This window comes from Malaya genurostris, chromosome 2 (assembly GCF_030247185.1).
Source record: "Malaya genurostris strain Urasoe2022 chromosome 2, Malgen_1.1, whole genome shotgun sequence".
Taxonomy (NCBI): domain Eukaryota; kingdom Metazoa; phylum Arthropoda; class Insecta; order Diptera; family Culicidae; genus Malaya; species Malaya genurostris.
The window spans coordinates 221,973,743-222,095,638 of NC_080571.1; the positions used below are offsets into that span (position 1 = coordinate 221,973,743).

Sequence of the window (121,896 nt, forward strand, 5' to 3'; positions counted from 1 at the left end):
AGAATCGGATTGAGTGAGTCGTTCAATGAAAAGATTGTCAAAGATTCTTAGGATTGTAGCACTAACCGAGTAATAGGTTTCAATGGTTCTATATGCCGAAAATCGGCAGCTAAGCCAGAATAGTCAAATTTCGGCCATTATTTTCGTCTTTGGGGTAAGCCTTTTGCATGGAATATAAAGTCTATCTTTTATTATCGAAAAATCGATTTCTGGTGCCACGTTGTCTAGTCAATTTTGCTAGTTACAATATTGGAAAAGGTTTACATTAAAGGCAGAAACGTTTTCTTTTTCATATTATTCTTTATTTTTCATATTATTCTTCTGAAATATACCTCTGATTATGAATCAGGATTCTATCCCGTTCCGAGATTCGTATACGAAACTACCGAAGGAAGTAACAAATGACTAGAATAGAATTTGTATCAATTTCTCATATTAACAATTATAAGACTGGTGGATTTGAAAAGGATTTTTATGACAAAACGGCTCTCACTTTTCGATTATGCCTCGTACATTAACAACTATGCTTCATGGAAACAAACAATAATCAATAAATCGATTATCAAATGAACCATTTAATACCATTTCAGATGCATCACAGGGTCTTATGACCGAACCTGCCGCATCTGGAACGTTGAGAGCGGCGATGAGGACAATATATTGAAAGGACACGAAAACGTCGTGTTTTCTGTCGCATACAACTATCCCAAATGGTAAAAAAGTAGTTTAATGCACAGAGTGATTCAAACGTGAAGTGATGTTTATTACTTACAATATTATAGTGACCGAATTCTTACCGGATCGTTCGATAAGACAGCCAAAATCTGGAATCCAACCTCGGGCAACTGTTTGAATACACTCTGGGGTCACACGGCTGAAATAGTTGCAGCTGAGTTCAATCCTAATCAAGGCGAACAGGTGGTAACGTGTAGCATGGATAACACGGCTCGAGTATTTCATTCGGAAACTGGTCAGGAAGTGCATCTGTTCGGAGGTCACAATGCCGAAGTGGTATCCGCTCGATTCAGTAAGGATGGAAACCTTATATTGACCGCATCATTTGACGAAACTGCCATTGTCTGGGATATGCGCACAAAGGAGTAATCTACCAATGCATAGCGTCATCAAATCAGGTATATAAATATTGTTTTCTTTTTTAACCTTTGTAGACATGCTATCGTCATTAGAGGACACGAAGCTGAGCTAAGTAATGCCGTTTGGAATTTCCAGTGTTCGCACATAGCCACAAGCTCACTGGATAAAACAGCCAAACTATGGGACGTAAGAAAACTTGACAGTTGCCAAGCGGTGGCCAACCATAAAGACGAGGTTCTAGACGTGACATTCAACTGTACCGGGACACGACTAGCCACCGGAAGTGCCGACTGTACGGCGAAGGTTTGGGACGTCACTGGCAATTTCGAACTGGTCACGATAATGGCTGGCCACAGTGACGAAGTATCAAAAGTTACTTTCAGTCCACCGAGTGGATTGCTTCTCACGGCTTCGGCTGATAAAACCGCTCGAATTTGGAACTCGGGAACAGGCATTTGCACGCAAACGTTGGGAGGACACGATGGCGAAGTGTTTTCGTGTTCCTTCAACTACTGTGGAGACGCGATCATTACTGCATCGAAGGACAACACCTGTAAAATATGGAGATGATACGACTGGTTCTCGGGGCAAGCATTTAAAGTATGTAACTGTATGAATATTATCTCTAACTTCAAACACATCAAACTCTAATGCCCCCACCGATTTCGGAATGGTTTCATTCATTCATGGCTGCCGTCTGTCTCATAACCTCATTCGTATTTGTAGTATCAGTTGAACTCATCGTCATCCGTGTTTTGTAATTTGTAATGTAACATAGCTTCAATCTATAAAACATTCGACTAGAATTGCAATTTACAACAAGAGCATAACAAAACAGTACAGTTTTAGTACAATATATCTCAATAAAAAATACATAGTTATTTTGAACGGTTTCATCTTTTTGACATAATGATAATACCCACTGCCAAAAATATGTCCCCTTGCACCGATATAACCTTTGAAAGCTGCTTTCTTCAACATTGCTATTAGACAACATGCAATCAAAATGTATGATTTGATAGTACAAGTATTGTTTATTTCGTTTCCAAATATTCTTTTTCATGCCTCCTTCTTGCCATCGTTACAAAGCGTAGCCGACAGTGAAAACAAAAAACTGCAATGTGGTATACAGCAGCAGACAGGCTGAACATTGGACCAAATATATGCTTAGATATTGATAGCCTAATCTTTAAAATGTCGGAATGTTGGAAAAATATGCATACAAATAAGTGAATATTCCGATTTGTAGTATACACCAGCTTGAGTACTGATAGTTTTTCTAGCTCTATTGTGCACAATTTTTGATTTTCCTGAAGCGTGTTTTACAAAGGTAAGTAACGTAATCTAATGCTCTGGAGATTATTAAAAAATATGTATTGCAATGGAAACAGAACTTCAACTTGATTACAACTGCACTACAACTGAATGTTGGAATTGTACGTGTGTTATGTGATAGAACATGTTTGATAGAACAAACCTTAAACTAGTTACTCTAAACACTTATCAACCATAACCGGAACAAAAGGGTTAGAATCGGATAAATTGCAAAAGCATATAGTGCGACCATAAGACTTTTCAAATGAAGCCAAGTTAGTTGGCAATTGAACTATCATGGAAAAAAGTGAAGAGAAAGTGGACAGTTTTTGTTCCTTTCACAAACTCTGACACATACCAGGTATACTGGAATCAACTATACTTTTTTTTTCTTTGTTTAAATGAAACATTAATTTTGAATGCGAAAATAAAAAAAAATATTCAAGGTATTGGCCATTGGTTCGAAACGGGAAAATAACGAGACAACAATATTTTTTCTATTGAATATTATTTTTTTGGCATTTAGAGTCTTCACAAAAGTTGTCTGAAATAGAATGGCACTTCTTTCGATGTCAAAAGTCATTAGGGTGATTCAGGGCTGCTGAGAAGAAGAAAGGAAAAGGAGTTCACCCCGGGCCAGAACATTTTCAGAGGCTCCCGGAAAACGAAGATTTCAAATTGTTTTTTTTAGATTTTTCATATAGAAAGGCTATGCAATCACTGTGAAAACCAACTTTTGAACGGAGACCCGGAGGGCCGAGTGTCATATACCAATCGACTCAGTTCGTCGAGATCCCAAAATGTCTGTATGTGTATGTGTGTATGAGACAAATAATGTCACTCGATTTTTTCAGAGATGAATGAACCAATTTTCACAAACTCAGATTTAAATGAAAGGTCTCATAGTTCCATAGATTGCTATTGAATTTTATCGCGATCCGACTTCCGGTTCCGGAATTACAAGGCAGTATGTGCAAATCTATGTGCTGGTCTTACAAACCAGTTGTCGTATGTTCGAGCCCTGACCTGGAAGGATTCGTAGTGTCAGTAGAATCGTAGCACTAGCCATGCATGGTTCTGTACACTCTGAATCGGCTGCGAAGTCTGTTGAAACAGAAGGTGAAATTCCACTACAGGAATGTAATACCAAGGCTTTGGTATGTGCAAATCTACGAGAAAATGCGGAATCAATTTTCTCGGAAATTTCTTAACCGATTTTCACAAACTGAGCTGCAAATGAAAGGCTCTGAAATTCTCTAAAAAGTCACCTAAAAGTTTATCCAGGTCAGACTTTCGGCTCCGGTATTACAGCGCGACAAGTGAAAAATTTTCAATTTCATCAACATTTTTGCAAAAGTGATGGTGAAAAGAGGTAGTGGATATATAAATCTTTTTTGGGACTACTACAACGGTTAAACCAATTTTCACAAATCATGATTCAAATTAAAGCTCTCAGTGTCTTAAGAGATACTGTGTAATTTCATCCAGATCCGACTTCCAGTTCCGAAATCATAGGATAATGAGTATCAAAACTTTCAAACTGTCATACAAAATGATGCGAAATCGGTACGCATTGGTACGTGCTGGTACGGAAGAAGAAAACACCACCGCCTAACACACTGCGTGCTTTGTTCAATTTTGTATAGCGTGCAGGGTTGCCACTTTTAAATCTATATTGACTTGACATAACTGTTTACAAATTGAAAAGGTGATGCTAGTTTATACCAAAGATAGTTTTTGATTTTATTCAAGTTTGAAAAAAAAATCTTTACAGGATCTTCTAGTGATGTTTTTGAAAACATAAGTAATATGAGAAAGGCATCCTTACACCACTAGAAGGATTAAAAAGGTTTGTTTTTGCGTGAATACGCCTTACTTAATCCTTTTCAAAAACGTTGCAGTGCAAGAATGGACAGAACTCAATCGTGAACATCTCTTATTGTACTTTTCACGGCAATATAATTTTTGCTTCATGTCATTGGAAAGTTTCAGGTTCAGGTTGAAAATTCGAATCCATGTCCAGAATAAAAAAACGCAAGAGTACGAGTATCGATATTTGTTAGATATTTGGAATTGTGAATGGACCGTGTCATTTTTTTTCATATTCACGTCATCCATTTTTGAAAAAAAAATTAAAAATAAAAGCACGTTTGGCATGTAAATTAGTCCAACTTACTTTATTAAAAGTATATCTTAATTCGATGATATTCCTATAATAACCAATTTTTAAGATACTTCTCATTCATATAGAGGTCCATAATATTATAGTCCCAAAAACACCCTCTCAGATTACTTAGTTACAAAAAAAACCTCTCAGATTTCTTCTCAAACTATTCTTATTTTATGGCTTTTCAGAAACCGTGTTGGAACATTTTTATCGAGCTGGCATCTTCTTCTAAATCTTCTTAACCCCATCCTATAGTCTGTTTTAACAGTAATTACGTAGCCGTCCTGTAAAAAAAAAACATAATACGAATTATGAGAATAAGATTCAAAAGCCCCAAATGAGAAGAATTAGGATAAAACAGAGACCAAATCGTTACGTGCGGTCATTCCTACTGTTTGTCTTTGAATCGCTGAAGTTTACTTCTTTAAACAGATCAATTTCGGCAGATCGCATTTATCGAAAATGTGTATCAAAATTTAGAAAAAAAAACGTGGTAAAACGATATAGAAAACTGTGCGTGGTCAATAAATATTTCTGTATTTTGTGAAATTTCCTACGTAATTGAATTGTTGGAGTTTGCTACATAGAATAACTTTAGTCGGTCATATTCAACATGCCTCGGGAATGTAGATCAAAATTCAACTAAAATCTGTAGCGAAGGAAAATTACCCAGCAACCAATAGTTCCCAAGTTACTGAAAAAATCCAATCTCTTGCTGCTTAAAAATACACGAGAAACTTTCGACAACTTGAAAGTACATAACATATTCTGCGTGAACGTTCACATTGCTCAAAATACACGTGGAGCATTTGTCAACCTGGAAATAAGCGAATAATAATGAGTATATTTGCAAAGCAGATAGTTTTTGGTTTCACTTATCTTTTCACGGAATATAAAAATTATTTTCCTTCGTTCATTTTCTAGCTTTACAAGAAATGGCGACGTGGTGTTTTGCAAAATCGAAGAGACATTACCGAGTTTCAGTGAAGGCAAACTCACTGTTCGGAATCTCGGCAAACGGATTTGTAGATTTTGGTGTATTTATTTTTTATTGACATGCTCAGCATAATATCGAAAGTCCCACGACAAAAGGGCCTAACTGCAAATGACAGTTTCTCTTTGTTTACTTTTTCTTTCACGATTTATCGGATTGATTTTATATTTCGCAAAACTTTCAAGTTAAAACTACAAGCTTTCGATTTATATTGGAAAGTTGCAGTAATTTTTCTCCGTAATAATCAAAAGAGAAAGTAAACAAATTGGAGCTCTCATTTGCAGTTAGGCCCTTTTGTCGTGGGACTGTCGGTATGATGCCAAAATTTAAGGATCAAGAGTAAACCAAGGTAACGTTTGATGGAAAATTGCTTACATTTCATGAATGTAGATTTTAATTCCCTAATAAAAAAGATAGCAACACTGCTTCAATGCATTTGTATTAGATTGCGCTACACGAAATGAACAAAACTAAATATTTTCTGTTACAAAAGCAGTTTTCCGGAAAAATAAATAGTTTTACAACAACATTACATATCCATTGCCTTTCGCGTGTTAAATCGAAGGTTCCTATTTTGCGGATTTACTTATAGAAGGTACGCGTAAAGCTTTATATCGCAATAATTTCTGCAAGGGAAAATCCATATAGGAATGTGTTTGTTGCTAATCAAATGTGTGAGTGGAAGTTATCTGAAACTGAAATAATTTTTCTCGAGCAGTTTTCAGAAAAACGGAAAAGTTTTAGACTACGATTTTCGCTTTTCATGAATTGCTTTTAGGCCATCGTCCAAGTACCATGCGCTCGGGTGGTTTTTTGGAAATTTTCGATGGAAATTTCGAAAAATTTGTCAAAACCAAAAACATACAGATCTTTGAAAAGCTTTTATCTATCTGCAGGGCAAAAATGGTTGAAAAATTCGGAGGATTTTACGAGTCTTATCAAAAATAGCTCTGAAAAATGAGTGTTTTTGTGATTTTTCACAATTATTTGGAAAAATAATGCGATGACGTACTTTTTTTTCAAATAAACCTTATGATGGCTACAAACATTACATTCGGACACATTTTTGGAAAGCCTTTTCACACTTTTCATAGAAAATCAACGAATTTAAAAAATTTCAACGAAATCGGTTACATAAAATTCGTTGATTTTCCATGAAAAGCGTGAAAAGGTTTTCCAAAAATGTGTCCGAATGTTATCTTTGTAGCCATCATAATGTTTATCTCATTGCCGTTTCAACCTTCCGAGTGAACGGACGTGCTTTGTGTTTACTGCGAAAGCGTTGAAAACCAGTGCCGTGTGTGATAAAGTGACCGGACGATCAAAACTAGATCGCTATTGTGTAATAGACAATAGTGCTTTTTCCTGTGAGAGGTTTTATGCACATTATATACTGAAGCAGTGTATTGTTGTGAGCGGACGATCGAAACAGTACCGTTAGCCGGTGATTGTTCGATCGATCAAAACAGGCCCAGCGGTGTACGTGATATCACTGTGCGGATTAAAAATAAGTGTGTTTTTTCCTCTCGGAGGTTTTTTGCACACCATCGCAGCGGCGATACGCCGATCGACGAGGGCTAGGCCTTGGTGGCCCCCGTTGGATTTAAGTTAAGTATCATTATTTAGTTTTTTTTCCTTCCTGCATTCGACTGTTCTATTTCTCCCCGATTCACTTAATTCTGTGCGGAGGTAGCTCCGCAACATGTCTAGTCTAAATTCTGACCCCCCCGTTCCCGATGATCAAATGGAGACTTCCCTTGACTATAAAAAGTCTCGCATAAAGAGCTATCCGAATGGGCTCGCACTACCGGCCGGTCCTTATGCGGTCTATTTCCGGACCAAATCGAAAGAAAAAAAATTAAATATTTTAAAAATATCGCGGGACCTGTCCTCGCGATACAATACTATAAAAAGTTTTGATAAGATACGTCCAGACAAGCTCAGGGTCCTGTTTACCAGTTCAAAACAGGCTAATGAGCTCGTTCAAAATGATCCTTTTACGCGGGAGTACCGCGTCTACGTGCCAGCTCGCGAAGTAGAAATCGACGGTGTGGTCACCGATTCGAGTTTGACTTGCGAGGACGTTCTTAAGTACGGGGCGGGTTGTTTTAAAGACCCCTCACTTAAGAATGTCAAGATACTGGATTGCAAGCGATTGCATTCAGTATCGATCGCCGGGGATGGAACAAAGTCCTATCCCCAATCAGACTCTTATCGTGTGACCTTCGCCGGTTCTGCTTTGCCCAACTACATCCTCTTGGACCGGGTTCGTTTGCCTGTTCGCCTATTCGTACCCCGAGTAATGAACTGTACTAATTGCAAAAAACTGGGGCATACAGCTACCCATTGCAGCAATAAGCCACGTTGTGCTAACTGTGGGGAAGCTCATGCGGACGGCTCTTGCGGTAAGGATGCTGAAAAGTGTCTCTACTGTAAGGAGGGTCCGCATGACCTCTCTGATTGTCCCGCTTACAAACTGCGAGGTGATCGAATGAAGCGTTCCCTAAAGGAGCACTCCAAGCGTTCTTTCGCAGAGATGCTTAAAAGTGCCACCCCTCCTAAACAGACAACGAACCCATATGCCTGCTTGTCAACTGACGAGAGCGATTCTGACGACCCTTTGGAAGGTCCATCTTCGGCGGTCCCTCATAGCTGTAGGAAAAGAATAAATAAATCCTCTCATAAGCTACCTAGTAAGGGTTCGAAGGTGTCTTCCGAAGGGCTTCGAAAAGTTACAGCTAACGGGAATCGGGACACAACACCGAAGCAAAAAGCTCCTGGTCTCGGAAAACTCAATTCCGAGATGGAATTCCCACGACTTCCCGGGACTACAAAATCCCCAAGCGTCCCAGAAAATCTACCAGAGAACCAACTAGGTGCTGGACTTATCAAGTTCTCTGATGTTGTGGACTGGATTTTTACAACTTTCAATATTTCAGACCCTCTTAGAAGCATTTTAATTGCTTTCATGCCAACAGTAAAAACATATTTGAAGCAGTTGACTGCAAATTGGCCCCTTCTCTCAGCGATTGTATCCTTCGATGGCTAAATCATCCACCGAGGTCACGGATCTAATCACTGTTTTACAGTGGAATTGCAGAAGTATCATCCCAAAAATAGATTCTTTTAAATTTCTAGTAAATAATCTGAAATGTGACGCATTTGCATTGTGCGAAACTTGGCTAACTTCTGAAATATCCTTAAACTTCCACGATTTTAACATTATTCGCCTGGATCGAGATGATCCCTATGGAGGAGTACTTTTAGGGATCAAAAAGTGCTATTCTTTTTATCGAATTAACCTCCCCTCGATACCAGGTATTGAAGTTGTCGCATGTCATGTTACAATCAAAGGTAAGGACCTTTGTATTGCTTCCATCTACATTCCCCCTAGAGCCTTGGTTGGGCATCGGTGGCTCAGTAATATCATAGAGCTCCTTCCCGCACCGACGTTGGTTTTAGGAGACTTTAACTCACACGGTACGGGATGGGGCTGTCTTCACGACGATAACAGATCAGCTATGATCCATGATATTTGCGACAACTTCAATATGACAATCTTGAATACGGGAGAAATGACACGGATTCCTGCACCACCAGCAAGACCAAGTGCGCTGGATTTATCCCTTTGCTCGACATCGCTACGGTTGGATTGCACGTGGGAGGTAATTCCTGATCCCCACGGTAGTGATCATCTACCGATCGTAATATCAATCACCAGCGGCTTAAAACCATCGAAGACAATCAATGTTTCGTATGACCTCACACGAAATATTGATTGGAATAGCTATGCGACCTCGATATCTGAGAAACTTGAAAGAACTCAACAACTTCCTCCGGAGGAAGAGTACACGTTTTTGGCTGGCTTGATTCTCGATACTGCGATTCAAGCTCAGACGAAACGTGTACCCGGCGCAAAAACTAACATCCGTCCTCCCAACCCGTGGTGGGACAAAGAGTGCACAAATTTAAACGCGGAGAGAGCCTCCGCGTATAAAAAATTCAGAAAAAATGGAACACCTGATAATTACCGGAATTACGCGGCGTTAGACGTTAAAACTAAGAACTTGATTAGAGCCAAGAAACGCGGTTACTGGCGTCGGTTTATAGACGGCTTAACGAAAGAAACATCTATGAGCACTCTTTGGAACACAGCCCGACGAATGCGCAATCATAACACCACGAATGAAAGCGAGGAATACTCCAACCGCTGGATATTCGATTTCGCTAAAAAAGTATGCCCAGACTCTGTTCCGGAACAGAAGATCACCCGCGCCGCGACACCAAATACAAACGAATCACCGTTTTCGATGGTAGAGCTCTCACTTGCACTTTTGTCATGTAACAATAAAGCCCCGGGATTAGACAGAATAAAATTCAACTTGTTGAAAAATCTGCCTGACCCCGCCAAAAGGCGCTTGCTGAATTTATTCAACAAGTTCCTCACTGGTAATATTGTCCCACACGACTGGAGACAAGTCAGAGTTATCGCCATTCAAAAACCAGGGAAACCAGCCTCCGATCACAATTCGTATCGGCCGATTGCTATGCTTTCCTGTATCCGGAAATTGTTCGAAAAAATGATTCTGTTTCGTCTAGACAATTGGGTCGAAACTAATGGTTTACTTTCAGATACACAATTTGGTTTCCGCAGGGGCAAAGGAACGAACGATTGTCTTGCGTTGCTCTCAACAGAAATTCAAATGGCATTTGCTCGTAAAGAACAAATGGCATCAGTTTTCCTAGACATTAAGGGGGCTTTTGACTCAGTTTCTATAAATATCCTATCTGAGAAGTTGCATCAGCATGGTCTTTCGCCAGTTTTGAACAACTTTTTACATAATCTATTGTCTGAGAAACACATGTACTTTGCGCATGGTGATTTGTCGACAATACGATTCAGCTACATGGGTCTTCCTCAGGGCTCATGCTTAAGCCCCCTTTTATACAATTTTTACGTAAGTAATATCGATGAATGTATCAACACATCTTGCACGCTAAGACAACTTGCCGACGACAGCGTTGTGTCTATTATAGGACCCAAAGCTGCCGATCTCCAAGGACCATTACAAGATACTCTCGACAACTTATCATCATGGGCTCTTCAAATGGGTATCGAGTTCTCTACGGAGAAAACTGAGCTGGTTGTATTTTCGAGGAAGCGAGAACCAGCACAATTACAGCTTCAACTAGGGGGTGAAACCATAGCTCAGGCCTTCACATTTAAATATCTCGGGGTCTGGTTCGACTCCAAAGGCACCTGGGGATGTCACATTAGGTATCTGAAACAAAAATGCCAGCAGAGAATCAACTTTCTTCGTACAATAACCGGAACTTGGTGGGGTGCTCACCCAGGAGACCTGATCAGGTTGTACCAAACAACGATATTGTCCGTTATGGAATATGGATGCTTCTGCTTCCGATCAGTGGCGAACACTCATTTCATCAAGCTGGAAAGAATTCAGTATCGTTGTTTGCGTATTGCCTTGGGTTGCATGCAATCGACTCATACGATGAGCCTCGAAGTGCTGGCGGGCGTTCTTCCACTGAAAAACCGGTTCTGGGATCTCTCATATCGTTTGCTCATTCGATGCGACATTTTGAATCCTCTGGTGATTGAAAACTTCGAAAGGTTAGTTGAGCTTAACTCTCAAACCCGTTTTATGTCCTTGTATTTTGATTACATGGCTCAGAATATTAATCCTTCTTCGTTTGTTTCCAACCGTGCTCATTTCTTGGATACTTCTGATTCTACTGTGTTTTTCGACACATCCATGAGAGAAGAAATTCATGGAATTCCGGATCACGTGCGCCCTCAAGTGGCCCCAAATATTTTTTATAATAAATTTAGAACAGTCAACTGTGAAAAGGTGTTTTACACTGACGGATCAAACATCAACGAGTCCACAGGCTTCGGCATCTTCAATCAAAACATCACCGCTTCTTACAAACTCAGTGATCCGGCTTCAGTTTACGTCGCAGAATTAGCTGCTATTCAGTACACCCTCGAGATCATTGAAACCATGCCCAAAGACCATTACTTCATTGTCACGGACAGTCTAAGTTCAATAGAAGCTCTCCGGGCAATGAAGCCAGGAAAGTATCCCCCATATTTCCTGGGGAAAATACGGGAACATTTGAGAACTTTATCTGAACGGTCTTATTTAATATCGTTAGTCTGGGTCCCTTCGCATTGTTCCATTCCGGGCAATGAAAAGGCAGACTTATTGGCTAAAGTGGGCGCATTGGAAGGTGATATTTATGAAAGACCAATCTGCTTCAATGAATTTTTCAGTATTTCTCGTCAGAAAACTCTCGAAAGTTGGCAAACTTCATGGACGAATGACGAACTGGGACGATGGCTACACTCCATTATCCCTAAGGTATCGACGAAACCTTGGTTCAAGGGGATGAACATGAGTCGTGATTTCATTCGCGTTATGTCACGGCTCATGTCAAATCACTATACATTCAACGCACATCTCCGGCGTATCGGGATCGTGGAGAACGGGCTCTGCACCTGTGGCGACGGTTATCAGGACATCGAGCATGTCGTGTGGTCGTGCGTAGAGTATCGTGACGCCAGGTCGAAGCTACTGGAATCCCTCAGGGCCCGAGGTAGACCGCCTGAGGTGCCGGTTCGGGATGTGTTGGCGAGTCGGGATAGTTCATATATGCTTCTCATATACCAGTACCTTAAACACATTGATATACAAGTGTAATGTGTTATTCCTCGCTCAGAAAATATAATCTCTACCTACAGGTTCGACACTAACATCCGCCCGATTCTCTCGATCCCCGTCCCTGTCCACCATCTTCATTGGAATTAACAAGATCTTTTTTTTTTGTCACTAACTTTTTCGTTCCCCTTTCCCTGTTTTTTCACCATCTCGATGGCAACTAATTAGATCTCTGTCGTTTTCAAACATTTTGTTCCCACACCCCTTTTTTACCCCGTTTCCCACCATATTTACTTCTTTTTTTCATTCTCTTCCGTAACATCACCATCACCGGAAGACCGCTCCAGTCAATGACCAGCATGCGGGCCACCCGCCGGGCCTTCGTAGCCTGGGGGTGTTTCCCGCGGACCCTCACGGACCGAAGAATGCGGCCAACATAGAAAATTACCATCGCCATCTGGAATCATCTCATCCTAAATTCAATTCACCGGCCACCGGGGATCGCCAGATACTATATTACATAATGATACTACTCTAGTTTTAAGTTAGACGATAATTAAGATTAGTAAATACCCTTGGCATCTTAGAGCTTAAGCCGTGTGCCTTAATATTATATTATATTATTGAATAAAAAAAAAATAATGTTTATCTGAAAAAAAATTTCATACCATCGAATTATTGTTTCAAATAATTGTGAAAGATCACAAAAAAACTCATTTTATCAGGGCTATTTTTGATAAGACCCGGAAAATCCTCCGAATTTTTCAGCCATTTTTGCCCTGCAGATAGGTAAAAGCTTTTCAAAGTTCTGTATTTTTTTGGTTAAACAAATTTTTCAAAATGTTCATCGAAAATTTCCAAAAACCACCCGCGCGCATAGTACTTGGACGATGGCCACGAATTTCAGAAAACAGCATGTGTATTACTGAACAATCAGTAAAACGTCGTGTTACGGATCTAATTCGGCATTTCTTCAGGTCGAGCTTGAGAATCGGTTTTAAGTGTGTGGGGTAAAATAGTATTTCACGCGGTTCTTTTAAGTACGCTACATAAATTGTTATACCATTTTACCATAAGCTATTTGGTCGATAGTTTTATACCTCCAAAATCCGTCGCGAATTTTATCAATTGTTTTCCACCGTGCAACGCTAAAATTTGAAATCTGTTTAATAAAATAGAGTACAATTTACCACACAGATAAAAATATTTCGCGAAATTACATCAATTTTCATGCACATATTTGGAGCAAACAATTGAATAGAAAAATGTTTTACAGTTATTCATTTTTCAATATACTTTGAAAGCAAAACTAAGCGTTTTTTTTTAAATATACAGTCTTGTTCATTGAAGAATCAATGCATTGCAATTTTACTTCGATAATGGTTTCCAATCAGATTTTCGATTCAACGGATGTCTATTTCATAGTACTATTGATTTACATGTCATGTAAAATGCATTATTTTTTTCTATGCATAATCAGCTTTTCATATTTAAATATGTAAATAATTTCTTATTTTCTCGGCACTTTTATCAAAAATGGAAAATAATTATCATAACCCATCTCTAAACATTTTGATAAAGGCATCAAATTCATATTATCATTCTAATATTCTACATTAAAATTAATAGTATTTAAATTGTTGTATTAACTACATTTTGCCTTAGCATGTTTTTGCGATAATGTCACTTATGTTTGAGTATGATAAAAGCGTGTATACATGAAACATTTTCAAAATATAAGTAACCTACAGATAACCCTAACCAAAGATAAAACCATTTGCTGTTCATGGCAATACATATGCATGAAAAAGGTTTGATAATGCAACATTGATACGTAACGGATAGCAGTATAATCAATTGCACCAAATTTGGTATTATTTTAATTTAAAAAGTGTTCTGCACACATCATTCCTGCTCATCGAATGTTATTGTTAACTAAAAGATTATGTAAAACGTGAAAAGAACGTTTTCTCCACTGATCACTCCCCTCCTTTCACTAACAACACTTCAGGTAGACGTGGTCCAATTCATTCAGCCCCTTCACACAAAGCCGTAATTGGCTGGAACCGCCAGTAAATAATTGAAAACAAAAGAAAGCTTTGCTATGTTAAAATGTGAGTACTATTCTCGGATAAGGATAAAAATAGTAACTCTACATCTTACATCGATTTATTTGAGACGATTAAAATCAACGAACAGTCCCTCAAATAGTATATAAAATAGATTAAAAATATAGTCAGAAGAAAATGGAAACTATAATTGTCACATAACATTTCATACAGATCATAAGCACACCCAACACAAGAACACTACTTAAAGAGAAACATTATAACATACATTCACAAAAACAATTATTTCAACAAAAACTTTAAGTATCATACTTTAACATTATGTATTCATTATATTTATATCGTTACAGATACTATTGCGACAAAAGTGTATAAAACTCATCGATTCCCCCGTGAAACGCTAGATTACAACGCAAAAAAAAACAACAATCAATACACAAAAATTACACTTAGGTTTACTGTTTGTTTCAAACAACGCAAACTTCCGTCAACACAACTCAAAAATATGCCTTGAATGTTTGCCTTTCAACAAATCTTTTCAACTACGGAATTATTAATGTATATTTTGATTCCTGTTAGATTAAAAGAATGGCGTTAAAATGATACATGCTTTCAAATCTAATTTTTGTTACAAGTACCATTAGTAAAAGTAACATATACTTATTCCTTGTGATGATAATGTAAAGTAGCAATAACGAAGACCTAAATAGGCGCAAATTTTTATCCATTTTAGAAATAAAGCAGTTTTACAAAGATTGTGTGTTATTTAGAATGAAGTACCGGTCAAATTTATTCACTCAAACAAACCTTAAAAGTATATCATTCAGTTGCTTCATTAGAATAAGTTTGATGCAAGCGCGTTGTGTTTCATAAATAAATTCATGAAATGATAAATTTCTAGAAATAAAAAGTTTTTTTATACTGTAAAGTGTTCGATTAGATTTATTGCATGACTGTAGTACACCCAAACCTCCATTTACGTAACTTATATATGTATATATGTATTATTATACGTACGCATGTGTGCAAATATTTGTATTTCCTAATACATATAAATGTTGGTGAAGTAAAAGCGATCATTTATATGTATAAATATATACACATATACGCAAACGAGTGAGTGTGTAAATATACACACATACATATATAAGGTTCGTAAATGGAGGTTTGGGTGTATAGCGTAATGATAGATTATCTTATCTATAGTTTGTTGAATTCCAAAAAAAAATCAAAGGATGCAAAACGATTCACATCTGGTTGAACCTGAACATGTAAATATAAAATATAAACAGATGCTTTCCTATGATGTCAAAGTGGAATTAAATGATTCACAATATAAAAATTATACCATTGTTAAAAAATTAAGGCATAACACAATGTGCCAAACTAATGTTCAACAAGCTAATGGAAACGTTATGTCGCAATGTAAAATAGTGTAAAAATATATTATTCTTCCTTTCACGTATGAATAACATCAATTCTTTGTACACAAGGAGATAATGTACAGACAAATAGTGACACTCAAGTAATAACTCCACCGCAGCAGAAGTTGCGTTAAACTAATTGGTACATACAAGCTATAACCGCCTCGTTAGCTGGTCCACTCAAAGCTAGTTCCCAGTCAACTCGTCTGGAATTTGATTCGAAATTCAGTATGATTTCCAAACAGATTCCGAATCAGATGCAACAACCGATTCCGACTCGGATCGGTTCGGAATCGGTTCTTGAATCTGATTCGAAATCCATTTGGAAATCATATTAAATTTCGAATCAAATTCCAAACGAGGTGATTGGGATGCCTTAGATAGAAGAGGTAGTGCATTGACGCATTAGCGTAACTAGAGTGCCTATAACCAGAGTGACGACTTCTCATCCGTAATGTTGGCAACAATTCAAAACATTTAATCCGAAATATTGGCAGTGTCGTTAGCTTTACACTAGGCAATTGATAGGTCGTTTGCTCCTTTGGAACTGGAAGCTGTCATTCCAAACGAACAGCTGTTCTCAACTCTGGTAACGTTAATACAGAAGTACTCAAACACCATCTGAAAATTATGTGTGTACTCTTTGTAATAAATGTCGAAAAGTTGTAGAAAACTTTAGACTCGTTTTATTATCACTTATCCACTTAAAAGACTGTTTCCAGGTTTAGACAAAGCGCACTTTTATTTGTCATTATTTCATGTATTTATTCGTCAAACAAATGATGACTACGCTTTCATGGTTTACAATGCGTATTTATTTAGCAAATATGACTTCTGCGGTTGACATAGTAGTGTCTTTGTATGACAATTTCAAATATCATTATGCATTATTCGATTGATTGGACTATTTTTTGCATTTGTTCTGAAATATTTCCCTGAAAATAAATTCCTCAGTACACACTCAAATTTTATTGTTGAATCTCGGCAAAAAAAATGCCGAGATTTGCACAGCCGAGTGCTCGGTAATCGTCTCGGCATAATAATAACTGAGAATCTCGGCATTCCTAAATTTATTAGCTGTCAATTATTGCCGAACTTGTCAGTAGAAATTTTACTGTTAGTTCGGCAGAAGCGATCAGGATTAAATCATGAATTGCCGAGTCATCAGTAACAGAATGTGGAATGGATCTTTTTTTATTATTGTATGTAAAATAAGTCACAAAAGCAAAAGTTGAAGAAAGATAGTGTTTTATTATGTCCATTTGAATCTAGCAAACAAAAAAAAACATCATGCCTAAAAACATTTTTTTCTAGTGCTCCTCAAAATAAGTAGAATCCTGGAAATAAGTAGATACTTAATTATGATTATATTTGCGAAGCAGATAATTTGCTTATTCCACTTATCTTGTCACGAAATACAAAAAATATGTTTTCCTTCTTTCAATGTTTTCCAGCTCTATAGGCAAAGGCGACGTGGTGCTTCGAAAAATTGAAAAGTGACATTAGATGACAAGTGTCTCACCGAGTTTCAGTAAAAACTAACTCACTGTTCGAAATCTCGGCAAACGGATTTGCTGATTTCGGTATATTTGTTGTTTACTGACAAGTTCAGCATAACATTATGCCAAACTGTAGCAAAAGTACGCGTTTTACTGAGATATCAACATATTACCTTAACGAATTTTGGAAGAGCATGTGGATTACTGAACAATCAGCAAAATGTCGTCTTGCCTATCTACTTCGGCATTTCAAAATGCCGAGCTCGAGAATCGGTTTTAAGTATGTAACATTAGATTTTTTTAATACAATAGTGCTGAAGTAATAAACGGTAACATGGTTAATAATAAGAGTGATATTTTATGGCGCTGCTCAAGTTCCCCAAGATAGACAACCGCCCAAAGTGAACACATAGGGATTTTTTTTGTAGCATTTAATGGTACTGTGCGCTCCATGCCGATATTTCAGTTGGTGAAGACGCAGCTTTTGGTTATGCCATGAAGTGTCAAGTCGTGGCGGTTTGTCCGCTGCACTACAGAGTACGTGCAAGTCGCTCTAAAAGTTTTGAAGACACCTAAAAAAAACTAAGACTAAATGATCTAAAACAGTTTTGCCTAAAATCTAAATACCCTTTTGACTCTGCTTACGTATAAAAAAAACATAATAAAACGAGTTTGCATTATATTGCGAGTAGATAAATTCGTCAAATGTAATTGCATATTATTTATATCGAGAATCGGTGTATTTCGTGTTACCGAAAACTTTCGTGAATTTCATTTACCGAACTCTTAAAGATTTTTTAAGTAAGCCATGAGTTCTATTTTCCGAAATTTGTGAAGCATTCCAGTTTAGTGTATTAAAAAGAAATTGTTCTTGGACTTCATGTGAGACAGTGTACGGATTCCATACTACATTACAACAACGTTTGAAAAAACTAACTCGTTTTACTTATCATTTTGATGTAGTGTATTTTTTTTATGGGAGAAAGATAACCGTATAATAGTGGCACTAATCATGCAGTAGTCCTGTACACTTACGAGCCGCTACGAAGTCTGTAGAAACAAAGGTCAAGTTCCGCATCAGAATGTAGTATCCTGATTTTACTTTTAGTAGTGTATTTCATTTCTTAAAGCATATACATTAGTATTTCTTCGTCGTAACATTCATTTTATCTAGAAACCTAAACATAATGTAAATAATATAGGGGAAAGTCGGCAACCGGCGTTTTTCACTTGACAATTTTTATAGCTGTAAATGAAAGTTTTGAAAAATTCCGCGCTCGGACATTTTAGAATGCTGCCTTTTTACCTCCATTATGACATTATTTTTTGTACACGGATTCTTTAGTAATTTATTCATTAATATTGACATTTGGTCCAAGGCACCCTCCATGGCGGGAGCCTTGGGTCACAACTATCATCAACTATCATAATTGAATTTATAATTGTTTCAATTGATGAAACTTCTAATAACACTGTTTCTTGTAAAGAAGAAAATGACTAAAGTGGTATTTGCTCTCAAATTCATATTTTTACTAGAAATATTATTGTAAATTAAGATGTATATCATGCAAATAAAAATTAAAAACAGGTTTTATTAAAACAAAAAAAAAGCGTTTTTTCACTGATTTTCTAGGTGTTGAAGACTTTCAACGTGTTTCGTCCGAACCGGCACAATTTAGGGCCCTTACTTATTCTTTATCTTATGAGTGGCTCAAAACTGCCTACTGCGCTATGGCGCAAGGCATCCGAACAGTAGAACTGATTAAAAAGACTTACACTCTGTCAATTTGATGATAAAAGCAATTTGAAACCAAAAATGTGCATTGTCGTCGAAAATGAGGTTATTTGTTTTCTTTTGAAGCAATCATGGATTTGGATGAAATTTGGATGGAGATCACAGAAATGACTTACAACAAAAAATTCAAATAAATTCCTTCAACACTTTTCGATAAAACACGAGTGACCCAAGGCTGCCGATTTTCCCCTACCTAAATTAACATAATTACGGTCATAAGTGGTGTATTATATTTACACTAGTTATTTTAGAATAACATTAGTAACAAACACTAATTTTTATAATCTGTTTTTGTCATGATTTTGGGATGCAAAATGTATTGAATTGGCAATAAATCTATAAAGCAAATATTGGGTAGTCAAATGGAAAACTACAATGCTAAAGATCATGGTTCGCAAGATGCGGGTTTTACTTTCTTACTGTGGCAAGTAAAATGAGGATTCATAATCTTGAGATACGGTACAAGACAACATACTGGACTGCTAACGGCTTTGATCCAAATTCTCCCTCATTTGCATATCGTTACGGATAAGTAAATTACTCTACAAACGGGAAATAAACAAACAAGAAAAGGCCACCAAGAAGTTCCCTTTCCATGCAAGAGTTATCTTTACAAGAACGAGCTTCCTATGATATTATCTTTTGTTTTCTTTCCGTGCACTTCACTGGACTACATAACGTATTTGGCTCAAAGTTTTTCTTAAAATATTCAGAACGGTCAAGAAGTAACTCGCACGATGGATTTTTCGCAGAACCTGTCTCTAAACCTTCACACTTTGGCAACATCGTAACTAATTTGCTACATCTGAAATTTCAACTACATTGTTTTCATACCATGTTGTGATGAAGAAGCGATTTCAAGCGTGTAATTCGAATGGAAAATCGAACTGAGACTATAGTTATGTACCAAGAAGTAAATAACTATGTTTGAATTTGAGTAAAATATTTGACATTTGCAATTGATGCCTTTTATCAGAGCCTCTACAGTTCTACTGTTGTTTTCGGTACTGGTATCTCATAGGGTAAAATCGGGCCAAAACAACGGCTTCAGTCGTGATGTCAGTTTTGTAAGTCTTAATGTTTTTGGTGTCTTTGATCACGAATTGTTCAACTCCGTTTGCTATAACTGCAAATGGCCTGCAAAATCAGATACTTTGAAGCGACTTTCAACAATTTCTTGCATTTTAAACAATCATCCACAGTAGAATTATACCTTACCGTGAAATAATTCTGTTTCGTGCTTTGTTGAAAATCCTCACCACGAAAACTCGTGTCATATGAAAAGATTTTTTTATATAGAAAGAGGAGCGCAATTTTTTTCCTTATATTAGAAAAAGTGTTTTTGGTAAAAGAAAAGTATAGAGTATAGTTTTCACCCGCAGATAAACGGAAAAGTTTGTATGCATTTTTTAAGTGAAATTTTATCTGCTTTTTTCGTTTTCATAGGACTTTTCAACCATTAAGCGTAAGTATTGATAATGATTAATTTATTAAAAACGGCATAACTTTTTCTTTACAAAAAAGATTTGAAGCAGGGTATCTCTTTCTTGACCGCACTGACGAAGCACCGAGTCATTGGATACTACACGAATTAGTAAACCAGGGATTGATTCTGCTATGTAAACAATTGAAAATTAAGAAAGCGTAGAAACTTATGTTTGAGCCATTTGAGAATATGAAAATAAATATAAATTTAAACAAGAACAGTATTAAAATTAACTTCCGACAATAGTTAAAATACATCATTTTATTCTCAGAAATAAAAAAGTATGGTTTCAACAAACAAACGCGTTTAAATATTATATCGTTTTAAATTAATACCTTATCTGAAACTTATAAAAAACGCAAGTTTATAAATTGAAAGCACTGCAAATATATATCTGAAATTTGCTCGCTTCCAACTATTTTTTTAAATATTTGCTCTGGAATCGTAAAAAAAACTTTATGTCAACAGTCATCACATTAGTAAAGTCGCCATGTTATTTTGCGGATTACTCGACTTTCAGTCGACGAATTGTGATAAAATCGAGTACAATATCTTTTCTTTGTGCAATGTTGCTGCTATAGTAACATGAAAACTCGAAGCGAGCGCACCTATTTTCACCACCAAGCCCTGTCAGCTTGGATCAATCTTCAGTTCAACAACGCCATCTCACGGTATCATATTCAACATATCATGTCAATTGTGTGGGTGCGCAGTGCTGCTATTTGGGCGCATACGAATTTAACATTACTCTTCCCTACTTCTATGTACGAGATTCGATGTCGACTCGCCTGAGGGCGCCATGCTCGCATAAAAAAAATGTTGCGATGATTTGTTCGGGAAATGTGAGAGCTGGATATCTTGTTAATGTGATGTCTGTGATCTCACATACAGAGATGATGAATCGAACAAAGACAGCTTAATTTGGTACATGAGATGAATAGTGAAACTGAAATGAGTATGGATACCGTTATCTTAAAACATCACTCAATAAGTCGTGTGACTAACTAAAAAAAACTTTTCTATACTAAAAATTGATTTCAATGAAATAATACAATCCAACAACCTCATCTCCGTTTGTTTACTGTCCCTTTCTGAAGGTATCGCATTCAAAACAAATAAAGAGAGACGACGCATTTTTGTCTCTTATTTCAACAAAAAAGAATATCAATGCCAACATTACTCGCTCCCTACGAGAAAAAGACACCATAAATGCTGAGGGAAGGGTATATGCAGCTTTCATGCAACCCAGCTGGGTTTGATGCTCAACCCCGCACATAGGGTCAGAAAACTTTGCTGGTCCGAAGATGCGAATAACCACAATGTTGAACCTCTATAATCCGAACAAAAAAAAGGAGCCGAATTATCGTTTATAAGTAGATTCCGGAGAATATCAAATCTCAATATTTCTTCAAAATAATGAAAATTTGTCAAGTTTGGCTATGAAGAGTGTCTGAAATATGTTAAATCTAAGTTAATACATTCCAGAACTCTTTGGCAGATTTTACAGATTTTCCAACCCTCCTCTAGTTTTTCGATGCCGTGCTCGTAGAAAGATATGTCTTTTCCTCTAAATATACTATCTCATGCAATTTCAATTTACGATGACCAATTTGTGAACCAGAACGTTCGCCATCATCACACGGACCTTCCCAAGCAATCAGAAGTTCCACAATTACTTAAAAAGTCCACTTTCTTGCTGCTTAAAAGTACACACGGAACTTTTGAGAACTTGAAAGTACAGATCAAGTTCCGCGTGAACTTTCTAGCTGCTTAAGAAAACACGTGGCAATTTTTGACAGTTCGAAGTACAGAACAAGTTCCGCGTGAACTTTCTCGCTGTTTAAGAGTGCACGTGGTACTTTTAGCAACTTGAAAGTACAGAACAAGTTCCACGTGAACTTTTTCGCTGCATAGAAGCTGAACAATGTATTCTAGAAGCAGCTTAGAAGTTCGTTCCGCTGCGTCGCGCGAACTCTCAAGTGTGGATAATTACTTAAAAAATGGGCTGCTTAGAATGCTATTGATTACCTTTGAGAGCTGCTTAAGCCAAATCAGTCCCTTTTATCCGAACTTTTGGTTAGTTAGGTTCTTCTTCTGTCTGGTTTAATGGTACAGCAACTTAGGTTATATTGCCAGTTAATTTTTGTTTATATTCCAATGGACTTTCTTTTCACCGGAATGGAAATCTCTCTGTGTGCCTACGTCGAAACGCCAAAGTACGGATAAAAATTCTTTCTTTCTCGCGGAATAATCGAATTTTCACCGCACTAACACGATACAACATGCTCACCTGTTGAGAGGTTCACCGGAAGTAAATAAGCAAACCAATAACAAATGATACATCATAAACTCCATATGAATTTGACAATGATAGCGCTGATCCGTGTTTCAGTCACTCGATTTACTGAGTGTTGTGGTATATATTAAATCCAAATTATTGTTATCATTATACCGTTCATTTATACCCGACTTTATGTTAAATCAAAATAATTAGCGAGATGGACCGTAAGTGATTCGAAGGAAGATCAATAATCAAGTTTTGTAGTTTTTTTTTTTCATAAATACGTTTATTTCATAAGGCAGTTTACATAAGTTTTTCTTTGCCGTAGCATCACTTTTACATAATATTCTTATCCTAATTTAATTCTAACATAGTCACAACGTTTTGCATTTATTAAAACATATTCTCTTATTACTTAAATATCATCTTAGGTAACTCGTCATTAATTATGAAATCTACTCGGAAATATTATTTGAACCAAACGATTAACTTCTATAAATTATAAAATAAGCTGTTATTTTCAGACATTTTGTTAATAATTTCATAAACTGTTTCGAGTTTGTTTGTATCATTACATTATTTTTATTCTAATTTAGCTATTGGTTGAACTCATGGACGCAGCTGGGATCAGAACTAAGTCTTAAAAGGGGCCTTTATTAAATTGAAACTCCAGTTTTCTTTATGAAATGATAAATAAGTTTCATGTATGAAAGGTCACGACAAGCAAGAATGTCTCGAACTGGGATATTGGATAGTCTACCTTGGGTACGCAAAGAATTTATTAGTTGAGATCTGGCATCACGATACTCCACGCATGTCCAAACGACATGATCAATATCTCGATAACCTTCGCCACAAGCACAATGATTAGTCTCGGAGAGCCCAATTCGAAGGAGATGTGCATCTAACGTGTAGTGATTGGACATGAGTCTGGACATCACACGAATGAAATCTCTACTCACATCCAGTCCCCTGAACCATGCCTTTGTCGATATTTTCGGAATAATTGAGTGCATCCACCGACCCAAATCATCTTTATCCCAAGAAGCTTGCCAGCTGGCAAGTGTTCTTTGGCGAGACGAGCTATAGAATTCGTTGAAAGCAATTGGTCTCTCATAAATTTCACCCTCAATAGCACCACGTTTGGCTAAAATATCGGCTCTTTCATTGCCAGGAATGGAGCAATGAGCCGGGACCCAGACTATAGTGATTAGATAATTATTGTTCAATATGTCGTTCAGGCACTGTTTTATTTTGCCCAGGAAAAACGGTTCAGTCTTGCCAGTCATGTTTGAGCGAATGGCTTCAATTGCACTCAGACTATCTGTGAAGAGGAAATAATGGTTTGGAATTAATGTGACGATTACACTCAAACTATAATGAACTGCTGCTAGCTCTGCTATATAAACAGATGCAGGTTCTTGAAGCCTAAATGAGGCCGAAACATTATTGTTGAACATACCAAACCCTGTCGCTTCTTCAATTCGCGATCCGTCCGTGTAAAACATTTTCTCAGAGTCAATATGCCTGAACTTACTTGAAAATATTTTTGGGATTTCCGTCGAACGTAGATGATCCGGGATTCCACGCACTTCGCGCTGCATGGATGTATCGAAAAATAAAGTTGAGTCAGGGACATTTAGGAGGCTGACACGGATAGGAATATATCTTGAAGGGTTGATTTCCTGTGACATATGGTTAAAATATACTGTCATGAATTTTGTTTGAGATCGAAGCTCGACTAGTCGTTCGAAATTATTAATTACCATGGGATTCAGCACCTCACATCTTATTAGCAGGCGTGATGAAAGCTCCCAAAATCGATCTTTTAATGGAAGAACTCCCGCCAGAACTTCAAGACTCATTGTATGTGTCGAATGCATGCACCCTAAAGCAATTCGCAAACAACGATACTGAATTCGCTCCAGTTTGATAATATGAGAGTTTGCAGCGGAACGAAAGCAAACGCATCCATATTCCATCACTGAAAGTATCGTTGTCTGATACAATTTTATTAGATCTTCCGGATGAGCACCCCACCAAGATCCTGTTATTGTTCGAAGAAAATTTACTCTTTGTTGGCATTTTGTTATCAGAAACCTAATGTGTCCTCCCCACGTGCATTTGGAATCGAACCACACCCCGAGGTATTTAAAAGTTAAAACCTGTTGGATCATTCTTCCCATCATATGGAGCTGAAGCTGCGCGGGATCATGCTTTCTTGAAAAGACGACTAACTCTGTTTTCTCCGCAGAGAATTCGATACCAAGATGAACAGCCCAATCGGACAAGTTATCTAAGGTATCTTGCAATGGTTTATGCAGATCAATAGCTTTGGGTCCAGTAACTGAAACCACGCCATCATCTGCCAATTGTCTTAGTGTACATGGGGTTACTAGACAGCTGTCAATGTCATTTACGTAAAAATTATAGAGGAGCGGACTGAGGCATGAGCCTTGCGGGAGACCCATGTAACTATTTCTGAGTGTTGCCAAATCGCCATGTGAAAAATGCATGTGTTTCTCTGACAAAAGGTTGTGCAAATAATTATTTATAACCGCTGGGAGTCCATTTTGGTGAAGCTTGTCTGAAAGAACATCAATGGAAACTGAATCAAATGCTCCTTTAATGTCTAAAAATACAGATGCCATTTGTTGCTTTTGAGCGAAGGCAATTTGGATGTCAGACGAAAGTAATGCAAGGCAATCATTCGTCCCTTTATTTCTACGGAAGCCAAACTGAGTATCTGACAACAAACCGTTCGTCTCGACCCTAGTGTCGAGACGTCGTAGAATAATTTTTTCGAACAATTTTCTGATGCAGGACAACATCGCAATGGGTCTATATGAGTTGTGATTGGAAGCTGGTTTCCCCGGTTTTTGAATGGAGATAACTTTCACTTGTCTCCAGTCAGGTGGAACAATATTTTGCTCAAGAAACTTGTTGAACAATTCCAACAAACGTCTTTTTGCGAGGTTGGGCAGATTCTTCACCAAGTTGAATTTAATTCTGTCCAACCCTGGAGCGTTATTGTTACAAGACAAGAGCGCTATAGAAAATTCCATCATTGAAAATGGGTTATTAATAAAACCATAATTTGGAGGAGATTCCCGTATAATGCTCTGCGTAGGAACAGAATCTGGGCAAACTTTCCTAGCAAAGTCAAATATCCATCGGTTCGAGTATTCATCACTCTCATTGCCCACGTTACGATTCCTCATTCGTCTGGCCGTGTTCCAAAGAGTGCTCATTGAGGTATCTCTTGACAAACCTTCGACAAAATGTCTCCAAAAGCTACATTTTTTGGCTCGAAGTATGCTCTTGTACTTGGTTTCTAAAACCATAAGTTTTTCAAAATTCTGAGGAGTTCCTCCTCCCCGTTTTAGAAACGTCTTGCAAGCATTTTGTTTTGCGAGTTTAGCCTCTGAGCACTCTTTGTCCCACCAGGGGTTGGGAGGCCTTCTGTTAGTCGTTGGCCCAGGAAAGCGTTTAGTTTGGGATTGTTCTGCTGCCTCCAGAATCGAACAAATGAGGAAGTCATATTCTTCAAGTGGAGGGAGCTCTTCCATTGAATTCAAAATACTAGAGATACTACTTTGGTATTTAATCCAGTCTATTGTTTTTGACAAATCATATGGAATACTAGCGGAAGTAGCAATGCAATTGCTACTGCTAATTGAGATGATGATTGGTAAATGATCGCTACCGTGTAAATCAGGCAGTATTTTCCAGGTGCAATCTAGTCGAATTGATGTTGAGCAAAGAGATAGATCTAATGCACTTGGGCGTGCCGGAGGTCTTGGGATCCGTGTCATGCTACCCATATTTAATACCGTCATGCTAAAATTGTCACAAATGTTTTGTATTAAAGATGATCTGCTATCATTGTAAACGGAACCCCACATAATACCGTGCGAATTTAAATCCCCCAGAATCAATCGTGGTGCAGGAAGGGCTTCAACCATTTCATTAAGCTGTTGCTGTCCAACTTGTGCTTTTGGAGGAATATAAACCGAAGCTATGCAAATATCTTTGCCTTTAATGTTTATTTGGCAAGCAACAACTTCTATACTAGAAGTTGAAGGGATGTTTAATCTATAAAAGGAATAGCATTTCTTAATTCCCAAAAGCACTCCACCATACGGAGAGTCTCTATCGAGACGTATAATGTTAAAATCATTAAAATTTAAAGCTATGTTTGAAGTAAGCCATGTTTCGCATAAAGCAAATACATCACATTTTTGACTATGCAATAATATTTTAAATGAATCAAGTTTTGGCATGATGCTTCGACAATTCCACTGCAGGACAGTGATTGTATCATTTGCGACGGGTGATAAATTATCCATCAAAAGATACAAAACCTGAGACAATTGGCCATTGAGCTGATAACTGCTTCAAAAAGGTTCTAGCTATTGGAAGGAATGCCATTATGAGGGTCTTTAAGGGTTCAGATATATTGAATGCTGAGAAAATCCATTCAACAATTTCCGAAAACTTCAGTAATCCTGTTGGTGGCTGTGAAATGGAGCCCACTGGATTATTATCTTTTTCTGTACTAGATCCTGGATTGGTTTGTGAATTTGACAAACCAGGAGGCACAGTCTTTGGTTTTGACTTTTTTTTGTTTAACACGGGGATCTTTTTTTGAAGATGAAATTTTAGGTGTCTTTTTTGGTAATTTGGAGGAAGACTTCTTTCTCTTAACTGACCCTTGGGTAGTGATAAACGAATTACCTTCACTATTTTCGTCAGAGTCAGAGTCCTCTGGTTCCTCTAGATTTGAAAACCCGTTTTCGGTTTCCAAAGGGGGGACATCAATGACCGTTTTAAGCATTTCTGCATATGTGCGCTTAGACCGTGCTTTTAAAGAAAGCTTAATTTTGTCTTTGTGCACTTTAAATGCAGTGCATACTGAAATATCATCATGAGGACTATTCCCACAATAAATACATTTTTCAATTTCCTTGTTGCAATCATTATCTTCATGAGGCCCTTCACACTTAATACATTTTGGTTTATTACTACAGTAAGTAGCTGTGTGGCCGAATTTTTTGCAGTTCGTACAATTCATTACATTTGGAACAAAAAGCCGAACAGGGAGGCGAATTTTATCGACATAGACATGGGACGGCAACGCAGACCCGGCAAATGTCACTCGAAACGAGTCTGATGGACGATAAACTTTTTTTCCCTCTTCATGAACTACTGAGTACAGTTGTTTGCACTCCAGTATTTTCACACCCTCAAGCATAGAGTTCTTGAAACGACCAACACCATGCTTGAGTAAATCATCTACCGAAAGACTCGCTTCGGTAACAACACCGTCAATTTCGACATCTTTGGAGGGTATGTAAACTTTATACTCTTTATTGAAATGTTCCGAAGAGACAATATCATTCGCGTGTTTCAAATTATTTACCACAACACGAATTTTATCGTTATTTACTTTTATGATCTCTTTGATTGAAGAGTATCGTGATGTCAAACCTTTATTAATTTGAAAAATGTTTAATGGCTTTGATATACGTCTAAAAAAGACTATCCAAGGCCCAGAAGAGCTCTCCTGATATTTTTTCGTTCGTGGGGGTATCGGATTCATGCTAGGATTTACGTCCATGGATTCATCCATTACATTAAAATTTTTAACTAAACTTTAAAATAAAATTTAAAACCAACACTACACAGCACTCAATCAAAAGGAAAAGAAAAAACTTCTACCTTGAAATTGTTGTCTATCTCCGTTGCACTGCCGTGTAGATCCTCGTTGCTCTAGATGTTCTTGTTGGATGTATCTGGACGTTGATACAATGCTGAAGCTCACTGTAGCGACAGAATATGATGTGATGCTACTGCTACCTGACATCCAGCACCACTCGAATTCCGATTTGCTTTCGTCTTCGCCAGCTGTAACCAGCGCAGGTCACCGGTGTATACCTGCGTGTTGTATGGCAGTGGAAAGACCGAGTTGTCTTGTCTCCTTCTTCCTAGTGCTCCGCACCGATATGCTTCTGCACCGAAGTGCCTTCGCACCGGTGTGCCTTTGCACTCTCCTGCTTCTATGTGCCTTTGCACTCTTCCTCTTCGATGTGCCTTTGCACTAAGTTTTGTAGTTTCAAATGACAATACCTACAATATCAAACCAGAATTTCTTTTGTCATTATTTCGATAGAAGAAATCGTTGCGTGAAATCCATTTTTAGTTATTTTTACAGTATTTTTCATCAAACACCATGCAGAATGGCATATATCGAATATCAAAAATTAAAATTTGCGATAATAGTTTACACCAGAGACTCGAACTCGCAACCGGTGAAATCGTTTTTTTTTATTTAACTGGTTGTAATAATACACAACTCTGAAAGCAACCCGGTTGAACACAACGGTGATAAGATGTTTAGCCTATGTTATCTCATGCCAAAATAAAAACCAGAAAACTATACAAAATCATTAATCAAATTTATCTCTACCTCCTACTGGGCAATGATATGTGATTTTTTTTGCTTGCCTTTTCGTCGCTTATGTACTCCAATCGCTTCATGTTATGAAGATTTTCTGCACGTTTTCTAAGAACGGGTTTTCGGAATTTCGGACATGAGAAAAGCATATATTTTATATCCAGTGAAATTGTTTAATTATCTACGAAATTTCGAATTCCCAATATTCCAATTACATTTGAATAAAATCTTGACTTCCGTATTGTAATGTACAATACAATTTAATAAATTTTTGATACTATGTGAACCAATAAAACAATTATTAAAATGCATCACTATGCAACTCGTATCAGAGTTGATCTATGTTGAAAATACGTACAAAATAACAAAATTAGTTCTGAAACCGTAAATGCACAAACCTTTCTCTTCTTCACTTCACTTGTAAGGTTTGAGCTTCTTACCACTAATGATTAGGATTAGCACTAACGGTTATTTGTGCCTTTAGACAATAGTAGTATGAATTGGCGCGAGATTGCACTTTGATGGTCTGTCTGATGGTGTACATAAATGATTATCGAATTTGTCTCGCTGTGAGGGGAGCTGAAGCAAAACTTTTGAGACATGACGCCTTCGAAATCGCTGATCTACACCATCAAATTAATTGGAAGATTCCCTAATTTGATAATTTCTATTTATTGTTGAACAGTAGCTAAGATCCTCCGTTTACCTAAATTCCATTGCTAGCACTGATATGCGCTTTGACCATTGATATGAATTTCGGGACAATGCTTATCGAAGAATAGTTGTCAAAGTCAAAGCTTTCGTAGAAGATTGCTCGGTCCCTTTCAAACAGTGCTCGATTTTTGCACCAATTATATAGCATTTTAATCAATTGATTTGAAGTATTATACAAACTATTATCTGGGTAAATTTCCGGATACACTAGTTTGTTCGGTGCAACTGGCAAACAGCCACAATAAGCAGCCTCTAACCTATTAGAAAATAAAATTATTTGCGATGACAGTTATAAATTTGTTTTTACTCACATCGCGACCCCATAGAACTCATGACCGGCTGTTGAAATAACCACATCTCCATCCAATAAAGTTCGATAATATTCATCTTTACTGAGATAACCGAAATTTATAAGTTTTTCCTTCAACAGCTCACCAATGTTTTCAAAGCATTCCGGTATCGATTGCGTTCTTTCGCCAAGAATTGAAACGCGAAAGTCTACCTGCCGCTTGTTCAATTCAAGTAACGTATTTGTCAGGAATTGTGGATTCTTATCGTGCTCCCAACGATGGGGCCATATTAAATGTAACGGTTTCCTGGAAGAGAAAAGCCAAACTTATCTAGGAGTACGCATTGATATGTTATAAAAAGTTTACTCATTTTTAGTGAACACACGCTTTGGAATCATATGAAAGGCTATTGGAAAATAGAGCACTTCACAACGTGGTTCTAATTTTTCTTTCAGATTTTTCAGCTTCAAATCGGGAGCAATGTTCAGGAAACTTTTTATATTATCCAAAAAGGAAGTCATATTGTACTGTGAGTTGAACACAATTTGGTCCGCGCTGAGACAGGTCATTATTTGATTCAGGCCATACTGACAATCCCTCTCCTTGATTTCACGTACCGGGTAATTCAGCTGATTCTCATGGAAGTAGACAATTTTTCGACAGACTGACAGATCGGGCCGAAGGCCGATCAGCTCGGCTAGATTTAGCACTGAACTGGTGAACAGAGTTTTGTACTGATGATCCCTCGGAATAATTTCAGAGAAATATAAAGCACCTATCCGCGACCGCCAGTGCCATTTCTTCGCTGTTAATGTAAACAAATCATACTCAACTGGATGAAGCTCTAAAAAATACGGAATACCTAATTTATCATTACTGTATAAAATTTTGTTTCAATACTTACGCTGAAGCACAATATCCAGCAATTGTTTGTGAGAGCCTCCATAGAACGGTTCGATTATGAGAATTTTAGCCATAAATTTTGGCTTAAATTATGAATTACGATACTGATGTTTCTCAAAACCTGCAAATTATAAAATTTCTTCTTGAAATCACTCCCGAATATGAAAAAGGTAGTTCATCTGCTCCTCATCCATTCGAGATGAGCTTATCAGAAAACTTTGACAGTTGTAAGCAAAACATCCACAGGGTGACTATTCATTCATCACACCTCAACAAAGTGGCCAGATTTACGAATATATTCGTGATTAGAGTGACCCTCATACGAGAACAAATCACGCTTTTTTGGAACGGCTAATAAGCCACCTGTCAACATTCGCTTTGAAGAGTAATTTCGAATGATTCGACACTCGCTGAGAGTAAGTCATAAGAGTAAACAGCAGAGAAAAGTTTTCTCTTTCGTCTTGCGTTAAATTTAATACCTTATCTTTCATAGTTCGCTTGCAATTTCTTTCGAAAGTGGAAGTTGACAGGTGGCTTATTAGCCGTTCTCAAAAAACGCGTGGAGATATCATTATTACTGCCATTACAGGTTCATTAAAAAAGCAATACTTGATAATAATGACATTACTGGTCCTCGTGTCAGGTCTCCTTTACACGAGACCACGATGGATAGATGGAGAGATTGTTCTATATGTACGTGAATTTGAATCTGTGTGACGCCGGATCAAAATAAACGATATAATAATAAATGAATCTGATTTGCAAAATAGATTAAAAAATTCCCTATGTTTATTACTTGAGTGTAGGGGAAACTTTAACGGATTGACAAAAATCAAAAAATCAAAACTGTTCATAAATCCGACAATATTTTCTCTCCTGAGAGAAAACTGTTTAACATGTGCAATGAAGTCTTCTCTGAATGTTTGAATGCATGCAATATTTGAAGCTTTAAACAATAGTTTTTTTTTCGAAAAATGCGGACACAAGTTACCAAGTCGATTGGATTGACGGCATTGAGAACACAGAGAAAAAATGACCTATAATTTGAATACCCTTCACTTGATTTTTTTTTATTTTCTTTTATTATTAGGATTAATATTAGGCTTATTTTTCGAGTTTAGTATATTTTGCAACTCACGAACTATGAAGAAACGAAACAGACGAAAGATATATTTACTAAACTGTTGAGTAATATTGATTCAATTTTTGACTGTCTTGAAGGGCCCGGAAAATTCAGACAGGAGACAGGACACTCAAATTAGATTCTTCAATCATTTTAACGGTCATTTTGAATATTCCTTTATTTGGGACAGTACTCACATGTGTCATGATGGCGCCACGTTACCCTATCAAAAACATCTTGTCTGTCATCTAGACTGTGTTTATTTTTTTCATTTACCAACAGAGTTGACATTCATACAGAATAACCTGTAATGTTTTGATTTCTATACGTCCATGCGAATTTCATGCAGGATACAGATTTAATACATATTTTGTTAAAACTATATACATAATTTTGCCTACTTCTCATCCTCCAACGCAATACAAAATTGAACCCGCTTTGTTACAATATTTACTTGCTTCTGGTCTGCCGCCACTTAATTTCGGGTGAAAACTACAAACACAATCAAAAATAGTCTAGATGAACAACGTTGAGTCAAATAAATGGTTAACTTCCAACAACGCGAAAAAGTTAAATATATTATCAACATAATCCAATAATTTATTGACGATTTATTTTCAAATATTTTGATGAAATCAGGCATCCCTGCAAGCAGCTGATCGGTGTTGACAAACGAGGGGAAACCAACTAGTAAAAAAAAACTTTTTCATAACACAAGGGATGTACAGATAGTAAATAGTTCGCGAAGTACAATATAGGTGGAACTAGTGCATCACGAAAAATTATTTTTATAAGAAATTACTCATACTGTCATGTCTGTTAGTCTGTGTCCGAACTACGTTCTAATTTAACCGTCAGTCTGTCAGATATTTTTATACCTTCGGTCTGACTGATGAGCCTGGCCAGACACCTATTCATTTACGTGTATTTTTCACGTATTTCGGCGTAAATTAGAAGTGTATTCATGTATGTATTATAAATATTTATTTATTTATGTATTATAAATATATACAATTGATGGTAAAAAACTAAAAACGGTCTGGCTGCCCGAATAAAAAATATTGTAGTAAACCAATACGATTTGTTGTCACAAAACATTCCATAATTTTGCTTTGGCATTGAAAAATATTTTATTATATTATACACTATTCAATTAAAACAATCAAACGTACAGTTTGCATATTGTTTGAAACACCACGTGTACAACAAATTCAATTGTGAATTTTAGAAACAATATATTGAATCGTTGGAAATGGAAAAAATCTTGTCAAGGTACAATAAAATGTATTATAACCCATAGATCTAATTGTGAATCAATTGTTTGTGCTGTAAAATCGAGGGTTTATTTTTTTACGGGCAGACTCATCAGTCAGACGGAGGGTTAAATGAAATATACACCAACGACACGATCTGCCACTCGCGAAATTATGTATCGCAAAATTTATTTGTCTCTTAGTAACTCGAAACGTCAAAGTGAAATTGAAATTGCAAGTAGAACCTTAACAAGCTATGTCAACCTCACGGAACGTTTTTAGGTCCGGAACGTGTATCCGTTTCAATAATGAAAGCCTTGAACTAATCTAAACTATCGGCGAAGTCTCGTTCATGTTGACGGAAGTTGACCGATTGTCTGAATCGTACTTAAAACTGTCCGTGGTAGGTGTTTCGTGATAAAAAAAAACTAATTTTAAAATGCTGAATGTGCATTTGTAGTTGTAGGTGAGCTATCAAGAGGTTTACAGAAAATTTGACACCTACATTGACATCCTTCCTCCAATGAAATGAACAGAATCGGAAGTGTGTACAATTTTCTATATTACCTTGCAAGTACTTGAAGAAAAAATGTCCAGATTTTCAATTAGTGCCAAAGGTTCGCCAGGCTGCACGACAACTTGAGTAACTTAAAAGTTAAATCCCATTCTGAATTGGTCGTTTGTTTATGTTTACATGCTTGAATCCCGGCGCGCCATACTTAATTTCGTGAGAAAATTACCAACACAACCAAAACTGTCTTGTTACGCCACCAGTGTTTTTTACATTGTGGGTTTTCCGTCGTGACTTAAAGTGAAATATTTTTTTGCGTGTAACTACTTCAGTCAGCCGGTTGGTTGTCAGTGCTATTTATACTGTCAAATCTAGAAAAGTTTGCTTGCAAGTTTGCTTGGTTGCCTTCATGATTCCGTATATTGTTGTGTAAATTTTTCTCCTTTACAATTCTCTAAACAACTTAAAGGTAAGACCATCATGAATGGCAATATAAAAATAACCGATTTGATTGAATTCGAAAAATGAAACATTTATATCAATATTTTCCTTGATTATAAAGAACGGTACTCCTCCATTGCGCACCTCACAGGGGCGGCTCGTCAAGATGGATGTTCGCATGATCGAAGAAGCGGTTCTGTCGTTCTACCAAAGTGGCACCCACAAGCAGGAAGATACTCATCAATGGTTGCAACAAATTCAGGAAAGTCCACATGCCTGGTCCTTTTGCTGGGAGCTAATGCAACTGAATAAACCATCCGAAATTCAGTTTTTCGGAGCTATCACTCTTCATTCCAAATTGACCAAGCATTGGGCTGAAGTGCCAAAAGAGGCTCACAATGAGTTCAGACAAAAACTGCTAGAGAGTATTGTTATGTTTGGCAATGGTCCGAAGATAGTCCTGAGCCAGCTGTGCATTTCGGTAAGTTATGTGCTTGTAGATTAGTGTTCAAAAAAATAACACCTGTTATGTGGTTTTAGTTGAGTGTCTTCATTGTACATATGCTTCAACTACCTACAGTGATTGAAGATGTCACCAATATGTTTCTGAACGAACAACTTGGTACTTTGTCGAAAAACACACAACTGGAAATCTTGATGTCCGTACTAGAAGGAATTCCTGACGAGGCAGAGTCCGTCCATATACAAATTCCAAGGCCGATAGTACGCGAGGAGTTAAACAAAAAGGCAGAGTTTGCTACGGGTACAGTGATCAACTATCTCAGCGGAAAGCTTAACAATGGTCGGTTCGAGGACAGTGAAATGAATGTTCTGATAAATGCGACGAAATGTCTCGCGTCTTGGCTCAAGTACGGCAACGTCAGGTTGGACGAGTGCGAAACGATGGTTCAAGTATTGCTGAAAATTGTCCACTATTGCTACTGGAAAGAACCCAAAGAAGACGGGTGTATGTCGCAGGAGGACAGTGATTTGGCAGAGACAGCAGTGAAGGTGCTAGTGGTGAGTGTCAACAACAGAGCTGAATTTCCGGAAAATAAGTCTGTTACATTTTTCGTTCGTCAGAAATGAAGTATCATGACTTTAGCTGACATCTATATTTAAACTAGGAAAAACCGTATTCTATATACTACCATCATCCTGGTGAAAATATGTTCATTTTTCGATCTTAATAAAATTCGTGTGATCAAATTATTCCGCTCACAATTATAGTCAGAATCGAATTCAAATATATTTATATCTTTTTTTCCTTTGTAGAAAATTATGAGCTCTCAAACCTGCAACGGACACAAATACTCAGCGACAGTTGTCCGTTACATGCATTTGTTCTTGGACGTTTTCGGCCCAATTTTAGACATAGAGTGGAAGGCAAATAACGAGAACGAGAATTTGGCACTCGTGATATATACTCTTTTTCTGTCCACCCTGGAATGCTACTCTTCGGCTATCTTCGCCGGTATCTTATCAGACAATGAAGAACTTACCAAGGTGTACGGCAGAACGGTGGAACTGCTGGTCAAGTGTACAGACAAACCGGGTACGTATCCGGTGGATGAATCGTGCAGCACATTAGCCATGGAATTTTGGTACATGTTGCAGGACGAGGTCTTTTCTATGCCGAATGACGAGAACAAAACCAAATGTTGGGACGCGATCAAACCAGTATACGCTCATATTGTGAAAGTATTAATACGAAAAAGTCAATTGCCAAATGAGAAAGTCATGCACAAATGGAACTCCGATGACTTGGAAACGTTTCGCTGCTACAGGCAAGATATTGGAGATACCATGTTATCCTGTCACGATGTTCTGAACGACATTATGTTGGACGTACTGTCGGAGGCGTTGGATGAATCCATTCTGTACCTAAACTACGATCCCCAGAATACAGATAACTGGCCATTACTAGAGGCCACGATCCATGCGTACTGTTCAATTGCACAGAAAATAGAATTTGCCGAATATCCACAGGTGGTGAAATTGCTCAAAGTATTAAACGATATTCCGTACGAAAAATACAGTGACAAATTGTTGGGAATGGCACTTGAAACAGCCGGAGCCTATAGCGATTGGATCAGTGACAATCCGAAATATTTACCATCTGCGATCGAACTGTTAGTGAAAGGCCTGAGTTCGACGCAAGCTTCGCAGGCTACGCTGGGTCTCAAAGATCTTACCTCAGAGTGCCAAAAGGAAATGGCTCCGTTTGCGCTTCCTCTGCTTGATGCTTGTCGAGCCGCGCTTCAAGGAGGACATCTGAAAAATTCAGAAATGATCCGTCTCATGTATACAGTCGGCAACATCATGAGTGTAATCTCGTATGAAAACATTATTCAATACCTTGACATTATGGTGTCACCATGCTTCGAAGAACTTCAGCAGAACGTGCAAAATCAGGACAAAAGTGACGGTGCCAAGGGACGAGTAATCCTTCGACTCGAAATGATCTCAAAACTATTCTCCTCACTGAACACACGTAAATTAAACGTCTCACAGCGAACCGAAAAAGATGACGATCTGCAGCTCGTCCCACCGCAATCACCGCAACCCGTCCAGCCGATTCTTTTAATTCTGGAAAAAACGATGAGTTTACTAAAGAATCTCTGCACCCTTTGGATACACGATGAAAGTGTCATTGAAACTCTATGCAAAGCACTTCAGCAAGCATTGACAAATCTTTTGGACGATATAAAACCTTTGCTGAACGATATGTGCAGTCTGATATTGCTTATTTTTGCCAACAAATGCGCTCCGTCCGCAGTTGAGATGGCAGGCAGCGTAAGTCAATTCAGCATGTTTGTGCATTATTTGCTTGATTCGAGTCAGTTTTTTTTTCGTTTCTAGTTTATTCTAATCTTTTACAACGACGTAGAAAGTCGTGAAAGTATGAAACAACTGTTTTCAGCCATCTTGGAATATAATTTCGGACAAATGCAAGTAAGCGAACGGTTTACTCATCGTAACTACTTCAATTTACATCATATCTACTTTAATTTACAGCAATATGACGAGCATCAGAAACTATCCGATGTAGCGGATCTCATCGAGACGTTTTATCTATTCAACACTCGAATAATCAAAAAGATGGCCGTGTGCTACTCGGCCGTTCAAGCAGATTGCATAAAGTTAATCGAATACGGTAAAGTAGCTCGGCTTCAAGTTCTTGTTATATTTTTCTATAGTTTCTTTTTCTGTTTACAGCCATGAAAAGCATGATGCTGCCGGAGACGGGTCCGATTAAAAAAAGTGTTGGATTTTTGTCTGTGTTCATAAAGGAGTCCCGCAACTATCCATTGATGATGAATGCCGTTGCGGCACAAGGGGAAAATTTGCTTCGAAATACCTTTCTATGTCTCGGTAAGACTGCTCGAAATTCAAATTGAACACATGCACAGTTCAACGGTATTTTTTCTACTTTTCTAGGTGGGTATACGCCTCGAGCCCATGTAGATGTATTCGCTGACATCTTTCTTGCCCTGAACTGTAAGTACCCAAGCGATTTCGCTCGTTGGATGAAACTACTCGAAAAGCCAAATTTTCCCACCTTTTTTGTGAGTGCGACCGACAAAGAACAGTTTATTAAAAAAGTAATTAAGTAAGTTGTCATTGGTTTTTTTTGTTGCTATTTGTTGTTATTTGAATGTTTTTCAGAGAAAAGGTTAATCGACGACTCGTACAGGAGCATGTGAGGAAGTTTGCTGCCATGTGCCGAAATGCTGTCGAGTGGGAGATTGATTTTAGAACGAGCTAAGTGCTGAACTAGCTCCAAATATGGTGACAGTGAGACAGTGACTGAACAATATCCGGAATGTGGTTATAAAACCGAGAAATCTTTATTTATTCTAGTTCTATTTCATCCCCTTCAAAGTAATTCCCTCGAGACAAAATGCACTTATGCCAACGTTTTTGCTCGTTGACCGACAGTTTTTTTTTACCGTTGACTTGAAATTTGATATGGATGTCAGAAAACAGTGCTGACATCGAAAAAACGAACATGCTTTGAATTATAACCCGCGCAGTTCAAATTTTATCGATTCCTGGTATTCTTCGGGCACAGTAGTATGAGCGGTAACCTTAATTGTGATTTTAGATTTTAGATTCGGGATAGCGAAAAACAAAGTTTAAGCAATGTTTTGATTATAAAATCGAAAAACGAATTAGTTTCGTTTTTGCATCCCCCAGTCGTAAGAGATACGTAACATACAATTTCGTATAAATGTGCAGCAGCGAATAAAATGTATGCTTTTAACAACATTTTCTTTTTTCCACTGAAATTTGATATATATATATATCGATAGTCCCCCGACAAAAGGGCCTAACTGAGTTTCTCTTTGTTTATTTTTTCTTTCACGATTTACCAGATTGATTTTATATTTGACGAGTTATTTATCACAAAACATTCAAGTTAATACCACAAGCTTTCGATTTATATTGGATATTTTCAAGAAATTGCAGCAATAGCTTCGTAATAATCAAAAGACAAATTAAACAAAGAGAGGCTCTCATTTGCAATTATGCCCTTGTGTGCTTAAAACCAGATTGATGACATCTCAGCCGTAATGTTCACAACATTTAAAACAGTCATGTGCGCTTTAGGTAAAACCGGTGCCCACGAGGTACCAAAACCTAAATGAATTCAAATCATTTAGTCCGAAATGTTGACCGTTTCCTTAGCTCTATATTGTATTTGAGAGTATCTATTTTTTAACACGGGATACTAGGAGAACGTAAACAAGTCGTTCATCATCAGTTCGCTTTCACATCTCATCCAAGTCAGTCGATAAAACAAAACCGCTTACGTTCAGGACGGAAGAAACCAAGTACAGTATTGTGTAGTGAACAATAGAACGATATCGAAATGAGTGAACCAAACGAACAAAAGCTACCGCCGGTACGAAAGACTACAATTATTGTTGACTTCAGGCAAAATTCGACCTTCGATACGAGAACTTGAAGGTTTGCTTAGAGAGCAAATGCATCTTGACAACGTGTGCATTCACTTCAATGCAATAATACAAATAATGTTGTTTACATCCAGTTTTATAAAGAGTTGGATGCAATTCAATTCGCAAAAGACAATAACAATGGGCACTATGTGAAGCACGAAAACATGAACATTCCAGTATATATGGAAGATAGTGCTATAGAAGTGCGTGTGCATGATCTTCCCTCAAGCGTCATCGATCGTTATATTCGAAAAACTATGTCCCAATACGGAGAGATTCTCTCTATCGAAAAAGAAAAGTGAAAGAACTTTTTCCCCGGTATTCTAAATGGCGTACGTTTCTTACACATGCGCTTGAAGAGGCCTATACCTTCTTATGTGACTTTCGGTCAGGATACAAGTATCCCGTGCAAATCACTTGTTACCTATGATGGTCACATGTCAATATTGCCAAAAAGCTGTTTACTACGGTAAGCCATGTGATAAACTGGACAAGGAGACAACTACACCAAAGGACAACGGTGCTTCCTTTACACCAACCCCAAACCACCCCAGTACACCTGTGATAGTCACGAACAACAGTGAAGCATCCCCTTCAACGAAACCATCCAACGTATCCCCTATAGTACACCAGCTGCAGTTAACAACTTACCATCCAACCAACCAGCAACTGCAAACAATGTACAACAAGACGCATCTACAGCAACTAGCAACGAAATCAACAACATTACCACCGATGCGGCAATGAATGACGAGACGAACCGCGAACAAACTGCCCCTCAATCCTCGCAGGAGGAAAATGGAAGCTCCTCTCCCTCTAGAAAAAGGGTGACAACGAGATCCAATACAAAAAAAAATATCTAAAAACTCAGCTAAATCGGCTACGTAAAGCTTGTACGCAAATAGACCTGGATAAAATATCTTTTAAATAAAAAGAAACACCACCGATGAAGCAATGGATGATGAGATAAGCCACGGACAAAGTGACCCTCGATTTTCGTTAGAAATGGAAGCTCTTCTCCCTCTAGAAAAGGAGTGACAACGAGATCCAATAGCAAAAAAAACAAAATGTAAACCAATCGGCCACGAAATATGTTGCGATATTAAATAGTAAAGAATATATTTTGGTTCGTCAAATGGTGAGTTGCACTCACAAGTGTGTCATGATGACCTGCATCGACAGGGTGGTATCGCCTTCCGCCACTACCGAGTAGAATGAGAGGGTGCAAGCGAGTAAGGGCGCGATAACCCAGAATGACTCCCCGAGACAGGGATTGGGACAGGCCTAACGAGACCTACGAATCGATAACCGTAAATCGCTTGGCTTCTCAGTGTGCCATCGAATACTGCTCGATGAGTTGCAAACACGAAAATTAGCACTATGCAGTTTATAACAAATGCTAGCTTTGAAATGCTGTCTTGATTCAGTGTAGGACGAGATCTGTCAAATGTGATTGAATAAATTAAATATCGATGGAAGCGGGTGTTCCTATTTAGAACGCTAAACTGTGAGATTGATCTCCAATACCACTTCCGATGAAACCCACAACGAGTGAACACGTTGTGTCGTCTTAATGCGGTGAAAATTTGAGTATTTCGCCAGAAAGAAAGGATTTTCATCCGTACTCTAGCGACTCCACGTTGTCACGCAGCGAGGTTTTCACTTTTAGTCCTGTGAAAAGAAAGTCCATTGGACTATAAACGAAAATTAACTGGCAATATAGCCAAAGTTACTGTGCCATCAATCGGTGTCATCTCAAATGAAGGGACGCCACATAGAAGTGAAGAAGAAGAAGAAGAAGAAGAAGCAGATCTCCATTATTTCTCCGTAGATTCGTTTCTCTTGGTTAGCGCAATAGAAAAAGGTTTCTTGTGTGAACTTAATACACTGCAGGAACTTTGTTGGACGGGAAAGTATGGAAAACCGGGCATCGAGCAGCTATTTTCTACCAGAACGGGGGTACATCTAGTCATAAATAAAAAAAAACATAGACTTCCCATTGTACGGAGACACTAACAGCGCTTCTAGTGAGAAACGGTTGTACTTATCTCCATTAGCTACTGTGGTTGTGTTAAATGCGTAGGCAACTTTGCACATGCATTTTAGGAGCATTTACGCTTCCATTCTACACCAGACGACGCTTTTGGTGTCACGGGTTGCTCAACTACAGTACTATTACACTGGGGAATCTAGGTTTATAAAGGCCGTTTCTTTAATTACAGCTTATTTAACGTTAAGCACGGACATGTATCACCTTTTTGTCATATTGAACTAATTATAAGTTACCCCTAAGTAGCAGGCCCGTGCGCAGGAATCATCCATGGGGGGGGTTTCAAGGGGAGAGGGGGGTGTCCAAAAATGTAAAACGAATTCTGACAGGATCGTGCGCGGGGGGGGAGGGGTTTCAAATTATGTCAGTTTATAAATTGATAAAAAATTGATAAAAAAATATGAATTGTCAAGTTATTTGCACTTTATTATAATAAGTACTCCATTGTTCATGAAACTTAATTTTAAAAAAATTCTTCATGGGGGGGGTTAAAACCCCCAAAACCCCCCCCCCCCCCCCCTGCGCACGGGCCTGCTAAGTAGCAATTAAAACTTGTTATAATTGGCATGTTCCACAATTGCTTCAGATCGGTTATTATTGTTAGATATGTTAGACAATTGATTTAACACGTTTTTGTAAGGGATGTAAAAGTCATTCATATTACTGCTTGTGAAACCAACTCAAAAACCTGAATGGATCAAGTTCCACATCCGGTTACAACAATATCATTTGGGCAGTTTTAATTCCGGTTTCCACTTAGCAAATATTACTGTTGTGAAACATATGAAACAAAAAACTTGTTGCACATCATGTTGCGCTTTTCCAATCGCATAATCGTTGTGAGAAGAGTTAATAAATTCAGTACTAGAACAACATTTGCTATTTGGGTCGTTGCTTAATTCATACATCTTTAATCACAGCTATGCTTTCAGCTACTAGTTTAAAATAAGTTTATTTGACGTCTTAAGTAACAATCCAAAACTAGTTATTATACCTACGACTAAGCCCAATTAGTACAACAGCAAGAACATGTTTTTTTATGTTATACTGGTTAAAACAAGATGACAAGATGTTTCTTTATATCATAGTTAGATATCAAATAGTTATTTAGGTTTCCAATCACCACATCTTTTTGTCACATTGAATAAATTATCATTTATAAGTTATCGTTATTTAATTCAAAAATTTTTTTTATCATAACTATGCTTTTTGATATTAGTTGAATGTAAGTAATTCGTCCCGGGTTGGCGGTTCAATGCAAAGGACACTGGTCTTACAAACCAGTAGTCGTACGTTTGAGTCCCGACCTGGAAGGACTCGTAGTGTCAGTAGAATCGTAGCACCAGCCATGCAACAGTTCTGTACACTCTGAATCGGCTGCGAAGTCTGTCGAAACAGAAGGTCAAATTCCACTACAGTAATGTAATACGAAGACTTTGCTTTTTGAATGTAAGTTTATTTGACGTTGCGAAATTATCATAGATATTACAATCACAGAGAACAGACAGAGACAGAGAAGCTAGTACAAACATTTTAAAAAGAGCTGTGTAAAGCATTCAAGTGAAAATCCGTTAAAAATTACCGTTGCGTACGACTTTCCACGCATTAATTATCATTGTATGGAAGCTCGAACGCAAGAGCCCATAAGCGACTGGTGGGCTGCTCGAAGCGCCTCTACAGGAGAATTGCTACTTGGTAATTGTTTTTTAAAACAACCGTTAACTTTCTTACACACATTGAAATCTCTACGTGGATGTCTGTTCTCTGTGTTACAAGATTATAACATACATTTCACTGTGAAATAAGTAAATTTACAGTTAATTTAAAATCGAAACAAAACACGCATTGAAAAATGTGAATTGTAAGTGGCACAAACAACTAAAAGAAAACCTTAATTCAGAGATTTTATTATAACATTTATTATATTTACATGAATTTAAAATAATGAAAATTTTGTATACATGGATTCATTTAGAGCTTTTGGAACGCTGGATTTTTTCGTTGTTTGCTTTTCATGTCTTTATAAACAAATTTGGATTGGAGGCCCATCAAAAAATAGTTAATCAATATTTAATTTCGCTCGACAGTTTAAAAATCGTTGTCAAATTTGTACATCGTATCAAGTTTATTTCTGGATTCATTCAATGTTTACAATGTCGATGGTAATTATGTTTTAACTAGTTTACATGAAAACAAATTATTTTCATGTTTTGGAAAGATGTTATTTCAGCGTGGCATTTCAATCAACAACTCATTTTTATCCTATATCTAATATATTGCTAACGCATGGATCAATAAGTCCCGAGACTAACAATGGAAACAACATTTTTTTTGCAAAATTTTTTTTTATTCATCAACATAATCACCTTTTAGGGTGATACAATGGTTCCAACGTTTTTCCAATTTTTCAATACCATGTTTATAAAAACAATTATCTTTTGCTTCAATATAAGCTTCACTTTCAGCGATGACCTCCTCATTTGAGCCAAATCTTTTTCCCTGGAGCATTTTTTTAAGATCAGCAAAGAGCCAGTAGTCACTGGGGGCTAAATCTGGCAAGTATGGGGGGTGGGGAAGCAGATCAAATCCCAATTCGTTCAATTTCGTCATTGTTTTCATCGACTTGTGGCAGGGTGCATTGCAGCAATCGCGGCACCCACTTGGAAAAAACTTTTTTCATGCTCAATTTTTCATGAAGGATAGTAAATACACTTCCATATGATATCTGTATCATCTCAGCAATCCCACGGAGCTTCACTTTACGATCTTCCATTATAATTTTTGTGACTTCACTCACATTTTCCGGTGTAACGGCTTCCACAGGTCTACCCGAGCGTTCCGCGTCATTTGTGTCGGTACGAACACGTTTAAACTCGGCGAACCACCGACAAATCGTTGCTTTTGATGGACAAGAGTCCGGATAACATTTTTCAATTAAAAAAATCCATTGTTTCGCTTGCACGGTGTTTTTACCCATTAAAAAACAATTTTTTAAACCAACTACAAAACGACTTTACTTCAACCTCGATAACTCAGCTGTTTCTGGTCGGATCGACTTAAAATTTTGACCCGTTTCAAGCAAAGGTTAGTGTAGAGGCAGGATAACATAATTAATTGAATCGTCCTACCCCTCATGAAAATATAAGATGGCACTAAGAGAGAGAATAAATAAGAGCGAGATAATACATTCAGGCGCGGGAGCAAGCGTTAGGCAGTCGAGTTAGAACCGCAAACAAGAACGGACGAATAAACGAAAGTAAGGAAACCATCAGAAGATTACTGCTTGAAAGAAATCCATCAACGGGGAACTCTACAAACTGGCGCAGCCGGTACGATTTTCGGTAAGTATCGATGCAACTAAAATGTTGCAATTTTGGATACCGCAATTATTTTCATTTTTCGATAATGTTTCGCCGGGTTTTATGAACGCTTCTATGTCTGAGGGAAAATAAGAAGATCTCTATACTTATCGAAAATATGTGCCTAACAAAATGGCCGCTACCGCTGTAGGAAAAAACTAAACGATGCGAGACCAGTTGAAGACTGTAGCGCCTAAGAAAAAACTGTTTTCCAGACAAAATTAACCGCTGCCTGATAATTATTAGAAAAATTGCGAGTCCGGTTGATGACCGAAGCGCTGAACAAATAAAACAAAATCACCGAAGACGTAAACATAAAGCAGAAAAAAGGAGCGAAAAAAAAATGAAATGCGAGTCCGGTTGAAGACCGTAGCGCATGGGAAAAACAGTGAAATATCGTCGTGAACTTTCTTCTTCTTGACTCTCTCTGTTGTAGTAAAACCAGTAAGATGAACACTACTTTGCTTAAGACAATATCCAAGCTAAACTAGTAGTGTTATGGAAACGAACACAACGCAACCCGTGTTTATATGAAATTGGAAGTGTGTAATTTTTTTTATTTGACTCTGATTGAAAGCAGTAGTATTTCTATTTGTAAGCGAACTTTTCATTTGTGAAATGAGAAGTAATAAATATTTTTTCCTGCGTATCAGAATCTACATTACAGTGTAACCATATATTCTTTCCTTACAGATGGATTCGAGTAAAATATTCAATTTGGATCCATTCAACGATTCCGTTGACGCATCAAATTTACGATTGGAGTGGGAAGAGTGGCATAGAGCATGCGAACTACTTCTAGAATTGAACGCTATTGACTCGCAACATCATAAGTTAATATTTATGCTGGCTCGAGGTGGCAGAGGCCTACAAAGAATATATTATAATCTTGCCCCTGTGACTGGGGAAGCCCAACCAGGTCCAGTAAAAATTCCGTATGCACCCCGAGAAATTCCCGAGTATGATAATGCTATCATGCGGCTCAATGCGTTCTTTATGGGAAAATGTAACGAAAGAGTCGAGCTTGAAGTATTTCGTTCACTCAGGCAGTCGACCGGAGAATCTTTCAATCGATTCGTTTTAAGATTACGGACCCAAGCAGCACGTTGCGACTTCCGAGATCGTATGGAGAAAGAATTATTACAACAAATTACAGTAGGGGCCAACGATGAAAGAGTCAGGGATAAAGGAATCGAGAATATTATGAACCTAGACGAAATCGTGAATTATGCGCTAAATAGGGAATTACTGCAAAAGCAGAAAGAGAAAGCGCAAACAATCAGACTAGAATCCGATGTCGTAGCATCAGTAAAGCCAAATTGGGGAAGAAGAATGGAGTCAACGTTTTCACACAGCAAGCTGGAAAGACACGATAAACATGCCAGAAATGAATGCGATCGCTGTGGTTCGTGGAGGCACAACGGAGGATCAAAAGAATGCACCGCGCGGAACGCGACCTGCAATAAATGTGCTGGTCTCGGACACTTTGCTAGAAAGTGTCGAGCAGGTCGGAACGCACTATCACAGTCCCGGAGAACCTGGAATAGATCCTACACAGCCAATACTTTGGAAAATGGATCTAACCAAGAGATGAATCGTTACGTTGACAATAAGGCACCTTCAAAGGTAGCATAAGTTTTTTATAGCATGTTGATTTCGATTTATAATTTTATAGTAATACAAATTGTTTCCTTGTGAAAATTGCCACGAATAAATGAATTCTTTTATGCACATATTGATCTTTTTCTTAACAGATGAGCAGAGCTACCGATGGAGTTATCATGTGTTATATAGACCATGTACCAGTGGAGTTCTTGATAGACTCAGGTGCAGCTATCAATACAGTTACCGAACAAGTGTGGGCGCAAGTTTTGAATAACAACGCTAAAATTTATAAGAAGAAATTTCAATGCGATCGACAATTTATGGCATACGCTAGCAGAGAGCCACTGCATGTGTTGGCAATTTTCGAAGCATGGATTTCCATCAATGAAGAAAAGCCTAAAAACTACGCCGAATTTTTTGTTGTCCAAAGTGCCCACAGATCTTTGCTTAGCAAAAGAACGGCTGAAGACTTAAAAGTATTAAAGGTTGGGTTAGAAGTCCAAAGTATCGAAATGAACAAGCCAGCATTTCCCAAATTTCCAAATTATCAAATCAAATTGTCAATTGACCGCAACGTAGTACCAAGGAAGATAGCGTATCTAAGAATCCCTGCCGCGATGGAGGATAAAGTCAACCGCAAAATTCAAGAAATGTTAGATACCGATATTATAGAGCCGGTTCGTGGTCCGGCAGAATGGATCTCACCAATGGTAGTGGTACCTAAGGGAACGAATGACATACGACTGTGCATAAATATGCGTTACCCAAATCAAGCCATCCAACGGGAACATTACCCTCTTCCACTAATCGACACACTACTAAATAAATTCAAAGGAGCGACCATATTTTCCCGCTTGGATATTACTTCCGCATTCTATCATGTTGAGCTACATCCAGAGTCGCGTGGAATCACTACATTTATGACGAGTAGAGGCCTAATGCAATTCAAACGTCTAATGTTTGGTATTAACTGTGCCCCCGAAATTTTCCAGCGTGTAATGTGCGAAATGCTGGCGGCAATCGATGGAGTCGTAGTATATATAGACGATATTATCGTATGGGGGAAGGCTCAGGAAGAACACGACGAGAGGCTTGAAAAAGTAATGACAATCCTAAAAAAAAATCAAGCGTTACTCAACAAAGAAAAATGCTTGTTTGGAGTAGAACAGTTGGAAATATTAGGTTTTAAAATAAGTGGAAGAGGAATTAGCCCTGCTGACGATAAAATCTCAGCGATACGAAACTTCAGAATGCCAGAAACAAAAGATGAAGTTCGGAGTTTCCTCGGATTAATTAACTTCGTTGGTCAGTTCATTCCTCACTTGTCGACGAGAACCGAGGCTTTGCGACTATTCATTCGAGGCGACGTCGAGTCATTCGGAGACGAACAACGTGATGCATTTAATGACTTACGCAACGAATTAACTAGCACGGTACGGCGATTAGGTTTCTTCGATCCAAAGGACGAAACCGAATTATATGTCGATGCGTCTTCGGTTGGCCTTGGTGCTGTGTTAACCCAAAGAAATCAGCTGAACCTGGCAAGAATTATAAGCTTTGCGTCTAAAGGTCTCACCAAAACGGAAAGAGTTTATCCACAAACTCAACGCGAAGCGCTCGCAGTCGTTTGGGCCGTGGAAAAATTTTACCCGTACTTGTTCGGAAGACACTTCACGGTCTTCACAGATCACAAAACATTGGAGTACATATTTGGCGGGAAACACCAAGACGGAAAGCGTGCTTGCTCAAGAGCTGAAGCGTGGGCGCTGCGACTGCAGCCTTATGACTTCTCAGTTAGATATGTTCCGGGGTGTAAGAACATCTCTGACATATTTTCAAGGCTATGTTCGCAAGTATATATGCCCTTCGATGAATCTTCAGAGCACTATATTTGCGGAATAGGCGAAGGACCATCGGCCATTACCCTGAGCCAGATTAAAAAGGAGACTGAGTCAGATGAAGTACTGAAAACCGTTATGAAGTCAATCGAAACTCAAATCTGGCCACATAGTTTATTTGCATACCAAGCATTTTCGAAAGAGTTGGGAGTAATAGATGGTGTTGTCGTTAGGGATGACAGAATCATTCTTCCCGCAAACCTTCGTAAACGAGCTTTGGATATTGCGCATCGAGGACACCCAGGAGTTGTGACAATGAAACGAAACCTCAGAGAGAAATTTTGGTGGCCTTATATGGACCGGGATGTCTCACACAGAATTCAGGAGTGCGCAGGATGTGCAGCAGTCAGTTCCCAGAACCCTCCAGAAGAGATGGTGCGCAAGACAATGCCAGACCGTGCTTGGCAAGAATTGGCTCTAGATTTTTTTTCAGCGAAGGATTGTGCAACATTTCTGGTTGTAGTCGACTATTACAGTCGTTTTCTCATCGTTGTCGAAATGAAAACAACCAACGCAAGAAAAACTATTGAGGCATTGGAGAGCATATTTAAGCAGCACACATACCCGGAAACAATCCGATCGGATAATGGGCCACCGTTTGCCAGCGATGAGTTTGTAAACTATTGCGTAGAGAGAAACATTAGACATGTTCGTACTATTCCTTATTGGCCACAAATGAACGGCTTGGTCGAAAGACAAAACCAAGGAATCCTCCGAACATTAAGGATTTCCAAGGCGATGAAAGAGGATTGGAGGAAATCCATTGATGAATATGTTTACGCATATAATACAACGCCACATTCGGTTACCGGTAAGTCCCCAATAGAGTTGCTCACTGGTAGACCCGTAAAGGATCTTCTACCGTCACTAAGAACAGAACCTTATTAGAACCGAGATGAGGATATCCGAGATAAGGATATGATAAGGAAAATGAAAGGGAAGCTGTATGCTGATCACCGTCGTCATGCCAAACCATCAGATATTGAAGAAGGCGATACTGTGATGATTAAAAACTACGAAATAGGAAAACTTGAGCCAACGTTTCGTTCTGAAAAGTACACTGTGATTAGGAGGAACGGTAGTGACGTCATTGTAGCGAGTGATGATGGAGTCCAGTACAGACGCCCAATATCTCACCTAAAAAAGTGGCCAGTTCCACATTGTGAAACAACTAAACAACAATCTACGGACATAAATATTCATAAGTCATGCGATAATGATAACAAGACAAACCGCGGAGATACATTGGTTGCTGAACGACCAAAGCGAATAACTACAAGGCCAGCCCGATATTTTGAATAGCTAAGTTTTTTTTCTTTTTCTAACTTTAAATGAGACTTTTGTTATTGGGGCAGAAAAGGGATGTAGAGGCAGGATAACATAATTAATTGAATCGTCCTACCCCTCATGAAAATATAAGATGGCACTAAGAGAGAGAATAAATAAGAGCGAGATAATACCACAGACTAACAGACAGGACACTCAAATTAGATTCTTCAATCATTTTAACGGTCATTTCGAATATTCCTTTATTTGGGACAGTACTCACATGTGTCATGATGGCGCCACGTTACCCTATCAAAACATCCTGTCTGTCATCTAGACTGTGTTTATTTTTTTCATTTACCAACAGAGTTGCCATTCATGCAGAATTACCTGTAATGTATTGATTTGTATACGTCCATGCGAATTTCATGCAGGATACAAATTTAATACATATTGCCAAAACTATATACAGAATTATGCCTACTTCTCATCCTCCAACGCAATACAAAATCGAACCCGTTTCGTTACAATATTTACTTGCTTCTGGTCTGCCGCCACTTAATTTTGGGTGAAAACTACCAACACAATAAAAAATAGTCTAGATGAACTACGTTGAGTCAAATAAATGGTTACCTTCCAACATCGCGAAAAAGTTAAATATATTATCAACGTAATCCAAAAATTTATTGTGACGATTCATTTTCAAAACTTTTGATGAAATCAGGCATCCCTGCAAGCAGCTGATCGGTGTTGACAAACGAGGGGAAACCAACTAGTAGAAAAACTTTTACGTCACACAAGGGGTGTACCGATAGTAAATAGTTCGCGCAGTACAATATAGGTGGAACTAGTGCATCACGAAAAATTATTTTTATAAGAATTTACTCATACTGTCATGTCTGTTAGTCTGTGATAATACATTCAGGCGCGGGAGCAAGCGTTAGGCAGTCGAGTTAGAACCGCAAACAAGAACGGACGAATAAACGAAAGTAAGGAAACCATCAGAAGATTACTGCTTGAAAGAAATCCATCAACGGGGAACTCTACAGTTAGTACTCTAGAAAGACGTGGTTACTGGTTTACTACGAGCGCCATCTCTGCTTTAGTCTCGGGACTTATTGATCCATGCGTTAGTCACTAGAAGAAGCTGCGCTTTTTGAATTACAAAAGTAGTTGCTTTCCGAAGAGTGGTAATCCGAAGCATTTTCTTCCCCCGCAAAGATAAATCAACCTGATCAACGTACGGAAAACCAGATCGACCAAATTTTCCTCAACGGGCGATTCTTCTCCGACACCATCAGTGTCCTCACGTACCGCAGTGAAAACATTGATTCGGACTACTGCCTTGTCGCGAAGCTATGGAACAATGTATCGCGTAAATGATACAAGGAAGTTCTATGAGAAGGCGAACTTATCACGTAGAGGCCATACGCCATAGGCTGACATATGCAGAGATATTAGTGATAACCTACGAAAATACGGAGAACGACACATAAATATGGGTGCACGCTGAGCCGACGACAGGTTCCCAGCATCTGATCTATCGGAGATAAGGAGATTGGTAAGCTGAGGACCAACTAAGCTACGGACAATGGCCAAGTGCTAAGCGAGCTGCTCAAACGTGTAGAAGACACACTTGATAGAATGCTGGATGATTTCTAAGATTTAGAAGGAAGAGATTCAACCGCAGAAATGAATGAACGGTGTCTACAAGGTATTCTCCCAAATCCTTTGTCGTCGTCTATCACCAATAGCTAAGGAATTCTTAAGACCAGGATTCACTTAAGCCCGTGCTACTATGATATTAGCGATATGACAAGTCCAGAAGTGTCATAAACTTAACGTACTCATCACCTGTTCATTGATTACAAAGCGGCATACGACACAATTGATCGAAAACAGCTATAGCAATTATGCACGAATACGTTTTTCCAGATAAATTGACGCGATTGGTCAAAGCAACGATGTGTAGAGTGATGTGCTACGTCGGAGTATCCGTACTTTGGCGACTCGACGTAGCCACACAGCGAGATTTTCGATTGTAGTCTAGTGAAAATGAATTCCATTGGACTATAAACGAAAATGGCAATATAGCCAAAGTTGCTGTGCCATCAATCGGTGTCATCTCAAGTGAGGTGACGCCATCCAGAAGAAAGAAGAAGACGATTTATTGGACATTCATCGGACGACCGGTTCAACGTATTGGACCAACGGAGGACTTCCATTGGACGTTTTTTCTTAGAGGGCGTGTATACTTTGGACTCAGAAAAATTTCTAGATCGAGTACAACACCGCACGAAATTCACTAAAGCTTGCCTCATTTAGAATTGGAACAAACTTTTGCTCATGTTGTGGCGCTCCTGGTGGACGGATTTGGAAGTTCTTGCCGCCCATGTGTCGGGAATTTTGTCAGCTTCACGTATGACTTTTGACATTCCGCAAATCGACTGTACTTTGCAAACAATCAACATGCACGCTCGTTCAAAGTTACTCTAAAGTGAGTACAATTTCACTCACTTTCGTTAAAAGTGGAACTACTCTATAGTGAGTGAAGCTTCTTTACTCACTTTTAATTGAATACTGTAGTTGTCAAAATCTGAGTAACATTTACTCAGTGCTATAAATGGGAAAATTAGCTCGGGTGAGTAAATGTTAAACACTATCATTCGAATTATCTAAAGAATTCTTTATTATAATCGAAACTGCGTGTAAAATAAAAAAAAATGCAACATTTTTTAAATATTCTCTCAATTCCCTCATTTACATTTTGTAGTTTTTTCATAGAAAGTTGAGAATGTTCTTTAAATTCCCTCACGTATCCTGGAACGAAGATTGCACAAATGTGGCAACGAAAAACTTCAATCATTATAAGGATTAGGCGGTACAATAATATTACCTTTTAATTTTCGATAGTATTCATTTACCTTGGCTCCAACCTGCTCCATTTTTTTCAAAATTCCTTTCTTCAAAAATCATTGAACGTAAATTTTCACGCAACGTTTTCAAAGTCCTGTGAGTAAAACTTGTTGTCAATTTAGAAACTGAGTAAAAGTTACTCAGTCTTCTACATCAATATTACTCACTTTTTGACATTTGCACTAAATAAACAAAAGTGAGTACAAATTGCTCACTTGAGAGTAACATTGAATGAGCGTGATGGAAGCCGGAAGAAGGGAAAAAATTGTGCACAGTTTTTTGGAAAATCTATTGTGGTCTGCATCTAGGCTAGCTAAACAGCTGAAATTGCCCAGAAATACCGTATGGCGCGTTATCAAACGGTATAAGGAAACATTGATGACGATTCGGAAGCCTCAAGCCAATCGTCGGAGTGGAACTGTCGACCGGAAACTGCGTGGTAAGATTTTGAAGACGATTAAGAGGAATCCTAATCTGTCGGACCTTGATTTGGCCAGCAAACTCGGTGCTGCCCATAGTACCGTGAGGAAAACTCGAATCCGGGAAGGAATCAAGTCAAGAATAGTGTGGTCAAAATTCGTGCTCGGAAACTATATGACCAGGTGCTGACCAAGTTACAAATAAGACAATGACATCGGAACTATACCAAAAAGAGTGTCTCCAAAAACGAATTTTGTCGTTTATTCAATCCCACGACCATCCCGTAATGTTTTGGCCAGATTTGGCAAGCTGTCATTACAGCAAAATCGTTCAAGAATGGTATGCAGAGAAAGGGGTCCAGTTTGTTCCGAAAAACCTTAACCCACCCAACTGCCCCCAGTTCCGACCTATTGAGAAATACTGGGCAATCATGAAGAGGAGACTCAAGGCAAAGGGAAAGGTTGTCAAAGACATCAATCAGATGACGACCTGGTGGAATAAGATAGCTGAAACGATAGACGAAGAAGGTGTGCGCCGCCTAATGAGCCGTGTTACAGGAAATATTGGAGAATTCCTTCGAAACCGTGACGAATAATTTTATCTGTATTTTTGCTTAAAAATATGAAGAAAACGCTACATTTGTATAAAAAAAGATCTTGAATTTAATAATAAATAACTGAAATACAGGCAATTGTCTTTGTTCCAATTCTATCTGAAGCAAGCTTTATCTACAAAACGCTCATTGAACCAACTGTTCTCAATACCCAACCCACATGACCTGGACTATGTCGGCAGAGACCCAACGCGCCCTTAGTTTTCACGAAAGAAAGTGCTGCGTTCCATCTATGGTGATGTACCGATGGAAGACAGAACTTGAAGACGGTGTATGAACCTCGAATTGCGACAGTTGCTTGAAGAACCACTTATCGTATTTGCAGCAAAAGTTGGACGACTGCGAGGAGCTGGGCATGTCATCAGAATGCCGAACGGCAACCAGGTGAAAATGGCTACGGTATCTAACACATCAAATCTATCAGTGTGTCCTAATAAATGAAGTTTAGCAAAGTATCTCAATCAAAAAACCTTCAATGAAGAACGTCAAACTCAGTCATATTTCATTACCTAAATGAAAATGAATGTTCTTCACATTAACAACCAGAATATACTTTTTTGTTCTTTATTGTATCAATGCTTCTGTCAATTAAACCAGTCCTCAGGTTTGATCCTTAATAGCTGTTACAATCATGTTCTAGACAAAATTTTGTTTTTTAATGTTAGAAGTGTTTATATTATACTGTTCTTATCAGACTAACGTTGATTAATATACTTCAAATAGGGTCAAATAAAAACACACACATGAATCGGGAGGTGCAGTGCGTAAATTTTTTGCTTAACGGGAACTGTCCGAGCTGTTGCTGTGGCGTCGCCTTCTAATGGGACTGCGAGAGCGTCGACGTCGCGGGCTGTTGCGTCTGATCGGCTCACGACGTCTGTAGCGCATAGGAGACGGACGCCAACGTGGTGGTGGTCGATTGTTCCTCATTATCGGCGATAGGCGACGTATCGGTGGTCGAGTTTTCTGAACTAGAACAGGCACGACGGTGATTTCCTGCCCATCGACCTGCCCACCGGCCATATGCTTAATGGCATTCTCTGCCCCATCCGGGTTAACATAATCGATATAACAGAAACCACGCCCAAACGGTTGGAAACGGTCGATTGCAAAATCAACATTTCGAATCTCACCATAAACGCTAAATATTTCCAGAATGTGATCTTTTACAACGTTCCTTGTTAATCGACCTACGTGTATTCTAGTGGGACGTGGTGTAACTGAGCGTTCCTTTCTTCGACGCTTAGACGATCCAGATCGAGAACGACGACTGCGTGCACCGTCCTTGGCACTCCGATCTGGTGAAATTACCTTCGTCTGCTTATTTTCTTTATCATTGTCTCGTTCCGGAGTTCTACGATCCGTGCGTTCCTTGGACTTTGGACGAATTGGCTTAACCTCCTTTGGAGGTTCTTTCGGGGGACTTGCACTCCGCGAACGAGATTTAGTTGCGGTTTTACGCTTTGGGCGAGAGCGTTCTGCTCCACTGCTAGATGACGATGATGAGCTAGATGAGGATGAACTACTGCTAGATGAGCTGGACCGAGAACCCGAACTGCTTCGCGATGAACTGCTATCAGATGAACTAGAAAAAAAGGACAAATTAACTTCGTTTACTATTAAATTGGTACTATTTTGAAACCACCAACCTACTATCGCTGCTACTTGATGTACGCTTCTTGCGTTCTTTCTCACGGCCGCGCTGCTTTTTCTCGGCTTTATCAGAATCAGCCGACTCTGAACGATTTTTAGAGCGAGCCCTGCAATTCAAAATATATCAATGTTTGTCATTTTGATAGAATGATCAGTTACTTACATTTAAGTGGTAAAAGAGCGAGATTGTTGATGAAAAGCCGGGGATTTTGGAAAAAATTATGATTTTTACCGCAATGGCAGCTATTGTTAAATGGCCACAGAAAAACTTATGGTTGCTGTCAAAAATGTCATGAAGCATAACGGGCAGAAAAGATGCCGTATTTCTGTTAGCAGAGATGCCAGATATTTTCATAGAAAATCTGTATTATCCTGTATAAAAAAAAACAGTTTATATCTGAATAAAGCTTTATATACCTTTGTTGGAAACCACTGACACTAAGAGTCTCAGCCTAGAAATTAAAAACCGCTGGGATAATTCGTGATTAAAACAAACATCATATGTTATTCGGCTAAAGTACGACTTACACGTTATATCCGGTGATCGTTACTGATAAGGAATGGCTATGGAAAGGAGCTAATTGTAACATTTATTAAAATTCTACCTGTAAAAAAACCATTCATTTTACCGCATAAACAATTGATTCACAATTAGATCTATGGGTTACAATACATTTTATTGTATCTTGACCATTTTTCTCATTTCCAACGATTCAATAAATTGTTTCTACTATTCACAATTGAATTTATTGTACACGTGGTGTTTTAAGCAATATGTAAACTGTACATTTGATTGTTTTCTAAGAAAACATGTATGAGAAAATTTTATGATTTGAATTGTTACGATACTTAACAACCTATACATTCTATTGTAAAAAGTTTGTTTACAATTAATTGAATAGTGTATAACAATACATAAAAATATTTTTCAATAGTCAAAGCAAAATTGTTGAAGGTTTTGTAACAACAAATCGTATTGTATTTCTAAAATAGTTTTTATTCGGGTATGTTAACCTCACGGAACGTTTTCACTTCTGGATCGTGTATTCGTGTCAATAATGAAAGCCTTAAACCAATCTACACTACAGGTGAAGTCCCGTTTACATTGACAAAAATGACTGATTGTCTGAATTGTACTTAAAACTGTTTGTTGTTAGGTATTTCAAACGAATTTCAAAATAATGAATGTGTAATTTGTGGTTGTAAGTGAGCTGTCGGAATGATCAATTCACTCAAAAAAATTCAAAAGTTGACATATAATTCCAACGCCTAATATGCAAGCTCAAGTTAGATCATATGAATCTCAGTCTGAAAAATTTCGTGATTTAATTTGTGATTTTCCAGTTGATTAATACACCTTTTTCTCGTCACCGCAATCAAACTGCAAAGATAGCTTAGACGAAAAGGTGTAATTTTTTTAATACTTCTATGAAATCTGTACAGATCTGTATGAAATTTGTATTCTGTATTAAATTTGTACGCGCAAGTAACAATCTGCATAATAAAGATGAATTTGTATAAATGGCATCTCTGCCCGTTAGTGAAAACGATGTTTGAAACACCCATCTGACACCGGTATGTGAGCACCAGCCATTTGAAAGTATACCGATTACGTTGAGCCCCTCGCGTTTCGAGCCCCAAACACTGCGACGTTTTGATTCTCATCGCGACTCTCAAATTGTGAAAATTATCTCCACTTGATGTCCCAAAACACTGTCTGCTGTATTTTAGGTAAACCAACAAGTTATTGTGAGAGAGTCGATCCAAAATTCACTAATTTTCGTGCACTAAACAAGGTAAATGCGTAAAACAAATGTATTACTGTTTGTTTGTTTACGTTGCAATCAGCTGATTTTGAAGTTCCGATTTTGATCTCATCAAGATGGCGTCGTGACAGCGGGCCGGATTGAAATGTTTCGCGACACACGATGTATGAATATAGGTTCCCATATTAAGATTTAGAGCGCACAACAAAAAAATCGCTAAGCAATGGAGATAATATTCAGATTTGTTTTTGAAGATTTAAAAAAAATTCTTAGTTTTAGGTTTTGTATGGGTTTCGGGAATCAAAACCCATACAAAACCATGTTAAAATATGGTATGCTTGGAAAATATGTATGGAAAAATCGTAATATGAAATCCAAATATGTTATAAAATAATACGTCATGAAACAGAATTTATTATCATTATTATTATTATTATTGGTTATTTTTAATTGTTTTAAAATTTAGAGAAGATAGCCGAATGCTTTCTGGTTCTGATTATAATTTTTAAGAGTTTTGTAATTGATTCTACATTTACTAACTGTTTTATGACGACTTTAATTAACGTCACTTTTGACAAGTGATATATAAATTTTATTATTTGAATTGTTACGATACTTAACAACCTATACATTCTATTGTAAAAAGTATTTTCACAATTAATTGAATAGTGTATAACAATACACTAAAATATTTTTCAATAGTCAAAGCATAATTGTGGCAGGTTTTGTAACTGCAAAAATCATATTGTTTTTCTACAATATTTTTTATTCGGGATGGATATAATATTAAGATTTTTTTTTATTATACGGTATGTTTGAAAAATATTTATGGAAAAATCGTAAAATGAAATCCAATGTGTTGTAAATAATACGTCATGAAACTGAGTTTATTATTATTGTCATAATAATAATAATAATAATAATAATAATAATAATAATAATAATAATAATAATAATAATAATTATTATTATTATTATTATTATTATTATTATTATTATTATTATTATTATTATTATTATTATTATTATTATTATTATTATTATTATTATTATTGTAGCAACGTTAAAAATCCTATCCCTCAGTAGAGTTTTGCCCCTTCAATAAAATTTTGCGTTAACTGTCACTTTATTGATATAGCGTTAGAGTGTATCCGGGAAACTTCTCGAAGACAGATAGCAGCCCTTACACGTGACAATATTATTGTCAATCCAAAGTATTGTCAATACCGTCAATCCAATTGACTTGGTAACTTGAGTCCGCATTTTTCGAGAAAATCAAGCGTTTGGAGCTTCAAATATTGCAAATGAACATTGAAATATTGAGAGATGAGTTCATTGCACATATTTGGCAGTTTCCTCTCTGGAGAGAAAGTATTGTCGGATTGATGAGCAGTTTTGATTTTTTGACAATATTTTCGTCAATCCAATGAAGTTTCCATTACACGATCAAAAGTATTGTCAATACTTCTTGTATTGACAATAATATTGTCTCGTGTAAGGGCAGCTGATAGTTACCACTTCCCTTCGAAACGTGTAAAACATTCTCGACCAGACCGCCAAAGAATAAAGTTCGTTCTGTATTTTGTCTACATTAAAGTAAAAAAACGTGTTTAATGTAAAACCGCGTCCGAACGTCCCGTAAAATGCGACAGTAAATTTTCAGAAGTGGGATAAAGAATCAGTTTTGCTATTCTAATCGAAGCGTGAAAGCGGTCGAGAAATCGGTAGGAAAACCACGGATTCCAATACGTCAATCGGAATCTACCAGCGAGAAATTTCGTCAAGCGTTACCGACGTAAATTTCAATAGAAAACGGGTGGTGTGCTAGCTTCAGCGTTATCGGGAAGCAGTCATTCGCCCTGTTACTTATTCGAACGAAATACAAGTGAAAATATGCCAAGACCAAAACGCCGTTCACAAACTGCGCACGGAACGAACCCAGCAGAACTCAACGAAGAGGAAAACGAAAAATTCGATATGGACAACGAGAATACCAGTGGAGAAAATGGCACCCGAAGCAATAAGGAAAAATTATTACATCCGGAGGAGCTCAAACAGTTGATTCCTGTATTTCGAGAAGGTTGCGGAGTTTCGGAGTGGATTGATTCCATTGATCATTATCAGGATCTTTACTCGTGGAGTGATAAATCGACGTTACTTTATTCGACGTGTCGTCTAGCGGGAGCCGCTCAGCAGTGGTTTTTGGGAGTACGCCAGCACATTTTAAGTTGGATTGATTTCAAAGAAACGATTTCGTTAGCTTTCCCCGATCGTGAAGATGAAGCGGATGTGCACCGTAAGCTGTCGCGGTGTGTAAAGGACCCCAAGGAATCTTATGACAATTATGTTTTTCGGAAGAATGCGTTGGGACAAAAAGGGAAACTAAGCAGCGCGGCGATTATCAAGTACACGATTAGTGGTCTTTCATACGATGCGCTGTACTCCAGTGTTACTTCTCGCCAATATACTACTGTTTATGAGTTGTTGGATCACATTCGATACTGCGAAGCGAATCAGGAATTGTGCAAACGTCGTAGTTTTCCTTCAAGAAGTTCGAAGCAGCCAGCGAACAATTCGATGCTGAAAAAGTCACCTGAGGAAAAATCGTCCAGTAACCCAATGAGTTTGAGCAAGCGAAGCGACGAGTGTTTCAATTGTCACGAAACCGGACATATTTCGATCAATTGTTCTCAACCGCAGCGACGACCAAGATGTCAATTATGTCGAAAGGTAGGACATGACGAGCAACATTGTTTCAAACGGAACCAAGCTGAACGTCAACATTTCGGAAATGGACCAGCGAACCGTCAAGCATCCGAGAATAACGGTGAGAATACAGCGTATCCGATTAGTCAGCAAAGCGTGCCAACTCAAACGAGCAATGGAAAGTTTCTGGAGGTGTATTCTAACTCGATGGTAGAATGCAACGTCATTATTGATGGTCGATTGAAGACGATGCAGGCGTTGGCGGATTCAGGTTGCCCGGTGAGTTTGATCAAACAATCTTGTATCCCAGAAGGTGTTGAACTTAGTAGGACTAGTGATAGAGTTCAGATAGAGATGATGCTGCATTCGATGAAGAAAGTAGTCCATGGGAATTAGCAACTCTCGAAGCAAATTCGGTCGTATTCTTAACGGAAGCCGAAATTCGAGATGCTACAAATCGTGACAAAACATTACAAAATGTTGCGGATGCCTTAAAAACAGGAGATTGGCCTCGTGAGTTGCAAAGATATCACACTGTTGAAAGAGACCTATCTGCGGCCAATGGGATGATTATAAAAACCGGCTGTGCAGTAGTGCCAAAAACTCTTCAAACTCGAGCTCTAGAAGTAGCACATGAGGGACATCCTTCGATAGCGAAAATGAAAAGTATCATGCGACAACGTGTGTGGTGGCCTGGAATGTCAAGAGACATAACCGACTGGGTCGAATCCTGCAAACTTTGTTGTGTCAACGGCAAACCGGAGAAGACAACACAACACAATTTTTTATGAATGTACAATAAAAATACTCGATGACATATTCGATAAAGAAGGATACCCAAAAATCTTGAAGACAGATAATGGACCTCCATTCAATGGGAAAGATTTTGCAAACTATTGCGAACAACGCGATATTGCGTTAATTTTCTCGACACCTCTATTTCCACAACAAAACTGTCCTAATGATGTGTAAATGATTCAAAAATACATATAGTAGGAGCATACTCGACATCTATTTTGATTGATACTTTTGTATATATTGCTAATTTGACGGTGGTTACGGATAACACCATGAATGTTGATTTGATTGTAGGTCGAAGATTTCTTCAAGACAATGGTTTCCGCGGACTTAATTTTTCACGTGAATGTTCTTATGATATCGAAGCGATGAGGAACGTTTTTGATGGCGACGTTGTAGATGCTAGTATTTTATTTGTTGATGAACATCATGAACTTGATATCGGTGATACGGTCGAGACTAGATTGCTGAAGCGTGATGTTTACGAACTTTTCGAACGTGATTATTTGAACCGCGAAAAACCACGAGAGCCTTTGATAAAGCATTGTGCGGAGATAAAGTTAAAAGAAGATCGTTATTTTAATGCAACTCCTTTACGTCTCAGTGATTACGAACGTAAGCAGCAGAACAAAATCGTACATGAAATGTTGTCTAGCGGTATCATCCGTGAAAGCGAGTCTCCTTATTCTAGTCGTGTTGTTCTAACAAGAAAAAAAAAACGGTGATTACCGTCTATGTGTTAATTTTAAATCTTTGAATAAGTTAGTGGAACGGAATCATTTCCCGTTACCTATTATCGAAGATCAGATAGCAAAATTGCAAGGGCGAAAATATTTCACGTCTCTAGATATGAAAAACGGATTCTACCACGTTGATATTGCGGAAAATTCTAGAAAATATTTGTCATTCGTAACGGAAGAAGGCCAATATGAGTTTAATAAATTGCCATTTGGTTATACGAATTCCCCTTCAATATTTGCGAGATATGTGATAAAAATTTTAAAAGATTTCATCGATTCGGGCGAGATAGTAGTTTTTATTGATAACATACTAGTGAGTCCAGTCACTATCAGCGAGCATTTTGATGTGCTATCGAAACTTTTCCGTACATTCTCCGATAACCATATTGAACTTAATTTGAAAAAATGTTCATTTTTAAAAACCGGTATAGAATTTCTTGGATATTTCGTATCGTTCAATCAGATTCGTCCAAGTGATCGACATATTGAAAACGTTTGTAAATTTCCCGTACCGACAAACCGTAAAGCGCTTCAACGCTTCTTAGGGTTGATGAGTTATTTCCGTAAATTCATTCATCGTTATAATCATATTGCGAATCCATTATACGAGTTATTAAATCAACAAGAGTCGGATTTCGAATTTAAGGAAAGGCATTTTGAATCGTTTGAAAAATTGAAAAACATGTTAATCTCTAGGCCAGTTTTGAGTGTTTACAGTCCAAAACTAGAAACACAGCTACATACGGATGCGTCATCGAACGGTTTCGGTGGAATACTTGTACAGCGACAAACGCATGAGAATAAGTTTCACCCAACGATGTTTTTTTCGCGTAAAACGACTGCGGCCGAATCGGTACTTCATTCGTTTGAACTCGAAACGTTAGCTATCGTATACAGCCTCCAACGTTTTCGCGTTTATTTATTTGGGATTCACTTTACGATTGTGACCGATTGCAATTCTCTTAGAGCGACTCTAGATAAAAAAGATGTTAACCCGAAAATTGCACGTTGGACTCTTTTTCTCGAACAATTTGATTATTCAATCGAGCATCGATCAGGAACTAAAATGCAACACGTGGATGCCTTATCGCGTATGTATTGTCTCGTTGTGGATAAAGCGTGTGAATCGAATAGTATTTTTGAAAACGCGTTATATGTGAACCAGCTAAAGGATACAAAAATAGTGAAAATTAAAAATGAATTAGAATTAACGGAGAGTAAGGATTACGAGATACGCGATAACATACTTTTCCGCAAATACAAGAATCGTCTTCTGTTATACGTTCCCGAAAATATGGAAAATTCAGTGATCTTCAAATACCACGATCATTTAGGTCATTTTGGTATTGACAAGGTCGAAGAGCTTATCAAACGTACTTATTGGTTTCCTTGTTTACGTAGCAAACTAAAGGAACATATCGCGAAATGTGTAACGTGTATATCATTTAACTCGAAACGGAGAAAACTAGACGGACCGTTGAATATTGTTAACAAACCTAATAAACCATTCGTTACTATCCATATTGATTGTGATATTCTTGTAGAGCTTAATAAAACACAACTGTTCGGCATGAGATGAAATTATATTCTCCTTTTAATGTCATTCTAATAACCGTCGCCTACCTAGTTATTGCATCTTCACATCTCCTTTTTTTGTCGTGAATACGACTTACTTTACTATGGGGTGCCTTTTCAAAATTTACCCTCTGAGAGAGTGATAAGTTTTTGATCGTGAATATCTCTTGTTGTATCTAACGAATCAACATAATTTTTGCTACATGCTATCGGGAATATGATCACAATTTTATGATAAAATTTCCAGTTGTGTGACATAATCTCAAATAATTCAAAATTAAAATTTTCTGAAATGTTTGGTATAAACGAGTATCAAAGAGATAATTCATAAGGCGCGTTTGCTTTTCTCGTATTTTTAAAGCTCATAGCTCAGTGATCTGTGAAAGGATTTATATAATCTAACTACCAATAGAATCGAAATTTTTCAATTTAAACGTGTATAGCAAAAGCATTGAAGTATTTCAATATTACAGTATTTAAAAACCTGTCTCATTTGACCCATGTCAACACCAGCCAATCAGAACGCGTTCTGAGGAAGAGAACAAAATATCTGCTGCTGTACAACAAATCGTTCGAGAAAAATGTTCCGAAAAGTGGTGAATATCGTAGTGAGTTCCTCAATTTGGTCCTTCTGAATGCTAGAAACGAATCCCTACAGCATATTGATAGTTGCTTTCAATAAATTATGCAAATCTGAAATGAAATAATCGACATTAAAATTCCGTATGCGTCTATTTTTATAGTGAAAAAGCTACAAAAGAAATCAGGTAAAAACTAGCCTCTCAACAAAAATTGAATCAGTTTGGACTCTATCGCCCCTGCGAGCAGATGTGTTTTGTGTCGTCTGCACAACTAGTTTCGCTTTCGACAAGAACGATTACGTCACAGCTGCCAGTCATTAGCATTGGTGAAAAAACAACGGTGGAGAGCATTATACAAAATCAGTCGTTCTAATGGCTCTAAAAGTTTTCTAAAGAACTATTAGGATTTGTTGTTCGCAAATCGAAGGTAATTATCCTCAGTTTAGTGCAAATCAAGAACAGTTTGGTTAGATTTGTGCACTTTTCGCTGTGTGATCAACTAATTGATATTCGGAAGTGTTAAGGAACATGTCAGTTGTTTTCGTATTCACGACATCCAGTTATGTCTCTGACATTACCCACCCGCCTTTTTATTATTCATTGTACCGCATTGGTTTCTTGATTACTCGAATTGGTCTTGATTGTTTATTTGAAATTTCCGTAGAAATTTCTTCGGAAGTAGTTGTTTCCGGAGTTGTTTGAGGTTTTTCTCTTTGATCATTCTGATAGTTTGGATTAGTTTATTCCGTTGTAGAACATGTTTGATCAATACTTTATCTCCAACTGTTATATCTGAAGGTTTAGCATTACGGCGTATATCTTCATGAATTTTTCCTTTTTCCTTCATGCGACAATCTTGATCTCTATAATCTGAGTATGGCACAGCAGTGCATACATCTCTTAAAGATGGTATTTCACTTCTTATGTTTCTTCCATAAAGCAGTTCACTTGGAGTTTTACCTGCCGGAACGACCGAAATTAGCTCTGCGCCTAATTCGTATTACTGTTTTTGAATTAGTTGATTTTAACAACAAAATTTCCAAAATAACTATAAAATTAGTTAAAATTGAGCATTTACTTTGCTGAAAAAACTCTTAGTTTTAGAGAATGTGTTTAGTTGGTGAATATCCTGGACTCAAACCAGCAATATTTCAATCCAACACGAAATTCTCATTGACAACTAATTTTGTTATTAAAATCAGAAAATTTGTTTCTATATATCTATCACCATCATTACTGAAGGACAGCACAAAAAACCAAAACTGAAATGGGTATTATTAACAAGTTTATTAGCCAAAAACTCATGAGAAGTGTCAAAGCAAAACGATCCATTAAAAAGCTAAAAAGGACAGTCGTATTGAAACTGCTTGAACATTGTTTTGATGTTTCTCGCATGTGTTCGATATATCTTTATTTAAATTTCTAAACCGATATGTAAAAATGTCGTAAACTGTTAGTGGAAATCGTATTTATTCAGAATTTGTGCGCACTTGAAGCGATTGTGCGTAATAATGTTTTTTACGCGGAACAGTGAAGTGAATTTCGAATGTTTCACTCTAATTGTGATGAAGTTTTTTTGTATCTTCAAACCTTCCGAGCTGCGCCGTCCGGTGTACTATTTGTATTCGGTTTTTGTTTTCCGAGTGCTCAAAGTTTTCAGTGAGAATGAAGAAACAGTGATTTAGAAGAAAAAAAATTCAAAAAGATGTTTACGTTTCGTTTATGTCTTTTTCTCCAACACAACATCGTATTTATACCTGCCAATATAGAAAAGACAACCGCGTCTGAATTTTTTTCGGCAGTAATGTGCCATCTAGTGGCTAGTAGTCATTAAGGTGTTACCGTTTCGGTGACAGGGCGCCATATAGCTGCAGATTGCAGAAGCCAATTCAACCATTCATATTGGTTGAAAACAACATTATATTTCTTTAATTCAACTAAAAAATTAGTTGACTGGATATGAAGTGTGCCTTAGCTAAGAAATGACAGTACGTTTAATTTGTGAATTCAACTAAAAAAAATAGTCATTTCAACAAATATTTTATTATTATTAAGGGAATGAGAATAAAAAATCTAAATCAGCAAAAGTAAGATTTTTTTAGTTGTCTCAAAAAATAACTAACTAAAATCAGCAAATCAACTAAATTTTTCGCGAAAATGCTGATTTCGGTCGTTCCGTGTGTTGTACTGTGTGGAGTTGAATAGTACATAATTAGATATGAAAGTAAGTCATTTTTCCAGTCACGCTTTAACGCTTGACTTATTTTCAATCGTTTGATTAAAGATCTGTTTTGTCTTTCTACCAATCCATTTTCTTGAGGCCAATACGGTGTTGTTTTATTTAATATGATTCCTCTTGTCTTACAGAAAGATTCAAATTCTGTACTTACAAACTGCCGACCGTTATCCAATGTGATCGTCCGAGGATACCCAAGCCTTATGAAAATCTTTTCCAATCGATTTGCTGTTTCAGTAGCCGTAATTTTCTGCATGATCTCAACTTCCTTGTATCGACTAAAGTAGTCAATTACAACAAGTAAATAATCACCCGAGGGTAATGGACCAAGAAAATCAATGGCGATATCTATCCAAGGAGCATCCGGTAATTTTCTCCTTTCCATTGGTTCTGGCCTTTCAGGTTGGCTTACCAAACGACATCCTTCACAGTTGTTAACTAATCGAACTACTGAGTCATCCATTCCTGGCCACCAACACGATTGTCTCAGACGCTGTTGCATTTTTATCATTCCAGGATGACCTTCATGCCCAAGATTTAACATTCTTTGTCTTAAACTTTTGGGAATGATCAATCTAGAGCCTCTCACCACTAAATCTCCAACTTTACCGAGTTCATTTTTAAAGGCATGATATGGTTTTATTGCCTCATAAGTGTAATTCCAAATTCCACGATTCAAACATTCTCGCAACTCATTGAGTTCTTGATCACAAGCAGACTCTTTTTCAAGTTCATCAATATCTAATGCTGTCAATTCAAGTACTCTTCTTACATATACATCTGAATCTGGATCGAATGCCTTTGTCTCGGATGGTTGCGACAATCGTGACAACGGATCAGCTATATTAGATTTTCCTTTTCGATAGACAACATCATAGCTGAACGATTGGAGTCTTAGAACCCAGCGCTCAATCCGTAGACACGGGGAAGAATTCGGAGAGAAAATTGCCTCTAATGGCTTATGATCCGTTTCCAACTCGAAATGAATTCCTAACAAATAAATTTGAAATCTTTCGACTGCCCATACCAGAGCTAAAGCTTCCTTTTCAGTTTGGGCGTATCTGCGTTCGGTATCGGTAAGGCTTTTGCTAGCGTACATAATCACTTTAGGCTCACCTTCCAAAAACTGTAACAAAATTGCTCCCAGACCTACAGGTGACGCATCAGCTACCACCCGAGTTTGAAGTTTAGGATCAAAGTGAGATAATGTACTAACTTGGCTAATCGATGAGATAAGATGAGCGAATGCCTTTTGTTCTTCTAGGCCCCATGTGAACGAATTCTGTTTCTTTGTCAATTCTCGAAGTGGGAACGATATAGTTGCCAAATTAGGTATAAATGAACCAATATAGTTCACTAAACCAAGAAAGCTACGCATTTCTTCTGCGTTGACCGGAGATCTAAATTTTTGTATAGCTTCAATTTTTTCTATAGATGCAGACATTCCATGCTTATCAAATCGGTGTCCTAAGAAATCGATCTCGATCAATTTAAATTTACATTTTTCTTGATTCAAAAGAATTTCATAATCTTTAAATTTCTTCAGAACCTTGTTAAGTGCTTCATCATGTTCTTGCTCTGTTTTACCCACCACGATTATATCGTCGATAAAATTAATTGAATTATTACAATCGGCCAGGATCTGCTCTATTACCTTTTGGAACATTTCTGGAGCACACGAAATTCCAAACACTAATCTCTTATATCTGAATTTGAAAGCAATAAATCCAGTTTCAGATTAAATGAGCAGTTTATTTAGATAAACGTACCTGAACAAGCCTTTATGTGTGATAAATGTTCTTAAAGGTTTACTTTCATCGTCTAACTCTAGCTGATAAAATGCGTCTTTAATATCCAATCTGGAAAAATATGTCGCTCCATTAAGCTTCCAACGGATATCTTCAATTGTAGGAAGCGGATGTGTTTCTCGTAATATTGCTCGATTTACTTGCCTCATATCTACACATAATCTAATATCACCTGTATCCTTTACAACAACCACAATTGGAGATACCCATCGACTGGGCTCTGAAACTCGCTCAATGATATTTTTGGCTAATAACTCATTCAACTTATGTTCCACACGCTCTAAAGTGGCAAACGGCAATCTTCGAAGACGTTGCACTACTGGCGCTATCGATTTATCTACTGGAATGTGAATTTTATATCCTCGAATGCTTGGAAAAGGTCTTACTGCAGCGACGTGTCTAACGAGTTCTTGTTGACTTGGAAGACCAACAATAAGAACTCCAAGTTGTTTAGCTGATTTTTTACCCAAAAGAGGCTGCGGGCCATTTTCCACAACATAAAATCTTCCTGTTGTTTTTAATTTCCGATCCTCATCATGAATCACAATCTCCGCATCGAACATAACTGTTACAACTAAACAATCCTTTTGAGCATAAGCTTTGAATTTGCGATCTGGTTTCTGGTTTCCTCCGATTGTCTTTATACCACTCTGTATCATTGTTTCCCATGTTTTGTTATCAATTATATTAGATTGCACACCAGAATCGATCTGCATTTCAATCAGAACTCCGCCTACTTTAACCCAAACCAACTCATCCGAATCGTTAACACATGATACCATTTCCACCAGTTCGAAACATTCTTCTTCTACTATGTCATCATCTATCGCATGCAATCGGCGCGTAGGACGAAATTGTTTATTCCGGGAATGTTGGGATTGATCTTTTGAAATGTTTGATTTAAATGCTTGTAAATGATTCCTTTTTCCAAAGAACTGTGTATTCTCGCTTGAGGTTTGATTTTCTGAATTGAAATTTCGAGAAAGACATACTACCCGAAAATGACCTCGTTTTCCACAGTTGGAACAAGTTTTATTCCATGCAGGACACAATTGACCTATTCCATGAGTTTTCCCGCAAAATTTACATGTTTTGATAATCCTTTGAACAGTTTCAGAAACAGTTGTGTTACTTTGTAAAATAGCTTGAGCACTGATTTGATTGCTAGCTGAACGTGTTGTTTCATATGCGTTAACTTGTTTAATCAAATCGTCTACTGTCAATTCTCTTTCATGTAACAATCTTTCCCGCAAAGCAATTGGTACGAACTGTAGCGTTTTGTCAATAACTGCTATTGCTGAGCTTTCTGCAGCAGTTTGACCAAAATTACATTTTGAAGCAAGAGTCTGTGCACGCATGACAAATTTTTCCAAATTTTCATCCTGTTCCGGTTTCATTGCCCAGAAGATATATCGTTCATGCGCATCGTGACGCTGTGGCGCGAAATAATCGTCCAATTTTTCAATAGCTGTTTTATAAGAATCTATGTTTTCGTCTTCGTTATCTTCTACGTCGGCTCCAGGAATGTTGAAAAATATTTCTTGTAGCTCCAACCCGCCATGAGCTAGCAATAGATCTTTCTTATTCGTAGATTCAGTAACTTTTGCTGCGCGTAAACAAATTTCAAATCCCCGTTTCCATGCATACCATTTAGTTCTTCTTTCAGCAAACGGTACATTTATGAACGAAAACGATGAAAGGTTTATAAATAATTTACTGCCGTCCATCCTTGAAATTCAAAATTGGAATAATTATTATGTAAGCACATATAACTTTTTTTTTCGATATATATACTCTAGAAATGTGATTAAATTCGTCTAAATTTGTTCAAATTAGGTTTTAAGCTTTTCTTTCTTCCGTTTCGCAAAGTAGAATAGATAATTTCCTGTATGATTCGAAACCTCTTCTTGTCGAGTAAATTACTTGTTGCCTTGCAACCAATTATATTAGTTTTTTTTTCAACCTCTTTCAAGTCGAGTATCTCATATTATACTTTTCCAATCGCTTTCACGTCGCGATAGCAACTTCACTTGTTTCTCTCAATCAGTTTTTTTTTTCTTTCTGCAATTTTTTTTTCATCATTTTTTTTTATACTAGTACAAGATTTTCCTCACACTTACCTTCAATAATTCCTTCAGACTTACATTTAATGTATCTTGTTAAAATAAATTCTTTTGAGATCCCATCCTCGTCGCCATTTGTGATATTCTTGTAGAGCTTAATAAAACACAACTGTTCGGCATGAGATGAAATTATATTCTCCTTTTAATGTCATTCTAATAACCGTCGCCTACCTAGTTATTGCATCTTCACATTGATCATTTAGGACCATTAGAAAAAACTAACGGGAAGAACGAGCATATTCTAGCAGTAGTTGATGCATTTACAAAATTTTTAAAATTGTACCCGACGAAGACAACGAATTCACGCGAAACGATGAAGCACTTGAAATCATATTTTATTACGTATTCAACGCCAGAGATTGTTGTTTCGGATAGAGGAGCAGCTTTTACTTCAGATTTGTTTAAAGCTTTCAGTAAAGATAACGATTTTCGACATCAGCTCGTGGCAACTGCGTGTCCGCAGGCTAACGGTCAAATAGAACGTTACAATCGAACTCTCATTCCTTTACTTAGTAAGATAGTAGAAATTCGTAACCGACAATGGGATACAGTTCTCATTGATGTTGAATATTTGCTTAATAATACAGTTAACCGTGCTATTGGTTGTGTACCTTCACGTTTGCTTTTTGGTGTACTGCAGAAGCGCTACGTTGAAGATGATTTAACTAAATACGTGATTGAGTTGAATTCGAATGACGATCGGAACTTAACTGAAATTCGTGAGAAAGCATCGCGATCGATTAGTAAGCTGCAAGATTATAATAAGCAGCAGTATGGTAAACGATGCAAAGTTCGTACTCGTTACAACGAAGGAGATCTTGTCTCGATCCGTAACGTGAAGCAAGTAGGAATTAGAGGAAAATTAATGCCAAAGTTTAAAGGCCCGTACGTTGTCAAGAAGGTTCTTGATCACAATAGATATGTAATTTCCGTTTTAGATGGATACCAAGTATCTAACCGTCGTTTTGAAGGTGTATTCGATCCTATGAACATGAGACTGTACCAAAAGGTCAACAATGACGAAATCAATGATTATTCGGACTCTGATATTGAATATGAGGAAATCGAGTATCTAGATGATGAGTTTCAATGATCGAATTATTATAATAAAAAAACTGCGAGTAAAAACTTATATTTGAATCGATTACGATCAAAGGGTTTAGTAGGATTACGGTTATTATATCTATGTAAATATATAAATGTAAACATGCAATGGTTAACTAAGAGAATAGATAAATCAGTAAGCTGTCGAGGCCGACAGAAGTGTCAGGATGGAAGAGCTGTAGCAACGTTAAAAATCCTATCCCTCAGTAGAGTTTTACCCCTTCAATAAAATTTTGCGTTAACTGTCACTTTATTGATATAGCGTTAGAGTGTATCCGGGAAACTTCTCGAAGACAGATAGTTACCACTTCCCTTCGAAACGTGTAAAACATTCTCGACCAGACCGCCAAAGAATAAAGTTCGTTCTGTATTTTATCTACATTAAAGTAAAAAAACGTGATTAATGTAAAACCGCGTTACCGTTTTAAGCTTATGTAATACCTTTCACCTTAAGATTTAAGAACTGAACTAAAAATGAAACAACTTGTACTATAATAAAACTATGCTTTTACCCTTAATAATATTTTTAAACATTCTCTTTAAAACATTTTTGCCGGTTAAATTCTTCGTTCGGATCAAATCTAGTTTTGTGTGTATGCGTGTTCATTGGATGACAGTTTCACTCAGAGTCAGAGATGCCCGGTCTGTAGATTTGTCTGTAAATTGCAGATTTCTTATATGGCGTTGCGGATATTGTTTGTTGCCGACTTTTTTGCAGACTTTTGAAAACTGAGTGGTCGAAATTTACAGACTTTAAGTTGGTGCTGCGTGTTTTTTTGCTTACCAAGCCAGTTTTGTGTATCATAGTTTATAGAGAAATTGAAGCCTGCAGACATTTTTTCGAATTTACAGACTTTTGCAACCCTGCCTGAAGATATTCGAATTTTTTACCTGGCGTCTCTGCTCAGAGCAAATTTTATGGTTCTAAAGTACATTCATGACACATTTGAGGGTTATTTGATTTATTACTTCTTAGGTTAAGTCAGACCCTGTCAGTTTGGAGCGAAATCAATCTTCAGTTCAGCAACGCCATCGAACGGCATCACATTCAACATGTCATGCCAATAGTATGAGTGCGCAGTGCTGCTATTTTGGCGCGCACGAATTTGACATTTCTCTCCCCTACTTCTATGTACGAGACTCACCTGAGGGCACCAAGCTCGCAAAAAAGGATGATGCCAATCATTTTTTCGGGAAATGAGAGAGCTGGATATCTTGTTGATATGATGTCTTTGGTTAAGTGTAATTTGCATTAGGCCAGACCCTGTCATCTTGGAGCGAAATCAATCTTCAGTTCAGCAACGCCATCGAACGGCATCACATTCAACATGTCATGTCAATTGGCACATTGTCGCAAAGCTGATTTACCAGTAGCGACACCTGCCAATGAAAAATGGAACCAAGAAAAGGAGGATTCTTTCGGAAATTTTCATATCGACAGTAGTGATTTGCAACATTTTTATCCTTTATTCAATAGTACAAATAGATATCAGCAATAAAAGTACACTCGGAGTAGAAGAAAATCGATTTCAAAGTGATTACTACTACTTTTTTAGTGTAAACTACGATTAAACATGGAAAATCTTCAGAAATGTGTGAAATTGGGTAAGGGTAGGTTTTTTCGGATCAACATTTTTTTAAACAGAAACCAGTGTAATGTTGATTTCTCGAGTACTAGAATGTATAGCGATCGAGTACTATTTATTCTGGATACTTTATTTGTTATTTCTAGTCATTTGAAAAAAGGGTTTAATGCTCTATTCTGAATAAACGGTAGATTTCCCACAATGAACTAAGATCAACATTACCACCTCAGAGTAAAAACTTTTTCTTCCACTTCTACTATGATCTTTCAAATGAATTTGCCCGTTTTCATAAGAAATTGTTGAAAAGGTGGAGTAATTAGAAATTTTCCTACCGATTCGACAGCTCTTGCTGAAAGCATCATCTCTAAGCAAGCAGCGCCTCTACATTTCAGTTTTGCGACAATATGCCAATTAAATGGGTGCGCACTGCTGCTATTTTGGCGCGCACGAATTTGACATTTATTGATTTGTTCGGAAAATGAGAGAGCTGGATATCTTGTTAATATGATGTCTATGATTAGGCGAAATGACACGTGATATTCAAAAAAATATCAAAATGACAGTTTATTCATTGCGGAATTCATTCCATCGAATAAATAGAATGATAAATGGCAATAAATGTTAATAGATAAATTTTACAAATGTGGTGAACTCGTTAAGTCTGTGAACCATTTCGCAAATAATTCTAATTAATGTATTATATTTCGATAATTATTTTTTTTTATTCAGAGGTTAAACTTGACTAAAACTACGGCTCAATTAAAAATTTGATGGAAGGAAGGTTTTTTGGATTTATTTTGTACTAAAAATAAAATCATAACAAGCAGAATAAAAAATACATTAAAACTTTTTATTGTGGCATTTTCTTTGGCTGATAGTATAAAAAGAAATTACACGGAAGTAATTTTAGCTAGACATCTGAAACTTGTATATTTTTCTATTATTTTTTGCGCCGAAAAATTTTCACATGCGCATACAGATTTGATACAGAGTACAGATTTCTTACATATTTCTTAAATTTAATACAGATTCATACAGATTTCACCAAAAGTATTAAGGAAAAAATTAAACTATCTATTAGTATTTGAGCTATCTATCAGCATTTGATTGCAATGACGAGATAAACGTTTAGGAATCAACGTACAAATCACTTTTTAAAATATATATTTTTTGTGCAGATATTTATTGAAGAACACTGAAATACATTTATATTAAAATTTGTAACTAAATTGAACTTAAAAGTTAGACAAGTCTTGGCATCATGAAACATTATTGCCAGACTGACAGTTGTATTACCTGACTTGACGTTGCATATTGGGTTTTGGAAATTCATCTCAACTTATGAATGGAACATTTTCAAATTAGACAAGTATGGCACCATAATTCAATTGTTGTTGATAGGAAAAAACTATAAAATTTCGTCGATGAATATAATATAAGATATGAAATTTAATCTACCACTCTATAACCACAGACTAACAGACATGACAGTATGAGTAAATTCTTATAAAAATCATTTTTCGTGATGCACTAGTTCCACCTATATTGTACTGCGCGAACTATTTACTATCGGTACACCCCTTGTGTTACGTAAAAGTTTTTTTACTAGTTGGTTTCCCCTCGTTTGTCAACACCGATCAGCTGCTTGCAGGGTTGCCTGGTTTCATCATAATGAATCGTCACAATAAATTATTGGATTACGTTGATAATATATTTAACTTTTTTAGCGATGTTGGAAGGTAAACATTTATTTTACTCAACGTTGTTCATCTAGAATATTTTGAATTGTGTTGGTAATTTCCACTCGAAATTAAATGACGGCAGACCAGAAGCAAGTAAATATTGTAACAAAACGGGTTCGATTTTGTACTGCGTTGTAGGATGAGAAGTAGGAACAATTCTATATATAGTTTTGGCAATATGTAATTAATCTGTATCCTGCATGAAATTCACATGGAGGTATACAAATCAATATATTACAGGTAATTCTGTATGAATGGCAACTCGGTTGGTAAATGAAAAAAATAAACACAGTCTAGATGACAGACAGGATGTATTTGATAGGGTAACGTGGCGCTATCATGACATATGCGAGTACTGTCCCAACTAAAGGAATATTCGAAATGACCGTTTATATGGTTAAAGAATCTAATTTGAGTGTCCTGTCTGTTAGTCTGTGCTATAACCATAATCTATTGGAATAACACCTTTTAACATAATTGTATTGTAGATATTTCATTTTATTAGCGAATACAGATAAATACAGATATTTTATACGAATCAATACAGATTTTTTATGAAAATATCTGGCATCTCTGACTATGACAATGATTGTTTATGTTTGGAAAAATATTAAGTTTGCAATTTTGCCCTATATCCAGTGATTCTAACAATAAGGAAGTAAAAACTGCTTAGAACCATTGGCTAGAACTTATTCAGTTTGTTATTGGCTCATCCCATGAAGCATTAAAGTCACTTGTGGCAAGAAATCATTATGTGCTGAATGTAAACATATGTTGGCTTCCTTTGTAACTTGTATTGTTTCCATGGCATTTTGTCGGAGCTGGTCGACGCTTATTAACGGAGGGTCAATAAAATTACATTATTACTGAACCAACTGGTTCAAGATTACTGACCCAACATTTTTCAAAGGATCGTATGGGACATTGTAATCTTGAGTTTATCTTTGGTATAACACCAATGTTAGAAGAAATCTACACTCTTAAGAATAGACGGTGAACTTATATTTGCAAGAATTGTACTTTGTCTTTTTCAAGGTGATAACCTAGGTATACACTCAATGTTATCTCTATCTATGAGTTTTAACGCAACTTTCTACTGTCGTTTTTGTAGAAGACCGAAAGAATTGCTTAGGTCTGATACTCGAGAACAATGCTGATTGCATTCGACGGAGGCTAGATTACGATGAACATGTAGCTATCAACAGACACAGTGATACCGGTATTTCCGGATATTCAGTTTTCAACAATTTGCCATCTTTCCACGTGACAGAAAATAAAACTGCAGATGCTATGCATGATTTTTTTAGCACTGGCATATGTAAATATGGATTTACGGAGGTTTTAAATTTTTGCATATACTCGAAACAATATTTCTCTATCAACGATTTGAATACACGTAGAAGAGAAGTAGGCAGGATCTGTTTGGATACTGAGCTAACTAGAATGCCAGATGTAACTGAAATATTCGTTAGTAAATTGAAACGTAAATCCGTTTTATTGAAAATGACCTCAAACGAAATGCGGATATTTTGTCACTATTTCACGTTCATTGTTGGACAGTATGTGCCAGAAAATGAACCTGTGTGGATATATTCTAAAAAGTTGATTACACTAGTAGATTCATGCTTGAAGCGATCATTTTCAGTAGAAGAAATAGATCAGTTGCACAGCCAGATTGAATCACATCACACCTCATACTTAGAGCACAGACTAACAGACAAGACACTCAAATTAGATTCTTTAACCATATAAACGGTCATTTCGAATATTCCTTTAGTTGGGACAGTACTCGGATATGTCATGATGGCGCCACGTTAGCATATCAAATACATCCTGTCTGTCATCTAGACTGTGTTTATTTTTTTCATTTACCAACCGAGTTGCCATTCATACAGAATTACCTGTAATGTATTGATTTGTATACGTCCATGCGAATTTCATGCAGGATACAGATTAATTACATATTGCCAAAACTATATACAGAATTGTGCCTACTTCTCATCCTACAACGCAATACAAAATCGAACCCGTTTTGTTACAATATTTACTTGCTTCTGGTCTTAATTTCGGATGGAAATTACCAACACAATCAAAAATAGTCTAGATGAACAACGTTGAGTAAAATAAATGTTTACTTACCAACATCGCTAAAAAAGTTAAATATATTATCAACGTACTCCAATAATTTATTGTGACAATTCATTATCAAATATTTTGATGAAATCAGGCAACCCTGTAAGCAGCTGATCGGTGTTGACAAACGAGGGGAAACCAACTAGTAAAAAACCTTTTACGTAACACAAGGGGTGTACCGATAGTAAATAGTTCACGCAGTACAATATAGGTGGAACAAGTGCATCACGAAAAATGATTTTTTTAACAATTTTCTCATACTGTCATGTCTGTTAGTCTGTGCTTAGAGCTCTTCAAAACACATCTTAAGCCTAAACACCACTTTATTCTTCATTACCCAACAATAATACTCAGCTCCGGACCCATTCAAAATATGATGTGTTTCAGAAATGAGGCAAAACATAAAGGATTTAAACAATACTGTCACATCATTACATCTAGAAAAAACATTTGTTTTACCTTATGTATTAAAGCTTTTTTACAATTTTCGCATGATATCCTTAATCAATGCTTTTTTAAGAGACAAGAAAATAAAGATTTTCAACTAGCTGATCTTCATTTTCGTAATTATTTTCCTAAAACTGTTCAACCCATTATAATTAATAGCAGTACTTTTCATTACCAATTATCAAGCTCTATTGTTTACAAAGGAATTAATTACAAAACAGGACAGTTTGTCCTAAAATTTTTATCCGACCAAGCTGTACTCTATGAAATTATAGAGATTTTGTCGTTTGAAGAAAACTTTTACCTAATTTTGCAATCATGGGTAGTCACTGGTCGAAATGAGCACTATGCCGCATTTGAAACATCTGGTTCATTACCCCTGGTTGATATTATAAGTATTGATTATTTTGATCGACCACCAACAATGGTTCATAATGTAGATGATAAGTTTTTATTTAGAGTTAAGAATATATTTAATGTTTAATTTAATTTATTCAATGTTCGTTAAGATAATGTTACCAAATAAATAAATATGTAAATGTATATAATATAACAAGCGATCCAATAAAAATGAATTCTGCAAAAAATACCTATTTAAATTAATCTTGGTTTTAATTGAGTTCCATTTATCATATAATCATGTACCACTTCATGTAATTGTTATGTGATTTTCCTATGCTCAACAAGTATGTTCAAGTCATGTAACTGTTACGTGAACTTCATTTAAAAAATATAGGAAACTCACGTTGCTTCTAACGGACAAGTGATATATTATTTACCTATCGACTAAGATGCATGATATATGACCAATTTGGTACAATCCATCTATCTACCTAATAGAATTTAAGTGAAAAGTTGGGTGGATGAGATTCATGTATGTATACAGATAGAAGTAACGTGATTTCTTTTTTGAGTGTATCTCAAAGCGATTTGATCACCTTCGCTAGCTACGTCATGGAACAACGGAAAATACCATGAAATATTTCTTCAGTTGGTGGATATATCTGTTTAAGGACCCCTAGTATTTTATTATTTTCTGTTGTTTCTTTTCTGCATGAAGGTATGATTCATCATCGCACTATCAGCAGAAGCATTTTGAAGTACGTTGTGGAATCTTGTTAAATTTAAAATTTATGAAGTGTTAATTTCTTCATCATTTGAGTTTGTTCAAAAAGGTGAGTGTTTAACATGTACTCGTTCAATCTAATCAATTGATGATAACTTCAGTTTGGTCGTATACAGGATTATTTCGCAAATTTGTGTCACTATTACACTTTGTTGTCAAATACTGACTACGGTGAATTTTGGATAAAAAAGGTAACTTAAACGCATGAAAGCATGTTTGAACATATACGCATTATATTTAAATGTTTATTTGCTGTCTCATATTCCACGGAAGATAACTCCAGCACCCCAAACTGACAATGAGGATACATACATATTTATAGATGTAACTATGGTATCCTGCTCAAATAAAAAAAGCGGATATGCGCATAACAAAAGTCCTTTGTTGAATTCTTTGCTATCATATGAAATATTTGAAAACTGCTCTACAGAAAAGATTATATCTTGAGTACCTAATATTCCCTAATTGCGCATTGAATCATACACATTCATGTATGTTGCAATTTATTTTCTTCGTTTTATACCGTTTTCCACCAGAAGGTTGTTGAATATTTTGTCTTATCTCAATACAACGAACAATACGCAAAATATCAACTTCAGTCTTAAGTCTGATTCCTGGTGTAAACATATACTTTGTTTTTTCTTAAGATCACTATACTATTGCAATAAGTAGCTTGCAGTTTGACCTAAAACAGTAAAAAATAACTGATTGTATTAATCAATTGATGGCTATTTATATTTGCAGATCAATCAAAATGTCTCTATATCCTTCACTGGAGGACATGCAGGTCGGCAAGATCTTACACTCACAAAGTGCTGCTGTTGCAAATGCTGCTGCAACTCAACAGCAATATCAGACAAACAGAAATCATGAGCCTCCACCAGCTTATACGATGAATCCTTATCCCCAACTCAACGATCTTCCCACGGGACCCGTCTTGACAAGTGGAAAAGAAGCAATGAAAGAGAAGGCCGAGTTTTACTACCCAGATTTGGCCGACTATATGGGGCTGGAGTTGAGTCGGGAGGTAATTGCTGCAAACATGCCAGAATATCTTAACCGGGGTGGCCATGTCTCACTTTACCAATCGGAGTCTTTGCCTATGACTGTTGTGAACAATGCTAGCATGGTTGCCCCAATTTCTGGTGGTTCGGTTGGATTGCAGCGTGGTCAAGTCACCAATGGAATTCGAGAAGTAATGACATAAGTATATTCAATAACATCAGGATCTTATTCGTTTCTCTTTTCTTCATTTTAGTTGGTTCTTTGTAAGGGCTCGGATAAAAAAGTAGGACTTCGCGCGCAATCTATCAATAATGGAGTATTTGTGGCACTGGTTGTTAAAAATAGTCCGGCTGCGATGGCTGGACTTAGATTTGGAGATCAAATTCTACAAATCAATGGTACACTTGTGGCAGGGTTTTCTGTTGACGATGTCCATAAACTTCTTAAAAAGAGCGACAAAAATAACATCTCACTAGTTGTTAGAGATCGTCCTTTCGAAAGAGCTGTTACGTTGCACAAGGACTCTGCTGGACACCTCGGATTTCAGTTCAACAATGGAAAAATAACATCGATTGTGCAAGGATCATCAGCTGCACGGAATGGGCTTCTAATTGATCACCAAATTCTGGAAATAAACGGACAAAATGTAATTGGCGTTAAGGATAAGGAGATAACACAACTCATAAATGAAGGTGGAACGATCATAACTCTGACTATTATACCGTGTATTATCTATGACGTGATGATGAAAAAACTACCAACATCTTTCATCCGAAGTAAAATGGACCACTCTGTGCCAGATTTCTAGAGAAATTGTGGGAGATTCGTTTCATTGCCAAATCTATTTACTTCCATTTACATACTAAACGTTTTATACACATATGTTATGTAATAACAACATAAAATGTAGGCATTTACTACGAATTTTGTCTGCGTAAAATTAGACAAAAATCATTAGGATATGTTGTACAATTAAGCATATAAGATACATGTTCATCTCCACTAATTATTGATTATTAGATGTATAAAACATTGTCAAAAACATCTTTAATTATGCGAATAAATATAATCGATTTTTATCACCATCATTAAATATTATTTTTTAATTTTTCCAGTACAAACGAACGGTACGAACCCAAAATCGCAGTACCCAGAAAATTCGCTAATTTACCTTAATAAGGTAAACAGATTAGAACTTACGCCCTTATTCTGAATAACGTCTGCTAGCGTAATGGGGAATACAAATGAAATACGAGGGAAAAAACCGATACGACGTTATTCAGAATAAGGGCGTTAAGTTACAATTTAGCTCTCACTTTCAATACCAAAAGTACTCATTATCGCAGAACAATGGAAATGTTTTAGAATAACAAAGCAGTTAGTAGATTAATAAATTTGATTAAATTTTAAGCTAGAATGTGATTATGTGAAAAAGTTTTTTGTTCGTACTGATTTTATTGTTGATATTAACTAACTAACCCATGCCCACGAGGTACCAAAACCTAAATGCCTAGCATATGTTTACGGCCATATTAGGTTTTTTACCGTCACTGCTAACCTCAATCGAATGAACACATTTTGACAGTCCAGCAGTACTGTTTATAAACAGAGATTATTTTGTTTGTCTGTTAGCAATTTGCATGATCCATATCGCTTAAATAGAGTTTTAAAACATTTGTTCACGATTGGATACGGTTTGTTTTTGAGCTTTATTGAATAAAAGTGACTAGTTGCAAAGTGTAAAGATGATTGTTTAAGACGTGTTCTTCGATTTTGTTTAAGATTGTTTGTAAACAGTACCGCTGAATTGTCAAGGATGAATGCTTGTTCATTTGTGACGTCACGATAAAAAATCTTATATTAGGTTTTGCACGAACATGACATAACCTCACAAAAATAAACAGAATGAACTTTTTTTGACAGTCGACGTGTACTTGTTTACAGTTTAAAAGTTCATCAGAAGTTCATCGTCCGAATGTAAAAATTGCAACTCGCCTCACACTTAACAGATTCATACATATATCGCTCCTTGATACTGGAAACACATACAGTGCAATCTTTTTAGTTATTTTCACTGTGGAATACGTTTTTTAAAAGACACTTTTTCGTCATTTTTTCAATTTTTACCTTGTAGTCGCAAAACAAAACAAGTACACGGCAACTGTCAAAGATGAACTTGATTCATCGGCAGTTCATTTGTGTCGTCATCGTGCAAAACCTAATAGACCATTTACGGTCCATATCGTCTGAATAAAGTTTTAAAACATTTGTTCACGATTGGATACGGTTTGTTTTTGAGATTTATTGAATAAAAGTGACTAGTTGCAAAGTGTAAAGATGATTGTTTAAGACGTGTTCTTCGATTTTGTTTAAGTTTGTTTGTAAACAGTACCGCTGAACTGTCAAGGATGAATACTTGTTCATTTGTTTTTTACCGTCACTGCTAACCTCAATCGGATGAACACATTTTGACAGTTCAGCAGTACTGTTTGTAAACATAAATTTCTTTTGTTTGTTTATTGACAAATTGGATCAGACATTTACGGTTCGTAGTGCCTAAATAAAGGTTTAAAACATTTGTTCACGATTGAATACGGTTTGTTTTTGATATTTATTGAATAAAAGTGACTAGTTGCAAAGTGTAAAGATGATTGTTTAAGACGTGTTCTTCGATTTTGTTTAAGCTTGTTTGTAAACAGTACCGCTGAACTGTCAAGGATGAATGCTTGTTCATTTGTGACGTCACGATAAAAAATCTAATAGTCGCGAATTCGTTTTCGCCTGAGACGTTCGGATGCACTTTGGTGCAGATAAGTGATTGGCAAATAGCTAATACTTTACATCTACTTAGCGGATTATGTTGATCCGCAAGGTAGCATTAGCAGTTCAACATAATCTGCTAATGCACTGATGAGCTAAATGCGAAACGTAAAACAATCAAAACAGTCATATGCGCTTTAGCACAAACAGGTGCCCAAGAGGTACCAAAACCTAAATGAATAACTGTTTATTATATATAACCAGGCGGGTTTATTAATTTGTACAGTTTTTTTCTGTGTGTTCTCCGGTCATATGGGTATGAAATATTTCATATGTCATTCAATATTAGTAAACATATTTTTTCGGGAACGAGTGGTTGATTATTTGCGGATGAGTGTTTTTGTTTAATATATTAGTGTTACTAGTGTACTTTTAAAACATCGGTAATTTTTAAGTAGAGTCAAATTAAAGGTTTAACGAATATATATAATTTTAGTGAAAGTTGCAGTATTAGAAACAATTGTGGTCGAACAATTTTAATTTGAAACAACCATTTGTATGGGTGCTGTGTTCTCCAAGTAGTATGTAAGTATGCGTCCGATTATATATCCATAACAGACCTGTTTTTAGTATATACTATAGTGGATGTATTGTTAAAAATGAGGTTAAATTGTGAATCATTCTGGCGCTGTTCAAACGTTCAACTGAAATATTTCAGCTCATGTTTTAAGGCGCAAATTACAGTCTAGCGAAAATATCCATAGTTGAAAAACGAAAGTGCTTTCCCCGCAGTTATTTTATAAATATCGGGACTTCGTTAGTGGCAATTGAACCCAAATAAAGTTATTATTTGAAACAGTAGAATGATGACGATTATGTTTATTTTACTAATTACTAAGGAGAATAAATATTCAAGTATACACTGGTATTTTAGGATCTTTTACATAAACTCATGGTTAAAAATGTTAGAAAATCTGATTCCTTTTATTCCATATATACAATTTGGATTTTGAACAAAACGTGGTGGCTAAAAATTAGGTCTGAAAATAGTATTGGTTTATTTTGAACTCTAGAGGAATGAATGCTAAAAGCTGGAACAGACATATCTCTAGCAAGCCATTTTAATTTTATTTATACGAGCGGTTCTACTGTCAAATTGGAAAATGATATGTGTTGCTGTTTTATATTTTCTATAAGCCCGCATGTATTTTCGTGAAATTTGAAAGTTAAAAAAATTCGTGTTATTTTATCATCGCCTTTATTATTACCAGTTGTGAAATGTTCGGAAAACAACCAAATTATGCTAAATGTTTCGCCCTTCGCACCCTGGAATTCAGCAATAACTAGGTTTTCTGCCATGAAAAAATGCAGGAAGACACGAAAACCAAAAGAATCTAAACTTTCATACTAAATTGTTTGGCTTTGAACCATTTATCCGAAGGATAGAAAAACTCAAAGGGACAAATTACTCTAAGTTAACTCATAATAATTTTTATTCCTGAATAATTTCATCTAATCCTGCACAAGCCTTTCTAGTCATTCACAAATCTGTTCCCAAGTAACAGTTCGAATGCTTTTGGGTGTTAATAATAACTTATAAGGGTTTTGCATTTTATGCTAGGTTAACACAGTGCATATACTCTCAATATTGCTTTCGAATATCCTATTTAAAACTTCGTTAATTCAATTCTTTCATAAAAATAAGTTTTGTGTAAATGTGAACTTTCATTGAATGACAGTTTCATAAATTCCAGCCATAAATAGGTGGTTTATTAAAAAAATAAAATCAGTTGGAAGAAAATTTTTCTTGTTTGGCTAGACCAAAAATTTTAATCATATCAAACAGAGATCATTGTTGATGTTGAAAGGGGAAATTGGTCCGAAACAGTCATATTCTCGATAGAAATAAACAAATCAAATTTTAAAATCTACTAACTGGTTTGTTCTTTCAAACAAGCTCCATTTTTCTGCGTGTAGAATCAAACATAGATTTTTGAAAAAAATATCTGGCATCCTTGACGGTCACTGATGGCTTGTCGATGTTGCAAATATAAATACATCAATATTCGTAAGAGATTTGAAATAAAAGTATGTTTTTCGTGTGAAACTAATTAGATATATTGAACAGGTATTCATAAATGGACAAAAATGCATGTCATATTCATATAGATTAAAGTTGTATTTGACGAAATGAAATAGGAACTACTGTATATAGCAAAATGGATTCGTTTTTTGGTTTCGACACAACTTCACCAGGATCGGATGATGGAGATGATTTCCGTAGAAAAGGAATGAACAGTTCCAGAAACCCTGATTCTGATAATGAGTATGATGCTTTGAATGATGAGACCTTTGGGAATCCAGACAAGGGTGACTGGGAAAATGTTCACGAATCGTTTGTACGACTTGAGCGAAGTAAGGTTTCGCATTCGGACGCCTTGGAAGATGGAAAGGATACGTTGTTCGATGAGGATGACGGACTAGATTTACATTTGTCGCAATTTGATTTCGTAGATGATGAGGACTATAGTACAAGCACTATTGGTGACTTGAGTTTAACCGATGACAACTGCAATAAAATGCGTTTGAAACCACATATCTGGAACAGTCCATCGAAAAAAACTTTAATTCATCAGGTTAATAAAGGTATTTCAATTGGGCATGAAAAAATGATATCTGTAGAAGACATCGAGAGAAACATAATCCAAAAACAACAATTAGAATGCTGGAAAACAGAACACCAGCAACAAAAATTAGTTCAACGGAACCAAATGAAGACGGAAATCAAAAGACATGTAGTCAATTCAGTGGCAAATATACCACTGCAGTCAGTCGTACCTCCTGCACAGTTGCTTGCAATTAGGAGCCCAATGTTTCCGCCTCCACCTTCGTTGAATCAACAATCGCGATTACCGATTGGGTTTCTACCGTACAATTTTTTACCATCACGGTATAATACTCCAATAAGTAACCTTGCAATGCACCCTAGGATTTCAACTGCTCATCAGTTTGGTTTTTATCCTCATCCGTGCGTTTTATTACCCGTTAGACAACCCTTGAATCAAAATAGCCAGAATAATCACTTCAACAATCGCCTTGTACAGGAAATTCAACAAAACCATCCAATGCTTTCGTTGAACTATCGAAAACATCATACTGCTCAAAAACGGTACAACACACCGAAAGGACCAGATTACGACGAATATGCAAACCTGATGACGCAACGAGAAAAGCAATGGCTTATTGGAATACAACTTACTCAACTTAACTCGGAAATGCCATACATAAACGATTATTATTTCACTGTTTTCAAGGAGAGATTGGATGCGCTGAAAGGTGATAACGATAGTCAAGCATACAACGACAACCGGTTAAATCATCCGTTTACTCAGCATAAAGGACAGAGTCAGTTGCTGCTAAGGTCTACGTTGGCAAGAAATTGGGGCATATTGAAATCTAAACTGATTGTTAATCGTCAACGCAAGAGTTCCGAAACTAAAAACAACAATGATCAAAACGACCAACCACGAACATATACTCCATTACAGTTCGAGAATTCTCTTGGAAAACTACAATGCGGAAGCGTGACTGCTCCACGGAAAATTATTGATATGGATGTAGTAGGAAATGAGTCTACGAATCAGGGTAATACTATTTTGGAAGTATCAATGCAGAGAAAGTCGCGCCACATTCTGTTACACATCGAGACTATGTTTAAAATAGTTCTTAAAATGGAAGATTTAAGAAATCCAGCTGCCATAGTAGCTGCATTGCAGACAAAAGAAATGAGTGAGACAGTTTTTTCGAGTATGGATGATAACTATAAGTCATCATCATGTTCGTCTATCCCGGAGCCTGAAACTTTTGACGAACTACTGGTTTTGCTGACCGCTGGATTAACCCGAGATAAGTTAACGTCGATTATGGGAGTACGGAAGGGTAAAATTCTTCTTCGGCGAATTTTCACTCTATTGCGCGAGCATCCCTGTCGTTGGACCTTCTGGTCTGCTATGTTTTTGACGATTCCGTTGCTGACAAAAAAGGATCGTGACGACCAAGAAGGCGTTCTGTTTGCTTTGTACACAGAATTCGAGCGTCACGTGCAGTACAGTCAATTAATGGATCTCCTCGAAGTGTCACAGGTTATCACGGGGGACAAAGTTTTGTCTTATTTAACAAGCTGTAAATTTCTGCTCTCTTCTATCATCACCATTATCTTTCAAATGGAAACGTTTTTCGATAAAATACCGAGCAGTGTCGAAACCAACCAAAAACACCAGTGGATTCAATGTTTGGAATTGATCACCGATACAGCAAGGAATCTACTTAACAATGTCACACGGAGCCCGAACCCTCAGCACACGATTAAAATCGATCGCGATAACATCATTCTACACACGATCCGATCACATTTCGAAAGATTTCCACAGCGAGTGAAGGGAAATGATTTTCTCGGGTTCATTACAGCGGATTCTTCCGTGGTTTGATGATGCAGTTTGATTTAATAAGGTCAAGTTACCGTAGCAAAAATATTATTTACTAGTCAAATATGCGCACGCTAGAAGCTAACTGCCACAGAGGCTTTTCCTTTGTTTTCTTGTCTTACTGCAAGACAAACATGTAGTTATTTTCGTTATATGAAACATGTACCCTTTTATGATTAATCAACTTTCAACTTTTGTATACATCTAACAGAAAATGGAAACCGAACGCATGAATATGTATATAATTCAAAACTCATACGATGGATAGTCGTCTGTTTCGAGCTACATCAAAGTTTCGACTCGAACACAATTTGTATGAAACAAACATTTTCTAACAACAACCAGGATCCAGAAGCCAAATAAGTAAATTAGAATTCCGTTATTTAACTGATTCTTTTTTTTTGTTTATCATCCTTCATTTCTCAATTGCTACTTGAGCGCTATCTAGCGGGACTACTTTAAAAGACCGAAACAGATAAGGCAGAATCACAAAAAGCCGACAGTTCCTTGAAAGCAAATCTGTAATCCAGCCGATTGCCTGTTATTGTTAATATGTGTAAAATGAGTGATGTGTTTCGTGTGATAAAATTGAGCAATGTTTGCTTTAAAATGAATTATTACGTATAAAATAATTGATATAAATTCATGTAGTTTTTTCGTTTTTTTTACTGTGACATTGGAACTGATTTCAGCTTTATGTTTTAGGTCTGAACAATTTTTCATATTTAGACCTTCTGCAACTATAAAGTTTTAAACACTTTATTATTTCCAATTCTTTCTGTTGTTCTTATGCAGTCTCAATATTCCGTACACTATACACTACATTCCGAAAAGTTGCTTATTGTGGTACAATGGGCGTGATCATCTATTCTAATATTATACAATACTTTTTTTCATTTATTTATATATAGAATATATAACGATTTGTTAATTGAATTCACCCCTCAAAAGATCAGCTTTTCGAAACTAACACCAATAATTTAAGTAAATCTTTTTTAAATAGTTTTTCGTTAGGAAAACATATAGTTCAGAAAGTATTTGAAACAGTATAAAACACGTTTGAATACTATATGGAAGTGGGCAATTGAGCATTGTATATATGGAAATAATTTTACTTATCATAGCTAGAATCGACGCGGAAAAATGAATACTTGGAATAAGATTCAAATTGCTCTGCCTGTTATGTTAGGTCGTTCTCATTTTTCGCTTCTACCAGTACTAAACACTGCAAATAAAATATGTGTATGCTATAAGCAAATGTTCGAAAATGTTTACTTGATTATTTTATATCATAGATGCTCGTGATAGTTGTGTCTTTTAGTAGTGTTTTGCACAGTTAAAGTATGTCGCGTTTGTTCAAATATTGTAAATACATAGGTGAGGAAAAAAACATCTAGTGGAGCATTTTCGAGCTCAATAAAAAATGTGTAGCCTTACTTTAAAAAACAAAACCAAATTTTTGAAATTGTTCAAAAAATTGCTTCATCAAGAGAAAACGCTTTATAGTGATAATGCATCAATTATAAAGATTCGACTATAAGAGTTTCCTGTTCAATTAAATGTGACTTATTAATGTTTGTTTGAAACTAACAGCGAAAATTATCTTTCATCTCTCTGGATCGAAATATATTTTTCTTTTTTCGTGTAACTATACATTTTTAATAACTTAATAAAAAGAATCTTCCCGTGACTAGTTATTTCCATGCTTACCAGAAATATTGTTTTCTGTTATTGATTAAGTAGGAATCGTTCGTAAACCATGTACATTCGTAACTTTTGAGGAAATCATTTATCATGTGGCTTACTCACCTGACTTGGCTCCATCCGACTACCACCTCTTTTCCCTCGTTGTGCCATCAAAACACCAAATGCAGCATATTTTACTGGTAAGGAATCCACAAACTACCAGAACGTGTAGAAACCGATATTTTGAATTGAATAACTGTAACGGTTCCCTTGCAATCAATGTGTTTTTTCATAAAAATAACCTGGTACGTGTTCCCCTAATTACAGAAGATTTATTCTACTAAAATACATTGGTTTGGTTATCGGGTCAATTTAATTTGAGCGTTGAGACTAATTCAGGAGAAATGCACCTAACTGGCTCCTTTCGATACTGTTAAATGTTTAATATGTTCTTAAGATTACAGTATTGCTCACTTGTTGAGGTACGGTGCATTGGAAGCCATGGCATGGATTCAGAAGGGTTGACCGCCACAATTAGGAGCTTACTAATAACAATTTTTATACTACCGAATAGTGTAAAAAACTACAAGGATCAGCTCCACCAAGGCAACCAAAATTTCTAATGATCTACAATCAAACAGTTCAATCAATCGTTACACTTTTGAACTCGCAATTGCACGAGAGTCTGCTTAAATTGATCTTGATTAGGAACCAACACAGAACATCGTTTGTCTCGATTTGTATTTTTGTTTATAGCCGACGAAATTACATCAACATCCCAAATGTATGCTATTTTATCTTTGCATATACTTGCGATTTCGATATTTAAGGAGCAAGACTCTTTGCAAGCGTATGAGTAATGTCAACAATGTGCGTAAAAACGAATTCCGGCGCTTTTTTACCTAATTTTAATCAATAAATCATCCATATGGTTTAGAAAATAAACCAATCAGTTCATTCTACTTAAAATTACAATTCAAGAAAAGCGAAAATTTAGTCTAAAACAGTAACAGTAACAGAAAATATTTATATTTATCCTGGGGTAGTTGTCAATTTCTCAGGCGAAACGACATAACATGGAATTTTATCCAAGCTTGCATGGCACACTTATGACATTTTTTGTCTTGCTGTCAAGCAACAATCTACCTCTAGCATGCTACGTGTAGGAATGAAACGTTAGCTATAATTTCGTTTCTATTTACCGATTCGCGTGCTTCCAACAGCTTCGCTTCTGCATCGATTGACCAATCAGAGCGATGCTTTCCCTTTAATACATCGCTACTAATCAAAATTTCAATCATATATGATTGAAAAGACGTGGCGTGATATGTTCAAATCGAAACTTAGAAATATGTCCAATCAAATGATGGAATATATTAATAATTGATACAAAATAGTCTGAGCATTAAGTGTTTAAACCCTGACCACATATCTACATGTATTTTTCCTTGAGTTTCTGATTTGCACCCCCTATATAGAAAATAAAGATGTGTTCCACATCAAAAATTTCATGCCTTCAGCTAGTGAGGCGATGAAAAAAATGGAATAAATCGATCTCCCTTTTCCGGAAGAACCAGAAATAGTGATCAGATTCTTACTGATTCGTACAAAACTAAGGTTGAAATGGAAGAGTATGATCTCATACGAAAGAATGGATCTAATTTCCGGTTTTAGAAACACAGGGTGAAGAGTGTCAAAAATTTCACACCGCCATTCACCAGTTGTGGCTGAACACCCAATTTAAATCTTAATAATTTAAGTTTAACTGATATTTCAATAAATATTTATAAAAAAAATGACGACTCTACTAATGGGATGATTATTGATACAAAACCTCTATGAGTTGGCTTTATTCTTGTTAGAGAAAGATACATGAATAAAATAAACATAAATCAAGTTTTGTCCATTTGAATGTCCAGTTAGTTTTTGACAGCTATTGTGCGTGGCCGTGTTTTAGCTTGTCTTCGATTTTCGTGGATCAAAGAATTTATATAAAATGTTGTGTGAAGAATAACTTAAAGTGCGCGGTTGCATTCAGAATGTTGACTGTTGGCAATCTTCATGGAGCAATGGCGAACTGAGGCGATGACTACACTCCATCATCCCTAAGGTTTCAACGAAATCTTATGTTATGTCAAATCACTACACTTTCAATGCACATCTCCGGCGTGTTGGGCTCGCGGAGTGCAGTATCTGTATCTGTGGCGACGGTTATCAGGACATCGAGTATGTCGTGTGGTCGTGCGTAGAGTATCGCGACTAGAGGCGTGCAAAACAGCTCATTTTGGTGAACAGCTCCGAACCGATCAGCTCACCAAAGTGAATCGATTCGATGTATCAGCTCATCAGCTCTTTTAGTTTGAACTTAAGGTTCATTTTGTGCGCCGCTTTTCTTATCCACCGGTTTTCTTTCATATGCACGATCGAAATTGAATCATTGATTTGCAATGATGCAATGATTGCAATGCGAATTAATTTATCTTTAATTGATGTCGACTAAATTGAATCTCTTAAAGAGCCGAAGATCCGATCAGCTCGTAGCGTGTTTCTTTCGTCATAATGCAGTGAACTGCGTAGCAAATGAGTGAGCTGGTGAGCTGCGGTTCTTTTGAAAAGAGCTGTGAGCTGTCAGTTCACTTCAATGATTCGATTCACTGGAACAGCTCAGGAGCGAATTGCCCATCTCTAATCGCGACGCCAGGTCGAAGCTACTGGAATCCCTAAGGGCCCGAGGTAGACTCGTGTTATATCTCGCTCAGAAAGTACAATCTCCACCTACAGGCTCGACACTAACATTCGCCCGATTCTCTCGATCCCCGTCCCTTTTCACCATCTTAATTGAAACTAACAAGATCTTTTTTTTATCACAAACTTTTTCGTTCCTCATTCCCCAGTATCTTCACCATCTCGATGGTAACTAATAAGATCTCTGTCGTTTTTAGACATTTTGTTCCCACACCCCCTTTTTACCACGTTTTCCACAATATTTACTTCTCTTTCATTCTCTTCCGTAACATCAACATCACCGCCCATGGAAGACCGCTCCAGTTGATGACCAGCATGCGGCTCACCCACCGGGTTTTCGTAGCCTGGGGTTGTTTCCCGCGAACCCACACGGACCGAAGGATGCGACCAACATAGATATTCTCCAACGCCATCTGAAAGACTGTCATACTATATTCAATTCACCGGGCACTGCAGATCGCCAGCTGAAAGCTGGATTTTCGAGAATCCGCGACCCCGATACGCCATTACCTAATGATATTATTCTAGTTTTAAGTTAGTGGTTAATTAAGATTAGAAAATACCCTTGATATCTTAGAGCTTAAGCAGCTACTTTGGACAAATGCAACTTTTATCGGTCAGTAACTTTACTATGGGGCGCCTTTTCCAAGTTCGCCCTTTGGAAGAATGGGTAGAACTTAATCGCGAATATCTCGAGTTGAAATAAATGAAACAACATAATTTTTTCTCCATGGCATCAGATATATTATCATAAATTATTAAATTTTCAACATTTTGAGATGACCATAAAATCTCAAAAATCATATTTTCTCAAATTTTCAGTAACATTGAGGAAAACTCATTATGCTTGTTTGGTTTTTGACGGTTTTGGGGTAGTCAGACACGTATTAGTCTATTCAGTGTTCAACTGGACGAGTATAAAAGGTAAATCATGGTCGAAAATCGATCACTTCTTCATTTGCTTTGGAGCAGGATGTCGTGGAGAGGACCTTCAACCAGTATCAGCCCAAACAGACCTGTGTGCATCAAATGCTCAGTTCGCTCTTTCAAATAAATTTTATTATTGAACATTAGTATGTGAAACAAGAGTAACTACAAAACCTATAATTAATAACAAATCGTATGAACAACGAAAACGAAAGGCCAAAAGGTCAAAACACTTGTAATGTAAAACCTTGATGTAATACACAAAAATAATACTAATAAACAGAAACAGCTTCTGAATGCGGGTTCTGGATTCGGGAACTGGATTTTGGATTGGATTCTGTACAAAATTCTTAAACTGAATCTCGGAATTGAATTCAGAATCTGAGTTCTGCTCCACCTGAATTTAATTTCAGAATTCAGTTTCAGAATTCAGCTCCAGATAACAGGTTTAGAGATTAAAACTATGACTCCGGAACTGAATTCTAATGCAGGATTCTGGAACTGGTTTCTTGAATAGATTTTGGAATTGAATATAGTTCTTTAATTTATATTCTGAATTCTGATTAAGGGTTTCAACTTCAGAATTCTGGAACAAAATTTTAAAATTTTTTATCAGAATTTTGTTTTTAGAATTTTAGATCAGGATTCAGGAATTGAATGTTAGTCGTACTTTACTATAGATACACCGTTAAAATTCTGGAAGCGAAGCAGTAAAAGTTTCATAATTCACACAGTGAACTAATATGAACGGAATATTCGGAAATGTGCAAAAGGTATGTCGATTTTCCTTGTATTCACGTATATCAGTTATATCTATGACATTACCCAACGCCTTTTTGCCTTTCTCAAATAGAAAGGTTCTGCAATCACTGTGAATACCGACTTTTGAATAGAGGCCCGGAGGTCCGAGTACACAAAATGTCTGTATCTGTATGTGTTCACTTTTCTCGGAAATGGCTGAACCGATTTTCATGAAATTAGATTTAAATGAAAGATCTTGTAACCCCACACAAAGTTCCTGAATTTAATTCGAATCCGACTTCCGGTTCCGGATTTACAGGTTGATATGTGCAAAAAAATGAAAATAAGTGCACTTACTTTTTTAAGAGACGGCTGAACCGATTGTTACAAACTTAGATTTAGATGAAAGGTACAATTGTCCTATACAAAGTTCCTGAATTTTATTTTGATCCGACTTCCGGTTCCGGAGTTACAGGGTGATCAGTGAAAAAAAATCTTATTTTACCTTACTTCCTCACTTTTCTCAGTGATGGCGTGACCGATTTCAACAAACTTAGATTCAAATGAAAGGTATCATAGTCTCATACAAAACTGCTAAATTTCATCCAGATCCGACTTCCGGTTCCGGAGTTTTATGATGAAGTATGTTCGAAATTGGATATCGTCACTTGAAGCGGTGAAACAAAACACGTAAAAATTTTTCTGAACTTGCCTCGAAACTATTCCAATCGGTAGTCATTGTCAGTAGACGGCCAAACATTAATTTGGTTTTCTTGTTTGTTCTTGGGTTTTTGATGAATGACCGAAGAATGTAGCCTGTCCCAGTCACTTTTCTCGAACCCACTTCGATTATACCGGTTCCCAGATTCCGGTTTCGGAAGTACCTCTTTTCGTTCCTAAGAGATGGCCTAACCGACCTGAGTACTGTTTCACTCTGTAGGTTATACTAGTTTATGGACAAACCTTTTTGTTTTTTGGAATCAAAGAAAATTATCTAGAATAATACCACACATTTATATATGAAAATATGTGAGATATGAGAAGACATCATTACACTACTAGGTGGATTAAAACAAGTTTTAATTTTAATAAAAGCAGTCTTTAGTGTTACATCATAAATCTAGCATTACAACTTTAAACTCCACAAAAGCCTACTGAAAACCACTATAAGATTGCTGAAGGTTTATAAAGCTAAGTAAAGAATCAAAGTAAACAAGTCTAATTCAAAAAAAAAATCAAAATTTAAGAAAGTTTTAAATCCAGCTGTACAATCAAAATTAAATTTTGATAATCACGATCCTGGCAACATCCCGATCTACTCGTCAAGTCGCCGAAAATTCGTTGAAACTGAACAACATCACGTCATAGTTTGCAAAGTTCACGTTGGTTATACCGGATCTAGGTTCCGGTAGTACATGAACTGGAACCAATTTCGATTTCTCAGAAACTGTTGAACCAATTTTTACCAACTTGAATATAAATTAGCCTACGAATTTCTTTTCGACTGTAAAGGTGATTTGCAAAAAAATAAAAATTTGTTTTTTTAATAAAACACCTAGAAATAATAGCAATCACAGTAAAATGCTTGTTTTTTTTTTCTGGCGAGTCTTCGAATATATACGCGGTTCCAAGTTTTTACGCATCAAATTTTACCATATCTATTAGGTATTTTATATGGAAAATACGCCATGGGTAAACATGCTTTATTTTATATTAAATGCATGATTTTAACAATGTGATAAATATGTAGACTATCGAAAACATGACAGAATTACAAGATAAATGCAACATATTTTTCGCAAATACTACTGATGTAGGAAGTTTACTTTCAAAACAGAGATGGAAATAAGCAAATTTTTTAATTCACAGTAAATAAAATAATATTATAATGAATTTTAAAATGAGTGATTTTTGATAAGATAAATTTTGATTTTGCTTAGAATTTAAAAACGTCTTCAATTTCGTTTCAACAGTTCCCACAATATAGAACATAATCGAAATTTTAGTTTTGTTACCCAATTTTTTAACTCACGGTGTTCAGTTTTTTGATTCACAATCGGAAATATTAATTCACATTTTCGTGCGTAAAATGGTCTTAATTCTACCACTGTTTCAAAACTTTATTTACCGACTTGAATAAAATTGAACTTGAATACAATATTTATTTATTATGTAGCGTTCGTCACTTCTTTGCTGCTTGGAAGCTTCCTAAAAAACTATCTGCGATACCCATCCTTCTTTTGCACAGGAATCGCGTTCGTACACATTCGAATGAAAAGAAGAATTGCTTGTTCGCGTTGGTTCGAATAGTCGATTTGTTCGTCGAACAGTCGATACGGACGAAAACAAGCGTGATGTTACTAAATTACCAAACAAATAACAAATGATTTCAAACATTTTTCTTTACAATTCAAGTCTGTACTAGAACTTATGGTTAAACGTTGGATTGGTGTTGTTCTTAGGGTTTTCACCTGGGATGCATCCCTCGCCCGGCAATAATTTTGGAGAGAAAGATCTTTCTATTGAAGAGAGTTGCTTTATTCAACTTTTCTTGTTATGCCGCAAATATCATAAAATCGTTGTGGTGTAATACCTTATGCTAGAAACGTACTTGAGTATTCATTACACCATATTATTCGCCCTTTGCTAGGGGTGTACGTTTTTACTAGGGTTCCAATTACCAGAAGATCTACGATGGGTGGGAGATGTGCATGATTTTGTCTGAGTGGGCAAGTTATGGTCTTGGCGATAATCCGATGGACAATCTGATAGTTAGTAGAGACATTTCACAACTAATCAAAAGTTGTGATAAAAGGAACTGATTTGGCTTAAATAGCTTACGAAGTTCATTAATAGCATTCTGAGTAACCCATTTTTTTAAGTAATTGACGCAACCGAACGAACTTCTAAGCTGCCTCTAAAATACATTGTTCAGCTTCTATGAAGCAAAAAAGTTCACGCGAAACTTGTTCAGTACTTTCAAGTTCTCAAAAGTTCCGCGTGCACTTTAAGGCAGCAGGAAAGTGGATGCTTTAAGTAATTGTGGAACATCTGGTTGCATGGGTTAGCTCTCGAATTAAGAGTTTTGATTGCTCATCAGATCGGTAGTTTTACTTAATTTATTGCAACATTGACCGAATATGCCAATCCATTCGAGAAGGTAATAGTACCAGAAATGCTAACCAAGTATGTTGTACTTCATTTTAATAAAATAACTCAAAACCAATTATATTCATTTTAACAGGTTTTTGAAAAGCATAATATTTTGATTACAATTGAATACATACATTTATAGATTTTTTATTTGCAAATTTTTTTTTAATGAATCATCATACAATCTTTACTAAATACTAAAACACTGTAAATCATCGTGTCCTTTTTAAAAGCGACTAGCTATAGTAAACTATAAATTAATAAGTAACTTACGAAATGCAGTCGCCATTTAATCACATTTCCACATGATAAAACATCAGTATTGGAATTTCGCTGGGGTTGTCATATTGGTCACTCGGGACTTAACTATAAGATTAATAACAAATTACATCAGTTTTTATGTTTTGTCATGTATCTTTATCGGGCGAACGATAGGAACGAATATATATATATATATATATATATATATATATATATATATATATATATATATATATATATATATATATATATATATATATATATATATATATATATATATATATATATATATATATATATATATATATATATATATATATATATATATATATATCAAATTTTGCGTGTAGTTTGTGGATGATTGCTTGTAATGTAAAGAGATGGTAAGCATAAACATACAACTTCGAAATATATAAATAAAAGACGCTCTGTTTTCTGAGATGTGCTAATTGCATCCCAGGATAGTTAAAATATTGGGACTATTCCAATGAATGGAGAAGATTTGCATGCTCGAGTCATCTCGTACGAAAATCGGGCAGCCCAGCAGCATCTTCTAGACCCGTGCAGGTGGCAACCCTAGTTGTTCCATGTACGATGTTTGAAATCTTTGAAAGTGTAATTGATTCGAACGTAAACGGTAATACGAATTTGATGTACAATGCTCACAATGAGTCCAATTTGTTGAAAATCAGAAATGTGTGTTGTTAATTGAATAGAAAAAAGGTTATTTAATGAAACATTTAGGGTGGTGAGCTTTATTCCACTTCTCCTACCCATCATATGAAAACTGCATTAGAAATGCAGAGCTTTTCGATATTAGTTATACAATCACTATGACATGACAATGATTCATTCAAACTAAGCGTGTTTTAAAATTCCTGGCTGTCTGGACAAAAATAAACAAGTTTTCCTGATGTCGCTTTCGCTTGCGAAAACTGAAACTGACCTAGGGTAGTTTCATGAAACAAACATTTGTCACGAATCTGTGTTGGGTTCGTAGCTAGCAACGGGGGTGAGGAAATCCTATATAAGAAACAGGTACGAAACTGACTCGAATTTGAGTTCAATGACGTTGAAATTTGGTTCGAAAATGACTCCAAACAAGCGGTTCAACAGCAATTAGGGGGAAAACTGGGTTAGGTTCGACCAGTGGCCAACATTAAAGCAACAACGACTGAACTCTATCTCGATCGATCGGATGTGCAACAAAAAAAATCACAAGAATTGATTTACCGCTCCCCTAAAAACGTTGTGTTCAGGGCGAGAGCCCCCTTCGAATTGATGTTTCTGTCTGTCTAAAAAATTTAAAATAATTTCAGATGAATAATTATGATAATTTCTTCTACTTAATTCTTCGTTTTATATATAGATCTGTTACTAGTGAATGTCCCTCCCATGGTTGGTGGGCTTGACGGTATTGCAAATGTCATCGGATACAATCAATTAGCGTTACAATTTAACATAAATATGTGTTACAATTTTTTGCATCATTATTGAATTTAACTAATGAGAAGTGGAATGACTTGAGCAAGAGGTTGAGTGCATAACACTCAAACATTTGGTTTTGGAGAGGCCGGTAGGGCTTAACTGAGCTCTGTTTCATGTTTCATTTTCATATTACCGGCCCTTATAACCAGTATGAAGTGAAAATTACGTGAAGAGAATGTATCCCAATTGAGTTTCACACAATGCAACAAATGAACGGTAAATCAAGTTCATCTTTGACGTTTATTGAAGGTTTATATACCATGGAATTCTGTGGAATGGGATAGAGTATAGTAGAATAGAATAAAATAAGAAAGAATGAACAAATGAGCAAACCACTGATAGCTGCCAAACGATGTTCATCCAGTTTATTTTGTAAGATTGTGTCGTTTGTGTAAGTAGAAGAGAATGCAACAACGGTAATAAAGGTCACCGTCAGGATAAACGATCGACCAATAGATAAAAGTTGTTAGAATCTAGTAGAATAGAAATAGTAACTCAATGATACGATAATACGGCCTCACGTCGCAAAAGTGGTCAAAAAGTACCTGGAAACGCTGAAATGGGAAGTCTTGCCCCACCCGCCCTATTCCCCAGATGTCGCCCCTTCTGACTTTCACCTATTCCGTTCGATGGCACACGGCCTGGCAGATCAACATTTTCAATCCTTCGAAGAGTTGGAAAAATGGGTTGCTTCATGGATAGCGTCGAAAAAGGACTCCTTTTTTCGAGCCGGGATCCGAAAATTTCCGGAAAGATGGGGGAAAGTTGTCGCTAGCGACGGACAATACTTTGAATAATACATCTGTAAGCACTTTTCGCAATAAAGCTTTAAACTTTGGAAAAAACGGCGGAAGCAAAGTTGCACACCTAATACATGAAAGATCATGTTGAAACATAACATTGTGAAAACTAATTATATTGGTAATTACACTTAACCTCATATATAAGTTGACGATAATTACATTATATTACATTTTATTTTATGACATTACTCTGTTTGCAGAAGTTACACAAGATGGCATCGCTTTCTATATTAGACCGCGATTTGTGCGGTGTTCTAACTGAGATGCGCTCGGACAAAATAACACAACGATCGAAGGCATTCGAAAAACTGGAAGCGATACTCAATAACCGCGAGGAAGACATTCTTCGTTATATGTCGGAACAAAAATTCGATACCAATTGGCAAGATGTATTGGAAGCAACTCATCACGGTATTCACAAGCAGAATCGTAAGATGGTTGAAACTAATTCCAAAGGTTCCAGTGGAGGCCTTCCCGACAGCAAGTGTATCATTTATATCAAAGTCATTCAGAAGGTAGTTGATTTGGCAATGAATCGAGGGACGCCTCAAATAAAATTCTCTGAGCTCATCAAACGAACATTGGATGTTCTTGGGGATCCGGAAATGCTGGAACATTTCGGCACTTGCTACGTACAAATACTGCAGAAATATGTTCTGAACTCAAAACACGATCTTACTGTGATAACATATGATGAATGGATAGGTGAGTAATTGTTTTTTTTTAACTGCGTGATTTTTGTAATGAAACGAGGTATGTTATAGCGATATTGACTAGATGTTTAAAACTATATACCGATGCAAGGGTAGTCAAACAGAATGTGGCTATCTGTCTGTCACAGGCTGTTCGAAAAAGCTTGGAAAATTGTTGTGTTCAATCATATTTGGCAACGTTTCTTGAACCACTGAGGAAGATGATCATCGATAGCGAAAAAGGGCGGGTGCACAATGAGCTTATTAAAATTGCTTACAGTTGTGCCACAGCTGTGAGTTTTCTCTTTTATCTTGTACTTTATTTCAAGCATAAATTTCAATCGTTTTTTTAGCTTGCGGTTGACTATCGCTATGAAGTATGTAGTTTTTCCGAACAAATCATACCATATGTAGTCAAAACGTTCGAACCCAGGATGGATGAAGATATGAAATCGGTCTATTTTCGTTTAATGCACCTATCTGTAATTATACATCATCCGGAAAAAAGTTCCCTTGAGTGGCGATCAAATCAAGAACTGTACTATTCTAACGATGAAGCAGAATGGTACAAATGTCTCAGAACCATGCATTCTTCTGTCATGCGTAACGAAATCAATGCTCATGTTTCCGCATCCTTCAATTCTGCGGGTGGACGAGAAATACCTTTCTCAGAAGGCTTTATCGACTTTGCAGCAAGGCTATGCTATGTGGTGAGTTCTGATGGGTACTAGGTACTAGGCTTGGGAGTTCATGTTTGTTTACGATCTCTACAGATATTCTGGCATGACGAGATTTGGAATCAGTCTGGATCAGAAGATGGTTATGGTGTTCCAAAAAAGATCAAACGCGCTAATAAACTGCAAAGTTTAATGGATTTAATTGAGCCAGATGCAGTACGACCAGATTGGCGGTGGTTGATTTTACTGGCGGAAATAGTCGACCGATGCCCAGCAGTGCTAGAAGAAAGTGACTACCAACCCTTACTGCATATACTCAATAGATTGCAGGTAGGTATTATGGTAACTGAAACAAATTATTTTCTTTTTTTCAATATATTTGTTAATTTTAGCCTAAGCTGCAGTTTTCCTTGCAATTAAAAGCATTCCGTTTGTGTTGTAAAGCGTTACTAAATTTTGAAAATGAAGATGATTTCAAGAAATCGACCATCATCAGTTCAGCATCCTGCGAGGAGTTATGGCATCAAATCACGGAGTGTTCTTTCCGGTAATCATATGCTATCTTTTTAATGCGCGAACCATACTACTACTACAACTTCTACTACTGTTACTAATTGTTTAAATGTCATATCAGTTGCAGCATGTCGAACAACAAGTCAGCAGCCGATAATCATTTAATCCTACAACTACTCATCACTTTTCGAAAATATCCGTCTGTTGCATTTTTAAACAATGTTCTGCAAGCTTTCTACACATATTCAATTGATCGCACCAGTCTGAACGTTACCACAATCCGCACAATATTGGAAACAGTTCCGTTAGAAGTATTAGGACCTGTTCACGAAACTGTACAACATATATTCAACTATATGTTTCCGAAATCTCGGGAATCTCAGGCAAAAGGAATCCTACACAAAAAAGAACGGTTGGACATTCACTTAGTTGCAAGCATTTCTGTTCATTGTGCGGTTACAAAGCATAAACAACAGCCTAGCATAAACGACACTAAAATTGCACCAACAAAAGCGCGTACAGAACAAAAGTACGTTGAACCTGAGGAATTCTTTCGCAGCATCGAAGAAAACATTCTATTGAAAAAAGTTGAAAAGTTGCTAGTTGTTCAAAATGATACTGTTTCAGATAAACAGAGCGGGAACTATTTTGAAGTGACTTACAACATACACGAAAAAAACTTCGAGTTGCTTTGTACGGCAATCAATTTTGAAAAGCATTTTCTACAACCCGAAAAAGAAGCAATATTTAAAGATTTAATGAACATAATTCGAGATGTAGAGCTGTACTTGAATATTCTAAACGTTCTACTGAAACACAGTGCAATGAATGAAGAAACATTTGAAAAATGTTCGATTACTAAAAAAATTACTTTCAAAATTCAAGAAATGGATCTATGCTTCGGTAAACTTAAATATTTATCAACGTCAGAGTTGAATGAAATGTCTTTTCATTTACTGTCTATTTTTCGTGAAACATATCATGAGCCCATCAACCAGCTTCTTAAAACTTGCGGTTTTGGAGCCCTTTTCGAGTGGATATTTAAAAATGCTAAAAGCCGTCCCGAAGCAGATTCCAAAACCATAGAATCTCTACGATACGAAAATCTCAACAAAGAACAAGTGAACCAGCATCACCTGCTGTTGATCGTTGCACACTATTTGAAATATGATGGAGTACAAACGGACAGTGTGAAAACTTTCCTAGACCGAATTCACTTTAACATCTATAATAGTCTGGATCTATTTCATGTTTTTAACATGTCAAAAATTTTAATCAACCAAAGATCGACATACTCCATGGGTGAGTGGGTTCTTACATATATTAAGGACATTTGCAGGTATCATCACACAAACGTAGCGATGACCGCTGCTATTATCGATTTGTTGGCTGATCTTATTGTTTTCGTTACTCCGCATGGTGGATTGTACAACGATACCAACACTGTGCTGCTTTCATTCATTCGCAAGGCACACAAGAAAGTGTACTCCGTACAACTGCAGCAATTGATTTACGGTCAGGTTAAATTTTGGTTGAAAGCTTTTCCTGAGCATTATACTTCACTGGAAAACATTTATCAGAGGATGATTGAATTGCTCGGTTCCGAAAGTTTCGGCATAAGAATGAGTGCAGTAGAAAATTTGCTCCATCTCTTCAGTGATGAATGGACTTTTCCAAAGGATCGTGCAACAATTGATTTCTGTAACTTTCAGCGAAAACTGTATTCTGAGATTGTTTTTGAAATGGATGTAAGCTAAATTTTTTTTCTCTCTATGAAAGAAATGCAAGTTCTAGTTCCATTTTAGGATCGCTTATCAAAGGACGAGAAAGAAGGTCTACTAGCGGCGAATCTGCAGTTGATTTGTGGTGTTTTTGGAAATTCATATCATTTGAAAAGACGTGCGCTGTTGGATCTGATAGAACAAATGCACCTGAAAAAAATTTCGCAATGTATGGACATGATTTAGAATGATATGCATTTTCTGTATATTTGATTTCTTGCCGTTATAGACAAAGTTCAAATATTATTGAATTTGATTCGTACGACAACTAGCACCGATCCCGTTACTACTGTGCATGATAGCATGGAACAGGTTCTCGATATGTGGATTTCTAAAAATTATGCACTCAATGAGTAAGTACATTTTTGCGTTTCTCTATAGAAAGGTATTAGAATTACTGCAAAAACCGTCTTTCGAACGGAGCCTCGGAGACCCATAGTGTTATATACCATTCGACCCATTTCGACGAGATCCAAAAATGAATGTGTGTGTGTAAGTATGTTTGTATGTATGTGTGTATGTATGTGCACTTTTCGAAGATATTTTTACCGTTCAATTTTCTCAGAGATGGCTGAACCGATTTTAACACGAAAGCTACTATTGAGCTAATTGAGAGATAGCCCCTAGTTGTGGGTAATCCGGGCAAATGCCCGCAACTAGATAGAGGTGATTTGTGCGGGGGTGGAGTTTTTAGTTAAGTGGAAAAAGGAACCCAATTAGACACTGTCTGAAAATACTCTTCTGACTGCGTTCATTTCAGCAGATTCTAAATAAGTCAAAATAAGTTTTGAGGTAAAATCAATTCCCTTATCGAAAACATTTTTTTTTAATTTTAAACCTTTTTTGTACGTGGATTTGCATTTATTTGTTAGAACAGGGGTTCCCAAACTATTTTGGGTCATGAACCCCTTTACTAAAATTACCTTAGGCCTCAGACCCCCATCAACAAATTCCTTTGAAAATTCAATTTCTTGCTTTTTTAATATTGATGTAAAATTCTTAGCAATTTCTGCGGATGGTCAAATAAACACAACTTTTTAGCGTAAATATTTCAAATAACAACTTATATCAAACAATAGGTGGTCGATTTCTAGACCCCGCAAAAAGGACATCGACCCCAAGGGGTCTATATCGACCACTTTGGGAACCCCTGTGTTAGAAAAATATGGACGAAACTTTTTATGTACGCCCATACCAACTGCCATGAACTGTAAAAATTTCTTCGACGAAAATTTCTAAGAGCTGAAGAGTAAAACAATTATGTCTGATTGATTTAGGCGCGTACCGTTGGTAAAACAGCGCGATATCGCTGATGTTGATTGATATCGGCTTTGTGCGGTTTTTGATATTGTTGTTTGCACCTGAAGTAAAAGTTTATAATTAATAATTTTTAAATAAAATGAATCATGAATCAAATACATTCAAACGTTTGAGATTTTTTCTAACAAGACCCACTATTTATTTTTTAAATTGTTTTTGTATCATCTGAGCCTGTGCAATTACTTCGGTTGGAAATTCTGCAGCACAAAGTCTAATGATTTTTTCTGGGTGTTCGGAACCTCATTCGTTGCTGCTAATGGATCTGGTTGATGGTTATGGCTCGATTCAGATATCAATGAATGCTTCCCGCTAGTTATTTCGGTTCGAGCTCTTCCGCTGCATTTTTGATTATATTCTTGCCCGCGCCGCAGCGTACATTACCAGTAACATCTATTTTTGATCTGTTGTTCGTAAAAATTACATATATTGATTATGATTTTATCACTTAAGCTCGAATATCTTCTTTTATACCTGTTTGTCTTTATGGTATAAAGCTTGCTTCAGATAGAATTGGAACAAAAACAATTGCCTGTATTTCAGTTATTTATTTTTGAATTCAAGATCTTTTTTATACAAATGTAGCGTTTCTTCATACTTTTGAGAAAAAATACGGATAAAATTATTCGTCACGGTTTCGAAGGAATTCTCGATGTTTTCCTGTAACACGGCTCATTAGGCGGCGCACACCTTCTTCGTCCATCGTTTTAGCATCTTTGACAACCTTTCCCTTTGCCTTGAGTCTCCTCTTCATGATTGCCCAGTATTTCTCAATAGGGCGGAACTGGGGGCAGTTGGGTGGGTTAAGGTTTCTCGGAACAAACTGGACCCCTTTATCTGCATACCATTCTTGAACGACTTTGTTGTAATGACAGCTTGCCAAATCTGGCCAAAACATTACGGGATCGTCGTGGGTGAACGGCAAAATTCGTTTTTGGAGACACTCTTTTTGGTATAGTTCCGATGTCATTGTCTTATTTGTAACGAAAACTCGTTTTTTTGCCGCAGCTGCAAATGTCCTGCCAAATCATAAACTTTCTTGCAAATTTGTCGGCAAAAACAAATTTAAATTTGGCTGGAACATCTCCCCGAGCCGTTGCCAAGTAAAATTTTTGACCTGGGATTTGCCCGAAGTCAGCCTTGACATAGGTTTCATCGTCCATCAGAAGACACCCGTCGAACTTGGTCAGCACCTGGTCATATAGTTTCCGAGCACGAATTTTGACCACACTATTCTGTTTTATGGTCCGATTTGGCTGTTTGCTAGCTCGATTCGACTTGATTCCTTCCCGGAGTCGAGTTCTCCTCACGGTACTATGGACAGCTCCGAATTTTCTGCCCAAATCACAGTCCGACAGATTAGGATTCCTCTTAATCGTCTTCAAAATCTTACCACACAGTTTCCGGTCGACAGTTCCACTCCGACGATTGACTTGAGGCTTCCGAATCGCCGTCAATGTTTCCTTATATCGTTTGATAATGCGCCATACGGAATATCTGGGTGATTTCAGCTGTTTAGCTAGCCTAGATGCAGACCACAATGAATTTTCCAAATAACTGTGCACAATTTTTTCCCTTCTTTCGGCTTCTATGTTGATTGTTTACAAAGTACAGTCGATTTGCGGAATGTCAAAAATCATCATTTTCAATGACCTGACATGACATGATTAAAAGGTTCGTCAGTCTCAAAATAAAAAAAAACCGATCTGGTTTTGTGAGAAAGCTCAAACTTTAAGTTACAGCCTTCCTGCATCGACTAAAGCAAAAGTGCTACTGAACAGGGATACCAAACGTACAGATTTCGATCTTTCCTGCGGATGTATGAAGGATACTCTTGAAAACTACGGATTTTTTTCACTTCATTACTTTCTCCCGAAAACCATTTCGCAGAAAATAAAGCAACGAAGTATTTTCCCCAGAATGTACCGTTCTCCAGAAAACCATATTTACGAAGGTATTAATTAGTAGAAAGACATACAACAGAATGTACCATTCCCCAGAATGCCATCTCCCAGAAGAAGAACATACCAAGAAACTGTTTCCCCGAAATGGAAAATAATACAGAAACAACATAGGAACAGATCTTTTACCAGAAAAGCATCTACTAGATTCGGGCGCGTATACATGTGGGCAGGCGCGTACACAGGGGGGGTTTTAGGGGTTCAAACCCCCCCCCCCCCCCGAAACAAAAAATTATAACCCATGGGAAACATTGTGATATAAATTGTACATGTGTTGATTTATCACCATGTTCTAAACCCCCCCCCCCCCCCCCCCGAAAATTTTCTCTGGCTACGCGCCTGCATGTGGGGGTTTTAGGGGTGCACATTAATCCCCCCGGAACGGACACGTTCTCAAACCGGACAGCTTAAATATCTTATAAACCTGATATTATTTCGATTCATAGATTGACTATGTAAACACACTTGGAGATGACGCGGTAGAGATGATTTGGGTGAAAACCCAGTTTTAATGTTTTTTTTTAATTTCTAAAAAGCGCCCCCGCAGAAATCACCTCTGTCTGGTTGCAGGCGTTTGCCCGGATTACCCAAAGCTAGGGGCTATCCCTCAGTTAAGTCCGAACGAGCGGTAGCGAGGTCGGACAGCAGGTCATTAAAAACGATGAGGCGTAGCCGCATTAGACCTTTCAAAATCGCAGTAAATTAGATCATATTCTATTAAGCAGCATGTTGATCTGTTATGCTAAATGATCATTATGCCAAATAACCATTATGCCAAACGGTATTATACCAATAATAATTTTCTAGCGACTAATGTCATCGGGTGTATGGTTTTGTGGACTTTGGTACATTCTGGGAATTTTGTTCTGGATTTTATTACTTTCTAGAGTTTGTATTTCTGGAGATTAGTACTTTCTGGGCAATGAATTTCTGTGGAAAAAGCTTTGGTTTTTTTATGTTCTGGAGAATAGTTTTCGGGGAAATGTTATGGAATCCCTTCATCTCTAGAAATCCTAGCTTCCGATTATATTAATGCACATGAGCGTATGTATATTCAAAGCAAAATCTACGAATTTGACCTCACGAGAAGTCACGGTTGCAGTTGCCGTCTGTGTTGAAGAACAAATGGAACTCGTGATGAATAAAGTTCACGTTTGATATGTACCGATGGTTTGTTTACATTTTCAATAACATGGATTCCAATTTGAATGAGTATGCAAATAAACCACCATCTGCTGTCAAATGATGTTTTTTCAGTGAATTTCGTGAGGTTATAACATTTTTAGGCTTTCAACTCTTGTTTTGCCCTTTCAATTGTTAATAACTTTTTAAAATAAAAATGAATATTTTTGGTCGAATCTAACGAATAAACTGCCGTTTGGTTTATGTTGAATAGTTTTGGAGTACAAGTGACAACCAGTTGAAAAAAACATGGTTTCGAGAACAAGCCGAACAAAGTTTTTACTCGCGACTAATTTTTTCTTCGATTTTTTGAAAATTGTTTGTTGCAAAAGATTCCGAATTCGATATTGTCCTGGATGGATAATATAGTTATAGTGATTAGTCAGCAGGCAGTGGTACCAAATTAATTCTAACCAAGGTATTATTATTATTATTGTTTTATCTTGGCTTCAATCTGATGGTGTCGTACAAATTATCATGTACGTGTACGTGTTATAGAACAGAATACTATTGGGAAACTTTCGGTGATTAGTTAAAAGGCAGACGCTCTAGAGTAAAGATCAAACACAACTGCACGAGCTCAGCTGGTTATCTTTATTTTACCTTATAATTTCGATAGTCACTAAAGACCGTGCAGCCAGTAAGCAGAAAAGATTCATAACTTGTAGTTTACATTTGAAGTACACAACAATAACGACAAACTGCTAACTGCTTGACTTTCAAATTTTAACTAAAAGTTAAAATAATTTGCGAGATGGTCCACAGTTTTAGTGTTACTAGAAATACTTAATAAGTAGTCGAGATAAGTTTTGTCAATGAGATACAATGATTCTCAAACGTCTTTACTGGATGAACGATAGGAAAGAGATATTTTCCGCAAATTCGCACTTCAGTAATTCTATACATTTTATTTTTTTCGAATCTGATTTGCTTCTGGTAAAGCTAAGTTGGTGATACCTTATTCTGGCTTGGATGACTGATTTCCGTAATTTTTTTGTGGATAGAAGGATAGAAAAAAATGAGACTACGTTGACTTTGCACAAAATCCCCCCTTCCCCTCGTAGACAAAAGTGGACTTTCAACGGACCCCCCCTTCTCTTCAGAGTCTACGTGGTTTATGCATGGCCCCAAAAATGCCTCTCAAAAAAGATAATAAAAATGTTAAGCACATATCACTAACTGTATTTATGCATATTTCAGTTTTCCGTGGTACTTTGCCATATCGGAATCATTGAAGCAGTTTATTAAAAACTACCAGGATGTAATAACATTTGCTTTGCTATGTCACAAACCAACAGAGCTATCAAATTTTTGCTCCTACGTCAAGCGAATGAAGGTCGACATTATCAAGGTAAAGTCAACGTGCTGTCCAGTTACAATTACAAATTTAAATGATTAAGTTCGATATTTGTAGGCCGTTTCCACCCGTTGTGTATCATTTCTCATACCGAGATGGGCAAACTGCACGCGAATGCCGGAACAATATTCGCAACTTTCAGAAAAAATGGAACAAGTGATCGCCGAAAATTGTGTCGATTTAAAACAATGCATTTCTACTGATGAGTCCAAGGTACAAATCATGGAGAAAATAATCGACTATCTTTACGACGAGGAATCGATGCGCAAATTGTTCGAACGAGACGTTTTCATTCCGATGGACAAATGTGTTCTGAACTTGGAAAATTTTAGGAAAAGTTTGGAATTTTTCAGAAGTATGTGTTGTACTACATCTAAAGAACAACCCTTAACATACTTTTGCTCAAAGCACCCGGCCGTCATTGAGCAAATTTTGCAACGTCTCAAAAGGAAAGTTTATCGTCCAAAAGTTGTAGAAGAGAAATTAACCTACCTATACCAATATTCGATGCTGGTTGATCAAATGGAGGATTACTTTAGTCAGCACCGATCCGCAAATTTAAAAGAATTTTTGATCCGCGATATTTGTTTCTTTTCTTGTCATACAATGCTAGCTAGTGAACTAATGCAAGTGTCTGTCTTGAATAGTTTAGATAGTTTTCTGACCAGAACTATTCCTACATGTGCGGAGTATTTTAAACCCTACCTCAACTTTCTGGTTTCCTCATTACTCTTCGTGTATACTCAAACGTCGTCTCCACTAGTTCCATCGAAAGTGCTGAAACTTCTAAAGCTTATTGTAATCGATCATTGCGCACTGTTCGGAGATGGTGTTAAAATGCTTAATTATTTTCCCAAAGCTGAGGACTTTGCGGAGCTCCGTCCCGCGTTGGAAAAGCTGAAGCAGACTCAGTATCAGTTGACCCTTGTTGAGGACATCAATCGGATCATTCAGTTACCAAATTTGAAATATGAAGAATTGGCTGCGCTGAGCAATATGTTGGCCAACAGGAAGAAAAGCTTGAGACAACTCTGCGAAGAGCTTGAATCCTCAGATGGTTTTTCTGAAACATGTTCAAAGCACATACTTATACGATTGATCAATGTACTACTGGAGGAAATTCGTAACAGTTCCAGTGACAGACATACGATAGAAGCTTTGCGATGTCTTGGAGAGATTGGACCAATCGAATTGTCGACCTTAGTGCTCAGATCTGATACAGATACGTCAATCTATCAAAATTGGATGTCGTTGAGAGAAACTACGGAACAATTTGTTCGAGTATTGATTGCAGAACTCAACGAACTTATCGTTACTAAAGATATACGGGTCGCCGAGAAAGCATCGGATGTGTGTTACTATGTGTTACGAAACAGAGCCTTCCAAGAACTGGCGACTAACACCAAAACGTTATATCCGTATATGGCACATGAGAAAACTGATTATCAAATATTTAAACGTTCGGAAGAAGGCATCCTGCTGGCCGCGGTTGTTAACGGTAGCATTGAGTGCTATGACTCATTTGTATTGGCAATGTCCACAACACTTTTGACATTTTTGAATGATAAAGTGATACGAACGCTTTGCAGTATTGAGGTAATTATACATTTATTACACCAAAAACTTTCACTATATTTAAAACTTATAATATATAAAAATTCACATCAGTGCTGTACTGTAGAAATATAAAAATATCTTTTCTCGACAATTGTGTATTCTTGCGAGATCGTTCTAAAAAAACTACAGGAAAAGTTCCTTAGAGTTGTTCAAGCCATTGATGTGTAACAATTTTACCAACATTGTAAGGTGTTAGCGATCGATTTTCTCTATTAAATAAGAACAATTTGTTGCCATAATACATCAGTAGTAATATGCGTTCATACAAGAAAATATTTCATAAACAATACCGACGATCTATCCTTATCTATCTTCTATATATATAAAAATGGATGTAAGTTTGTATGTTTGTAACGCGATAACTTCGGAACTACTGAACGGGTTGCCACCAAACTTGGCACAGGTACTTCTTGTATTTCAGAGATGGTTTAGGGAGTATATTTATATGGGAGGGAGTGTAGCAAGTGTCATAAACAAGGAGGGGTCATGGAAAAATGCACATAACCTGACAAGAATCGATACGTTTTGAAGACCGTAGAACCATTTTGCATACCTTAGATATGACTATATGGGGGGTGGATGTAGCAAGTGCCTTTAAAAAGGGGGGTGTAATGTTTGTAATGGCATAACTCCGGAATTGCTGAACGGATTGCTATCAAACTTGGCACATGTACTTCTTGTTCTTCATGAAAACCGATTCTTGATGAAAACCGATATTTTTTGAAGATCTTAGAAACATTTTGCATACCGTAAATATAATTTAATGGAGGATGGATGCAGCAAGTGCCTTTAAAAAGGGGGTTGTAATGTTTGTAATGGCATAACTTCAAAACTACTTAACGGATTGCTATTAAACCTGGTACATGTACTTCTTGCTCTTAAGATATGGTTATAAGAATATTTCCATGAGGGGAGGGAGCGTAGCAAGTGTCCTTAACGAAGGTGGTCATTAAAAATGTTATCTAATTTGACGGGAATCGGTACTTTTTGGAGACACTTTTTGCACAACTTAGATAAGATTATAAGGATATTCTGTTAGGAGAGGGTGTAGTAAGTGCCTCTAAAAAGGGAGTGCAATGTTTGTAACGGCATAACTCCGGAACTATTGCACGAATTGCTATAAAATTTGGTACAGTTATTTCTTGCTCTTTAGAAATAGTCATAAAGGTATTTTTATAGGGGAGGAAGAGTAGCAGTAGGAAGTGTCCTTAACATGGGGGGAGAGGGTCAATGACGGAATTTGAATAGTATCGACATTTAGACTAGAAGTTTTACAAAAGGGGTTTTTGAAAATAAATTTCAATCTCCCATTTTTTATAAAACAAGAGAGTGGCAAACATTTCAAGGTCGTATTTTTCTTTGAATAATTTCAAAGGATCTGGTTCCATTTTTCCGGGGAATTCAAAGAGCTAAGGGAAAATAATCTTTCTCTGTCTATGAACGCGAGTGTATTTAAGTTTCAGCATAAATACGAAACAACTAAACGAATCGCCACCAAGTTTGGCACATGTACCAAAGGTGGGAATCGATATTTTTGAAAAGCCCAGATACACTACTCAGGGTAATCATGGAGGAGATCTGTAGTAAGTTCACTGACAAAATGAAGTTAAATCAAAATAGATTATAAGGTTATTTTGAAGGTGAGAGAGAGAGAGTAGCAAGTGCCCCGAATATGGAAAGTGTAAGGGAAAATTGATCGGGTTTTACGAAAAATTGGTACTTCTTTACGAGTACAGTATATTTCTAGCAACTGAGAGAGGTTCACAAAAATATTCACAAGAGGAAGGGGAAATAAGTATTCTCAACATTGATCTGAATTGACGAAATCATACAATCAATGTGCATTTTATTACGTAAATTGAGAAAACTGTCGACTCAAGGTGATGGAGATAGGATTACAACAACATTTGTATTAACTGAATCATTATTCTATAGGTTTTCCTCTCCGATGAACGACCAAAATGGTTAAAACCTTGGTAAAATAAATTATATAAAAACGTCATTCTATAGTACGAATGTAGTTATGATGTTAAACAACTTTTCGTTATAAAATAATCATTATCAGATGGAAAATTTTGAACAATTCATGATGTCATAAAATTTTTATAAAGAGGAGGGAGTAGCAAGTGATTATATCCATGGAAGCCAAAAGTATTGTAGATCGATTGTGACAAGGAAGTACGGAAGTACGTTACAAGCACATATAGATATGAAACTCGGAGATTACTAGGAATGTATTTATAGAGAGAAAGGTGTTTTAAATGTTCCTAACAAAAGGGTTCAAATATAAAACTGACCCAATTTGTCGAGAATATCATGAAAATTATGATTATTGTGAGATCTGAGATGGGACACTGATCATTCGCAGTCTGAACATGAACGGAGTATTGTTCGATCGGAGTTCCGTCTAAGTTATGTTTCACTACAAGAGTATTTCACTAAGCAGAACAACTTCGAGAATTTTTTTCGGCCTTCCCCTCACGAAACATTTCCGAGCAACGCCGGGTAATTCAGCTAGTTTACAATACAAAGCTGTTTGTTTTTGTGTAAACATTCGAGAAACATCAAACTCGCGAATCAAGAACATAGAGCCATTTCGCCTTAATTTGTACTTGGCTTATATCCGACAATACTATGTTAAGAGTTCACATGTTTGCATTTATTTTATAGTGTTAGGTATTGCTTACTAACTTGCTGGGTATCTCGGTATTTAGTCATTTCACACAAAATTTATGCTCAAGTTCATAATTCCAACAAGACGATTAAAACTGATTTTTGAAGCAGTCATCATTTCAAATACACACAGAAGGGGTGATTGGGACATTCATTCAATAAATTTTTTATATTAATACTCATTTATTTGCAGATTGTCCTTGCGGCCAAACTTATTCCGCTTCTGGTGCGAATTGTGATGAGCTACGACAACAATGATCTCAACAAAGACATCGAACGTTTTGTAAGTTATTTTTGAATTTACAGTTTATGTATTCATCTAGTGAATGTGGATTTTATTTTCGTAGATAAATTCATTTTTCGAAACATTCGATAGTGATTCCTCGTCCAAGTCCAGTATTAGCAACAATTTAGAAGCTATACATCTAATGCTGAAAATTGTCGAATGTGTGCGGTTGAACAATCAAAAGTAAGCCCGTGTTGAATTGATAATTAGTGATAAACAAAAAAAAACATTTTTTTTTTCAGCGATCCTGAACCAAGTATTCAACTAAATTATTTAGCAATTGCTTCTGCCAGCCTTCACTGTCAAGCATATTTCAAAGCGATTCTGTATGCTGAACTATGGTGTTTGAATGAATCTACCAAGGGTGTAGCCGAGCGAGATTCAAAACTTATGACCATAATGAAGAAAGCTCACCTGGCAATTGGAATCGATGAGGCAGCTAAGGCGTTTCTCGATCCTATAGCGAATCGGAACGAGTATCATCTGCTTGAACGTAAATACAATCAAAATTTGCTATGTTACGACGTGGCAAGTTCAACTGACAAAGCTTTTCATAGATCAGCCTACACGGAGGCTTTAAAAAGATCTTGCCTTTATGGACTGGCGAGTATCGTATCGACGGAAAAAGAGGTTGACTATGAATGTGCATGGCGTTTGGCTGATTGGAATGTGCCATTGGAGGATACATTAGGTAAATCCAAGGGAGAAATTGATTGGCAGCATATGTTGAACAGACAGCATTACAAAGCACTAAAATGTTTGGAGCTTAAAGACGAACTTGCAACTGAAAGTTCTCTGCTAGAAGGAAGAAAAGCTATATCAGAGATGTTGAAGACTGCCAATATGGAATCAACTAAGAATATTTATCCTTATCTCTGTAAGCTACGACAGCTCCAGCAGATCGAGGACTTTATGAGTGTTCAGTTCCTTCGAAATATTGGTGGACATGAGAAACTTCTTGAAAAATGGGACCAGCAAGATAAGCTTCCCTACAGCGACTTTGCTTTCATGGAAGCAATCCTCACACAGCGGATCGTGATGTTGAAAACAGCACGCATTCGTGCCTTGCGAAGTTGGGTCCCAGACGCATTAAATCAGGCGCGATTTAAATTGATCTATGAAGCACGTGTTAGTGCGCACTACGATGTAGCCACAGCAAATATTTGTTCCATGAATCAACAGACTTTGTCCGAAGATGTAAGATCGTTGGTAATGTTGGAGGATGCTCAGCTGAATTGGTCTACCGGTGATAAATACCTATCGACAAGATTGGTAAATGAAATTGTTGTTGGTGAGAAGTGCAAAAATCTAGTTATAAACGCAGCGGCCTATCGAATATATGGAAGCTTTCTAGCAGAAACACTCGCTGAAGAAGTACACAATCTCTATAAAAATATTTTCAAGCGATCTGTCGAGTTGTTGGACAAATTTTGGAGGCAATGTAGTCAACAACAGCAGAGTTCTTCAGTAGACTTTCTAGGCAAATGTTTACAAAACGATCAGAACTACATCGTACTACACACAATAGCGAAATATGCGGACCGGGAGTTCGTTAGAGTAAGTTTTGTATTTACGCAATAGCGTTTCAAAATACGCTTATCCTTTGATTTCTTTGGTAGCTTAAAACTCACTTCACTTCCAACGAATTCAAACTAAAGAAACAAAACCTGGAAATGCTGAAACAGGAGATAGAATTGATCGATTCAGAAATAGATAAAACAAATAAGTCAGATGGAGATAAGCTATCAAATTTGAAACGGGCCAAATTGTCTATGCATAAGAATGTTCTCCGAGATGAACAATCAATCAAAACAATGGAGTCAAACATGAACGATTATCTTCAGCTGGCGGTGTTGCATTATTCGTCGTTCGCTAAGAGAACGAGTGTCCTAAGCGAACTGGCTGTTTATCGCATTGTCGCTCTTTGGTTTGGTAATCACAATTTACTTGTAAACAGCATTCAAGAATACTTGTGTTGTATTCCGACACATAAACTAGTACCCCTGCTACCTCAATTGGTGCCCCGGCTTGACAATCAAAGCGACGGTGTTGGTCAAGTTGTTTCAAGTATACTGGAGCGATGTGTCATCGATCATCCGCACCACACTTTACCGCATATTTTTGCACAGGTTTATGCATTTGCTGATCTGGATCGTTCCGAGTAAGTTTCCAAACCTGATATAATAATACACTTCATAATAAGAATTTTTCTTCAACAGGATACCAAAGGATGACGCGCGATTACTCGGGGCGCAAGCACTATACCGCAAGCTATTAAAGATACAGAAACTAGCAATAATCATCGATCAGTATACAGAAATGAATTTGGCATTGATCGAAATGGCAAATAAAAGCCTAGGGAAATCAAGAAGTTTCAGTGATTACACCATGACTGCGCGTGATGCGTTACGAAAATGCAAAGATTTAGACAAGATACACTGTCCAACTGTGGAGCTGGCGATTCGAGAGAACCATGTATATAATGACATTATTGGTCAGTAATCAATACGGAACGTATTGCCATTCTCATATAGTCATTTTACTTCAGTTTGCTAGGAATATTTGATCAATTCAGGAATACATATATATCCAATCATTTTAGGTGTACACAACTGGAACGACCGGATCCAAGGCGTTGGTGGTATAAATGCTCCGAAGAAGTTGATCTGTCATTGTGTGGACGGGAAAGACCGAATTCAATTGCTGAAAGGAAAAGATGACATGCGGCAGGATGCCGTCATGCAGCAGGTGTTCACTACTTTGAACGTTCTGTTGCGTCATGATAAAGAGGCAAATAAACGAAAGTTGACGGTACGCACGTACAGAGTAGTTCCTTTGTCGCGACAAAGTGGAATATTAGAATGGTGCTCTGACACCATACCGCTAGGATTGTGGCTAATTCCAGCACACACTCGCTATCGACCAAAAGATGTTAGTCCCTTAGATTCCAGGAAAATTTTCAGTGAATTCTCTAAATTGCAAGCACAAAAAAGAAAAGAAAAATTTCTAAAACTATGTCAGCGGATAAGTCCTGTTTTCCAACACTTTTTCTTGGAAAAATTCCTTCTGCCGGGAATGTGGTTCGAGCGACGATTGTGTTACACCAAGAGCGTCGCTGTTTCCTCCATGGTGGGCTACATTTTAGGAATAGGTGATCGCCACGTGCAGAATATACTGATAGATGAAAAAACTGCCGAAGTGATTCATATCGATTTTGGCATTGCATTTGAATTAGGTAAAAATTTACCCACACCGGAGACAATTCCGTTTCGTTTAAGCAGAGATATCGTTGCGGGGATGGGTGTTAGTGGTATCGAAGGCATGTTCAGGAAGTGAGTTATAAAATAGTACGTATACTGTCTTCTTCTAATATGAACGTTTGTCTTCACAGGTCATGCGAGCAAACATTGGAGATACTGCGTACCAATAGTGCTCCAATTTTGACTATACTGGAAGTGCTATTGTACGATCCTTTATACACGTGGAACGTGCTTTCTAACAAAAAAGCCGCTCAACAACAAATGGAAGATATGTATGGAAAGAATGACGTCACCCGATTCGACGGTAGCAGTTCAACTGTTAACATCAGTGCCGAACGCGCGTTGTTGCGCATAAACGATAAGCTAAACGGGAGGGAGGATGAAACGTTCACTTCTGTAGAGGGGCAAGTAGACAGACTGATTGTGGCAGCCACGAGCGATGGAAATCTGTGTCAACTATTCCATGGATGGCAACCGTATTTATAAACGGTGTTTTCAGGTATCTAATTTGATTGTTTTAATTAATAAAACTGCTTCGTTAGTAACTTGATTGTTATATGCCTTAAAGCACTTTAAAAATTGCGTTTATTCAATATAATGTGAAATTTCCAAGGTGTAGTTGGCGATTTGCGTAACTTTTTCGTTAAATGCAATAACAAATTCGTCCTGTTTCATTGTCCTGAGTTCATGCGTAGAGTATTCAATAAACGAGGTTATCCTCCAGTAACTTCCACTGAAGTACCGTTGATGTAACTGCTCTTATCTGATGCTAAAAAGGCTATCACTTCTGCGATTTCTGTGAAAATAGAAGAAAAACTAATTAGTTTTTAGGATAGTTTACTAAAAACAATGATAGCTCTACAATTTTATTTTTTACATTCTTGATGAGAAAAGCAAAAAAAAACAACAACAGTTATTCTCATTCAATGTTCATCAACATATTTGTTTTCTATAAAAGAATACAAATGCAAATTTGGAAAAACGGAAAAAGTTAAATTCTGAACAGTGGTCAGGTTTTGAACACCTCGACCAACTTTAACAAGACTCGATATCATTACACATACTCAAGAAATTGGGTGTCAACCATTCAATTAATAACAAACAATGTCTAATTGTCCCTGTTATTCAAGCCAATTTAAGCTGCCCTAACATAGAAGACAATGTCGTATGCATAAGTTCACGTTGCGTTTCACATAGCATAGATGCTAAAATGTAATTCTAGGGCAAGGGTTTAAACATAGTTCTTTCACACAATCAGCATATGTATGGAATCGACACTGTGTGCGGTTTGCTTAAGCCAGAAGGATGCTCTACATACAAGCACGTGGACCTTTTGCAGATTTATTTTGTGCGCCATTTGCCTCGCACGTGAGGCGATGAATTTCATCGGATCTCTACAGGGTATTCGCATTCGAAGAAAAATGCTGCAGGATCTTTATCCGAACCTTCTCATTATCAACACTAAGAAACTAAACGGTCCTTGCAGGGCATCTGAAATTATCAAATTTTGGAAACATTTTCGAAAGTATATTTCGCGTAGATATAAACGGTTCCCTAGCATCTATACTAATGAGCAAAACGACTTCCCCGGATAGAAAAAGTTACTGGTTCGAGCCCTGTCTCGGTGGTAATTTTTCTGCTATAGGTTTCGTCAATTCTTTTCCAATCGTTGTTTTCGTTGGGTGTGTCTTCTTAATGCCTGAATGCCGAAGCTCAAGATACAGAGAACAACAAAGGAATCAATCTATGCGCACGCTCAGCCGATGACAGATCCCCAGCACCTGATCATCTGTCTGATCTGTTGGAGATAAGTGAGGAGATTGGCAAGCTGAGGAACAACAAAGCCGCGGGCAATGACTTGTTGCCAAGCGAGCTGCTCAAACATGGAGGAGAGGCACTGGCTAGAGCGCTGCACTGGACGATTTCTAAGGTTTGGGAGGAGGAGATTCTACCGCAGAAATGGATGGAAGGAGTGGGATGTCCCATCTACAAAAAGGGTGATAAGCTAGATTGTTGCAATTACCGCGCAATTACATTGCTGAACGCCGCGTACAAGGTACTCTCCCAAATTCTTTGCCGTCATCTATCACCAATAGCTAAGGAATTCGCAGGCCGGATCAGTGATAAGACAAGTACCCCAGAAGTGTCGTAAATACAACGTACTCACGCATCACCTATTCATTGACTTCAAAGCGGCATACGACACAATCGATCAAGAACAGCTATGGCAGATCATGCACGAATGCGGTTTTCGGATAAACTGATGCGATCGGTCAAAGCAACGATTGATAGAGTTATGTGGTACGTCCAAGTATCTGGGACGCTCTCGAGTCCCTTCGAATCTAGGAGAGGGCTACAGTAAGATTCTCTTGTATCGTGTTCAATATTGCTTTGGAATGTGTGATTCAAGGAGCGAGGATCGATACGAGTGGCACGATCTTCCAAAAGTCCGTACAATTTTTTGGCTTCACTGACGATATTGATATTGGGACACGTAACCTTGAGAAGATGATGGAAACATACATCGAACTGAAAGCTGAAGCATATCGGACTGGCCACAAATGCGTCGAAATCAAAATATATGAGAGGAAGAGGCTCTAGAGAAGAAACACTACGCCTCCCACCACGAATATTGATAGACGGTGACGATATCAAGCTGGTTGACGAGTTCGTGTATTTGGGCTCACTGGTGACCGCCAATAATGACACCAGCAGAGACATTCAGAAACGCAATTGGCAGGAAATCGTGCGTACTTTGGACGACCACTGACTTGCAAGACCAGCGACTTATACTTCCGGGTTGACATACAGCTCCACAATTAAACCCACATATGAAGAGCATTAGATAGCTATGCTATTTAAGCGCGCAAAGGGTGGAATAAAAATAGGTGTCTTTGCTAGGATGTTCTCGCAGCTATAATACTTATGACACACATGTCATATCAGAATCACTGTATTCTATAAAATCTTACATGAATCATAATGCAACCATATAACGCTTTGTAATCGTTGTACTGTACAAGATACAGAACGTTTAAATGCTTCGTGCCTAAAACCGTGAAAGTTCTTGTCAGAATAGAAAAGTATATGCAATCAATTTAAAATCCTAATTTTAGCCCGAAACTTAAGAGCCGCTTTGTTTGTATCTGATACATGGTTTAGGAATTGGTGGTTAATGAGTGCGATGCATTTCAAAAAATCCTAAAAGTGATTACTTAAAAAGGAACAACAAGGGATTGCTAGTTGATAACCAATACATACTAGCTCGTGGACTCAACCGTTATGTAAAATGATGAATATTAATTTAATTTGCGTTTGATCACAAATCATCAATGCATTTTTTGTTGGCTTAGCGTTTCGTTCTCGACTCATCAATGCTTTAGTAGTTTATGTTGAACTGTTCATGCTACCTCGTGGTTCAAAATAAACGTATAAGAACTCTTTTTCATCTCAAACACAGGTGAAAACATGACACTTAGGTGCAAGTAAATGATTTGCAAAAAACATTTACCTTAGCGGTTTATGTTGAACTGCGAGGTGGTATAAGCATTTCGACTTGAACTGCTAATGCACTGATGAGTTGAAGACGAAACATAAAACAAATAAAAAAAGTCATGTGCGTTTAGTACAATCTGGTAACCCTAAATGATCAACGTGTAGTTGAGTTTCAATCTGAAAATAAATTTGAATTATATTATAAACACCATATACCACTAGCCATGCAATGGTTCTGTACACTCTGAATCGGCTGCGAAGTCTGTTGAAACAGAAGGTCAAATTCCACTACAGGAATGTTACACCAAGGCTTTGGAAAGTCAACACCAGAAATAAACAAATATCCAGAAACTTTTTCCCCAGAATAGAACAAGCGCTGAATGTTTGACAAAATCCAGACCTTCAGGCATATCCAAGAAGGCTAAAAAACAACTACTTCGGTGCAATAAGTGTATATGCAAATAGGATTAACTTTACGTCTGTTCAGTGGTTTATATTGGACCATTAGATAGCGTTAGCATTTTAACATATACTGCTGACGCACTGATGAGCTGAAGGCGAAACGTGAAAGTTGATAATAGTTATGTGCACTTACCACAAAACCGATCCCCACGCGGTATCAAACCCTTAAATAACCATTAATATTGCTTCCTAGGATCGAAGCAAATAAACATCGACCGATTACAACACAATTCGTTGATTTTAGGCTGTCTAATATGTAAAATAATATGCTGACTCAACTAAGGAGTTGGCTATTGGTATAATTCGCCTTGAAACTATAATTTTTAATAATTGGGTGATAATTTTGGAATAACATTAGACAACAACTTTTTGATATGCTAACGTGTGTTACAAATTAGATTTTATCTACATAACTTGTGAACAATTATCAATCTCGTTTATAAAGCCTCTTAGTATCATCATTAATAGTGAAAAATTATTCATGAACTCGATGAAGCTTTCCGAAAAAATCCTCAGAGGTGCGTAAGGTGCAACTAGTATTCTGTCGCTTTACGCATAATTGTTCTATATTCTATGGATTTCTTATACATATATATCGGAAAATTATGCATAGAACGTTAGTATTCTTTTAGCTAGAAAAATGAATGTCGATACATTTTAAATATTGACAGTACTTTAAACAGTGGTAAACGAATGAAATATGTAATCATTGTTTTCAAAATAGCCCTACCTTCCGGTTTGCCGAAACGTCGCAAAGCGCATTGCATGATAACAATATCTTTCACCTTCTGCGGCAATGTTGCAGTCATTGGAGTTTCGATGAAACCAGGCACGACGGCGTTCACTCGAATGTTGTTCCGTCCGAATTCGCGTGCCACGACTTTGGTCATAGCTTCGACGCCTGCCTTACTGGGCGAATAGTTTGACTGGCCCATGTTGCCGCTGCGGGCAACGATTGATGATACATTAACCATCGAACCGTTTACTTGGTGATCGATCATAGCTCGGCCGAAGTTTTGTAGAACCAGCCATGTGCCCTTCAGATTTACGTTTATCACAGCATCGAAGTCAGCTTCAGGCATTTTCAATAGGAAGTTATCTCTTGTAATACCCGCTGAATTGACAACAATCATCGGTGGGCGCTTATATTTTTCAATGGTTGCCTTGAGTACCTGGGAAATGCTATCACTGGAAGCAACATCCATCTCGAAGGCAACGTTATCATTCTCACTGTTCAATGTTTGAATAGTTTCCTCTGCTGCCTTCAGATTGCGATCAACTGCCACCACAACTGCCCCATCACGAGAGAGAAGCTTGGATGTAACACGACCTATTCCAGATCCAGCTCCTGCAACAGTAGGAAGATCGTTATTGTGAAGAGCAGACTCAATCAATTTATTCTATTTTTAGCTTGAGTACAATTACGCAAGTAAACGTAGGAATTAACAAGTTTACATAACATCTTTACATGTAGAAAATGAACGACCTTGAACTTGCCTGTTACCAATGCGAGTCGTCCTGCCAGTGGTCCACTCATGATTTAATATCACGCTTAATATCTTTTCAACTAATAATTAGAGTATTGAATGGTGTGACCGGATGAGTTTGTTCTGCACTTGTTTCACCGGCAGACTGGATTCCTTCGCTGTATCAAAAGAATATCTAGTATTACTGCGGCCGCACGCTTATCAGAACAAATACCTCTCCACTCGACTCACCCGAACTGTGTGTACAAACGACTGTCTCTGACAGGTCTGTTTATGAATGAATGTGTAGCGCTCGTATCACGCGTACCGACGTCGTCGTCATAGTAGCGTATTACTACAAACACTGTTGTGTTCTTTCCAATTTTGCGCACTGCGTGGTAGAAATCATGTAAATGTGTTAATTTAAGGCATCACTTTGGCAAAGGGTTGTATTCAATGTTAATTTTCGCGAATCAAAATCGTATTTTCAGTATCCTCACTCTCGGTAGAACAATTGCAGTTGTGCACTTTGGAAGAAATTTTTTTCAACTATACGCTTAAATAGTAGCAAATAGCAATGACCATAAAATCAGATTATTCACCAATTGTATTGTATAAAGTATTAGGTAAAATGACTACAACTGAACTAAACTATTTGTATTTGTGATTTTTCTGACATGGTCATGCAATGCACAATGTTCTGAACAGGTAAATTAGCGGCACAAATATATTTCCTTTTCACAATATTATTTGGTTGGTGTCTCCACCAAAGTTGTTTGTAATTAAAAACGTGCTTAATCTACCTAGCAGTGCGGCGATACTCTTTTTTGCCAATCTGCATGTGTTTTATGCGTGAATATTCTTCGACGTTTTTAGTTTCCATGAAATTTTTTTTAATGGCCGTCGTTTTACATGACAGTTTGAAATTTCAATTGCGCATTACACTGAAATTTTGCAACTGCAAATCGAATCATAGATAGAAATTGTATGAAACTTTAAAGTTATTAATTTGAATTCAAACGTGTGACCAGTGCAGTAAAATATCATTTTCAATCGAATAATATAAGATGAAAATGAAATTTATGACCGCTGACCGTCAGCATATCACTACTAATACATTTGACTTTTGCTGCCATTTTCAAGTGAAGCAGTTGATTAATCGTACCTAGTCATTTGAAGTCTTGCTTGTTCAGTTTCGAGTGCCAAGTAGTGTAGCTCCTTCATTGCCTTCGCTCTTGGTAGTAAGCAAGTTCGAACGAATAGTATTAAAAATGGAGTAAAGTATTAAAATAGGAAACTGAAGAAGGAAACAATTAATCTATGTGTATTCTGTGATTGATATTTCAGCTATCTGGTTTGTCTTTCATCTATTATTTTGAACCAATTCGAATGT

General features: G+C 37.0%; 9 protein-coding genes across 13 annotated transcripts in view; 6 read left to right on the forward strand and 3 right to left on the reverse strand.

The window, feature by feature from the left end:
- LOC131427701 (dynein assembly factor with WDR repeat domains 1) overlaps positions 1–15,272 on the forward strand; it is a 21,482-nt gene extending 6,210 nt beyond the window's left edge. Inside the window, exons 4-9 of the mRNA XM_058591135.1 lie at positions 591–713; positions 783–1,100; positions 1,170–1,695; positions 2,190–2,425; positions 14,262–14,364; positions 14,670–15,272. Of these exons, the coding sequence (XP_058447118.1) occupies positions 591–713; positions 783–1,100; positions 1,170–1,665 (937 nt within the window). The 3' untranslated portion in view covers positions 1,666–1,695; positions 2,190–2,425; positions 14,262–14,364; positions 14,670–15,272. The remainder of the gene's footprint in view (positions 1–590; positions 714–782; positions 1,101–1,169; positions 1,696–2,189; positions 2,426–14,261; positions 14,365–14,669) is intronic.
- Positions 15,273–29,426: 14,154 nt separating this feature from the next.
- LOC131427702 (glycosyltransferase-like domain-containing protein 1-like) lies at positions 29,427–31,379 on the reverse strand. The gene is made up of 4 exons (XM_058591136.1): positions 31,170–31,379; positions 30,632–31,109; positions 30,287–30,571; positions 29,427–30,232 (listed from the first exon to the last, which is right to left on the reverse strand). Exons 1-4 carry the CDS (start codon positions 31,240–31,242, stop codon positions 29,968–29,970), a joined length of 1,101 nt encoding a protein of 366 aa, XP_058447119.1. The 5' UTR covers positions 31,243–31,379; the 3' UTR covers positions 29,427–29,967.
- A 3,005-nt stretch (positions 31,380–34,384) lies between these two features.
- Positions 34,385–38,766, forward strand: LOC131427703 (importin-13). The gene is made up of 9 exons (XM_058591137.1): positions 34,385–34,524; positions 34,618–34,977; positions 35,037–35,516; positions 35,772–37,292; positions 37,359–37,451; positions 37,515–37,653; positions 37,716–37,871; positions 37,938–38,109; positions 38,166–38,766. The coding sequence occupies exons 2-9, from the start codon at positions 34,663–34,665 to the stop codon at positions 38,263–38,265; spliced, it is 2,976 nt and encodes a 991-aa protein (XP_058447120.1). The 5' UTR covers positions 34,385–34,524; positions 34,618–34,662; the 3' UTR covers positions 38,266–38,766.
- Positions 38,767–44,628: 5,862 nt separating this feature from the next.
- Positions 44,629–47,619, forward strand: LOC131427704 (uncharacterized). The gene is made up of 2 exons (XM_058591139.1): positions 44,629–44,851; positions 45,563–47,619. Exon 2 carries the CDS (start codon positions 45,563–45,565, stop codon positions 46,502–46,504), a length of 942 nt encoding a protein of 313 aa, XP_058447122.1. The 5' UTR covers positions 44,629–44,851; the 3' UTR covers positions 46,505–47,619.
- Positions 47,620–54,137: 6,518 nt separating this feature from the next.
- On the reverse strand, positions 54,138–55,571 carry LOC131427706 (RNA-binding protein with serine-rich domain 1-A-like). Its single transcript, XM_058591141.1, has 3 exons — positions 55,404–55,571; positions 55,237–55,347; positions 54,138–55,172 (listed from the first exon to the last, which is right to left on the reverse strand). Coding segments are annotated over exons 1-3 (921 nt in total). The 5' UTR covers positions 55,406–55,571; the 3' UTR covers positions 54,138–54,364.
- Positions 55,572–77,632: 22,061 nt separating this feature from the next.
- Positions 77,633–79,792, forward strand: LOC131427707 (syntenin-1-like). 3 transcript variants are annotated; one of them, XM_058591142.1, is made up of 4 exons: positions 77,639–77,760; positions 77,813–77,902; positions 78,456–78,906; positions 78,970–79,792. In XM_058591142.1, the coding sequence occupies exons 3-4, from the start codon at positions 78,466–78,468 to the stop codon at positions 79,522–79,524; spliced, it is 996 nt and encodes a 331-aa protein (XP_058447125.1). In that variant the 5' UTR covers positions 77,639–77,760; positions 77,813–77,902; positions 78,456–78,465; the 3' UTR covers positions 79,525–79,792. The 3 variants fall into 3 exon arrangements, with proteins under 3 accessions (XP_058447127.1, XP_058447125.1, XP_058447126.1); XM_058591143.1 differs by having other exon boundaries at positions 77,828–77,902; XM_058591144.1 differs by lacking the exon at positions 77,813–77,902 and having other exon boundaries at positions 77,633–77,760.
- A 2,022-nt stretch (positions 79,793–81,814) lies between these two features.
- On the forward strand, positions 81,815–115,659 carry LOC131427708 (serine/threonine-protein kinase ATM). The gene is made up of 19 exons (XM_058591145.1): positions 81,815–81,919; positions 81,973–82,061; positions 97,965–98,469; positions 98,529–98,749; positions 98,810–99,166; positions 99,230–99,463; positions 99,526–99,680; positions 99,768–101,394; positions 101,452–101,596; positions 101,657–101,780; positions 107,088–107,238; positions 107,302–108,840; positions 111,728–111,817; positions 111,882–112,003; positions 112,063–113,377; positions 113,440–113,981; positions 114,040–114,314; positions 114,423–115,152; positions 115,212–115,659. The coding sequence occupies exons 3-19, from the start codon at positions 97,977–97,979 to the stop codon at positions 115,564–115,566; spliced, it is 8,475 nt and encodes a 2,824-aa protein (XP_058447128.1). The 5' UTR covers positions 81,815–81,919; positions 81,973–82,061; positions 97,965–97,976; the 3' UTR covers positions 115,567–115,659.
- On the forward strand, positions 83,457–87,608 carry LOC131427709 (uncharacterized). The gene is made up of 2 exons (XM_058591146.1): positions 83,457–83,544; positions 83,605–87,608. Exon 2 carries the CDS (start codon positions 83,696–83,698, stop codon positions 85,961–85,963), a length of 2,268 nt encoding a protein of 755 aa, XP_058447129.1. The 5' UTR covers positions 83,457–83,544; positions 83,605–83,695; the 3' UTR covers positions 85,964–87,608.
- Positions 115,627–120,853, reverse strand: LOC131427711 (estradiol 17-beta-dehydrogenase 8). Of its 3 annotated transcripts, none has more exons than XM_058591148.1 (4): positions 120,739–120,853; positions 120,535–120,682; positions 119,768–120,385; positions 115,627–115,876 (listed from the first exon to the last, which is right to left on the reverse strand). In XM_058591148.1, exons 2-4 carry the CDS (start codon positions 120,572–120,574, stop codon positions 115,794–115,796), a joined length of 741 nt encoding a protein of 246 aa, XP_058447131.1. In that variant the 5' UTR covers positions 120,575–120,682; positions 120,739–120,853; the 3' UTR covers positions 115,627–115,793. The 3 variants fall into 3 exon arrangements, with proteins under 3 accessions (XP_058447131.1, XP_058447132.1, XP_058447130.1); XM_058591149.1 differs by having other exon boundaries at positions 120,756–120,836; XM_058591147.1 differs by having other exon boundaries at positions 120,535–120,805.
- Positions 120,854–121,896: the final 1,043 nt, after the last annotated feature.

Coding starts and splice junctions, on each gene's coding strand:
- LOC131427702 (XM_058591136.1), bottom strand. CDS start 31,242: ATGGCTAAAATTCTCATAATCGAACCGTTCTATGGAGGCTCTCACAAA. Junction 31,110..31,169: donor GCTGGATATTGTGCTTCAGC/GTAAGTATTGAA, acceptor CGTATTTTTTAG/AGCTTCATCCAGTTGAGTAT. Junction 30,572..30,631: donor CGTGTGTTCACTAAAAATGA/GTAAACTTTTTA, acceptor TTTCTCTTCCAG/GAAACCGTTACATTTAATAT.
- LOC131427703 (XM_058591137.1), top strand. CDS start 34,663: ATGGATGTTCGCATGATCGAAGAAGCGGTTCTGTCGTTCTACCAAAGT. Junction 34,978..35,036: donor TGAGCCAGCTGTGCATTTCG/GTAAGTTATGTG, acceptor ATGTGGTTTTAG/TTGAGTGTCTTCATTGTACA. Junction 37,872..37,937: donor AAATACCTTTCTATGTCTCG/GTAAGACTGCTC, acceptor CTACTTTTCTAG/GTGGGTATACGCCTCGAGCC.
- LOC131427704 (XM_058591139.1), top strand. CDS start 45,563: ATGGATTCGAGTAAAATATTCAATTTGGATCCATTCAACGATTCCGTT.
- LOC131427706 (XM_058591141.1), bottom strand. Junction 55,173..55,236: donor TCAAGTAGCAGCGATAGTAG/GTTGGTGGTTTC, acceptor CTTTTTTTCTAG/TTCATCTGATAGCAGTTCAT.
- LOC131427707 (XM_058591144.1), top strand. CDS start 78,466: ATGTCTCTATATCCTTCACTGGAGGACATGCAGGTCGGCAAGATCTTA. Junction 78,907..78,969: donor TCACCAATGGAATTCGAGAA/GTAATGACATAA, acceptor TCTTCATTTTAG/TTGGTTCTTTGTAAGGGCTC.
- LOC131427709 (XM_058591146.1), top strand. CDS start 83,696: ATGGATTCGTTTTTTGGTTTCGACACAACTTCACCAGGATCGGATGAT.
- LOC131427708 (XM_058591145.1), top strand. CDS start 97,977: ATGGCATCGCTTTCTATATTAGACCGCGATTTGTGCGGTGTTCTAACT. Junction 113,378..113,439: donor CGGACCGGGAGTTCGTTAGA/GTAAGTTTTGTA, acceptor TTTCTTTGGTAG/CTTAAAACTCACTTCACTTC. Junction 114,315..114,422: donor TGTATATAATGACATTATTG/GTCAGTAATCAA, acceptor CAATCATTTTAG/GTGTACACAACTGGAACGAC.
- LOC131427711 (XM_058591148.1), bottom strand. CDS start 120,574: ATGAGTGGACCACTGGCAGGACGACTCGCATTGGTAACAG. Junction 120,386..120,534: donor ACGACTCGCATTGGTAACAG/GCAAGTTCAAGG, acceptor CTACTGTTGCAG/GAGCTGGATCTGGAATAGGT. Junction 115,877..119,767: donor ACGTTTCGGCAAACCGGAAG/GTAGGGCTATTT, acceptor CTATTTTCACAG/AAATCGCAGAAGTGATAGCC.